General features: G+C 35.9%; 1 protein-coding gene and 3 non-coding genes across 14 annotated transcripts; all 4 read right to left on the reverse strand.

The window, feature by feature from the left end:
• Positions 1–212: 212 nt before the first annotated feature.
• Positions 213–99,457, reverse strand: USP15 (ubiquitin specific peptidase 15). Of its 11 annotated transcripts, none has more exons than XM_040982609.1 (22): positions 99,273–99,457; positions 79,084–79,211; positions 71,069–71,199; positions 64,364–64,490; positions 61,389–61,534; positions 58,470–58,531; positions 39,127–39,213; positions 32,637–32,781; positions 19,414–19,587; positions 17,980–18,138; positions 17,675–17,899; positions 14,399–14,482; positions 14,215–14,309; positions 13,928–14,119; positions 13,102–13,217; positions 12,666–12,938; positions 12,220–12,290; positions 11,717–11,832; positions 10,778–10,927; positions 9,207–9,310; positions 7,654–7,742; positions 213–5,243 (listed from the first exon to the last, which is right to left on the reverse strand). In XM_040982609.1, the coding sequence occupies exons 1-22, from the start codon at positions 99,359–99,361 to the stop codon at positions 5,061–5,063; spliced, it is 2,946 nt and encodes a 981-aa protein (XP_040838543.1). In that variant the 5' UTR covers positions 99,362–99,457; the 3' UTR covers positions 213–5,060. The 11 variants fall into 11 exon arrangements, with proteins under 11 accessions (XP_040838543.1, XP_040838553.1, XP_040838579.1 ...); XM_040982619.1 differs by lacking the exon at positions 99,273–99,457 and adding an exon at positions 98,478–98,650; XM_040982645.1 differs by lacking the exon at positions 99,273–99,457 and adding an exon at positions 98,437–98,458.
• LOC121164188 lies at positions 11,415–11,613 on the reverse strand. Its single transcript, XR_005885044.1, has one exon. It is a non-coding gene; the product is annotated as a U2 spliceosomal RNA (small nuclear RNA).
• LOC121164103 lies at positions 42,019–42,095 on the reverse strand. Its single transcript, XR_005885017.1, has one exon. It is a non-coding gene; the product is annotated as a small nucleolar RNA SNORD74 (small nucleolar RNA).
• LOC121164218 lies at positions 84,910–85,017 on the reverse strand. Its single transcript, XR_005885052.1, has one exon. It is a non-coding gene; the product is annotated as a U6 spliceosomal RNA (small nuclear RNA).
• Positions 99,458–109,142: the final 9,685 nt, after the last annotated feature.

Genomic DNA, 109,142 nt, shown 5'->3' on the forward strand with positions numbered 1-109,142 from the left:
GTAATAGCCTGCTCAGGAAAGAAATACTATTTTATAAAACACATTTACATGAGAAACTTATGTTAGAGATGTTACAAAGTTTAAGAATGCTGATTGTCTTAACTAAAAATTAAGAAATGAAATGGCATTAGAAGTTTTAAAACACTAGCTTGGTAAATGTTAGGAATTTGTTGTTGTTGATAAGAACATAATACACATTATGGGGAAGACTGTTGAGATAGTCCATATTTATTGTTTTATTTGCATGTACGTAGGTTTAACTCCAGCTAGCAACAAACTTGGAAGTCACAGGAAGTATTTTTCTCTCGCCAAACTACATAGAACAAGTGAGAAGTTCCTGATATGAATAAAAAACTTTAGCAAAATAAGCACCAATCTAAGCAAAATTTTCTACAGAACTGTCAAAACAAATATCAAACATTTAAAATGTGTGTGTATATTTAAACTATGCAGTCTTATATCCACAGAATTTTCATTGAACAGCAATTGTTAAACAGATAGTTTTAAGTGGTTTTATAAGCAAATTTTCTACCTACTTCCAGAAAAAAGAATGACATTAAAATCTACTTAACCGATTTTCTCCTTATTTTTTGAGGTTCTAGAGTATCATGTCGATTTTCTGCTTTGTGTGATGGATCCATGTGCTCTGCATTTTCTGGATGAGGCTAGCTCTTCTCTCATCTCTGACATGTTCCCGGCATGCAAAGTCAAAACTGGGGAACAATTAGATGCTCATATGATATAAGGTATGTTTCCCAATATACATACTTGCCAAGAATAATTTTTGAACTGTTCATATTCTCCAATTAAATATTCTCTACTCCATTAGCGAAGAAAAGTTTGATAGTATTTAAATTTTTATCCTTTGTATCTTTCCAGTTCTCATATTTTAAAACCTATTCTATGTAGCTTACAAAAATTTGAATACAGTTAAACTTAATTTTAAATCAGGTTTATTATTTGTGTTACTTGGAAATTCTTCTCCTTAAGGTAAATATGAATTACATAAATAAAGCATACACATCAAATTGGAATGCCCCCAAATTTAGAAAGCATACTAGAAGCTTTTATATACACATCTCACTAGAAAAATATGCTACTAAAACATAATATGGATCTGCAACTGAGTATATAAGAAAAATTAGCAAAGACATAAATATACTCCATTTCCTCTTTACTTCCCTATCCTCTGGTAAAGTGGTTCTTAAAATTACTACTGGGGTGTATCAAATATTTCCAAGAGAAGCTGCTTCAAATCTCCTCAGGTTAAACTGTTTAAATAACAAAATTTTTACTTTATTGTGAAGTAAAAAACATAGACAAAAATTTTCCACTATTCTTTGGATTCAGGAATTTTATTTTCCTTTCTTTCGGAGATTTGAAAGGAGCTTTGGCTCCTCTAAGTTATGGTATGAGGATTCTCCATGTTTCTTCCCTAAAAGTGGAAAGGGAGAGCTGGAAGTAGTAATAATGAAATAAACTTTCTGCATGAAATTTAAAAAATAAAACAAAAAATCCAAAAACCAATGGGCCTTCCTTTTACCATTATGGACCTGTAAGAAATAAGGTGACAATTCAAAAATTCATGTAAAATACAATTTGAAGACCACTTTTATGAGTGGGCTTTTAGAGCAGTGTGAAATTGCCATTTGGGATGCCTGCATTTCCAATCAGTGCCTTGGTCTGAACTCGAGTTCTGTTCGTAATTCTAGCTGAAGGACTTGAGCTGCTGACACAGGTGTGCAAGAACTGAACCGAATTCCCTGCTCCCAGCTTTGGCACACCTCGCTCTGGCCAACTGAGACAGCCGGAGAGAAAACTAGTGAAGTTTGTCACACACACATTCTTGGTGTAAAAAAATTTTAGACCTATGCAGGTTTTTAAATTTTTACATTATACTTTTGCATGACCTTTCTAAAGACCCCACATACTCCTTTCACTCATGGTTTCCTGGTTCACGTCTTGTAAGATAACCTCACCTAAAGAAATGAGTCCATGAAAAAGTACTGTCCTTACACGGTCATCTACGTTGGTACTTACTCATTTTCTTCATTCCCACAAACAAGGATAAATATAGAACTATAGAAAAATACAGATTATAAGATAGGCAAGATATTCAAATAAAGCGTCCAGCTGGGTTTTTTTTCATGGATTTAATTAAATTATTGAAGGAGACATCCTGAATGTAGGGTTCCATTTGAAGAAATAGAAGGAAGGGAGTTAGATGAATAAGGTGAAGGGAAGAAATGCCCCCATTACACTACAAATTCAATTAAATGGCAAATCTTACATAATATGAACTTAATTTTAAAAGGAAAAGCTCTATATTTTTCAACTGGCATCTTTTCACGTCAATATTCAAATATTGAGTGAGTGGAAGAAATTCTGGAAACAAAGTATTCAGAGATGTCTATTTACACTAAAACTCTCGATAATGAGTAGTGTTGGAGAATTCTTTCTCTTTCCCTTGAGTGCTCGACAGTTGTGTGAGGCAGACAGTAATGCAGTGGGAGGTAGCGTACATATGATACATCTGAGGATGCAACTGGCTCGACTACACAGTGATCGTGTCAACTGGAGACTGCTCAATGCTCTGCACCCCCATTTCTCCATGTGCATAAAAAAAAAAACAGGAGGATGACTCTTTAATTCATAGCTGCTGTGTGATTAAATGATATAATGTGTACCTGATCTACTGTAGCCAATTTTATAGGCAAAGAACCACATGCAGTAAGATTAAGTTCAAAGCTCTGATTATTAATTGGCAAGGTTAGATGTAGAATTCTATCTGGACATGGTTTTACTACCCTATGAACATCTACTTTGACATATGTATTCTCTCTTTGTACTATTTCTGCTTTACTTTTCTTTTGAAGCTGAAAGTGATAGTTGGAGACAGATCTGATGCCAAAATAAATATCATTTCCTCTTAAAAATCTCTTAATGGAAATAGAAGCTAATGATCAGCATTTAAAAGAAAGCAGATTTTCTGAGGAATTAGTGTGAACACTGCAAACGAGAGCTAGAAAAAGGACTTTTTAAACTTTTAGGAAAATGAAAAGATAGTTCATTAACTTGGTAGCTGGCAGGAAGAAAGTGAACTCCATGGGGACAGATATTATTCACTATTATCATCTCCATATCTAGAGCAGAGACTGGTAAGAATAATGTTTAATGAATACTTAAGCTAAAAAAGAGTCAACCTTAAGACATGTCCTTAAAATATTTCCTTTTACTCTGACATGTTTTTCTTTCTAGTATTAATATTAACCAAAAAGCCTACATAACTACCCATAAAATGGGATTTTTAATCCAAAGATTCAGAGTAAGAAATAAAAGACTAAATTAAGGCCTTGAATAGCTTTATTGAAATCTGTATAAATAAACATGCACATTTCAAATATAAACTCAAGTGAACTCAAGTGCAGACAAAATTTTAACCTCTGTCATGCAGGAGGTTAGTGTACATCAAAATAAAAAAAGAAAAGGAAAAAGAAAAAATCCAAAGCAGCTTTTAAAATACCAGGATGAAAAACCAGCTTTAATATCAAGGTATAAAGCAAAGCCATGATCAACATATTTCATTTATCCTGGTCAAATGCATTTTTTTTTTACTCTTAAATGCTAACATAAATAAATAATTTACCAAAATGTGCACTCACAGAGTGAACTTTTATTTACAATACACAATTTGTAATCTATTGTATTTGATTAGTTCAAATGAACATTATAATTTTTGCTTTAATAACAGTGGGACACAAAGCAATTTCTCAGGTAGTTGATAGTGAAATGTGCCCCAGCATTTAGATTTTCTATTAAAGGCAGTATTGTATGCCAATTGACAATACATTCTTTAACTAGATCAAAGGGAAAAGCAGCAAATGAAATGTTTCAAATGTTCACACATATTTTTGGCATCCTGGATCCTTGGATGTGGTGAAGTAAAATCAAATTTAAGGTTTGTATGCTTTATATACTGTACAGGTTCTGACTCTGAAACATGCAAATGCCATTTCTCTTATAACAAGTTACCTTCTGAGAAAAGCTGTAAGGCTATGGTGAATTCCATCAGGAACACACAAAAAGTTAACAGACCTACTTTTATAGCCAAATGTCCATTAATGATTTAAAGGCCAGCACATGAAAAATCTCCCATCTAAGCTTGATGTAATTATTTATATGGATACAGAGTACTTATATTGTCTGTCTTTATATTAAAAGAATTGAGTTAAAATTTGCCAAATTACTAAAAGATGGGGTAGAGAAAAACAGATGGCAAAAATTTTAATTTTAGACCAACCGTAGATTAAAGATATGATTTTTAAGCAAATAAAAAATGTTCTAAAGATTAGATCCCAACAGTTGTGAAACATACTTACATGTAATTGAAAAATGACTTTAGATGGAGTGTGAAATCTAGAACCTGTTTCTATACGATGAAAACATTATCCTGCATTTTTAATGATGTCAAAAGAAAATATAATTTAAAAAATGTTTCTTATGTCATGATTTTTTTTAATATGCCCACTCTGATTACCAGGAATAGATCTGAAAATTTGGTTTTCCAAGAATATCACTGCAGTATTTATGCCATATTAACACTGCAGCTAAATATCATAATATATAATATGGCAGCCTAATGCACATGAACTAGATTACCCAAAAACTAAGTTCAGCATAGGTTTCTTGCAGTATCATTAGAGCAAAATAAATGACCAACAACCACAAATTTAACATTTCTCATCAATTAACTCACATCCAAAAAATTAAAGAAAACATAATTCATCAAAACAACCGCAAACTTAAAAGGGATTTATTTGTGATTTCCTATATATATTTAGCTTGTAAATACAACTGTAAATGTATTAAGAGACAATTTCTGTTAAAGTTTTCATTGTGTTTCACTTCAAGTACTGCACAAGTTAAAATCTGATAAAGGATTTACATTCGGTTATCTGAAACTCCCCATCTCAGACATGTTTTAATGTGGTGGATAATTCCATCATTTCACAGATACCACCAGCAGGAAAGTCTCTCTTGTATGGCTTCAAAGACTTTCATCAGTTAGTGTGCATACAGTTTTCATTTTCTATGTCATTGTCATTGTCATTGCTATCTTCATCACTTTCCAATGGGATGCCTGTGGCAGCTGAAGCACCTTTAGTTTCTCGGTCAAGAGGAAAAAAGCCAGTTCCACTGAAAGTATCTTGTCTCTGATAGAATAGTACATACGCTGCTTTGGACTGTCAAAACAAAGAAAAGATGATCAAATGGTCATTTCCTCAGAGATGAAATACAATATACATTTTTAGTTGGTAACAAATTAACAGTTAAATGCAAGTTATAAAAGTTGAGTAAATATGATTTTTATATATAAAAGAAAAGTAGCTGCTGGAATTAAAAATTCTCTTCCAAGTTATGTGAACCAAGAAATATATCTTATATCTTAGACTAATATAGCCACTTAACATGAAGTAGATTTCTGTGCTTGCTTTTATTTTGTCTTTCAGTAAAAAATGAACATCTTTGTATCTGATACTAGGGAGATAGACAGATATAGTCCACTCACTAGTTTACTTTCCAGATGGCCACAACAGACATGTCTGAGTCAGGCCAAGGCCAGGAGGCTCTGTCCTCGACCTTCCCATGGTGGCAGGGAAGCAATAACTTAGTCATCTTCCCAGGTGTGTTACTGGAAAGCGGGACCAGAAATGCAGCATTCAGAACTTGAGCCAGCACTCCAATGTGGGATGCCAGTATTACAAAAGTGACTTAACCACTGTGCCACAATGTTCTACTGACTCAAGAATACTGTTACAAATATTATCACTGTGCAATTCCAATGAGTCCTTACATACTGGACTATTCTCTTTGGCATTAGGAAATACTTCATAAATACCCCTCCATTTTAACTCTCTCTTCCTCACAGCCAGGCTATTGGACTAGTCTATATTCATTATTCATTTTCATGCACCTTCCTTAACTAGGTATAATCTAACTTTTGCCCAAATTATTCCAATAAAATGGCTTTCATTTGGGTGAATAACCTCCAAGTAAATAACATACACAAGTATCTTATAGTTCATTTGGTCAATCTCTCTATAGCATTTTAAAAGTTCATTATTTTGCTTTCCTCCATCACAAAGGATCTTGGCTTTTGTGACTCCACTTTTTCTTAGACCTCTGCCTATATTTTGGGTTTCCTCTTCAATTCTTCTGGGGTCTCACTGAATCTTGACTGTACCTATGCACTTAGCAGGTGATTCATTCAAACTGTGCTTCAACTGCCAACCTAAGGTTGATAACACAAACTTAGATTTTAACCAGTTGTCACCCTTGAACTTAAAAGTGCTTAGCAACATCAGATTTATGAATCAAGTATGAAGAATACATATTATTTATTTGAAGGCAACATTCAAGCTGTGTTGTTAAAGAGATTTTGATGGAGGACATGGGCAATTTTAGGATGTTTGGCTGGAATATTAATAAGGAACATAGAATTGAAGAGTGGGGAGCCAAAATAAATCAGTTTAAATAAGAAATGGAAATGTACTTAACTTGGACATATACAAACTGACAGTATCACAGTGATATTGCATATTTCCCAGGAGGTTTTTTGCACACCTTTGCATACTATTATAGACCTTCGTATAGTAAGCACAGCAATGTTTCAGTCAATAATGGACTCCATGTATGATGGTGGTGCCATAGTATAATTTAACCTAGATGCATGGTAGACTGTACTACCCAGGTTTGTGTAAGTACACTCAATGATGTTCACAAATGAAATTGTACTTCTCAGAATGTATCTCCACCATTAAGCAATGCAAAGCTGGTGCGCACACACACACCCACCCACCCACCCACACACCCCCCCCCCCACACACACAAAAAGGAGGGAAAGAGAGAGAAATAGTAGAAGAGGGAGGGTGGGTTATGGAGTGAAAAAAAACTCAAAACTGTTTCAGGCCTATTCACATAATGAGAAATTACATTTGTAGTAATAACTGGGCTCAAAAGTTCTTTAATTTGCTAAAGTTCTTTAAAATGTTATAAATTAAAAAGCTAATCTCTGCCCTTAAAGAATGTATAAGAAATTCAGGAGTTAGTGTTTCTTCCATAAACAAGATTTTTAAGCAAATAATACATTTCCTACATGGTATATAGCACTATAATCTGTAAGTTTAAAAAGTATAGAAATGCAAAATTCATAAAAAACACCGTAAATCCTTACTAAGCAATTTTTAGCATTTGTCCCTAGAATATACCACAATCATGCTGCATCATTTAACAAAAAGAAAATTTGTTCTGATGTGAGTCTAACAATGCCAATATTTTGATTACAGGTATGGTAAAGCATTATAGAGGAGTTTTTCTCTTTTTTAGCACTCTGACCTAAGAAGTAAATGTCTAAAAGAGCTGAACATAATTTCCAAAGAAAAATGTTAATTAATTTTATTATAAATTCCATTCATGGTGAGAATTATATAAATGTTTTCATTTGGGGACAATTTTACACTTATTTAAACCAAAACATGTCTCTGTCAGCCACTAGAATTGATAGAAAAAATATAGACGCCATGGGCCTATTTTATTAATTTATATTCAGTACTTAAAACAGGAGATCCCCAGGTTCTCAGAAGACATACTTACCACAATTTGGTCTTCAGATGCCGGGGAGACACTGCTGTCATCAAAATAGTACCATTTCCCATCATCTTTATTTTTTGCAAAAGCAGTATCTAATGAAAAAAATACAACCACTTCTGTGACTAAGATGATTTATGGTTTTCTGAGGAACCCTCAAAACCATAGTTATCTATATCAGGAATATGTGCTAATATTATGTGGTAATAATTAACATATAAAATCTGGTTCATATACATTTGAATGATTCTATTAATGAAAAGTTTTCAAAAATAACTTCCTACTATCTAGGTGTAGTTTTATGTAAGCTAAAGCTGTTTCCAACCAAGAGTAAAATAGAATGGATTTAGTTTTTAGCTCACAGAGTAACAACACTAGATACAATAAGTTACAAATATTAACATTACATAGTATTTGTCCTGTACTAGGCACAGGGCTTACTAAGCACTTTATACATAGGAGGGCATTTCAAACAATTTGTGGAGAAAGGAAGATATGTTTTGGTGAAAACAATTCTTCTTACATAATCATAAAGCGTGTTACCTATTTTCCATCATTTGGTATATTTCATTGCAAAAAAGTGCAGCACTGCCACTGCAATATTTAGCTCACAATGGCTTGCTGTTTGAGTGGGCCTACAAATGAAATCGTTTCCTTAGAAAGTTATGTGAAAACATACTCAGACAAACCCACGTTTGCAGCTCTAGACCAAGAAAGGCACCATCTACAGAAGTTTAGAAAAACAAATGTGGCAATAAATTCTAATTCAATATAACTTTGACTTGGTTTGTGCTGTAAACTTTCAATCTGCATCAGAACTAAGGGAGAGATGTGTCAAGCGTACTCTGTAGTTATCACATATCAGCTGTGATGCCAAAGGGAAGGTATCAACAGGAAGGAATGTTTCTGAAAACACTATTTAAGATACATATGTGAAATGACCGAATATTTGTACTTTATGAGGGGAAAAGTTATACACAATTTTCCCCATATATGTCGTATAGCCATAATATGCTTTTTTCCCCCTAAAATGAACATGAAAATGGCATTTTGGCATCTTCTGGTATAAGTGTTGCTTTGAGGAATGCAAAGATGGTTCAACAGAAAATTCAACAGCAGAGTATACAGTTAAGCTCAATATCAGTGCTGAAGTAAGAGATGACAGAGTAGGCGCAAACTGTGAGCAGTGAGAAGGATGCAGAGTAACCGGGAGAAAAGCATCTAGTGAGATCTGCAAAGCAGTATCAACTATGTAAAAAAAAAGATACATTATGATTCACAAGAGCGCATACATCAAACATGTTAAGGAAGAGAAGAATGGGAACGAGGAGGCACCAACAGATCAACAGTTTCCTTCCTATGCTCTGATCTGTAATTAACTCAATCCTTTACATCTGACGGATGGAAAAGCTGCGCAGGGAGTTCATTCATATTGAGCGACTACTATGTAGAAGATGTTATCTGATGCTTTCTTTCCAGAAGTAGTGAAAATCTCAAGGAAAGATGGCTAAATTATGCAGAGATCAAAATTTAGTATAAAAGGCAAACTGTCAACTTACAATGACCTCCTCCCATTCCTCCATAGTGGTTGGAGACTGCAATCAAATTATAGCGGCAAGGACCTGCATTTGGATTAATCAGGAATTCCGACATATCCAGGTCACTGTTTAAAAAAGAAATGCAGTTGGTTACATGCTTTCCCTAAAATGTTATGGATGCTATCTCATGCCAGTATTCTTAACCCAGTTAAATGTACACTTTACTACAGATATGACAGAGAATCAAAAACCTCTTATATAAAAAATCATATATACATATATATAGAGACATTACTGAGTGATATTATTTAATGTTTTCATGTTAATACATTTAATTCTCGGTATACTAGTCATCAGCTTTACCATTTGGGTCTAATGGATACTTTTAACCAATTTAAAAAAATGATTTATATAAGAAAAATAGTGAAAAACAAATTTCTTAGAAATTCTAAAAAATACTGTAATCCCAATTTTTAATCCTAATTTTCCAGATATTGATGACATATGCTTGAAATAGGCAATATATTTTGAATGTAAGTGACTGTTCAAATCTGTATGCATGAACCTGGAACATGACTAAATATAAAAGGCAATAATGATTCTAAATTTCAAATGAATCCCTAACAGGTTTTTGTTTTACTTTTTATTCTTTCTCCCAACTACATCGTCAAAAATGCTACAATCTTAAAACATCTCATGGCTCACAATAAATTTGTTAAAGAAGAAAATGACCCTTCTTTTGCTCAAATAATTGTAAAACAGTTTCAGCTTGTAATTAGTATAATAAGTCACCTAACAAGTGGTTGAATTATATATTCTTTGCTTCCAGTAATTCTAAATACACCTGCCTTCAGCATTTGTTCACTCACTACTCACACCAAGGAAATTCTAGTGTACAAATACAAAATCTGGAAGAATACTGCTGGATTTGAAAAAAATTTTTTTTGGCTGTTGTTGTTTTTAAATGGGATTGTACCAGTTTCTTACTGCAAAAATACAGTGAAAAAATGAGGCATTTCCCATCAAATGAGTAAGTGAATGGGAAGCCAAGCTTCCTTTTTGTCTTTCTGAATTTGTAATGTATTTGGGACAAGTTTTTAAAGGAGGATTAAAACGCTGTTGTCTCCAGACTTATGTCATTCAATGCCAAAAGAAAACTGAAGGATATTGATATATAGGACTGATTTAATGGTGTCTTCTTGGTAAACAAGTTAATTATTCTGTTATACTATTTCATTATCTCTTTTAAATACTATTTTTAGGAATAGCTGATAATTATAAAACAATTCCAAGGAAAAATAAAATCTTTAATTCTCATTAAATATTGTAGATTTATGATTGGTGAGTCTACAAGGCAATGTAACACAGAGTGTTAAAAGTACAACTGCAGATTGTTAATAGAAGTGCAAATTTTTTTTTTCAGTCTTTGGAAAGTCTCTAAGAGACACCAGTTCTTACTAATTGTGGGAACTGCCAAAAGCTCAAATGGAATACAATGGTGCCTAACGTTTACCAAAGGATAACAATAAAAATTATTGTATAATTTTGAAAAAACAGTTGCCCATCATTTATGAAGCAGAATAAAAACTTACTTGATAGGAAAATCAACTAATGTATCCAATTTATCTCTCATGTATCGACTGTAAGAAAATCGCTTGAGATGTACTACAAGTACTGGAGGCAGGGACCATAAATCTAATTTCTTTGTCGCTTGCTGATGTTCTTTACAATTTGGGCAATACCTATAAATGAAAAGAAATATTTAAAGTTTTATAGAGTTACAGTAAACAATGTTTCTTAATGAAAACAAAAGATGAGAAAAAAATGTATATGTATGTTTTTGGTGAGCAGTTAACATATGTCAAGTAGGTATTAGACTAAAAGTAACTTAATATTCTTATCATCAACATACTTTCCAAATAGGCCTAAATGAGGGCTAGACTACTTACATTTTAGTATGCTAAAAGATATGCATGCATTACAAATCTGTGCTGAAGCATGTACATACACACACACACAGACTCCTAATTTATACACTAGAACATTTTAATAAAATTGATGGGTTAAACAAAATAATATAAAAAAATGCAAGGGTAATTTAAAAAGTCATGGAAAATGGAATTAAAAGTTTATTTTGGTGCCTTTCTCCTCAATCTTGAAATCTAGGCATAATATTATTTTCATACTATATTTTCTATGAACTTTTTGAAATATGAGGGCACAGGATAATTTTCCTAAAAATTTTTTCAAAATGGTTACAAGTCTAAAAATTCTTGTAAGCAGCCAAAACTAATTACTAATAGTAAAATGGCTGTTATGGAAGACATAATAATGAGTTTTAAAGTTTAACAATGCTTGCTGCGTCCAAAGGTGTTCCTGATAGGAACAGATACCACACTTGATCTTAGCCAAAAGACTGAGAAGCTTAAAGGCATTGCTATCCTTCTTTATTCTAAATTATTATAAAGAAAGAAAAGCTTCTACTTTAAAATATAAAAGAAATAGAAAAAATATTTAACTTTGTCTCTTACCAGGGATCTTCAGCACCTAGTTTTTCTTTTGTTGTAAAAAGCTCAATGCAATCTTTTAATTTCACAAAGGGTTTTTTAGGAGGTTTATATTCCACACTTTCATGTTTTTCGAAATCCTAAAGAGAAGTATTTCTTGAGTTAAGAGAACAAATGAAACAAAACTCATTTTAGTGATACCATCTTACTAAAATTATAATGAAAACTCCTAAACTTTCTCAAAACAACTGTAACTCTTACTTCAACAATGATTTATAATAGATAATTCCTGTGTATAAACAACTGAATGACTAAGTCAACAGAAGGCACGGTAGGAAGGCATGCTCAAAACCAATTCTGCATTACTTTTTTAAAAAAGGTCTTTTTGCAAAATCTTTTCTATTTCATAATTTTTTACTAGTAAAATAAACACAATTGGTAGAACAAATGAATGTTACAAAACATTACGATTAGTTATAGTGATCAAAATAAAATAGGTAAGAAGAGCTGAGTGGGTGAAGGCTTACCTCAGCAGCATTTTCATCAAAATATCTTTTTTTCAATTCAGGATCCCAATCCAAAGCAAGAAAAGATCTTTCTAAGGTGAAAAAATATTTTTTCTTTAAACTTAATATGCAGCAGTGTTAAAATTAGCATATTTTAATGTTAGGACATATGCCACAGTAAATAACAGCAGTCTTTCTTACTAGTACTGGATAATTAAGACAAATATAGGTTTGCAAACCACTGAAATACTTCAACTTAAAAAAGCATAAACAAAACATAAGCTAATAAAGTTAATAAAACATTAGGCATGAGTTTAATTTTCACTTAACACAGACAGGTATTTTACTTAGACACAGCGGCCTTTCATTTAACATTTTAGATAACGGCATTTTTAAATGACTGGGTTGAATTGTAGCTTTTCATTAAAAAAAATAAAAGCTAGCAATCTGTTTTCACAAATACTTACCATCTAGCCTAAGCTGTCTGTCATCGAATCGTATATGCCTGGTATCGTCCTTGATGTAGTTGATATCAGTGTTGCCTAAGTTGTTGAACTGGAATGTAAACAATCGCCTTTTGTGTCCCGTGAGTTGCCCTTTGCAGGTATCCTCGGTACATAATCCATTTTCAGAATCATTATCTCCTCCAACTGAATCTTCGGACTGACTGTTTTCATTCTCAGAAGGAAGTTCTTGATCCTGGCTGGACTCATCATCTGGCTCATCTGTTTCCATTTCACCTAGTTTTAGACATTAGAAATTTTAAACCAAGCCTAACGCATAAACTGTTTACATTTCTTAGTGTGCAAATGCTTTTAAGTTCATTCATCGTCAACTTCTAAGTTTCTCTCTAAGGTAATAAGCTAAGTGAACATTTTTTATAATTTAACAGGAAGGTCTTACTTGGTGAGCCTTCCTCGTGTATGCCATTGGGGCCATTGCCATTTATATTTTGGTCCTTACAGCAGTGTAGGGATCCTTCAGTTTCTTCAGTTTCGGTAGATATTTTGACATATCGGCTTAAATAAAATTAGAAACCAAACAAGATCAGTTCTATAAAGGTAAAGCAATAAACACAGAGTTTCCTATTCCATCAACAAAAGAAAACTTTAATGCAGTTATATTCAAGAATCAGAGAACAAATTTAAACTCACATTACAAATATAACTGAGCAATAAAATGTTTTGCTGTCATTACCAGAAAGTCTGTGGCAAGTAATTTTTCAACTTGAAAATGTACAAAGAGTCTTATTTAGTCTACAACATATTAGTACTAACAATATTATATTTATACATTATGACCTTTACACATAGGACATGGAACTACAATAATTAAATACCAGAAATGACAAATACATTAGTTATTAAGAGTAAAAGAAAGGGATCAAATGATATTCTTGCTTAGGTTATAATTCAAATCAAGGCTTATAATTATACAAAAATTAGGGTGCCTTATAGTATTGCCAATCAATATGTGTTCTTAAGTTTATTTAAAAAAATGAAGTAAATGCGTCAAAGTTTATACTTTCTTCCAAATGTAGACTTCTGGTGTGAAACACCTAAAAAGCTTCATGTTTCCTGGGTTTGAAATTACTTAAGTGCTGTATTTTACTAACTAGGACAGTGGATTTAAAACTGCTACCTGTTTAAAAAAATTGAAATAAGGCAAACATGTCTAATTATATTCTGATCACACCCTATTTATGACTTTAGACTTACTTTACACTTACCACATTCTCAAAAGCAAGAGATTATAGAGTTTATCTTCAGTATTGCTTCGTGGTACGGCCATGAGGAAAGGCTGGCCAAAAAGTGAAGAACCAGTATGGTGGGTATAGCTTGAGTGTCTAAATTTTTCTCTTAGGCAAACAGGAATAATCACATGTTCTGTATCTTCTGTTCTATTGATATTGATTTCAAACCTAAAAGAACAAAATTGACCATAAACTTTCAAGTTTTGTTACCTCTTTTGCTTTTGTTCTTAAGTAATAATTTGTACAACAAATTTTATACTTACACATAAATATCATCCCGTTCCATAATACTACTAAGGTTTTCATCCATAGCAAATATTCTGTGAAATCTATGATTGTATATATCAGTAACTATCATCTAGAAGGAAACAAATTTCTATTAAGCTGGTTTTGTAACACTGAAAACTAAATATCACTTTACGTAATTTAACCCCAGGAATACCTTACCTTATCTGCAGATACTCCTGACAAAGCAGATAATGCTGTACAAAGATCTAGTATGTTTCCTATTTTGGGGACAATCACTTTGTACTGAAAAACAGAAAATTACAATAACCTTATTACTTTGGAAAAAATATTCTTTAGATTAGAGAATTACACATTCTTATTTATTGGCTTATAGTGAGATATACAATCCTTTAAAATATTAATTTGACCATCAGAGAGAAAGGGAGAAAGGAAGAGGGAGGGAGAGAGAGAGACAGAGAGAAACAGACACACACAGAGATCCTTCATCCACTGGTTCACTTTCCAAATGGATACAACATTTGGGACTGGGCCAGGGTCCACAAATGTGGGCCATCCGACTGCTTTCCTAGAAGCATCATTAGGAAGCTGATCACAGCAGGACAGTTGAGACATGAACCAGTACTCCAAGATGCTGGTGTCACCGGTGGCGATTTAACATGCCATGCCATGATGCTCACAATTTCGTTTTAACTCTCAATTTTTCTAAGTTTGGCTGTTGCCCTTCATAACTTTCCTTTCAGAACCCATATGCTCCATCACATCAAATACTCCATTGCAAACCCTTAAATGTTGGTTACTCAGTTCTACTCTAGATGAGCTCTCTTTGAGCTATTCAGACACACTAAGACACAATGTTTTAAGTTTCAAGAGTATTCAATCTTCACTGCTTTTTTAACATTACTCAAATAATTCTGTATCTCACTTACTTCCTTATTCTTTTTTATTTCCCAATAACTATTTTAAGTCAACACCACTCTGTAAATTTCCTATTTCAGTATTTCTCCCTTTATCATCATTAGAATTCATACAGTACCCCCCCTCCAAAAAATGCTACTAGGAGGCTAGCATCCCCCAGCAAATTTAAAGAAAATCCATGCAGATTCCTTTTTTTCCTGTGACTTGCAGCACATAAAGACACGTCTCTCTCTTCCCACTCAAGGTTTACTTTAATATCTATGTTCTGATTGTCACACTTTTCTGCCTTTCCTGGGAACTACATCAAGTACTTATCATATATCCATTGCACCGTCACATATAATCCCTAATAATGTCCTTCTCTTCTCTGCTTTGTTGATACTATCTTTACTATTCTAGCTTCCTTAGCATTTGCTCAGCTCTGTTTATTTCCTGGCATTCTCTTCAGCTATTTATCAGGATGCCAATGCTATTACCCAACTTAAATTTTATCAGTCCTTATTTTATTGACTTCTCTGAGCACGTTAAATTTCTTTCCCCCTATGGCACTATCACTTCTAAGTTCTTTTATATTGCTGTGATTATACTTTATTCTTGAAACTCTTCTGTAGCCGGAACTTTATTCTTAGTGCTCCGCTCAATTCCAAACAGACTAGGTGACAATATATACTAATTTTCCATGGCTATTCCTGGATTAATCTGTTCTAGCATAATTATTAATAACAACTCCTTTCATTTCCAAGAGTTTTGGTTCAGGGGTAGAGCCCCATCCATTCTCTAAGTACCATTTTGATATTAACATTCATTGCGCCATAGAAAATTAGCAACTTAAAAATTAGCCTTAATAGGGGTCAGCACAATGGCGCAGTGAGCTAACCCTCTGCCTGCAGTGCTGGTATCCATGTGGGCACCAGTTTGTATCCTAGCTGCTCCACATCTGCTCCATCTCCCTGCTCATGGCTTGGGAAAGCAGTGGAGGATGGCTGAAGTTCTTGGCCCCCTGTATCCTCATAGGAGACTCAGAAGAGGCTCCTGACTTAGCTTCCACTGTTGAAGCCATTGCGGGAGAGAACAGATCAAAAATCTCTCTTTTCTTCTTTCTCCGTTAAATCTACCTTTCAAATAAAAATTAAAATAAATCTTAAAAAAAATAGCCTACTGCAGATTTACTGAATTTTGAGTCCTCCTTGTAGTTGTACTGATAGAATCAGACCTTATGATTTTGTAAGCCTGAGTTGGCCTGTGCACTGCACAGCCCCTTCCTTGATCTTAAGGGTCTAACTTCAGAAATGCGAATACAAATTCTTCTGGATAAAAGTAAAAGAAGATTTTTAGCAGCCATACTAGCAAAAAGGGGAAAATTACCCAATTAAAACCAGATCCAAATGTATCTGATTTGGTATGTTCCTGAAAGTAACATAAAGCAGCAGCAAAATAATTGGTTGAAATTTGAGTACATGACTAATGTTTATCAGATTTAATTACTTTGTATAAAAGGTTTTTTTTTTTTTAAAAAAAACTATATATATATATTTCTTCTGACCTTACTGTTAATAAACCCAAATACGTTCCTAAACCAACAGTAACACAACAATTTTGTGGAAAGCAACTCTTGCACATTTTATGACTATTATGCATTAACTAAATTGATTTTTGGAATAATCAAGATTCATAGAAAACAAACTTCTAAGCAGGAATTATCCCTGCCTTATTTAATGAACACAGTATTCGTCTTTTACTTTATTGTCTCCCCTACTTCCCAATTCGAAGGGCAGAGTTACAGAGACAGAAGGAGAGACAACACAGATCTTCTATCTGCGGGGTCCCTCCACAAATGGCCACGAGCCTGGAGCTTCCTCCAGGTCTCCTCTGCACATGTAGAGGGGCTCCAACATTCGGGTCATCCTCCGGTGCTCTCCTAGACCAACAGCAGGGAGCTAGACAGGAAGTGAAACAGCCGTGTCTAGAATTAGCACCATTTGGGATGCTGGTGTCACAGGCATTGGCCCCCAATATCTTTATATTCAGCAGCTATCCAAAAATATTGAGTGAATCAAATCTTTGACTACATTAATACATGTAATTTAAAAGGTTGCAAAAGATTTAAAAGGTCTCAATCTTAAAAACAAAACAAAACAAAAACGACAACAACAACAAACCTCACAAAAACCAATGAGTCTAGGGGAGAAAAAAAATATAAGTAAGCCAAAGCCCTTAATAACCAATTATTTTACATCTGCCTAAATTTCTACTTGACTCTAACCCTTTAAAAGGCATAAAAATGATAAGTGTTTAAATATGCGACTAAAACATCATGAATTTAAATGTATAATATTAGCTTTACTTCCAACAGCCATCATGAAAAAAATTAACATATAAAGAGGTCTGTTAACTCTCCCTGAGTCTAAAGAATTATACCCATTTCCAAGTATTTGGTTTATAAAATCTTACACTAATACAATCACTGAATTGTACTTAAGGATATAATATTTTTATAAAAATTTAATGATCAATTTTGTCATAAAAATAAAAAATGAAAAGAAAGTAATCATTACTTACCTGCATAGGTTTGGTAAGTGGATCCATTCTAACTAAATAAACTTCTAAAGTACGTTCTTTTTTCATGGGCAGTGGAAGTGTTAAATAACAAAAAGGATCAAATGTTACAGAAATCTTAGCACACTCAGGACAAACTAAAGTTGATTTGAAAAGGCCATGAAATATGTCTACTATGATTGAATCATTTCTTTTTAAATGGTTTTCCCAGGCTTCTTCGGCAACCACCTATACAGAAAGCAGACATAAATTACAAAGTGGTTCCACAGAATTAAAATAATAAGTGACAAAAATATTGTAAAATTTACCTTATCTGGCCTTCCATCAGCATCTTTTAATTGTATATAAGGTTTTTTCCTGATTCTATTCAAATCTTCATGTAGTCCATCTAATAGGAAAGCTAGCAGTTCCTGACAGTCCTGCTGTTGATATCCAGAGAACTGAGGTGCAAAACGTCCTACCTGTGTCTAAGGAAACAAAACTACAATTAGGGACGCATAGATCAATCTTTAAAAAACTACACAACTGGTCCTCATCATTCATGCGGTCTACATACCGGATTTCCTGATTTATTAAAACTTAGCTGTAACCCCCAAATCAACTTGTGACAGCTTGTGGTCTTTTTTGAACATGCTTAAATGAGGGGTCAAAAGATCTGATTTTCCACCTTGTAGTTTCAGATTTATAACACAAACAAATGTTCTTTTATAGCATATTCAGTACTATACTATTCACATTTTTATGTATTTTGTTGCTGCTGTTGGTGATTTTGGTATTTGACATGATTCCCAAAAAGGGTACTGACATGTTAACTAGGATTCATAAACACAAATGTGCCTTATGGAGAAGCTATGTTAGATAAGCTTTGTTAAGGTATGATTTGTAGTGCTAATGGCTATGAATTCACTGTGAAGGGACAAACACTGTATGTAAAGAATACAACAAAATTTTAAAATTAAATGTCTTTAAATAGGAACACAAGACAAATTATGTACTGAATGATTGATGAAAACATTTTGAGTAGGGATTTGGGGGCAATCAAACCCGCTACTTTCCCTGGGAACACTAATTGCACATACAAATATGAATCCAGAAAATTTGTTTTTTGCATTCCTAGTAAACACTGAGTGACAAAACAGATCAACAATCAAATTCTCAAAAAAAGCATTAATGATTGTTTAGTCTTAGATTTCTTTGTCATTAGTTTTTGTTATACTATTTTTTCCAAGTATTTTCTTTGTGTTTTTACTCTTTACCTCTACATGTTCCTATTGACTGCACCTGTAAACATCTAATAAGCATTTATAGTTCTTACCCTTGTCATAGTATCACAAATATAATTCTGTATCTAAATACATCATCGAAGCGTTCAACAAAATGAAAAAAATACAAAAGGTGACTTGCAAAAAGAGCAAGCAGAAATTATGGCAAACTTGTGTACCAAAGAGTTAATACCAAAAACGTGTGTACCAGATACTCATCGCTATCTCTCACAGGTGAATTTTCCACCATACCAGTCTTTCTCATTCTTTCTTTCACCATAGTCTCCCATGACTCATGTCTTGACTCTATTTTTGTTCTTAAACTAGCTACCTAACCTATTCACAGGCCCTGAAATATAATACCACTGTATTCTTTTGGAAGCTAACAGCTACTATCCTTCCAGCCCCTCTCTGATCAAACAATTTTCATTTCCAGGGAGATGATATAACTCTTGCTGGGACAATAATTTCAACACTAACCTTAAAGGCTCTTGGGGTGACGTAGCTAAACTTTCCAGACCACATTTGCTTGATCAGTTCAGCATAAGATTTGGCTATTTCACCTCTCATTCCCAGGGGATTGTCAAAATTCAATTCTTCTTGATACTTATCGTTGAGGAAATATTCTGTAAGAGGAGGGGTGTTGCTCAAACACTGCAAAAAAATAAAAGGTATTTTAAGTAAAAGTAATTATCCATTTAATTTTCCCTAAACCATGTTAAAATGAATAAGAAAATAAACTGATTTGCAATGTGCTGTAATGTACAGAGAAAAATTTAAGTGATTTTTTTGAAAAGGTAACTGGTCAAATATGCAACTGCTGCACTAAACTATTCATTTCCCAAATGTCAAGTAATTATAGTAAATGCAAACATGAATAGTTGTTGCTGTAAAATTTGCATTAACTTTAATCAGAGCACACTACCTGCAAAATGGGGAAAGAAGTTCAGAGTTTTCATTCACTCTTTTAATTCAGTGGTACAAACTAAGGATTGCATATTCACTCTAAGGACCAGAAAATTAGCCATTGGTACTCTGCACCCATGTGGGAGACCCCGAGGAAGCTCTGTGCTCTCAGCTTTGGATCAGCTCAGTTCTGAACCAGCAGGTGGAAGAACTTCTCTTTTTCTCCTTCTCTCTCTGTAAAATCTGCTTTTCAAAGTGAAAATAAGTATTCCTCGGTAGCCTTATCTTTTGCTAACCTTTTTTGCGCTCTATGTCTGGCCTTGTTTGATTACTCATAGGTCCTTGAAATCTGCACATTCTCTCTGATTTTGCAACATTACTGTGGATATTTGAAAATGTACCATTTTTGCCTTAACAATTTCCATCAACCCATTAAGATTCAGGTATCCTGACGAGAAAGCTTCTCTGGCTGCCTCTATAGGATTTCCTCTGTATGTTTCTATAATGCTTAGTGTTCACTTTTATGATGCACTTAATTTATGATGTACTATAACTCTGCTTTCCAATTAATTACAACTCAGATTTAACAAGCTACACACACCAAAAAAGGGACAGTTTTGATAACTGCTTATACTACACATGAAACTATCATAACCAATATTTAAATCTAACCAATTTAGTTTCAACTTGGGCTAAAACAGCATTCTATTTTATGTTGAACATGTTTCAAGAAGCTCAGAAGCTACATTTCTCTAGTAAATTCTACAATGCATATATGAATAGATAATTTCAATAGTAACTATCAATACTACTACACAAATTATGATGGTTTAAGAACTAAGAGACCCGGCGAGGTGGTCTAGTGGCTGAAGTCCTTGCCTTGAATGTATATGCCAGTATACCATATGGGTGCCGGTTCTAATTCCGGCAGCCCTGCTTCCCATTCAGCTCCCTGCTTGTGGCCTGGGAAAGCAGTCGAGGACGACTCAAAGCTTTGGGACCCTGCACCCATGTGGGAGACCCGGAGGAAGCTCCTGGCTTCGGAATGGCTCAGCTCCAGCCATTGTGGCTGCTTGTGCTTGCTTCCTCTCTGTCTCTCCTCTTTATCCTATCTGTATATCTGCCTTCCCCATAAAAATAAATAAATCTTAAAAAAAAAAAAAAACAAACAAAGTTGAGGTGGGCATTTAGCTTAGTGCCTAAGAAGACCATATTCCCTATCGGAATACCCATGTTTGACACCCAGCTCCGGCTTCCAGATAGTGTGAACCTTAGCTGACACTGATGATGGCCCAAGTAACTTGAATAATCACATTTCTGGATTGAATTTTCAATTTCTCGGCTTCAACTTGGCCCAGCTCTGGCCACTGTGTGTATTTGACAGGTAAACCAATGGATGGGAGTTCTCATTTTGTCCTTCAAAAAATAAACAAACAAACACACCCACCCTACTAAGGTCATTCAGATTTTTCTTCATTTTGAAAGAAGAAGAAAGTATGTTCTTAAGGACCAAATAAATATGAAAAGTTTTCATGACTTTAGGTCAAAATTTAAAAGCATTAATTGCAGTAAAAATATTCACACAAAATATAGTAACATGAAACTGCTTCTATGTCCTCTATTAAATTATTAAGGTTCAACTGCATAATACCCACAAATGCCCAAATCTGTGTTGAGGAGAATCAAATCTTATAATTCGTCACTAAGAAAATGGGGTCCAAATATAAAGCAGCGTGAGTGATGATAAAACATATATCTCTTAAGCCAGTTATTTTATCATTGTGCCTACAGTTGGTCCTAAAGCTGGGCTGCATGTTACCAGTATCATGTTAAAAACAAAGCAATAAGCAAACTAAAGGAAATGACTCTGTTTCACTGGTTCTAACTCTAATGGCAAAATAGAAATGAAAAATTGTGCTAATGAACAAGTAAATGCACTTGTTAACTAAAAACTTTTATATGTGAATATTTCAATGACCCCTAAACATACTAACAGTAAAATCAGTTAAGAACTCTTGAAGATTTAGAACTCTTGAAGATTTAAGGACTTAAAACCGAAATACACTCTTATTATATGATAGACTTATGTCAATCATTAATTTAGATTTCATCATTGAATGACTGGGTGGATTTATCAGGATATAAGCTACCCAAGAGTTTTTGATCCACTAGGAATGTTAACAACACCTGATGTACACAAAAGCCAGCTATTTGATAAGAATTGACTTTTCAGTATCTGTTTCTTAAAGTGGCTTTGTGCTTCTCTACTTGTGCCTGAATATGTAATTTTATATATGAAAGTATAACACTGTATGTTACACTGAACAAAGGTATGTAGGTTGGATGAATGAAAATTCATATGGTATGAGCACCTGGAGCAGCAGGAAATGGAGATCTGAACTGTCCATTTTACAATACTAACTTATCCAGAATTTCTACAAGTACAAATAATGCCTGAAGAGGTTATCCTAATGAGCGAAAAGGACTACTGTGAAGGGCCAACAATTAACAAGATAAATGTACATAATTAAAATTCATGTAAAGGAAATATTTTATGAAAGATTTTTCCCCTAAATTTTCAATCTTGAAGAAGACATAAAAAATTTTACAGGGAATAGTTCTAAATAAATCAGATGTCCCAACAAATGGGTATTCTGCTACATAGTTCAATGCATGCAATTTATATGTAGTACAAATCCTGAAGAATTATTTCAATAAGAAATGTGTAACTCAAGTATTTTATAAATTATTAATTTTCTAGAAAAAAAATCTCTAGTCATAAATGTCCTTATATAACTGGAAATTAGGCAACTGGAATCTTATATGAGACAGATCATGAATTTTATATAATTTTCACTATTGGTAGGATGGGACTGCCTGGCACACTTTTATTTATACACACAGGCATAAATCCTATTGGTCCTATATTACTTTTAAGATGTTCTTCCACTATGTTCTGATCAATGAAACTGATATTTCTGGGGTTCTCTGAAAAAATACAAATGACAAATGAAAAGAATCTCAATTTTGTACTCTAAGTACAACTTGCAAAAAAAATGGAGTCAAATTTCTACACATAACAAAATCTCAAGTGTGTATTCAATTTATTTCAGGAAATGAATATGTAATAGCCATACCATAACTTGTAATGAATCTGGAATTTCCCCAGTACCTGGAAAATAGTCAAAGTAATCCCCTTCAAAAAGAGTAAGTTGTCTTTTGTAATGCTGAATATGAACCACTCCCTTTCTGTTGAGGTGCTCCAGAATCCCAATTCTCAAGTGCTCATGTATGCTCACTAGTTTAGTAAACCGGTAACTAGAACAGGAAAGAAAACAAACTTAAATTTTTGATTACCTAAAGCTTTTGAGTTGTGTAGCTCATTCTGTAAACTGATGAAAATGTAATGCCACTCAAAACTCTTACAATAGTCACATCTTCAAACTGCCCATTACTAAATACAAAACCCAATCTAAAAATTATAGATTCTTATTTTAAAGCCTAACGTAGTCCAGTTAATGTCAATGTAGCGTACTCTAAGGTGGATAAAGAATTTTCATATATGCCACATGAATTGTTTTCCAGTTTGTAATGACAACAGCACAAACATTCGGAAATTATAATTCCAAAGCATTCTAATTGTACGATTGGTCTCAAGTTCTGTAATCAGACAGTAAATTACAAAGGATAAGTCTGATGTAATCTTTTATCATCAATTATTACAAATGTGTCTCAGTATTAAGTAGGTATTAAAAATGAGATACTTTCTGGGCTCAGCGTGATGGCGTAGGCTAAAACTGAGATACTTCATATTTTTGTTACAGCTTTCTTTTCCCCTAAGATTCATTAGATTTCGGAGATCAACTCCAAAGAATTCCAATTGTCCAAGTGAATACTAGTATAGCTGTATTTGGCTTCAAATTTCCATTCTTTCCACAAGATATTTAAAAAGAAAAAACGTATGCAAGTAAAATATGAATGGATATAACCTTACTGTTTTTTTTTTTAAACTTCCATTTTGCCTTGGATCCTTGCCTCCCCACCTCCCATCTGGTAGTCGGGGAAGAATCTGTACACTCCACGTAAAATGCTGATATTTTACATAAAGTACATGTGGTTTTAAGACAAAATTTTTGAATTGAGCTAAGGTATTTCTAACAATTTTATTATATATCATAAACTGACCTCTGTGCTTCAGACATGAATGAAATTAAACTGCACTTAAAATTTCCATTGTTTCCCCTTCCTTCAAATTTTATGGTATTTCTTCTTCAAAGAAGAACTTTTATATAGATTCTTACAACTATAGGAACCAATGGAAACTAACACATGGGCTACTAACATCAATCCTTCACCCCCCGTGCCATCTACAGGACTGAGGAAGAGTAAGTCTCAATTTGTCAAAAAGACTACTACTCTGTCACTTGTGGTAAGAAATACTGTAACTAAAGAATTCATGGCTATGTTAATGCCACTCATTTTCATACTGAAAAATACCTATTTATGTAAAAATAAATTTGAAAGTCTCTTTGATAGTGATTTTATATCACCACTGAAGCCATAAACTTCAGGTAAGGCATGTTTAGATGAGGTCTTAGAACCAAATGGTTCTAATAACATTAAGAAACAATATTCAGTGATATGTTAAAGAACTGTAGTCTATGCATTTTAATTTTGATGTTAAGCATATCTTATACTGCATGAATAATTTAAAAATGCATTATTGAACCCAGCAGGGTAGGTTAGTGGCTAAAGTCCTTGCCTTGCATGTGCTGGGATCCTATATGGGTACTGGTTCATGCTCCAGCTGCTCCACTTCCCATCCAGCTCCCTTCTTGTGGCCTGGGAAAGCATTCAAGGACAGCCCAAGCAAAGTCTTGGGACCCTGTACCTGCATGAGAAACCTGGAAGAGGCTCTTGCCACCTGGCTTTGGCTTACTTTGAATGAACCAGCGGATGGTAGATCTTTCTATCTGCCTCTCCTAAAATAAATCTTACAAAAACAAAAACAACCCACATCATAATGAAATAAAGGTTAGCAGTAACTGTTCAGGTAAACTTGACAAAGAATCCAGGAAAAATTAATGGCTCTTCAACTTTTTTTTTTTTTTCACGCTAAGTCCTTTCCATATTATTTGCAGTACAGAAATTTTGTTTATTTAGAATTGTGTACTTTATTAACTTTTTGGCTTTCTTGAAAAGGTATGTTACAGGATGGGATAGCAGAAAAAAATCTTAAAGTTTAACTATTATCTTTATATTACTTTCCTATATCATTTCATTATACTAGACCCATAAATGACAATAAGTTGAATATGTGCTAGCTTGAGTGTTCCCAATTATTTTTATGTAAAAAATTTGCACTGTGAAGCACTAAAGTACTAATAAAGCCTAGTAGTGATTAACAAGGCAGTCCAATCTAAGAGACAGAGTGGTTGGTTAAGTTTGAAGGACGTAAGATACACTAGAAACAATTCAGCTGCAATAAGTAAATACATATGAGATCTATTGCTTTTTAAAAAATTAGCTTTTTTTTTTGTATTTTAGATAGTTCTAAAAATAGTCATGTTGGGCCCGGCACGGTGGCGCAAGTGGTTAAAGGTCCTCGCCTTGCACGCCCGGGATCCCATATGGGCTGTGGTTTGTGTCCCAGCTGCTCCACTTCCCTTCCAGCTCCCTGCCTGTGGCCTGGGAAAGCAGTCGAGGACGGCCCAAAGCTTTGGGAACCTGCACCCGCGTGGGAGACCCGGAAGAGGCTCCTGGCTTTGGATCGGCATAGCATCTGCCAGTGCGCTCACTTGGGGAGTGAATCATCGGACAGAAGATCTTCCTCTCTGTCTCTCCTCTCTGTATATCCGCCTTTCCAATGAAAAAATAATAAAAATAAATCTTTAAAAAAAAAAATAGTCATGTTACAAAATAAGTTCCAAACAGTTTTGGCAAGAGGATTTTTCTAATTCAGGGCTTCTCAAACCATTTGTGTAGAAGAAAACAGTATTAAAAAAGCTTCAAATCATCGTGATCCTGACTCTTTTGTACAATACAACTAATAAAGCACTAGAAAAGTGAAATTAAGCCTATTTTTATTAGCATTAATATACAAAATTACACAAGTTGCCCTAGACATTTGTGAACACTATTTCTCTACTTGTACTTGTTTCACTGTTTACCAGTACTGTTTTGTCAGTAAACATGCTTGGAGAAACACTTTTCTAAAGAATTTACTGTTACTTGGCATTTTACTTAATGTTAAGAATATAAATGAAAATAAAAACAGCCTCTCCTTTCATGAATCTAATGGAGTAATTAGTTATTGCCCCAAAGAACGGATAGAGGAGGTGCAGGAAAGGCAACTAGGGAAGAGATTACAAAGTTAAAGAATCTTTTAGGGCCCAGCAGCATGGCCTAGTGGCTAAAGTCCTTGCCTTGATCACGTCAGGATCCCATATGGGTGCCGGTTCTAATCCCGGCAGCTCCACTTCCCATCCAGCTCCCTGCCTGTGGCCTGGGAAAGCAGTCGAGGACGGCCCAAAGCTTTGGGACCCTGCACCCGCGTGGGAGACCCGGAAGCAGTTCCTGGTTCCCGGCTTCAGATCGGCATAGCATCAGCCGTTGCACTCACTTGAGGAGTGAATCATCGGATGGAAGATCTTCCTCTCTGTCTCTCCTCCTCTCTGTATATCAGACTTTCCAATAAGTAAATAAATCTTTTTTTTTTTAAAGAATTTTTAAAAAGATTATTTTTTTCTTTAATTGAGAAGTCAGATATATAGGGAGGAGAGAGAGATAGAGAGGAAGTTCTTTCGTCTGGTGATTCACTTCCCAAGGGGCCACAACGGTGAGAGGTGAGCCAATCCAAAGCCAGGAGACTGGAGCCTCTTCCAGGTCTTCCATGTGGGTACAGGATCCCAAGGCTTTGGGCCGTCCTCCACTGCTTTCCCAGGCCACAAGCATGGAGCTGGATGGGAAGTGGGGCTGCTGGGATTAGAACCAGTGCCCATATGGGATCCTGGCATGTGCAAGGTGAGGACTTTAGCTGCTATGCTACTGTGCGGGGTCTAACTTAAAGAATTCTAAGAACTGAAAATAAATTTGGGTACGGAGGTAACCAGGTAGTGTCCAGTTTCAATTTTATATTGTAACAGAAAACAAGTTTGAAGTCTAATATCTTGATAGTTTAAAAGTCATATTTACTTTTAAACATTAATCTGAAATTAGTGTATTAAGTGGACTGAAATGCTGAGAATGGAAAGATGATTTAGAGATTTATTTCAGTCGTGCACAGAGAATGCTTAAGTAATGAAAAAACATATTTGTGGCAAAGAAGGGCAAATATAAGTGGTATTTGAGAGGTGGGAGGAACAGAATTTGGTAGAAGCTTTAGGTATTTGACTTAGGTTGCCATGTGGACAGTTGTAAGAAATAAAAGAATCAGAATTAGTCTTATAAGATATACTGAGCTTGAGTTATTTGTAGGCATCTTGGTAGGAATGACAGTTGCTTATTGGAGGATAACTCAGGAGGGAGAATTATGGTTGAAAAAGATTTGCAATTTGTCATAATATAGGTATCAACTTATCAATGATAAAAGGGCTACAAGGAACCTAGCAAAAATAAGGACAAGCATGACCTTATCAAAGGCAATTTCCGTGAGGTGGTATGAGGGTCACAGTAATAATGGTGATCAGTAGTTAATTCATATTTCACTATGGGCCAAACAATACTTAAGTATTTTATATAAATTTAATACATGAAGAATCTAAGTTTCTTATTCAAAGTCACACAAGTTACAAAGAGCAAAAACAGGATTCATATTTAAGCAGTGCTGATTGCAATGAGAAGAGGGCTAATCAAATTCAAGATGAGAAAGCTGGAAGTACAGATCATCCTTTTAAGATCCCTTCACTTCACCCTGTAATTCAAATAAAGACTTGCTTTATAAATCTGCTGAAAAGAGGTGACAGGTGAGGTTAAAGGCCTGGAACAAACTGTCAGAAAGGTAACAGAGGGTCCCTGAAGGTGGTGGCATAATCATAACATACATTTTGGTATGGTACTAAGTTTAAGAGGAATCAGAGTATGCTTTATTACTAAGATTTTTATTATAAACAGTAACATTTTTGTCAAAACTATATTAAAGACTGAAATTCCTCTTGGCAACATACAGATATTTAGAAAAGCCCTAGGAATTATTTGCAATGTTTTAATTACATATCAAATCTAAAATACAATTAAGGCAGTATTATCTGGTATATATAAAATTTGGTAAATCCCTGAGGCATTATGAACCAGCATTATATACTGTTCATATTTTTGATACTTTTGTTTTTAGAGCTGGAACACTAGTGAATAAAACCATAATAGCATATATGAAATTGTGATAAATGCTTTCTGATCATATAAACAGCATGTTTTCTGCTGGAACAAAATAAAATTTGGCTACAGCGATCTGTGGTGAGAGTAACAATGCTGTAGTCTGTGCTTCTGGTAATTCTTTTATGATTAGCACGTCACTATGGATAGTAATGAAGTTTACCAGACAAAATTAAAACCCAACTCTGTCAAGACTCATGTATTTTCTTGATGGCTCTCTTTGTTTTGCTTCCATGACATTTTGCTCATCATGCTGACTGGTTTATTATAGATCTTATTGATTTGTACAAGCCTCTCTAAGTTCTAAAGGACAGGCACTCACTTTTTAACCTCTGTATCACCAATGTGCACAACAATGCTTGGCACACAGCAGAGACTCAATGGATTTTTTGTTGGGTCAGATAAATAAATTGGCTACTAACAAAAATAAAAAGGAAAATAATTCAATCGTGCTTAACTCTTTTGTTCTTTCTTTTGTCCAACACTAGGTGAACTGTTACATATTTTTATGTCTTGGAACACCATCGGGGGAAAAAATCTCAAGTGACCAATTTGTACGATTTTAAATTGATATGAATTTCACATGAGATTAACACTAGTCATTTATTTTGAGGCTAGTGGAGGTTACACATAATCAAGACACACTTGATTTCATAATATCTTCCTTTTTTCCTACTACAAGAGAAGTTGATTTTTTCCACTGACACATTTATTATAAGCTTTACCCAAGAAAAATGATGGCAATTCTAAAAGAAGTGATTATTTTGAGCAATCTTAAATCAAGTGAATAAGTATACATACCACTTCTTTGAGAAATTGTTTTGAATGATCTGCAAACACTACTGTCTTAGGGGATAGCAGTATATTTGGCATCAAAGTAAGAACATCTTTTATGGCTATATAACAATGTGAACAGACTTAATGTCAGAATTGTATACTTGAAAGTAGCTAAAATATAGTACTTTGTTATGTATACGTCTTTACAATAAAACAAAACATTAATGGCATTCCTGTACTGATTAGTTGTGTTTAAGAAACATTTATCTCAAATTCTGCATAAAAACCTAGTAAGTTGCTTAAACGTTCCTTCCCTAACTTTTGTCATTAGTGGAGATACTTATGCCCAAATTCATAGATCTCAGTGCAGAGGGTATTAAGAGTGAAAATGATTTGCGGGGCTAGTGCAGTGGCATAACAAGCTAATCCTCTAACTGCAGTACCAGTGTTCCAAATGGGTATGATGTTCATGTCCCAGCTGAACCACTTCCAATCTGGCTCTCTACTGATGGCCTGGGAAAGCAGCCGCAGATGGTTCAAATCCGTGGGCCCCTGCACTCACATTGGAGACCCAGAAGAAGTTTCTGGCTCCCAGCCAACTAATCCATAGGGGCCATTTGTGAAGTGAACCAGCAGATGGAAGACCTCTGTCTCATCTTTTTCAAATAAAATTAACGAACTTTCCTAAACAAAACAAAACAATTTGAAGACCAACTTGCATCCTGTAAAGCAGGCCATAGGATTCATAGTGGGGCAGTCATGTTTCAAACAGGTTTATATGAGATCTTGCTGTCTATTATTAATTGAATAATCTGGTATCAGTAACAAAATCACTGCTATTCTCCCTGCCTGGAATAACATAGCTGATAAGTAACTGCTAAGAAACACTGACAATATTTAGTAACTGACACCAACATACACAGTACTAAGAATAATGCATCAAAACATCTATGATTGCCAAGTCGATGATACACATGAAGTTAATCCTTTTTAACAAACATTATCATAATCTACTTACAAACTAAAACAGAAAGATTGACCATATCAATATTAACGAAAACAAAACAAAAAAAAACAGATGAGGGATTTTCAGTAATCATGGCTTTAACTTACTGAAATCTAAATGAAAATTTAATAGAAACAGGCACAAGACAAGAAAACAAGGTCCTGAGAAGGATTTAATGTCACTTTCCTAAGAATCTCTCATCCAAACTCCTCCTAATCTAGTGAGTATTCAATAATATCAAATCTCAGTTTAGACTATAAGCCCAAAATAGTTTAGTGTCCACTTAATAAAGGAAGAAAATGTATCTTAACATGTTATGACATCAAGAAAACAAGCTGTTTCATCTTAAATAGCAGAAAATAAACTTGTAAAGTTTTTTTTCTCTCTTTTTCTGAGAGAATGGTGTTGGGAAGCAAATCTCTATTTTCATGATGATCGACTACAGACTGCCGTTTCATACATTTTCCATTCAAAAAAATAAAAATCTTTATTAAAACCAACATAAGACACTCTGTCAAATTATAACTGCAGGTGTAACAGGTCATCTCTGTAATGCAATACTTCGCTTATATCTATTGGAGATTAGCTCCACAAAACCCACAAATATCTAAATCTATTGATGTTGAAATCTCTCATGTAAAATAACACAGCATGTGCATATCAACACCTAATGAAGTGTAAACTACATGTAAGTAGTCACTACATCACATTGTTTAGATAATGATGAAAAAAATGTGCACATGTTCAAAACCTTTTTTATCTGAAATACTTTTCACAGCTGGTTGAATCTGGTGATGTGGATATGGGATGTAGTGGAACACAACTATATTATTAAATTTGCATTGATCTTTTACAGCTAGGGTAATGTAAAAACATTCTGATTTTAGAGTCAGAGGCTAATTATCTACAGTGCCTTAAAGCAGTACACTTTTATATGATGATTCATGTAATTTTTACCATTATAGAATCGGGGACAGACAAAACATCTTCCAGTCTACACTAATTTGAAAATAAGTGTTAATCCTAAAGAACACACAAATCAGATTCTCTCTCCCCACACAAGATTAAGAAAGGCAAACTATTTATGACAAGAAGTTGCTTGCCAATATATACAAAGGATACCATTTCTACCCCAGTTCTGATTACAAAATTCTTGCAAACTATATTATATTCACTCTTTCCTAAAATCATCTGCCTGAGAATGTAGGTCCTGCTTTTTCAATCTTCTCTCTTTTTTCAGAAATGGGACACTTGTCCCTCTAACCTAAACAAAGGGAACAGTAAAACCCTGATACCATGTTAGGTGATTCTAACGTAAGACAGGTGTGGCCCTTCTCGTCATCTGATAGAAGATTTAACATTTGTTGAGATAGTTTGCAATTTTTGTCCCATATGTGGAAGGAACGCAAATAACTGAGATCTACAATTTAGATTAGGCCAAGAATTTGGCCTAGAAAGATGCAGTTCAAATTTTTAGCTAGTCATATTATCTCATTTCTTCAGAACAAGCCATTTTAAGAATTTGTTTTATGTGTTGGGGGGTAAAGTGTTTCTTTTTTTGATTGAAGCTATACTCATTTAAATTTATTGTTGTTTAACTTAAATAAAATAGGAAAGTTCCTCAAGGAGAGAGCAGCATAGCACTACATTTAAGTCAAAGCTATGCAGCAATGTTAAATATAAACAGAGTTGTGATGGCTGAAGTTTAAGGCAATTCCTAAATTAGGATGTAACTGGATGTATGATAATGTATAAAACATCGTTTAGGGTATCAGGCAGTGGAGACATCCTGTTCTTGTGTCAGAACGTGCAGTAATATCCGCATCAATCCTTACTGTGCATTTAATCTCTTTGGGAGTTGCTTCCTGAGTTTTCCTGATTCAGTATTACCATATGAATACAGAACAGATCTTTGGACTTAAACATAAGAATTCAAAATTTACCAAAAGGACAATAATGTTAAAATTCATGTATCAAGAATGTTCTATTAGTTTGGGGGCTTCTATGCCCAGAGTTTGATCTGCAACGGAGAAATGAAATAACCAGCTCTAATTTTATATATGGTGATGATATAAAAAAATCATTTCTTTAGAATCAAAGATAGGAATAGTTAAAAGGTTATGTAGGAAAAGGCAATTACAGGAAGAAAGCTTCATGGAGATAAAAAAACAGGAAGGGGAAAGGGCACTAATCTCCTACAGCTCCAATATATAAAAGATATTTCATGGAAAGTAATTTGTTACACTATGAATATAAAAGTAGGCTCATGAAGTTCTCCGTTTTTAAAATCTTAATTTTCCGTTATGGTTAAAAAAAAAAAAAGGCAACTGAGGTTAGCGATACCAATAGCTTCCATTTTTGTTTCTTTTCTGGGAACCCAAATTTTGTTTTGAGGGTTATATTTCTGAATGAAGTGACATGCAATCTTTTAAAATGTAATCAATCACATCACCTAATAGAGTGAAATGTAATACTTACAACCTGTAGTAGAATGGATGAGTCAAATGTGCATGTTTAAATCTACTAGTACAATGTAAAAACTCAAAACACATAAAATACTCACGTTTGGACATGAAAAATCCAACTACACTGTGCCTGAATTAATGATTTCTGGGTAACACAACTTTGTTAGGAGACCTACCTGAATAGCTGAATTCATGAAACATGTATTTCCCAAGTTACTTAGGCCACAGAGGCCTGGCTGTTCATTGTTCCTTCCAGGTTCTGAATAGTCATAGCTCTTATAAGCAGTGTATGAAGGGAGACAGTAATTTGAATTTTTCACACTGGAAGACAAAAAAATTCATAATGCAGCCAATTATATCATGGTTTTAATGAAGAGTGCTTCATGACAGAGTTATCAACATTAAATTTCTTTTATAAAGCACTCAGTTTGGGTACTTTTAAAGATGTGAATCTCAACAACAACAAAATGCCCTGGATTAAGGTACCTTTTACCCAGTCAATAAAATCAGCGCATCATGTATCACACCAACCAATACAAATCTACCCTTGATTAACTGGAGCAACCTCACAGCTTGCTCCATTTTTGTTGTTCCATCAAACTTAAAACATTTAGATTTTAAGCACCACCCACAGCAATAAATCATCTAATTTATGGTCCATTTGCTTCCTTATACTATAACAAAATGTTACAGTAATAGGAATGTACATTATAGCAACAGGAATGTAACTAAATGTATAGTAATAGAAAAAGCTTGGGGAGAGATTCCCAAGGCTACTGTGACATCACTGTTCTGATGCACTGAAGATTTTATTTATGGCTTGTAATAGATGAGCAAAATCTAGCATTCAATCAACCAACCTGGATTCAGGAATTCAAGTATTGTTCTATACGCAAGTACATCCCAGTATTATCTGTCTTTTCTTTCTTCTAGCTTGTTAGAATAATACAGTTTATTTAACCAGACAAATATAATCTCAGGATAATTTGTACTGTTCATCTTTTTAATTGAAAAATATTTATTTTATTTATCTGAAAAGCAGAGTTACAGAGATGTAGAGGGTAAAAGCAGAGAGGGATCTTCCACCTGTTAGTTCTCTTTTCAAATGGCTGCGGATGGCTGGGGCTGAGCCTGACTAAAGCCAAGAGCTAGGAGATCCTTCTGGGTCTCCCACGTGGGTGCAGGACCCAAGTACTTGAGTCATTCCCCACTGCTTTGGCAGGCACATTAGCAGGGAGCTGGACCAGAAATGCAGCAGCTAAATACAAACCAGCACCCACAGAGGATGTGTGCTGCAGGCGGCAGCTCTACCACTATGCCACAGCATCAACCCCATAAATGTTACTCTTTAAAAAATCCCCATCATCTTTTAAAATCTGAAAAACATGATAATTTGAAAAAGAGCAAAGACGCAAATATATGATACATATAAAAAATAATTTAGTGGAAATAATGGATTCTCCCTTTTGTTTATTCTTAAGTCATTCAATCAACTAACCAATATATTCTCCGAAAGAAAAATGGAGAACTTCCATCTGCTGCTTTACTTCTCAAATGGTTGCACAGCAGGGGCAGAAGCTAAGAGTTTAAGAGTTCAATCAACTCTCCCAAGTTGGCAGAAGGAACCTAAGTATTTGAGCTATCACCAAAACATCTCAGGGCATTCATTACCAGGAAGTGCCTTTATGAGTCAGAGCCAGGGATCAAAAACAGGTTCAGCAAATATGTGATGCTGGATATCTTATTTAGTGTAATATTTACTAGGCCAAATACTTGCTCTTTCCTTAGTAGGACCTCTTATATAATAGGATACTTTTGGATATAACTCAGTAGCATATTTCAATCATTATTTATTCATTAGAACAAATCTGATGAGAATCAAGATTATTAAATTTGATGCACTGCTTTACAGTGCATCATTAGATGCTAAAAGCAAATGATGATTTATGTAAATAAGTTTTATAAGCAAACATAACGAGTCTGTAATTCCAACAATCTCAATGGGCTGCAATTTTCCTGGTCTTACTTCAAAGACTAGCATTGTGGCACAGTATGTCAAGCTATTGCCCGCAATATCAGAAACCCCATTAGCTTCCAGCTCATGTCTCAGGTCCCTGATAGTGGCCTGGGAAAAGTCATGAAAGATAGTCCAAGTTCTTGCGCCCCTGCCACCCATGTGCAAGACCTGGACGAAGCTTCTTGCTCCCGCCTGGCTCAGTGTTGTCCACTGCCACCAGGTGGGGGAATAAATTGGCTGATGGCAGAGCTCTGTTTGTAACTCTCCCAAGTGAATAAATAAATCTTAAAAAGTATCCAAATGTTTCAGTTTATAATTTCATATCACATATATTCACTTTATTAAATAATTTTAAATGAATACTGTTATACTGCCTGTTCTAACAAAGCCTTTACTAAACACGCACACATAAACAACAAACAGGTAAATCACAAAAACTGTATCAACCTACAATTATACACAAACAAAGCTAGCTTTCTGATGTTTTCACATTCGCTCTTTCCATCACACACCAAAAAGATCAACTCCTAACAAGGCAATCCACACTAAGATTAAACAAATATAGCAGGGCTTAAATCCCCGATAATTCAAATTTAGATATGCTCATGTTGTCGCTATTTATCTGTTTTGCGCTAAAGTAAAAACTTGTAAAGCATAATAATAATAGGATTCAAGTATCTTCTTTTCTTGTAGATGTGATCCCTGTGAGTTATATTTTATTTCACATTCATAATAACTAACAATATTTAAAGTACCTACTAGCAACCCGAAACACAACCAATCATGACTGGATTAATGAATTTGCTGTGTGATGAGAACAAAAAGCTTAACAACAACAAAACCCCGCTTATTATTGTATTATTATTGGTTATAATAAAAATTAAGATAATTTATGTTACTATAAAAATGTAAGGTCTGCATTTCCTACTCATTCTACACCTTCCAATTATTCCAGTGGCAAAACTGTATTATAATTTAACCATCCAGATACAGGGAAAGCATGCCCAAATACATGCTCATGCCCACACATACACACAAACACGCAAACATGTACACACTGCACGCAAACACATACACACTACACACAAATAAAAAACCAAAAAGCACATTTATAAGCTCATTCTAAAAGTATTTATTCAGACATCTGACTCTTCCTGCATGTAACATAGAAGGATGCTGGAAGCTCTGCTCTTCTTTGCAGCACCATGATGGAATTTGATGGGACAGGAATTCTTATTTACTGTGAAATGAACAAAAAACTTATTTGCAAAATAATTTTGATTTCTGGTTTTAAAAACTGGAATCCTTAAAAGATATCTACATGTTAGGTGTATTCTAAAACAGGTATTATACTTTGTCAACCAGCAGTTGTTTAAATATTTTAACGAAATAACCAGAAATGTACACCCTGAAGATGATCTGTCTCTATCACATCTCATGACTATTTTCTACTAACTTTTTCATACAGATTTTTCTTAGAAGGTTATGGTGTTTTGCAAAAATAAAGAAATATTAATGAAAATCCTAATCTTATACTAGGTTAATTCTATGTTATAAATCTATGCTCTTTAATGAAGATATTATAAACACAATTGTCTTTGTAATCTAAATCTTTTGTACAAAATGTTTAGATTGGTTTTTTAATCAGCATTGATATTTAACATTAAAAATATCACAAATGTATTATTTAACTCTCAGAACTACAATTATGCCCACTTTGCAGTTAGTGAAATGATGGTTTCAACTAAACAACTTATCAAGAGTTAGATAGCTAGCTCTGGTAGTCCTCCACATCCACAGTTCCTACTGACTGCTTAATCTCACACAGGGAATCACTTCCACTGCAAATAACAGATTCAAACGAATTAATTAAAAAAATTGAAATGTGTTCTGATGTGGACTGCCAAAGTTGGACCATTTATACACTGAAAATATTTCTGAAAGTAGTATTAATAAAACATAGGTAATAGAACCATTACCAGAATAAGAATCTGGCAGACATAAAAAATACACATAAATTATAAATGAATCATATACAGATACACAAGGATTAACACATAGATTATTCTAAAAAGCCAAAAACCCTAGTTTCCAGAAGTTAATTTATAATTAATATTCTTCAATAAAACTTGAATTATGCTTAAGTGAAATATTCTTATTTCTCAGAATGAAAACTTGTATTTTAGTAATGAATAAAAGTGTTGAATAGTTACTCAAGTCTTAAATCTGAAAATATATTTCACATAAACTCACATATTATAACTACTGTTTTTAATATATAATTTATACTTTTGGGATATTTTCACATATATGAACTTTCAAAAATACACTTAGTCATTACCTACTTCACACACTTAAAAAAACTATGCTCTTTCAGTCTGAAGTCTTAAGCTGCTACTTTTTTCAACAAGGTGAATAAAAATTTAAAAAAATTTTATATAAAATGATTATTCATATAAATATAGTGGTATTAACTCAAGTTTTTAAAGATTAAAAGCAGCAAAATAGGCATTCTATGTATAAATGCTTTAATTTTGTACCTTACTAAGAATAAATTCATTCATAAAAATTACTTTTATGTGACCAAAAACTGAACTTTTCACTATTAAAAGTGATTAACGTGTAAAGACTATTTTGAGTCAAAATCGGACTGATAAGATAAAAAACGTAAACTAGCCATAGAACAAGTAAACTTGTTCCAAAACTTAAGACTCCAATTCCTCAGAATCACCTGTGCAACAACAAGTCCCAAGACCAGATTGCACCATTACGTTCTACTATGAAGGGGAAATAAGACAAAAACAGACACACCAGACCACATATACTAATACAAGATTACTTCAAAAAAGTTCACAGAAAAATCTCATTATAAGATAAATTTATTTTTGTGTCAAAAAACCTGTGAAATTCATGCAGTCTTAATATGCATTTCTATGAACTTTTTGAAGACTTCTCATATGGTAAATTTGATCAAAATACAGTCTATATCCAATACAGTTTACATAAAGTTAAAAAAAAAAATCTCTCCAAAGCATGACTACAAATACATATTATACCTGTAAATGAATTCTTTTATAGTAAATGGAGCCACCTGCAATTGGTAGAAAGACAAGCAATATTTTATCTCCTATTAAAAGATTGGTTTTGATGAATTAAAGTAAATCATATAAAATGCAACCAAATTATACTTGAGGATTGTTTTAAACTCTTTTGTCATATGAATATGCATTTTAAAGAGAATATATAAAACTAATTCTAGATATTCACAGTGTCTTCAAGATTTCACTGTTATATTTACAACGTAATTTTAATAGCTAGGCTGCACAAATCATTTTGTGATTTTTTTTTAAAGAAACAGTGTCCAAGGTCAAAAATTTTCACACTGGCAAATTTTTATAAGAAAGAGGAAATATTATTTATGCTTTTAATTATACATTTCTAATAAACTCTTACAAACGTATCCTTTATTTCTGGGCCATTTGTTTATTTTCTAATTGTTTTCAAATTTTTTTCACATTTCTCTAGACCCTGACATCTTAAAAAAGGTTATAATTTGTAACTAGTACTTTTTCCCATTTATTTTCCTGACAGTTTTCTTGGATTCTCTACAGTGATGCAATGTTCTCAATAACAGTTTACAGATGATCTGCTTATTCTTTATTAGTCTAGAATAAAATATACAAACGTCCGTTTTTGAGTTCTCTGTGGTTCCGTTGCCCTGGAGGCATATTCTTGGTCCATGCTACACCGAATTCTCTAGTAAGTTGTGATAACCAGTGGGACAAATCACTTTTCATTATTTTTTGATTCCAAAATGATTTTGGCTATTGTACCCTATTTAATTCAAGTGTAAGAAATATTTTGTTAAATTTTATTCCCCAAAACATGTTTCCTAAGGGGAAATTAATTATAATGTCAATAGTGTTATTTTGAAGATTATTTCACAATTAGCTTACAGGAAAAATCAGATGTCATTTATGAGCTTGAAAAACTGTGACATCATTTAACTAAACACTGTGAATATATTAACTACAAAATACCCACACAACCCAGAAGAGAACAAACATTTTTCCCCATAATTTCATTAGACTCAACAAATAATGAGTGCTTTCTACTTTTTTCTTGTGGCAACATAGCATACACATATCTGTAACTAATATAAATTCTAAAATTCTGAATTTTATTATTTACTGTGTGGTACGAGAATTGTTTCTTTGAACACCCTTAGGAAAAGATTGGTTTTTTTCATGCACATAAAAATCTCTGTGTGTGTTCTCTATTTGAGAATTACTGTCGCAACCTGTAAGAGTACTCTATTCTAGGAGAGAGCTCTAAAATGACATCTGAAGTTTACACTTGATTACAAAACTGAGTTCTAATAGTTGGATGTGTATTTCAATATTAGAATGTGAAATTCTAAAAGTGGTTTATTTCTTTTAATAAGCTCTAAATATGTGCTAAGTCAAGAAGTAATTTAATACTATGCTTTTTATTTCTTCTGTAATTACGCATAAAGAACTGACCAATAATTTAAAAGTTAACCAATTTGAATGCAGTGAGATTTATTTTTAATTTTAGATACAAGAGATTTTTTGCAACCACAAAAGGGCGATCAATTAAACAAAGAGGCTTTAAGATTCAGTGCTTACTTTCTGTTGTTGATGTTGTTATAATTATTTGATAGAGATGAAGGAGAGATCTTTGGTAAAGTTGAAAAATTGGATGCACCTGGGGACCTTTAAAAATATGAAAATGTTAAATTAGATAAAAGATGAAGATTTTGAAATTAATTATGAAATAAAGAAAAGAACTAACAGATGACAATGTTGTAGTAAATGAAAGCTGGAAAACAGTTTTATGTGCAAAATCACTTTTATATTCTCCGATTTTCAAACTCCAGTGTATTTTCCCTTTTAAAATATAATGGCATTGTAAGATCAAACTGAATATACAACTTTTTATTGTTCTTATAGAAGTCTACTAATTCAATATACTGATTTCTTGGTTCAGCTAATCATAACTAACATGGTGCAATGAATTTCCAAAAGGAATGGACCTAAAATATTTTATTTTATTAGTAGGTACCATGTCATTCTACTAGTACACATGACTGAAGCAGATATGAAAATGTTATCAAGTTTTAAAAATTAAGACAATGGGGATAGAACAGCTTGAAAATTCTAAACATAATCTTAAGAAATAACATTTGGCTCACACTGACCTTTGAAAAACCGGAAGAAAAATACTTCGTGTAAATCTACTATAATACTTCACTAACTCAGAATCTTTGAAAAAAATCTCAATCACTATTGGCTTTTACTCATGCAACACTTTACAGATAATATTTATGGTTAAAACATCTAAATGAATGAAACACTGGAAGCTTCCTACAAGATTTTTCTTTTTAATTTTCAGAGCCAAGTTTTTTTTTTTTAAACTTTATTTATTTTGTTGGAAGTCAGATATATAGAGAGAAGGAAGAGACAGAGAGGAAGCTCTTCTCTCCTATGATTCATTCCCAAGTGGCTGCAACAGCCTGAGCTGGGCTGATCTGAAGCCAGGAGCCAGGAACTTCTTCCAGGTCTCCCACATGGGTGCATGGTCCCAAGGCTTTGAGTCATGCTAGACTGCTTTCCCAGGCCACAAACAGGGAGATGGATGGGAAGTGGAGCTGCCAAGATACAAACTGGTGCCCACATGGGATCCTGGTGTGTGCAAAGTGAGGACTTTGGTCGCTAGGCTACTGCACTGGGCCTCACCAAGTTCTATCCTATGGGTTTGTAAAATCCTAGGTTTTAGCAGCTAGTCAGGGTAAACTGCACATTAACAGAGCCCAAAGTGATTAGTTTTCAAAAGTCATATTCTCTATGAAATGGCCAATGGGCAGGAAAGCATAATTTGCAAAATTTGCTCTTAGGTAATTTGGACTGATCTCTGTATTTATACATATGCAGACTGTCAGGTAATATTTCTTTCATTACAAAATATTTAATTCTGAAATTTTACACTTCTGGAAAACTTAAGAAAAAAATTTTTTGGATATTATTTTTAAAAATTTTGCTGGTAAAAGCTGTATATAGATGAATTACTTACGTAAAATTTCTATTTAGATGCCTTTCTGGAAGAAGTCCATTTATCAAGTTTTTATTTTACTTTATTAAGCTCAAAACACCCATTATAATCCAAGTATTTCCAGGCTCTAGTTCAAAAATATTAATTGAAGTCAGAAATATTCTAACATTTTTTAATTAACATGAAAAATTTTAAGTCAGACAAAAAAATCGAATTAATTAAAGACTGATTTTTTTCAAAATGTGACTCATTACCACCTTTGTGGAACACATATATAAGATAAAATTTCCTGCATTTACTTACAGTAAAAATTATGGAAATAAAGATTCATTACACCTAGTAAATTTGGTCCAGGAATATGGCATATGTGAATTTATACATATACATTCTAAGCAATATACACAATAATATAATATATATTATGTGTATTCTTTTTTCTGTCCACTTTTTAACCGTTCATTAGCCTTATAGTAACAGAAGGAACAAGCAAAAATATCATGGAGTTAACCTGCATTTTCATAATGGCTTCTATGGAATTCATTCACCCTAAAGTTTCAAAAATAATTTCTGTACAGCTTGATCTTCGTAAGTACTAGGAATACAAAGAGCTGTTGATCTTAAATAGCTCACAAATTTAACAGAAAAAAATGACACATAAACAAAATAACTGAAAAACCATATAAGCAACATAACAAATTTTAATATAAAATTTTGTGAATAGTGACATGAGATAAGGAATAAGAGCAGGTAGGAATTTACAGGGATTATTACCAGTGTAAAGAACAGATTAGGCAAACATGAGACTAGACATTATAATGTATTTAGGGAATTGCCAATAAGTCTAGCTTGACTGAAAAAGAAGGAAGCATGACAGAAACACAAGTTTTATGTTCTGTGAAAGAATTCGGATTTTATTCAAATGTGCAGATACACTAACAAAATCAGATTTGCATTCTAGGAAGATAATTTTTGAGAAAAGAACCTGAAGATTGAAGATCAGTTAGTAAATGACAAAAGCAGGAATTAGTAAGGGCTGCGGTTAGAGTAGGCAGTGGCATATTGCCTTGGAGATTTAGGAAGCAGTTTTCAAAGTATGACTCCCAGAATCTGGGACCTTTCAGACCCCTTTAGCGGTGCTGTGTGATCCAAAGTATTTTTATAATAATGCCATGGTACTGTTTAAATGTTATTTGATCTCTTTCACTGGATGGGGAGCTGCATTAATAATGTAAAAATCATAAGGGGTAAAGTGCTGACTCCTTAGCCTGGGTAATAAGCCATAGCAAGGTTTTGTAATCACCATCTCACAGAGGAAAACAAAGTCCCACTTAATAACATTCAAGCTGAAAAGATTAAAATGATCAACTTTATTAAGTCTCGGCTATTATACTTCATACCAAATTACTGTAGCTATCTTGATTAAAAAACAAAAACTAGATTATTTAAATTGCAAGCAGTACAAATAACCTTTTCTTCCACCAAAGCTGCTAGCATTCATCAGCACTTTCAGATGTCTCTAGAACACCAGGTTTCATCATAGACACAAGTCATTCTTTATTCAACACCACTTTATTTCTTTTGAAAGACAGAGTGAGCTTCCATCTGCTCACTCCCTAAATGCACACAACAGCTGAAGCTGGGATGTGGCCAAAGTCAGGAGACCCAGGAAGTAAATCCAAGTATACATGTCACCAGAGACCCAACGACTTGAGCTACTTCCCAGATGCAGATTAGAAGGAAAGCAGACTTAGCAGTGCAGCCAGGACGACACCCCACACACTGGTGATTCGACATGGGATTACAGGTACCTCAACTGTGATCTAAATCACGAGACCAAACATCCACCCGCTGGACAAAATCCATGCTCCTATGGTAGAGGAGCTGACTGGTTATTCAGAGTTGGCCACAGCAGGTAGACCACCAAAACGGACAATTTCATTGCAAGAAATAAAATTCAAGCTTTCCAACAAAACTCAGATCTTTGGAAACTCTGATTCTACCACCGTGAGGTTGACAGATTCACTATACTTGGACTTTCTTGTAAGACTGATGCTTTAAAAATGTGATTAAAAACAAAAACAAACCCAAAAAACTAAACCCTGCAAATGAGATTTGCCAAATACTTGAAAGATCTGCATAAAATGATTTTCCAAGTGAGCAAAAGGTATGCAGTTATACATAAAAAGATGTTCATCTGACACGACTTCAGCTTCTACATTGCAATGAACATTCCAGACTCATACGAGTACTAACCATTTTGGTGATTCTATCATCTGTTATATCACAAACACACATAGATATATAAATATGAAAGTCAGGTATACAGAAGGAACAGAGAGACAGGAAAATCTTCTGTCCAGGAATCCCAGTGCGTTCAAGGGGAGGACTTCAGGCGCTAGGCTACCGCACTAGGCCCTCTATAATCTGATTTTGATGTGGTATACACGATTGAAAACACTTCTCCTGTTTCAAGCACTTATTTGTGAAAAAAATTTTCTTTATGTACATTAAACAATGTAGCACAATAAATTTAATGCATAAGCATGTGAGAATTGAGCAGGCTTCTATTTAGCCATATATTAAAAAAAAAAAAGTAAACCAATGCTACTCTTAGTGATTATTTTTGTTTTGGAAAAATGATTTTTCATAAAAATGATAATGGCTGAGTTATTTACAAATGTAAAATTTTTAATTGCTCATCTGATAAATAATATAACACACACAAAGAAAAATTCTTTGGATCTTTAATTCTCAAGAATGTAAAGGGGTACAAGACCAAAACACTGGAGGAAAAGTTCAGGGTTAGGAGGTGGAACCTGTTACACTGCTAGCTAATACAGATGAAAGAAAATGAGGCTGTGGAAAGAACTGGTGGGAAGGATGGCTCTGAGATGGTATCTGAGCCAGGGAATACAGAAATGAATACAGTTCAGGCTGTGAGGAATGTGAGATGGGGTGAGTCCTATATGACACTTAAATTTAGAATTTGAAAACATGTAATGCATATTGTACAATAGTATATTTCTGCCAGTTGGAAACGAGATACAAGACTAGTATAGAAACTACCATCTGATTTTGAGTACCTAATGTCAGTGAGGAAGAGGTTTTTAGACAGATCTTTAGAGAACCAATGCATTTAAGATATGGGCAGAGTTACTGCCTGTGGTCAGGGATGCTGTGGACTGCACTGTGCCTGGGAGTCTCTTTCACAATGAAGCTGTACACAGGTGTGTAACGCAACGTGACAACCCTAAAGAGGAAGCCTAGCAGAAAGGAGATGGGTCAGACCGGAAAGGAGAGTCCTGAGGGCAAGGGCAGGGGGTGGGGTCAAAGAAATGGTATCATAGATTCAAATTTGACACCAGCAACCCATATGGACTCTGGTTCAAGTTCAGCTGTTCCCACTTCTGATCCAGCTCTCCACAAGTGCACCGAGAAAGTAGCAAAAGATGGCCCTAGTTTTACAGTCCCTGTACCCAAGTGGGAGATCTGGATGAAATTTTGGGCTTCAGCTGGTGGTCATGTCCAATTCTAGTCTCAGCCATTGTAGCCACTGGGGAGCAAAGAAACTTCTCTTTCTCTCTTCTCTACCTTTAGAATAAATATTGTTTTTAATGAAAAAGATTGTTATATTCCTAGGCTAGGAAGAAAGATGATATATTGGTAAAAAATAAAAAGTATCTGTTACATGTGTGGCAGTATGTAGGCATTCTATATGCACAGAAAGACAATTAAAGAAACGGCATAGTCTGCACAGCTCAGGAATAGATCCTGAGGGGAGACGAACTGTCCTTAAACAGAAAGGCCATCAGAGACAAGCTGGATGTGGCCCAAGGTAAAGCTGAAATGTAAGAACTCTGAAATGCCGCTGCAGACAACACTGATGAGTGAAAACATATAGCAGGCTTTTCGGAAGTTGACTAGTTGGCATGTAGATGATGACCACATGCTTTATTTAGCTCTAGGTGATATAATTCAAATACATGGCTTACTATCAACTATTTTAATGTCTTTCTAGAGAGAAGAAATGCTTAGAACATTGTACACTGATTGGATACTTATGTCACATGCCTAGCTTTTTAAAAAGATTTATTTGAAAGGCAGAGATACAGAGAAGCAGCAGAGTCTTTCATCTGATGGTTCACTCCCTAAACAGCCACAATGGCCAGATTTGGGCCAGTCTAAAGCCCGGAGTCTCCTTAGGATCTCCCATGCAGGTGCAGGGATCCAAGGACTCTTGCTATCCTCGACTGATTTCCCACACCACCAGCAGGGAGCTGAATCAGAAGTAGATCTGAACTGGTGCCCAGGAAGCTGGAACCATGGGTGGAGACCTAACCCACTATGCCAGGATGTGGCCCTACCTGTCCAGTTTAAAAACTAATTTTGGCCTTTTGCGGCTAAGTGTATTATAAGGCAGAAAGTCACCTCTTAGCAAGATAGAAAAAAGTAAGACATCAATTTAGCTGACTGACTTTAAGAAAATTAAACCTTATCTCTGACAAGTAGATGTCTCTAGTATCTGAATTGTCCCATGTTTAAAAATTTCAACTAGAAACATGTAATTCATAAGCATGTAATTCAAAGCTAAGCTTCCCACTGAAACAGAAACAAAAAAAGAGATTGTGCTTGGTTAACTGTGTATTTAACATACAGCGATAGCCTAATGCCATATTGAGCAACTGTGTCTGAACACTGATATAGCAAAACAAGTAAAGATTTCCAGTTATTTTCAAATCTAACAATATAAAATAACTAGGGAAAAATCTAACTAATAATGTTAGACAAAACAATATCAATTTTAACAAAACGTCCTTTTTCCATTTAGTAACTATCCTAAGACAAATTTTTAGAGAAAAAGAAAAATTTAAACCTCTTGAACTATTTAAAGTAATTACTGTTGTGAGACACATATGCATTCAAGGAAGCACGTGCTGTGTACCTAGTACTAAACTGCTTAGAGACAGGAAAGCACATTTATGGGAATTTATAGGTAAACTGCTTCTCATAGTTTTACTTCAATTTCTTACTTTCGTTGCTTAATTTTACAAATATTCTATTAACAAAAGCACTCCTCTCTTAACTGAAGTCCTCTCTTCTACCTTTATGAGACTCAGTCTTTAACTTCCAACTCTAGTTGTTCCTTCAGAAATTTGAAGTGCACACAAATTTTCCTGTGCACCCAGTATTACCCAGATCCAAAAAATAACCCCCTCCACTATTCCTGCTAGGGTAGTTTAAAGCAAGCTTCAGATTCCCCAAATCTTAACTATAAATACTAACATACACAACACTAACAGAGAAGGAATCTTTTGTTCCATACCACATGTCAATATCAGTGCCAATGTCTACTTCATGTTCATTTCCTCCTTCCAAACTATGTTTTCCTTCCCAAATGTTTAGCCTGAATCATGACGCAAGAAATGCCATACATTTGCATATCTACTTTTCCTTTCAGTTAACTTCTCTCATTTCATCTAACTGTGACTGTATTTATTTTTCCATGTTTTCTTCTATGGATAACCTTGATTTTATATGTGCTTCTGTAAACTGTTCAAGTCCTTGTTTGGAAAAATAAGGAGAGAATGAAAGCATTCAATACAGGCCAGGCATCCCTAATCTGAAAATTTGATGACTCAACAAGTTTTGGGTTCAGGAACATTAGGGACATCTCTTGCTTGAAACACTTTAGATATGAGATAATCTTTAAGTATCAAACATCTATGTGAACTCTATACTTTAATTACATTCATTGATACATTTAATATTCTTCAAATGCTGACTCTAATACTGGTTCATCTTGAATGTGACGTGCACGTCAAGTTCGCGGATTAGCGACGAGCCAAGTTCGCAGGGTAGCGACGAGTCGAGTTAGTCAAGTTCGCGGGTAGCGACCATTAAAGCTGGGTTTGCCGCCATTCAGGATCGCGGTTTGCCGCCATTCACCATCGCGGTTTACCGCCATTCACGATCGTGGTTTGCCGCCATTCACGATCGCGGTTTGCCGCCATTCACGATCGTGGTTTGCCGCCATTCACGATCGTGGTTTGCCGCCATTCACGATCGTGGTTTGCCGCCATTCACGATCGCGGTTTGCCGCCATTCACGATCGCGGTTTGCCGCCATTCACGATCGTGGTTTGCCGCCATTCACGATCGTGGTTTGCCGCCATTCACGATCGTGGTTTACCGCCATTCAGGATTGCGATCTAGCGCCCATTCAAGTTCGCGGTTAACGATCAATTTCGCGATTTGACAGTCGGTCAAGTTTGCAGGTTAGCGGCGATCAGAGATGTTAAAAATATGGCCAATTTAACTTTTTCAGCGCACATACAGCCTTTATTACAGAAACTGCTGATGGTACTGTTGTTTTTGCAAACGGTGCAAAGGATGACCGTATGGTTTCTGGAGGAGGGCCTTTTGATCCTGCCACAATGGGAGCACTTAGGCAGAGACTTAGCTAAGGCAGAACACCAGGAGCCCCTTCCTCCAGGAACAGTCAGGTTCTGGACATTGATTAAGTCTTGCCTGACAGATGGCACTGATAAATTCAGAGGACGTATACAGGAAGGTGAGAAAGTCTTATGGAAACGCAAAAAAAAAAAAAAAAAAAAAAAGTCAGAATGGATGGTTTAAAGACCCTTAATGATTTCCAACAGGTACTGGAGTATATTAATTGGATCCGACCATATTTTTGTATATCTCATTGCCTTCAGGCTTTTGCAGCCTGGGGAGTCCCCCAGTGTTATAAGACTGATAATGGACCTGCCTATGCAGCCAAAGCATTTGATAAGTTTTGTTTTGAATTTGCAATTAAACACTCTACTGGCATCCCATATAATCCCACAGGTCAGGCTGTGGTAGAGCGTGCCCATGCAACTCTCAAAGCATTATTAATAAAACAAAAAGGGGGAGTAGGAGCCACCCTATATCCCAAAAGTCCTAAACATCAATTGGCTTTAGTTACTTATATTTTTAACTTTTTGATTCTGGATTTGGATGGCCATTCTGCTGCCGAACGCCACACTGTTGGCGCAGGCCCCTGCAAAGATTGGGTGATGTGGAAGGATGTTTTAACAAAACAATGGATGGGCCCGCATCCTGTCTTACGACGGACGCGAGGAGCGGTTTGTGTTTTTCCGCAGGATTCTGATGGACCGGTGTGGGTGCCAGAACGTTTGACGCGAGTGATAAGAAAGCCGGAGCAAGATGAACCTGTGGACGTGGTGGATGCTGACCAGCCTGATGTTCATTCAGATACCGAGACGAGACAGCCAGAATCTCCAGCTAAAACTGCACCATAAAAGGTGTGCAGCAAATATTGACTCGCTGTCTAGGGCCTTGGAAATGGCCCCCAGAATGGACTGCTGTCAAAGTACTGTGACTCCTAGAAGAGTAGCACCTGATCTTGCTGTGACCAATTTATTTCCTACCTGATCAAATTGTGCCTTTGTGGGGTATAACTATACATATGGTAACCCTGTTCAATCTGTTTCTGCTCAGTCTTGGAATGTCTGGGTACTTTGCACTAATAGGGGTGGGTGTTCAGATATATCAGCTTTTGCATTTATTGATAAGGTAGTGATAAGAAATTGTAATTATAGTAGTAGTAGTTCTAGAATATGGGAAGAAAATGTTAAAGTTAATTGCAGTTGTTATGTTATCTATAATGCTATTTATGTATGTGTACAAGCTCCATTTATGTTTATTGTTAATTGCTCTGTAGTTAAGTGAGCCCTTAACCAGTGTTGGAATGGCTCTGGCACTGTGGTGCTGGTACGCATTCCACAACTTATTTCCATCATATGGGGACCTGCTGTGTGCTCAGTCTACCTGGAATGTGTGTCACTCCCTCTATTGTCACCAATGGTTCCCGAGCACTGAATTTGTCCAGAGAATTATCCGCTACGCTATCCCCTAGTGGAAGCTGGTCCATACGACAAAAGTAGAGATTGCCACAGTAAAGCAATGGACAAATTGCATACTAAAGGATCTTTCCTTTGCACACCAATGGGCTGGTATAGTAGCCATGGGCCTTATATCATTCTTTGGGGTCTGTGGATGCTTCATCCTTGAGCACAGCGTCAGCAGCAGTAACAGCAGCTGCTAGTGCAAGCTGTGCTTGCCCTTCACAGCAGATAATCCCTAAAAGTCTGGCTAGGCATGCTGGACCGGTAGCCAGAGACGGGTAAGTATCCGATATGGCTTCACCAACCTAAGACAGGTGCCACGTTCCTAGCCACGTGGTTAGCCCATGATGGGTAAGGGGAGCCTGAACTCGGAACACCTAAGACAGGCACGGTCCCTTGCTTAATAAAACAAGAAGGGGGAGCCATGCTGTCCACCGGTTATGCAGTTAAACATTATTTTACTACAACAGAAAGCAGGTATAAGTCTTAGAGAAAAAAATGTTTAATGTATATGCATTTTCATAATTCCAAAACAAAACTGGCATACACATTTTAAGATCTTTATGAAAACTTAGAAACCTTTAAGTGCAGAACTAAGCCCCAGGTATAGGCAACTGCCTAGGTTGCCTTGTACCTAGGCAAGTGTGACATGGCTGGGAGAAAAGCAGCCAGTAGCTGGTGGACATTCTGGGCTTGGTTAATGTCAAATTTGTGTTAACTGCACCAGTATGTCAGTGTAGGTACCTGTTCTGGAAACTGGGACTCCTAAGTTGCTGATGTTGTACATTAATCCTAAGACTCTAAAGTAAACAAATTTTTATTGAAAAAAAAAGAGAGAGAGGAAGGCAGGTATGGGGATTGAGATGGGGCAAATATGATTACCTTTTATAACTGTACCTGTGAAGTACATGAAATCTGTTCTTTATAGTAATGAAAATTTAAAAAGGCAAATTTACAAAGTGATTTCTTCTACTTATGGAATCGCATATCTCCAAAAAATGTTGATTACATTTTGAGTAGACATTTATTCCCTTTGTCATTCCCACCACGCTGCCTGAATATCACAGGCCAAAGTCAAGCACACTAGCCGCCTGTTATCTACACAGGCTGTCTGCAATATTTGACGTCACTGACCAATCCTTCTCTTCCAGAAACTCTTTCCTCTGGTCTCTGTGACAAAGTAAGACCCAGGTTTTACTGAACGTGCGTGATTAACCTACTTAATCCCTCTGTCCTGGATCACTATTTTGGAACACCCTGTAAAGGCTTAATATACTATTCTCCACATTTTTTATTAGATACATAAATACATAAATGCTTTTTCCCCACCACTTTTTGAATTATGCAGTTACTGTTCTCTGAGCTTTGGTTACCTTTCTTTACATGTATCTGAGGCATCTTTACTTAGATATTCTATTAATTCAAACCTTAAAATCTGAGAAAAAGTCATTTCATGCCTATTTCTTAATGAGAAAAATAACACAAAATGAGATACACCATGAAATGAAAATTTTAAAGAATTAAAACGATTTTAAAAATATCTACAAAAAGATTTTGGAATATTATTAAGATTTATAGTTGATGGCTCCATTTCAAATTAAATATTGGTGTTATCAATTTATGCAACTATCAATTTACATGAATAACATAGAGTGAAAAAATGGCTCTAGCATCACTCTCAACTTGCATAAGCTAAATTTACTCAACCCTCCAAGTCAACTTAGCCAAAAAAGTAGTTACAGAAATATTTCAAAAAACCAAATTACTTTAAACACAAAAATAAAACTGCACATAACCAGATCTCATGTTTTAAACAAGCAGAACATTATGCGTGCAGATACTATACTCTTAATACTTATTTAGAATACACTGAGGAATAGATAAACCCATTTTGCATTATTAACTACAAAGCTGAATGAATTCAGAAATGATGGGTTAAGATGCATTAGTAACTCTTAACAAAATGTTGGTTTCGTTTTATTAATAAACTGTATTCATACTTTTGAAGTTTTTACAGGCATGCAGAATATCGTAGACTCACTTAAATGCTTATTTTTTCCCTAGCAAAAAGCAGTATGCAACAGTTCTATTTACCTTGTGCTATACTCTCCAAGAGTAGCCCATGGGGATGCAGTGCTGTAAAAATACTATTAGGAATTAGATTAAGTTTATACTTAGCGTACCAGTCGTAAGGATAGAATTTGGTTAATCAGACACCACAAATAGCAGTGTGATAAGGTATGACTAAGAACACTGGCATGGTTTTCTACTCAATTCTTTTTATTCCCCAGCCACTTGAGCCTTACTTGCCTGATAGTAAAGTTTTCTTTGGTTGTTCTTTAGTCTGGGGAAAATACCTCTCCAAATCACTTATGATTCTTAACTTTTTTTCCCCACTCAACACCTGGCTCAGATACTTTTTCTCTATTTCATTGAGTAATATAAATGAATTAAATCACATTTTAATGATATCCTTACAAAGTAAATTTTTATTGTTTCAGAAAAACATGAGTTTAGAGTTTTCCTTTGTATAATTTAATAATTTCAAAGGCATTCTTTAAAATAATTATACTTAAAGGAAATAATACAGAATAAAATTATCAACAAAGATCTGTTTTAGCAAGGGTCTACCTATGGGCAGATTTTCTTTGTTTTTGAGAATGCTCATTCTTTTATAATTATCCTATTCATATAACTTTTTAAACACAAGATTTAACAGTCACATATCTTCAAAATATACTAGCTACACAATACTAATATCCTTGGAAAATTTGACCTTCAATAGGGTCTTTCAATTCTTGAATGCTTTTTTAAGCCTGATCCAGCTCTGCTTCCAATTCTGAGATTCTTTCTTCTGCCTCATTCTTTCACTCTATTTTGGAGACTCTCCACTGTACTTATAATTTGCTCTACTCTATTCTTAATTTCTGATATCAGCTTTCATTTGATTCATTTCCAGGGTGACATATTCCTTAAATTCCTGCTTTATGTGCTTCTCATTGTTGATAAGAAGCTTTATAACAAGTGTTTTGAATTTTGTAACCCCCCATTTTCTCAATGCTCAGATAACTCTGAGGTGGGCAAAGTTTTTGCTCCTTTGCAGGGGAGTCTTCAGTAAGATTCATTGTGCCTCTGTCCTTTCTTTTGCTCTTGGCCATTGTGCTTCTGGTTAGCAGCTTCTACTCCTTAGGGCAGGTTTCTAAGCTGTGTCACCCACAGGTCTACAATTAGATTTTACTTATTGTGGTTGATACACGGCTCTTTGTTTGCAGTCATTTATGCCTCTTCTTCCACTGAGTTCCAAGTCTGGGTTTTTATGTTAGACTTCCACCATGGTCTCTGTAGCCCCAGCTCCTGGCTCACCACTCTTCACCTGCCAGGATAATGTGTTGAGGCTGCACTGCTGTGTGTACCACCTTTCTCCCACTTCCTGTTAGATTAGTATTAGGGAGACATCAGGTGTCCTATGTAACTAGATTTTTGGTGGTGCTGATCTTGCCAAGAACCCGCTGGCTGCTAGGTCTGAGGGCCACACGGACCTATTTTGACCCATATGATGCAGAAATCAGTATTATTTTCCCTGTGGGACCAGTGCAATGCACTGAGCTCAGTGAATTTGCTCCCAGCTCTCTATTTAAAATATTTTTTGATATATCTTTAGCTTTTGGTTAATAGCTTCAAATATCATTAAGAGATAAATGTGAGATAGTGACAATTCTTTGATATGTTGCTTGAAAACAGAAAAACAGAAAAAGCTTTTGTATAAGCATAAATTTCACTTCAGAATCCAAGATCCCAGAGACTACAGTAAAACACATGTATATCTATTTCACAAGCATCAAAGATGAGCAGCTCATCTCCAGATGCTAAGACATGGTGCTCGCTTTGGCAGCACATATACTAAAATTGGAAAGATGCTAAGACATAGCTCTATGTTTCAAACATATTCACAATGTCTGTCCATCATGTCAAGCACACTGATATGCTATCCCAGTTTCTTCATGTGACTGTGTGAGACTCAGCTGTCACTAACACAATATCCAAGGAATGTCATGCTAACAGTACAACTCCTTAAGTCTTCGTAGAAATTCTGCTGCTTTTGCTGTGGGCAAAGCTGTATTTGTCAAGAACAGATCCCTGATATCGTTCTGTTCTTATTTTCTTTCTCAGGGAAAGCGGAGTAGGAAGGAACTGCTGTGATGTACTCTTCTTTTTACTGCCTGCTTCAAAATGGTTCTCCCTATGTTTGATTCTCAGTCCTGAGATTTCAACTTTCTCTCCAATTTGTTCATTTGGAAAGAAGAGACATTATCCTCTCAAATGTTTATTTTCATATACTTGAACAGCTGGAGTGGAGGAAGAGGGAAAGAGAAAGGAAGGGAGAGGCAAGAGAGAGAGAGTAGGGGGAAGAGGGAGAGTGGAGTGAACGAGGAAAGGAGAAACAGAGATTCCATGTGCTGGTTTACTCCCTAAATGCTTAGAATAGCCAGGGCTGGGCCAGACAAAACAATGGAGTTCTGAATTCTGTAGGTTCTCCCCAGGTGTGGCAGGAGCTGATGTACTTTATCCATCATCTGTTGCTTCCCAGGGTGCATTAGCAAGATGGTTAATAGGACTGAAGCTATTGGAGGACTCCAAAATACATAAATTATACTGTAAAATCTCTTGCTCCCTTTCAACGGTATGTGATAGTTATAATATCAATATCTCATTTTCATTTATTTTACCAGCGGTGTATGTTTATTTTTAAAATCTGAGAGAAAGCAGGAGAGAGGCAGGTAGGCAGTAGCTTCCCATTTGTGGCTCATTCCTTAAATGTCCAACTGATGGTCCTGGACCAAAGCTGAAACCCAAGAACTTTATTCAGGTCTCGCAGACAGTTTGTGAAACTAGGCCAATTACTGAGCATTAGCAGGAAGCCAGAGAGAGCTGCTGCAATCGGGATTTGAATTCTAGTATTCCAAGGTGGGATGTGGGTATTTGAATTGCTGGACTAAATGCTAGCTCTCCAGTGGTAGTTACTTAACCAGATTGTCTCCAACTCACATATAACATGGCTACAAAGATTATATCCAGAGGGTTCTGTGTAAAAATGTGAGTGCTGAGTCAGGAGAATCAGCATTGCTAATAACTATTATTGACCGATTTATGGAATGGCAATACTAGTTTACATTCCCATTAACACATTTGACTTATTCTATACATCTTATCCAATACTCCCATCAGCAAATTTCCAGGTTTTTTGCCATAAGGATGGGTAGAAAGTTATATCTCATGCTTTATTTTAGTTTTTCTAGTCATTATTTTAATTTTTCTAGTCATTAATATATTTGTACTACATCTTATTTATATGTCAGCACTCACCTTTCAGTGTATTTAAATTCCATATTAACGTTTTACTTTTAAAACTATTTATTTACAGCACTTAAAAAATAAAGTATAGGTATGTTCCCTTGCAAGTTTTAGATATTCTAAAAATAAGATTTGACTTATAATTTGCCTTCAGGTCATTTTAAAGAAATTACGTTTATGTAATTAATCCACTTAATTTTTTACATATATTATACTTTATGGTTCCTCTGATATAATTATTTTCAGGGCTTCTTAAATTAACTCTAATGGTTTACATTTCTTATTTGAGTCTTTTTCTTTTTTGTTCATACCAGTATAATCAATAACTGCAAAAACATGGAAGCAACCAAAATGCCCATCAACAGAAGACTGGATAAGAAAGCCATGGTTTATTTACTCTATGGAATACTACTTAGCTGTTAAAAAAAACCCGAAATGCAGTTCTTTGTGGCCAAATGGGCCCAACTGGAAACCATTATGCTAAGGGAAATGAGCCAATCCCAAAAGGTTAGATACCACATGTTTGCCTTAAGATGAAAGTATGTCAACCCAAAAAACAGTACCTGTAAACTGTAATATTTCAACCCCAACAGCCTGTATCTCATGCAATAAGATATTGTGATGTAACCAATGAACCAACAATCAATGTGAGTCAGACTACTTATGATCTACATCAAAGAATTGTAAAATCTAATATACTTTTAAGACCTGACCCTATGCAACCCAGAAATGGGGCGGGAGAGAAATCTTCCATCTCCTTAGAACGTGTGAGGAAGACGTGAAGTATAACCTATCAGGATCATAACAGGTAACTAACAGACAACAGACTCAAATCAGCATTAGACAACAGTAAAACTGCAAAGACATACAGGGGGAATCAAGAGCGATCCTGACAACCTCTTAACAGGTCATATTCACAGAGCAGGGGGGGACCCCAGAGTGGAGCAGGTGGACAGGAGGAAGCTTGTATCCCAACCCTGGAGACTCCTGGATCCTCACCAAGGACTATCAGTATGGGCACCAAGAACTGCATCCCAACTACCAAGGAGACCACGGGGAATTAGAGTGCCTTCGGAGGTCAAGAACTCTGAGGTCATCCACCCTCGTTTGGATCTACACATGGGATGGAAGAAGCCCAAATCCTTCCTCGCAGGATCCAAGGTCATCGGAACAACAGTCAGGAGCCCTGAGCAGTCCGCAGAAACAGAAGAACAGTAAACTTCCTTCGGGACTAGGGAGCGGAGCTTTCTCTGGTCCTTGCTTAGTTCCAACTTTGGGTCCCAACCCTCTCTTGCAATGACCATCAGGGTTGCTCTGGAGCCTCCTTCCCCCCAAAAAAACAAACAAAAATTTAGAATAAATTAACAGAGAACAACAAGGAAAGCTTAGAACCAGACAGGAAACGGTCAGCGTGGACTCACACTACCTTACTAAGCAGGACACAAAGATTAGTTACTCCTCACTAAGGTATTGAAGATTTCTCTGCACACCCCTCCTAAAACTGTTCTGCACTTAAACTGTTGACATATGCCTTGTCAGAGTTATAAGCCAGTATAGACTATCCTAAAATCTGCCAAGTTCAGCAAAATTATGCTTCAACATTATAGACTGCTAAATACTAAAATGAAAAGACTAGAGACAGCTGAATAGTACCCTACAGCCATTTTAAGCTGTACAAAAGCCGGTTGTATATAAACTAAATTGAAGTGTCAATGAAGTAGTCACAGGATGTGGCTAAGAACTTGCATTTTTTAACATATTGGTTACTCAGTACCATGTCAGATAATTCCATAATGTTGTAAATTGTTGTTGATGTTACGTTGTGGCTTTTAATGGATCGGATGATATTATGCCAGCCATGCCTTCAGACCAGAGATGGTCTCCCCAAGAAACTGTTGAATTTATCTGGACAATAAGATGCTGAACTCTATGCTTGGTATATGCTTGCAATGAAAGAATTATGGTTGGACTTGAACTGTAATACTACAACAAGGTGGAGGAATCCACCATGGGGGGAGGGCACGAGGAAGGGTTGGGGAAATCCCAGAGCCTATGAAACTGTGTCACATAATGCAATGTAATTAACAACAACAACAACAACAAAAAAAAAAAAAAGAAAAATAAATTTTTTAAAAAAAGATTTATTTTTATTGGAAAGGCAGATTTACAGAGAAGGAAAGACGGAGAGAAAGACTTTCCATTCACTGTTTCATTCCCCAAGTCGCCACAAAGGCTGGAGCTAAGCAGAGTTGATCTGAAACCACGAGTCAAGACCTCCAGGTCTCCCACGCCGGTGCAGGGTCCCAAGGCTTTGGGCCGTCCTCAATTGCTTTCCCAGGCCACAAGCAGGGAGTGGGAATGGAAGCGGAGCAACCAGGATTAGACCCAGTACCCATATGTGATCCCAGAGCATCCAAGGCAAGGGCTTTAGCCACTAGGCTTCCACGCTGGGCCTGATACTATTTTTATTAGTATAGCTTTGTAGTGATTCTCAGTAACTGGCAGTTACATATCCTTTCTTTTTTGTTAAGGCTGACTTAGCTAATCCTGGACAGGTATTGATTGGTCTACGCTTATTTAAGAATGACAATGTCTTTCCTCTCCCTCCCTTCCTCTCTCTCTGTCTGTCTGTCTCTCTCACACACACACGAATAATACTAATTCAACAATTAATATGTTACCTTCTTCTACACACAAACACATAGAATTTTGAACAGGAAGCACTAACAAGATAGATGTAAAGACAACAGGCATTACTAGGTTAAGATGTAGCACATGGAGCTTGATAACATATTTTGTCAAGTTTAATATGTTTTTCTTGTAGGTTAAGTCACTATTACACTATTTTCTAAGTAGCTTACTAATATTAGATAGCAGGTACCTGAAAATTATTATTCACAAACAAATCCAAGCTTATCATATATTTACCAGTGAGTTTACTAAAACACAGCCATGATAATTTGTTGAAATGATATCTAAGAATGTTTTCATGCTAACACCAGCATATATTTGTGATAAGCCCATAGGGCTCACAGGGTTAAAAATATCTCTCTTGACCCTTTTTTAAAAAGTTGCTGGCTTCTTTGTATAGAAAAAAATAATCTGCTGGTTTTCATAAACGAAACTTTATGTTTTAGTTGTCCGTTGATTCTTTTGGATTTTATGATCACATATGTGCAGATAAGGAATTTTTTATCTTCCAAATTTATCTGGATTCAACTAAAAATTTCTCAGTGAAATTTAGCATGTACTGAAGAATTTAGTAAATGCATATGGCTTTTATCAGGTTAGAATCTTTTTATTCCAAGTTTTCTGTCTTTTCATTGATAAATGCAAGACTTAAAAAGTTTTTTCTTTTTGTGTTTCACTAAACTATCACTTGGTATATATGATATACTATTGCATAGTGTTTCTGTATTTTAACTAAGTAGCTATTTTACATTAATATTTAGGATTTTTTTTTTAACTAGTAGGTTTATGGGGAACTGTGAGTCTTAACTGTATTTCTATGCCACAATACCTTCACTCACCAAAATTTATTTCATATGTATGGTATGTTAGGTATCATAAAAAAAAACCCTAATTCCTCTTAACATACAGCAAATACTGTTACAGAAAGTAAAATGACACTGATCTAGCAGATAGAAAATGAAAGTGATGTGTAATTATTATGATTCGGGTGGAAATACTTTCAAAAGATATTTTAATCTTTGGAACTGATATTTCTATACTAAAGTACAACCACCTTTTTAATTTCTAAGAATTTTTAAAGCTATATAAAATATAGAACAATCTAAACATAAGTTAGAAAGACCAGTATTTTAGTTTTAAAGAAAGTGAATATTCACACACAAAAAAATGTCCAACTTCCGAATCAGTTAAGAAACCCACGAGTCAATTAATATCCTTTTTAAGTTTCACTTTCTTGCGAGTTCTACCCTTGCATTACTTCCAATCAAGCAGGATATGAATGACATTTTCATGTAATTTCAGGACACAAGCTAAAAAGGAGGCTATTTATGTTCAAGGTTCTTATTTCCTCCACTCAGTAGGAGTATTTGCTAAGGAACACAAACATGTTTATATGATGCTCCCTTGGACTTGGCAGAAATGTACAATAATAGCTTGCACATGTACTTTATTACTTGTCAGATTTCCAAAGTCTGATTTGGAAACACACTAGTTTCAAGTATTTTTGACAATGCAGGTAAAATACGGATCTCACAGTTTTTAAACAATGAAAGATTCCCAATTCTCCTTTGAGTCAGCATTTAAAAAGTAACTACTTGTGTTTTTATATTCTAAATAATTTTAGATGAATAAATATTAATTTTACATAATTGATTTTAATAAAGCTTTTGCTTAATATGCTTTTTAAGAAATAAAGCTTCAAGAAAACTAAACAATATGTTTTGTTGACTGCATTAAATAATGCTATTCTTCATTATATTTGTTTGTATAACTTATTCTAAAAGAGATTTGAATTGCAAGTGTCTAAAATATGACATTAATTTCAATGTGAATCCAGATTTAGATATCAAAGAGGTATATATTTTCACAACACATCACTGGGTTCTTTGATCATTCTGTATTTCATGATCGGAAATCAAAAGCTTCAAAATCATGCAGCAAGCCATAAGAAGAAGAAGGAGCACTTACTTAGGAGTAGAAGGACCCCTTGGCCATGTTCCGTCTTCATTTTTCTGTTCTATTACTAACACCTGCAAATATGACACAAAAAAGTTTTTCCATAAACTCAGAAATTAAAGTAACTTTCAAGATGAGTTGAATATGCTAAGCAACTGAAGTAAATGTGTATTGAAAGAATAAAGTAAAATGAAGAGGGATTTTTTTGTAGTTTGATTCCAAAAGTGGACAAAGGGAGACACAAACACTTTAAATATAATGAAAGTTATATGTTATGAAAGTCATAACACAAAAAAAGAAAATTATTAGTTCTACATTTTAAGAAATTCTAAACCAAAAGCCAAATATAATTTCCTTGAGTTTAGGGAGCATACTTTCCATTTCTTTTTTGTAACCTGTGTAATAGAACTGTACAAATAACATGTGTTCAATTAAACAATTATAGTTAACAAACTGACATCTCACTTTATTATCATGGAAACACTATTGAGGCACAGTTGCATGGATAATTCAAAATCACAGATTATACAAAATTTAATTGCAACTTTGAAATTGTCATTGTTACTATGTAGATTGTAGAGTCTTCATATATGTGACAATATCACAAATACAAGAACTGCACTCAAACTTGCTGTTGTAGCATTCTTTGCGGTACAAAAAATCATCTCCAGGGCCTGGTGTGGTAGCCTACTGGCTAAAGTCCTTGCCTCGCACATGCTGGGATCCCATATGGATGCGGGTTCATGTTCCGGCAGCCCCGCTTCCCATCTAGCTCCCTGCCTGTGGCCTGGGAAAGCAGTCTAGGATGGCCCAAAACCTTGGGACCCTGCACCTCTGTGAGAGACTCAGAAGAGGTTCTGGGCTCCTGGCTTTAGATCCACTCAGCTCCAGCAGTTGCGGTCCCTTGGGGAGTAAATCAGCAGACCAAAGATCTTCCTCTCTGACTTTCCAATAGAAATAAATACATCTTTAAAAAAATTTCAGGAAATTCAGCATTCTTCTGAAACACTCCAGAAGATAATAAGCCCTTAAGGACATTTAACTTCACTTCTTTCATCTGCAATATGATAAAAACCTATCTATAAAGAATAGCAATCTTTTGGTTATGAGTTTTATTTTCTCCATTATATACATTATAAAACTGTGGCTTAGAGACCCACAGAAAAGTAGAGACAGACCAGAAACAGAGGGAAGGGGGACAAACACTCAAGAATCTTAGGGGAGTTACATTACACTCCTAGAGCTAATTTGAATTCTGAAGTATGTGAACTATGGAGAGAGATGCATCGCTCCCAGCTGGCTAGCTGGGCAGGCGAGGGTGTGCTGGCTTAGAGGTGGAGGTTCAAGGTCCTACTTCAGCTTCAGTCAGGCAATTTTCAACTGCAATATTGGGTTTTGTAAGATTTCACTTAAGACTGTAGCAGATAAAATCAGTTTTTTTGGGTTGTTTTTCTTTTACAATATTTAACATTGCAGGCATTTGCCAAAAAATAATATTCTTCAGTTTCTTTAAATTTTTAAGATGGTTTTAATAATTTTTGAATAAAACAGAACAAAAAGTTGCATAGACTGAAACATCAGATTCTGTGTTTTGTATTAAATAAAAGCAACTAAGATGCATCACTGAATCAAAACAAGGACTCCACAATTTAAATGGTGAGCTTAATACACAAATAACTGAAGTACATAATCAATGATAGGAAAGACATAAACATAACCAGTTTGGAAGTTAAGTTTTATTTAAAAGTAGAAACATCCTATATCTCAATGTATATTGAGAAAAACAGGAAAGCTGAAGATGTATTGACATTTATATCAGAATTTGAAAGATGAATAAACCTAGGAGATGGTATGAAATAGGTTGGCACATTGGTACATTTGAATGATTTTTAATTTTTTTCTGGATGATTGCAGGGACTGGGAAGAAGCAGACTTCAGGCTGATGGGATGCCATCCAAAGTCTGGCAGAATGAAATAAATAACCTGGTGTGTTTAGCAAACTATAAGCAGTTCAGTTTGGAACTACTGGAATATAAACCACAAGGACTATTTAAAGTTACTGGGTGACTTCACAAGATGTTAAATCATGACTTATAGCCTGGTTAAAGAGCCGGGATTTGATGCAGAGCCAGGAAAGAGTTTTGAAGAGAAATAATGAAGTCTACATTTTTGGGTGAATATTCTAGTGCAATTAAGATCTAGTACACACGTTGGGAACCTGGAAATAGAGGAATGTTGTTCAGAGACCATGACAGCTGTTGTGGCTATTTGGGGAGTGAATCAGCAGATGGGAGATCTTTCTCTCTGTCTCTCCTTCTCTCTGTAAATCAACCTTTCCAATAAAAATAAATAAATCTTAAAAAAGAGAGACTACGACAGCTAAGTGCTGAGAATGGAGCAAAGAGATTAACTTATGAGATACTTTTAAAAGACAAATTCAGTTCCTAATTGCAACTAAACATCTCTGTCTTAAAAGTATTGATTTCTTTGGATCACACCTGAAATAAAAAAAATAGGTAGCTGCCTATTGAAAACAGGTTTAGTGGATCACAGCCATATTTGCTTAGGTATCACCCACCCATAGCTGCTTCTGCCTCACCCCAATGGCAGTTATAGTTCCAACAGAGACTACATGGCCTACAAACACAAAAATACCTACCGTACTTTTCATTACAGTTTACTGACCTATTTTCACTAGGTATTTTTATTAACTGAAAATAATTTTTTTCTAAATAAGTAGATTACCTCCAAAATCAAGAAAGTTATCAAAATTTATGGCTATTCCAGCAGGGTTATGAATTAGATACAATTAGAAACAGGAAACACAACAGTAGGACCCATTTTGTATTGCAGGGATATTCATTAAATTTGATGAAACCCCAAAGCTTCATGTATAATAAACTTAAAGGAAACAATAATGCAAGACAATACCTGGCCTTGATATAAGCCAGCATCCTGAATGGTGCTGTCTGGCTTATTCAGTGGTTCAAATGTATTACTCATGTATTTGTTCCACAATCTGGTCTCCTTTTCATCTGGAATATTGAAGATTTTTCTTATTTCCTTTTCAATTGTATCTAGATTTAAAGGGGAAAGACACAAATAATACATATTTTAAAATATAACCTTTTAAATAAATATTAAGAAATATAAGCTAAATGTTTAACATATGCATAGACTAGAAATACTGGTATGATAGCAAGTAGAAATATTTAAGAAACATAAAAACAAATTAAAGTATGCCCGTGTGTAATTTTTAGGGATGAAATGGCAATGGTAACTGAGAAATCTAAGACTTCATTACATATTTTATATAAAGTTCATCTATTTCTATATGAACTTCAATTTTTGGCACATTATAAAACCAGTATATTTCCTGAGAACATGTAGGAGTCAAAAATTAAAGTATGATTAAGGGATGCTACAGATGTCACGAATTTTCCATTATAATCTAGGGATAACATATTAAAATGTATATAATTTACAGTTTGAATAACTAGAATATATGAATAAAATAAAAAGCATCTGTTTGACAGAACTTCTATACAGATAATAAATTTTCATTCTCCCAGTAAGCCATGTATTTTCCTTATTTCTAAATTAATTAGAAATTACTGAAGAAACTTTTTAACATCAGCAGCTTAACTAGTTCAAAATAACACAGATCTCCATATCTGACAGCACAGATGTAAGCTTCGGTACTTATAAAGACATTCTTAGGAATATCATTACAAACTATCACACATCTATTTAGTATGGCCAATAGTGTGTCTCACAGATCAAAGAAAATTATAATCAAAATGCTTTAATAATATATGAAGACATACAGAATAAATAATTAAAAAAATTTTAAAACACCTGGTTTTGGAACAATTACTATTTATAAAATACTGAATTTAATCATACATGTTCCCTGAATAAATATCAAAAAATACACTTATCTTACATAATTAAAGTCAGTGCAATAATACTGTTCATGTTCCACCTAACAGCTACTGTATGTCAATAGTCTTGTGGTCAATTAGATTTTGATTAGGGATTAAATCAGTAATACATCTTACAGTGCATCTCAAAACTTGAATGCACTAAGCATCAGTATAGTATGGTAAATATTCAAGGACATACTCATGGAAACAGTAACAGATCACAGAGGTGCTTCTGGCAAATGCTGCTGAATTACTGGCAGCATGCTAAAACACACTGTTCACTGACTGACCCGCCCCTTGCGTGCAAAACTACATCCTGTTGCAGACCCTCCTACCTTATGCCTTTGTGACCCTCAGTGTTTAAAAGTCTGTTGCTGTTTTAAACTTTGACTATTGACCATCACTCAGTATGTGTGTATGATTATCCGCTCTGTGAACAAAGTCCCTCGCTGCTGGACTAAAATCTATGCTAGATTGTAACTTTTGAAGCAGTGATTCTTTTTATAAGTCACTTCACACTGAAAAACTATTAAATAATACTAATGAGAAATCCATAATGCTGTTCTATATCCAGAAATTAAGCAGTTGCTGACTTTCATGTAAGTTTTCAAGTCTAAAGTAAGATCTCTGATGGTTTCTTATTTACATATGGGTTTTCTATTAAAATGAGATACAGAAAAAATTTTAAAGCACCCAGAAAACAATCTCTATCAACTTTTTTAAGAGGCACCTTCTCATTTATATTTCAATTTGCTATAATTTTTAAAAATTTGTCTCCAAATTAATTTTAATAGACTACCCTTGTTAGGTAGATTAGATTCCTACTATAAAATACTAATATGACAAACAATAATGAAAACCTTTAGGAGGAAGAAATGTTTTATGTACCTGAATATGTCCTATCAATCTGGAAAGTCAAAAGTTAAACAGTTCATCCATAATTATAATTGAATGATATTTATATAAAAAAATCCCAGTACTTTAAGGATTCATATTAGAAAAGCGAGCTTATTTGAATTTTGAAGTCAAAAATGTACTAGATAAATTAAGAGGAAATACAAAGCTCATAACATAATATTTTATTTGATGAAAACATTAAGATTAATCAAGCACTGGATATTGAAAGAAAAATATGAGGTAAAAATATTTCCTGCCATGGAATAAGGAATGAATGCAAAATTCACTTATAAGCTTAACAAACACTTCATTTTAGTCAAAGTTATTAATTGGTCCTTTCAAGGAAATCTTACAGTGGTATTACTTTTAATCTTATTTTGTCAAAGCCTTACTTAAAAATAAAGAACTGCTTTTCATTATATTTGCAAATTCTCTGAAAAGGACAGTATTTTAATAAAAGTCACATACTTTTAAAAGGTTTTGAAGTTTAAAAACTTTGTTAAGCTCATTCCTGATCTTAGCATAAATATTAGTATGTATATTTTGATATATATTTATAGATGCATAAATCATAGAAAATTTGGTCTCTTCACATTTGATATGATTTGGAACCCAAGTAAAAAATTTATCAATTAAAATAGCAAAACATAATTTAAAAAACCACCAATGTATCATTTTATCATTTCAGCCTATCTTAAAATATTTAACTATTTACAGTATAAAAAATTAGAGAAACCAATTGCCATTTTCCATGTTACCTAAGTTATATTTAAAATACAAAGCTCTATTTCAATTTATATTTACAAACATGACATACATTTTTCAAGTGCTAAATTCTAAAAATAACTGCTCTTTTAAAAAGCAAAGCAATGCAATGTTAAAGTAATTTTAATAAATACGGAACAGGGCAAGGATCAATAAGTAATCCAACACTAAACGTAGACATTATTTAACCAAGGTTGAGAATCTAATGCTTATATACTAACCTTTACATAGCTGTAATCTAGGCAGCATAAAATACATAGAACTATCACTAAATACATAATTGCAGTGGCTTTAAAAGGAATTGGGATCTTGCATTACCTATTGTGTCAGCTTTGCTAAATCTTCGAGTTACAACATTATTCATGTTTCCATTTTCACAGAGCTTCAATTCTGTGAGATATACTTCTACCTTGCAGTGCTTGACAAACATACCCTGTTCAACCACCTAAAACAAAAACAAATTAGTGTCAATGCCATCAATATATGTTCTCTAATAGCATTATATTTCTCTAAAGAGGATTTTGGAAAAAAAATTCAGATCTCTGGGAAAAATATTAACTATTAAAACATGGAATTATTTAAAACAGATACTGTATAGTTGGAAAAAAAATCAAGAAACTTTTTTGAAAGCTTTAATATTTAACAGAAGATAAACGATCATAACAAAACATTAACTGACAGCTTGGGAAGGCATTCTATTCTATGAAGATATTCTGGTACACTATTAATTATAAATATAAATAAATTCAGCATTTACGATGAGGTTTACTCACAACTAACATTCATATGTATATGCTTTTTTCTCTATTTTATATATAAATACAAGATAGATAAGTACAGCACTAAAACATACAGAAATACTTAGCTTTTAATAATCATGCATAGCAGAAAACCTCTAAAATGTTATATTTTACAAAATGTGTTTTAACAATGGCTATGCTATGAGTCTATTTTAAAAAATACAACTTTTAAAATTGTAATTGCAATTACTTCTGTCATAATCAACAGCGATGGCCCTGCAAAGGATGTTAGTTTAATCTTTAAATGACTTTGACCTTTAAATACACACTTCATAATTCAGTGCCACAAGCGAAAAAGATGTTAAGCATGCAAGAAATAAAACATAAAAAGAGCAAATATACCTATCAGGGTCACCTTTTAGTAAATTTCCTTTTGATCTTCTAAAGGTTAAATGTTGGATTTCAGTCATGAATACAGTTTCTAAAAATAGTAATCAGACTGATATGTGATACATTAGACAAATATGGCCAAAGGGAGGCCCCAACACACTGCTGGATACGCTCACGGCTTTCATCAATCCAATAAGGAATGTATAACCTTGTCTTTTAGTTATATGCAAAACAGTTGCAACTAAAAAACAAATAAAATACCAAACCTAGTTTATATAGTACTTACTATTTAATCCACTGAGAAATTTTTTAATGTGCTGTCATGTATAATCTTAGTCATGCTTGTGATAAAGTTCTAAAACAGGTAACAGTCTGGACATCTCTTTCATTTTATAAAGCTACTACACAAACTGTAACTCTTAACAAGATTTATTTTAAACTTACTGTGCCGATTTATTCTGAGGCTTAAGAATGTTAATAATTTAATATTTAAAATTTACTTGCAGGTAAATGTGGTTGTTAAAAATCCATGAATCAGAGGCCAGCATGCTAATCCTCTGCCCTGTGCTGTTGGCATCTCACATAGCTGCCAAATTATGTCCTGCCTGGCTGCTCCACCCTCCACCCAGCCCTCCACTTAGGACCTGGGATGCTGCACCCAGATGGGCCTCCCAGAAAAAGCTCCTGGCTCTCAGCTTCAGGTCAGCTCAGATCTGGTCTCCGCAACTATCTGGGGAGTGACCCAGCAGATGAAAGATCTCTTTTTCTCCGTTTATCTACCTTCCTAATAAAAACAAGTAAATCTTTAAACTATGAACCAAATATTCTTATCGATAAATCTCTGCTCTGAGACACAGTATCTGAGTAAACTCCTAAAATAATAAAATACTAAGGTACTACTAATCACAGTATGGTTGCTGAAACTGAGATAAATCACAGGAACCACTTCTATGAATAACAATGACAAAAGATAAATGGCATCTGAAAAACAGCAGCATCAAAAGGGATAAATATAAAATAAACACAAAAACAAAAATTCCCTGTGATTCATATTGAGTTACAAAAATGTTGCAATACTATAGATGCTTTCCTGGAAAGTGGTGACTGAACAGTCAAAATGTGATAGTAACATGTGTGAAAACAAAACATTCTCTCAAAATCTACACTACCAGGATTAAGAATTTTTTCTTAGGATTTATTTTATTTGTTTGAATTTTATTTAATTTTTATTTATTTATTTATTTGAAAGGCAGAGTAAAAGAGAGAGAACCAGACAGATAAATCTTCCATCTGCTGCTTCAGTCATCTAAACAGCTAAAAACATCAACATAGGGCCAAGTTGAAGCCAGGGGTCAGAAGGTTCCTTTAAGTCTCCAGTGTGTTTGGCAGGGTTCCAAGAATCTGGGCCATCTTCTGTTCCTTTCCCAGGCACATTAATTGGAAGCTGAGGAGCTAGGATGCAACCTGCCCATACAGGACACAGCATCACAGGTGGCAGCTTAATATACTATGCCGTAACACTGGTCCCAAGATTCAGAATTTTTCCCAGAGCTCTTTTCAAAAGATTTTACATTATTAAAACATTTATCATCACTATTCAATACTACATGTTTTAAGATATTTATCTTATTATTTTTAAAAGTAGTGCACAACATTGCTAAACTTTTAAAATTATGCTAATTTGAAAAGATATTATATATTGTTAAAGCTAGGAAACAATAGTATCACAGCAGAGGAAAATACTGTGCATTTATGAATCAGTATGATGGTTATAGAGAAAGATTTTTCGAAGTATATACTATTATGTTGCAGTAAAAAAGATGGAAGTGTGTCTGGTACAATGGCTCAATAGGCTAATCCTCCCTTGTAAAAGTGTTGGGATCCCACGGATTCTGTCCTGGTTGCTCCACTTCCCATCCAGCTCCCTGCCTGTGGCCTGGGAAAGCAGTGGAGGACGGCCCAAAGCCTTGGGACCCTGCACCCACATGGGAGAGCAGGAAGAAGCTCCTGGCTCCTGACTTGGATCAGCTCAGCTCCCACCTTTGCAGCCACTTGGGGAGTGAACCAGTGGATGGAAGATCTGTCTCTCCTTCTCTTGGTAAATCTGCCTTTCCAGTAAAAGTAAACAAATCTTAAAAAATAAAACAACAAAACAAACAAAAAAACCCTCCACAGATTTATTTAAAAAAAAAAAGCTATAAACAAGAGAAGAAATTTGGCTCCTTGTCAAAAACTTGAAATTTACAGATATGTAGAAATATCTTGATTAATTCATGGCCATAATAAAGGCGGCTAATTTTTGAGGAAAATACAAGTCTATATAAAATTAAAGTAAATATAACTTCCATTTGTTCATTTTGCTGTCAAAATTAGAGGGTATTTTGTATAAAACCATTAAATATATTCGAAAACTACAATTTTTGTTCTAACTGTGTGAAAAGGTCAGGGAGCTTTCCTTCACTCCAAATATTTACCCACAGCAAAAGTATGAAGGAATGTATTCTATAGAGAAATCCGGTACTACAAAACAATTTGACACTGGGTCTGAAGGACAGGTTGAGTATTTTGAAGTAATAGCACACTCATTTCATTTTAAAACACTTAATAAGCATCTATGCTCAGTGTCAAATTTTATCTAATTCCTGGAGTCAGGATGAGAATTGGCTCAAGGTAAAGACAGAGAATTGAGAGTGTAAGGAAGAGAACTAAAAGACAAGGAGTTGGAAAAGGAAACTGTCAGTGTTTTTAGAAGATGTGGAGAAGCACGCCTGGTGAGAGACTAGCATTCCTTAAAAACAATGTGTTGTTTCTGGCTTCTATTGCTTGTCTGAGAAATCATTTCTTCGTTTTATGCTTACTTGCAAGATAATAACGGTATTCAAAACAGCTTGTGAATAAACAGAATGAAAACATAAGTTAACTTTGGTCTAAACATTTTGAAATCCATAGTTTTATTGTCATATGTACTTTTCAAGAATATTCTGAATATCTTGATTATCTTTTTTCTCTAGCTACTATTATATTTAAAGATTTGTTCAGTTTTACTGAAAGGACAGATTTACAGAGAGAAAAAGAGACTGAATGATCTTCCACCCACTGACTCACTCCCCAAATGGCTGCAACATCAAGAGCTGAGCAGATCCAAAGCCAGGAGCTACCTCTAGGCCTCCCACGTGGGTGCAGGGTTCCAAGGACTTGGGCCATCCTTCACTGCTTTCCCAAGCCAGGGAACTGAATGGAAAGTGAAGCAGCAGGGGAATGAACCAGTGCCCATATGGGATCCTGACACTTGTAGGGGAGGATTAGCTAATTGAACCAACTGAGCCATCGCACTAGCTACTATTAAAAAATTCTTTTTGACTTTTCAACATTTTTATTGGGCACATGTTATCTGCATATATTCTGTTTAGGATTCACTGCATTTCTTGAATCATCTTATCTCCTTAAGTATTAGTTCTACTACATTTTCTTTCACCTTCTAACATTCCAAAAACATGCATTAGGTTACATTTATCACATACCATGCATGCTTTCATTTTTTCTGTATTTTCCAATTTTTTTTTATTTCTATAGAGACTATTTCTACTGGTAAAACTTAATTTACAAATTCTCTCTTCAGTTCTGTTTAGGTACACTCAAGCATTAAGTCTGTATTTTACATTACATTTAAGTTTAAAAATCACATTTGGTTCTATGCAAGTTTCACTATACTTTTGAGTCTTTTATTTTTTTAAAGCACAAAAAGCACAGTATGTAAAAGTTTACCTAGTAAGTCCATTACTGGATTCTTTAGCGGTCATTTTTTTCTTGGACAAATTTTTAAATTTCTTTGTATTTGTTTATCTATTTGTTTATTTGTTTCTTTTTAAATTGAATGCTTGATACTATAATCATGTTGAAGAGGATCTGAGCCCAGGAAGATATTTAACTTTGTTCTGTACTAGAGCTAGGGTTAAAACACACAGCTAGGGTTGCTGTGGTAGCCTAGTGTTTATAAAGTCCTTGCCTTGTTTGCATTGGGATCCCATACGGGTGCCAGTTCTAATCCCAGAGGCCCTGCTTCGAAGATATTCCTGTCTGTCTCTCATCTCTGTATACCTGACTTTCAAAAAAGAAAATATATATACATATATATATATATACACACACTAAAAAAAAAGCACACAGCTAATTCATGTATCAGGTTTTAAGAATGGCAATGAAATTATAGGCTAATTTATTTAACATTGTTTTTGAAAACTTCCTCCTACAATATGATTTGCTACATTATTAAGATTAAAGACATACAGTTTTAATGCATTTAAAGATATTCTGGACACAAATTTTCCTCTATCCAGCGAGTAAAGCTTTGTTTCTAGTTTTTTACAGAAAGATGATCTAGACTTTAGTTAAAATCTCCCCTAGTTGATGGTAACTGCTTACGCAAGTGTTCTATCACTGGGAGCGCCTAGTCAAATAGCTGTACCAGTGTATCAGCAGAGTTGCCTATCATAGTTTTTGTGTTTTTTTAAAGATAAGGGGGGAAGGCAGGGAAGGTCAGTCTGGGACATGCCATCCTAGCTCCCAAGTTGACAGGTGGTAGGTAAGCTCGCAAGTTGGCAGGCTGGGGAAGGGGGTCTGGGGACATGTGGGAGTGAGAGTCTGACTGAGGGCATGTTTGCAGGGGAGGAATGAATTCTGGGGTCTTTCAGCAACTGAGTTATTACACTTTCAGGTAGGTGAAGGAGCAGAGATGGAGGAGTTTAGAAGGGGAAACTTTGGGGACTCTCCTGCTTAAGCTGCAGCTCCCACTGAAGTGTGCAAGAGCTAGAATTGGGTATAGACCAGGCTGGCAAGGCTGCAGCACCCCTTGGCAGGCATGTGGGCCGAGTTTAGTGTTGGGACTGACTGGGCTATGCCCCAGAACCTGCTGGTGCTCATGAGAGCCAAAATGGATGTGGAATAGGCCTGGGGGCCAGTGATGTCAGGCTGGGCTGCAGCAGTTGCTGGCACACGCAAGATCTGGAGCTGGAACTGGGCCTAATAGGGGAACTTGAGAAATGCCCCTGCTAGGCCATAGGACCCAGTGTTGCGAGAGTCAGGGCTGGGGGCACAGCCTCTGGATAAATTATCAAATGTCAAGTCGGCTAAGTTACCTTAAGTATTTGATATTCTAACAACCAATATCCATTCACACATCAGTTTTAAATCACCAAGTGAGAGAAAAAGTTTTTCGTTAATTTCTATTTCTTAATCCAATAATCAGTGTAGCATACAAAATAGTCAAACTGCCAAATTTTCTATCTTTCTAGTGTTACTTCCTAAAAGACTCTGACCTTTCAGGCTGACACCTTCCTGTGGTAGGAAGAGCCCCATCTACAGCACCAGCAACCCACATGGGCACCAGCTCTGATTCAGCTCCCCGACCGTGCACCCAGAAAAAAGTCTAAGTGCTTGGGCCTGGGCACCCACTGGGGAAAGCAGTTTCTGGCTCCTGGCTTCAGATCAGCTCAGCTCCAGCTGTTGTGGTCACCTGGGAAGTGAACCGGGAATGAAGATCTCTCTTTTATTCTAATTCTGCCTTTCAAATAAAGAAATCAAAAGAAAACAAAAACAAAAAACTTTTGTCCTCATTTTCACATCTGTAAGATGTAATAAATCTGTAAAATGTAATAGTTGCCTCATAGAATGTATGAAGATTACATGAGCTGACAATATGTTAATAGTTTTAGTACAGTGGCTATTAAAAGCTAATGTTCTACATATGTTAGCTGTACTCAGTATTTAATATACATTATTTTGCTGGCCTTTTCCTCCAAGATAAGTTAAATTGTTTTCTAACTCACTGAAAGAAGAATAAAATGTTAACTACTGAAGAAAAACAATATTTATATTCAGTTATCTTAAAATGTACCTTCCGTGCTATTGGCTCCTGACTTTCCATCAATGTATACCAGCTGACAAGTTTGTTCCAGCCTTCAGTTGGCAACAGTATGTAATCCAACTCATCAATAAGATGCTCCTTAAGAGACTGGGCATCACCATCTGCAAGAGGACAATTAGAAACAATGTATAAAAAGGAAAGAATAGCATATATTTCTAAGCCCTTTGGCTGCATCCACCACAAATCTCTTGAAATCTTGCAGGGTAATTTAATAATTTAAAGTATTTTTGAGAGAAGCTCTGAAGAGAGTGAAATTCCCTACATATGTCAAAATGAATTGTTGGTTTAAAACTTAAACTGTAAAAAAAAAAAAAAAGCTTTAATTGTGTAACATTTGTTAACCAATAGTTTCCTAAAACACAATTTCTCTTTAAATAGACACTTAAAAGTACTAAGGTGTGGTTGTTAGCCAACAGTCCTGACAGAGGAATACTATTCCAATATTTCAACTATGAGAGATCACTTACACTGCAATAGTAGTCATTCTAGCATCAGTTGATACAGAAAATTCAAAAGCAAACCAAATAAACTTTTGCAATTATCCCAAACACATTTGTTGAAAATTGTCATCATTCCAGAAGACCTATAATTCAGATTCTTCCCAAGACAGTAGATGGAAATAGTTTTTATGATATACTTCTAATAATTTACTTCTAAAAATTTAAAAATTTAGTGCAAGGCAGGCCAAGGATCTCAAAGCAATTTATTAACTTATATGTCCATCAAAATTCTAATTGGGCACTTAGAGTTTTTACTTCTAGTAATTTAATTTTTCAACATGCAGCAACAGAAATAGGTCAAAGAGTCACAACCAACTTAAAGGAGATTCTATTATTCTAAGTTTTGATTAACAGATGCTGGAAAAAAAGTTTACTTTTTGTAGCATTTTAATAATGAGAATACATTATCCACGTTAAATGTAATGATATAAATCAAGACTCAGGAAAAAAATTAGAAGGTATTAATAAAAGGTCATTTCTTTCTAGGATCAGTCTATGATCATAAAATCACATCAAAGTTTCAGAAAGCTATGTTTTAGATGAAACAAAAGAGAAAACAATTTTAACAGCAGGCACAAACTAAGTATTATTTTTAAGCTCATTCTTTACTTAGTTGTGAATTTTTAATTATTGATGCAAAGTATTAATTTGAAAACATTTGCAGTAAACTCAGAAAATCAAAGAAACTGACATTCATTAATTCTAAAAAGTACTAAAACAAGATGTTTATAGGGGAAATGGGTTGAGGGCTGTCACGTCACTGTCTTGCAATCTTTTTTTTTTAATTTGAAATTAATAATAAAGGTGTAAAATAGCAAGAGTAATTCAACTTTGAACAAAAACAAAACAACTAGAAACCTAAAATAGTAAAAAGTAATTTGTGTTTGCTTTTTCCTATTAATGTTTTATTTTTATTTCTCATTAATGTTTTATTACGCTCACCTCATCAAATACTACATAAACTTCAAATTATGTAAATGTTAAGACACTTTGAAGAATTCATGGATCTAGTGAAGTATTAGAAAACATTGCAAATATTCAGAAAACCTGAAGTGTAAATTAAGCAGCTATAGTTTTTTATTTTTACTATCAAATGTACAACTCCTTATTCAAAGAAGTTATCTGACCTTTAAGATAGTACTGGAAAGTCTGGGCATTCAATTACAGAACATCTTTAATTAGGCAGCTTGAAGTGACAGAATTCTGAGCACAGAGATGCAAACTTGTCCCTCCAATGCTAAGAAAAGTAAGCTTATTATGTTTATTCATATGATGCCTTATTTGAAGGAAGGCTACGCGATACTAAAATCTATAGAAGGAATGCAGGCAGAGAGAGAGCATATCTGTTATTATTAAAAAAAAAAGATAAAAATTAAAGTAAGCAAGATATTTAAAGTTTCTTTTTAATAGGGCCATAGCAGAAAAGCAACGAAAGAAAAATATGAACATAACATATATGGAAGAAATATAAAACAAATCATGATAGAATTATCACTGAATTAATATAGTTGAGATTCAGTGACATGGAAAATTGCTAAGGAATACATAATCTCATGGCTTACGTAATGTGCGAAATTGCATGGATTGATTTAATGGAATGACTGTGAATGACTGCTAAGATCTAACAGGAACTTATATTAACAGGAAGTTATATTAACTTGTAAGGTCAAATAGAGTGGCATTTTCAAAATGACTCTAAATATTTTTGATAGAATAATCTACATGAACTACTTAATGACTCGTTCACTGCAGATACAAAAATATAATTCATCATTATTTCCTATTTTATCTTGATGTTTAGAATAAAAAATTTGAGATACTGACATCTTTTTAAAATCAATCTTTATTCATACTTAATTAGGAAGTTCATACAATTGACCGATATGCCCAGAATGTAATGGTGTGACTCCTACAAACACTTTAGTTTCCTCTGAGAAACATTTTTTTAGTTGACTATTGTCATGCTTTCCCTAGGATAAGCCAGTGACGCTCTTACATGAGAGCCTTTGGGGTCTGAACTGTTAATATATCCAACAGTCATACTGTGAAGCTGATTTTGAAATGAATGCCTAATGTTTAAACAGTGGCTACTGTTTAAGTCTTCAGTGACACAAACCCACTGAATATTTTAGTATTTTGTGATTTTGCATACTTTTTGTCTCACATCACAAAACAAATCTCAGTAATTTTATCTATGCATATTGACAGTATCAATACAAATAGAAAAAATAAACTCACACATTTTGAGTTACTACACATATACCACGCTATCTGGCTCTGATCTCTAAACAACTGCACAGGGTAGCAACCTCCATGAGGCAGAATATCAACACAGGGATACTAAGAAAGTTACAGGTAGAGTGCAGTGTTTTACTATGGAGCACCACGTTATCTCATTCAATACTCAAGCTATGTTATCTCAACTTTCAAGACAAAGAAAATACAGTATCTCAAATTTTAAAACAACATGATGAAGCAGATACTCTATTTTAACTGACAGACTAAGGGTTGCTGATGAACTTGCTCGAAGTCACATATACACTCAGATCAAACAAAAATCTGTTTATTGCCTATTTTTTCTAACACAATGCCTTGAAGAAAACTTAGGGAAAGTAAAAATTTAAAAATCACATCTTCAGTCTGACACAGCGGCCTAAGTCCTTGCCTTGAACGCACCAGGATCCCACTTCCCATCCAGCTTCCTGCTTGTGGCCAGGGAACGCAGTTGAGGACGGCCCAAGGCCTTGGGACCCTGCACCGGCGTGGGAGACCCGGAAGAGTTCCTAGCTCCTGGGTTTGGATCAGCACAGCTCCGGCTGTTGTGGCCACTTAAGGAGTGAATCATCGCACAGGAGATCTTCCTTTCTGTTCCTTCTCCTATCTCTGTTTATTTGCCTTTCCAATAAAAATAAACATATCTCAAAAAAAAAAATCAACTCTTGTGCTGTTTTCTACAAAAGTTAAGCTGATTTTTATCATTTATAATAATAGCTTCTGATAAGCAGAATAAAATATTTTTTGAAAATGTCCCTAGGAAGCACATTAAATTTGTTTATGTTACCTAAAATTTTTTAAAACTAGTCATTTTAATACATGAGTAGTGTATGCCTTAGTGTGTGCTGTGTTTAATTTTATTTGAAAGCAGATTTATGGGGCCTGGAGGAGAGACAAAGAGACATCTTGCATTTGCTGGTTCACTCCCGGCTTGGGTGTGAGGCTTTGCCCAGGTTTCACTCAGTGCAGAGCCCAGGCGATTTCTCAGCAGCTTCTGAAGACAGCTGGACTGAAGTGGAGCAGTGCAGGCTTAAGCTACAATGTCACAGTGCCAGGCCCTGTCGGTCATTTTAATCTTCAATATTAATGATGTAGAGCATTTTTGTATGTACTTTTGAAAACTGTATCTTCTCTGGCAAAGCATTTACTCAAATCTTTCAGCTACTTTTTCTACAGGGTTTTGTTTCCCTTAAAACGAACTTTATTCCACTGTCATAAGAGCACACATTTCATGTGACTTGAATTCTTTTAATTTTATTGAACCAGGCTTTCATCTTCTTAAAGTCTTGGTGTACACTTGTATGTACACTTGAAAAGAATGCATTGTTTTTAAGAGGAGTGCTCCTGAAAATGTGAGTTAAATCAAGTTAATTAGCATGTTGTTCAATGCTTTGGGTCTGAAAATCTGAATATCCATTTCCCTTTCCAGAACTGAGGTGTTTTAGACAGTAATTCTCTCAGGATAATCTGAAATAACAAATTTGAATTTACCAATCGATCTTTTCAATCAACTTAGCTATTGAAAGATTTTCAATATTTTTCAGCTCTGTAGCTCCTAATTTTGTTTAATCTCTTGAATGATAATTTTCATTACATTAAATTTCATCCCTTGATTTTTGCTTAGTTGTCCATGTTTTCAAACTTTCTGAGCTTCTTTAGAAATAATCTGAATTTTTCTGGCTATTTATAGGTCTCCATTTATTTAGTTTATAGACATTTGCTTTTCTATGTGTATATGCACATCATGTTTTCCTGTAGCTTTATATAGGTGTATGTACAATGAAGACAGACACCTCTCCTAAACTGATATGGTTAAAATGAAACCACTTTTGTTTCTATGTCACTGTTTTCATATTGTGCTCATTTGATATACTGCAAATTTTTCAACAGCTTCTGAACCTTTCCATAAAGGATTTACATTTGTCTGCAACTGATTTTGACAGGGAAAAGCTTTTATTAGTAGACATGCATAAACCTGGGCTTTTTAAATAGATATCTCTTTTTTACTTGCCTATGTGCATTCCTAATGTGAATTTCATTGTTTTCATTTTTCCACCTACAGGAAAACCCATCATCCCTTTCTGTTTATCATATCTGATCACCATAATATGGGCCTATACACCAGAGGGAGGCACACTCTATTCCTCTCCCTTCTCCTTATCCTATAAAGTTATGCTGGGTGCAGTAAGTTGTCCCTTTCCCTTTGTTCTTAACTGCCCCACAAATTCTTTGGGTTCTAGCAGTACATGGGGTGAGATCAGAGAGAAGCTAGCCCTTGAGACTGTGCACTGAAAGGCTAAGACACTAGTGACACACCCTAGTTCTTTTTCTCCTCCTTGGGTGGACAAACCTTAGGTTCTATACCTTCTCCCAATATCGTACAACTACAGCAGATGCAGCAAGTCATTCGTCCCTTTGTTCTGTCAAAAAGAATGCCATCTGACAGAAGCCAGGTAGAAGGATGCTTCGCTCCTCTCCTTCCCTCCAAGGAGAAAAGCCTCAGGTCCTTAGCCTTCTCTTGGTCTTGCACCATAGTCTAGGTATAGAAACCACCTTTCCTACTTCCTGGATAACTTCTTCCAGGCATCTGGACTCTGTTCAAAGTGAAACAAACCGTCTCTTGTTACTAAAGGGTGAAATTCTGCATTGCGATAATCTTTTGGTTGCAAACAGTGCCAGCTTAGCGGGAGGCTGATATGGTCAAAATGAAGCCACTCTTATTTCTATGTCACCATTTTCATATTGCCCCACTCATTTGGTATATCACAAATTTTTCCATGGCCTCCGAATCTCCTAAAATGATTTACATCTGTCTGCCTGCAATGATAAACTTAAAGCTTTGTGTCTAGGGCAGATGAAGGACTGGAACTTCCTGTTCTACCTTCCCACTGTCACTTATCTTCACAAACTTATACTATTAAACAGGTATATATTAAGGAGAGAAATGTCCCATTCCAGTGATTACAAAGTAATTTTCTATCTTTGTTCTAAAACTAAATGTCTGATGTTAATACAGTCATTCCAGCTTTCTCTTGATAGTGTTAGCATGTTTACTGCTGCATGACAAGTTATCATAATGGCTTCCAATACATCCATAACATGGGTCAGCAGTTCAGGTAGGCTCCAGAAGATTCTGTGCTAGGGTCTCACAAGTCAAGATATCAGCCATATGGGGTTCTAATCTGAAGAATTCATTTGGAAGCCCAGTTCCTTGTTCCAGCATCAGACTTGTCTGTCCTTAGAGGCTGCAGCCATGTGACTCATATGATCCCCTGCACCCCAAAACCAGCAATGATATGTTCAGCCTGTCTTCTTCTTTGAATTTCTAATTTCTTCTGCTGCTTCTGTCACAAGCTGGAGAAATCTCATTGTGTTTAAAGGGCACATATGGTTAAATTTATCTCACTAGGATAACCTCCCTTTTGCCATAAAACATAATCAGGAATGACATTTCATCCTATTCACCAGTTCTACTTACACTCAACAGGAGAGGCTAATACAAGTGAGTCCCACTTTTTGGGGAGTCAAACTTGCTAATCATGGCAGGCATATCTTTTTCCATCTCTTTTAATGTAACCGTGTAAACTTACGGGAGATCTCATGAACAGCTGACAGTGGGTCTTTTTTAACCAATCTCACAGACTGTACTTTTAAAGGAGGTGGGTTATATTTACTGTGATTATTCATAAAGCTCAGTTTAAATCTACCAATTTGTCATTTGTTTTATATTTGTCTCATCTGCTTCTATTCATTTCTCACTTTTTGCAAAGGTGAGATCTTTAACATTGACATTCCATTTTGTGGGTCATGATATGGTCTAGCTCCTTTGCATGTCTGGTAATATTTAATCAAATCCAAGATATAAATTTTATGTTGTGGGATACTACACATTTTTTTATTCCTGAAATACTCCTGAATTTTGTTCTGAGACACAGTTAAATTATCTGAAAACAGTTTGATGCTTTTAGGTTACTGGGGCAAAAAATTAATTTTCCCACTGTCAACAACTCTCAAAAGTGTGTTCCACGATTAATGAGGCTTTCTGTGTTGGCTGCTGGGACAGCATCCTGATGCTTATGAGCCCTGATTCTTTTAGCTGTTGTTTACATCACCTGTGGCTGCTCGACGGCATCACTGAGGCTGAGGAGCAACAGGTCACTAAGCTGCTTTCCGAGCTGCATGTTCCTCTCGGATACTCACTCTTGGAAACTTGAACAGCCTTGGTCAACCTGGACTTTAAACTCTGACTCCACAGTTAAAGCAGAATGTGAAAGTCTGCATGGGTTTTTCCTTTCTGTGCCATGTCTCAGAAACCCTTTCAATTCAATAAGCTAAAAGGAATCAGAGTTCATCTTTTCTGTTCCTTATCACTTGGAGATTGCTATTTTTCTTTTTTACTGAACATCCCAGTCTCACATAATTTCTGAAGGGCTTTAGGTGTTTCAGGTAGGAGGGTAAATCTAGTCCTTGCTATGCCATCCAGACTAGAAATAAAAGATCTGGTACTTACGCAAATACTTTATTTTCTTCAATATAGTAAAAGGTAGCAAAGAAATGCCAAGTAATGAGGGGTAAAGAAGATTAATGCAAAAAACTCAAATATGTCAAGCCAGCATGGCAGTGTGCCAGGCTAATCCTTTGGCACTAGCATCCCATGAATGCTGGTTACAGCCTTTAACGCTCCGTTTCGCACTAGGCTCACTGTTTATATGCCTGGAAAAGCAGCAGAGGATGGCCTTGGGCCCCTGTATCCATGTGGAAGACCTGGAAGAAGCTCCTGGCTTTTAGCTTCAGATTATTTGGGGAGTGAACCAGCACATGGATTCTCTGATTCTGCAACTCTGATTCTCAGGCAAAAATAAATAAATTCATAAAAAAAGCAAAACTTCATCAGAGCTCCTTCAAATTAAAAAAAGTCATGTGCTATTAACAATGATACAGCATTTCTCCAGAATAATACCACAATGTTCTGTCATTTACGTTCATACCATTTGAAGAGTTAAACAGAATTAAATCCTTATTTCATTATAAATGAAATTTGTGATGATATGGAATAACCAATGTATAGTTCAGCCTGAGTTCATTGTCAAATCTATTATACAAAGAAATTCCAAGACCAATTTGCATGAACATTTCTATTTACATCCATTGATATTTATATATTTAAATATAACACACTTGTAAACCTGATTGAAGAAAGAAAATAATCACCTTTGAGAAGTCCAGAGTTATCAATTGGTCCAGGATACACATTTTGATCTCCCATCTGGTATTTGTCCCAATTGTCAAAGCCAACATACTTTTTCCACTGTTTGAACCAGCGACTATCAACTAGGTACCTATTAAAAAGAAAGAAAGAAAATGTAAAGAAAATACCTGGAGATACATGAACAGCAGAATAGTAATTTTTGATATTTCATTTACTATAAACTACATGCCTATATTAAAAGATTATATACTATTATTATGCCATTTAGAAAAAAGTTCATTTGTACAAATATTATTTTTATTATAAATGTCTACAGATTGAGAACATGTACTGAAAAAATTTTTTAAATCCCTAATGATTTCCTCATTCATTCATTTATCTGAAAATAACAGTTACAGAGAAATAGGAAGAGACTGAAAGAAGAAATCTTGCATCTATTGGTTCTCTCTCCAGAGGGCTGCAATGGTTGGGGCTGAGCCAGGCCAAAGCCAGGAACCAAGAACTTCTCAGGTCTCCCACGTGGGTGGCAGGGACTCAAGGCCATCCTGGGAGCTAAACTGACAGTGGAGCAGCTGGCATATAAACCAGAGCACAAGTGTAACTTTCATCATATCACCATGCTGGCATCCCTCTTAATTGGCAATATTTTTTAAAGTTTTTATTTTTATTAGAAACTCAGATTTAAAGAAAGAAGGGGAGACAGACAGATCTTCCATCTGCTGGTTCACTCCATAAGTGGCTATAATGGCTGCAGCTGAGCTGTTTTGAAGCCAGGAGCTAGGAGCTTCTTCCAGGTCTCCCACATGGGTGCAGAGTCCCAAGACTTTGGGCCATTCTCGATTGCTTTCCCAGGCCACAAGCAGGGAAAGGAGTGGACACAGACCAGTGCCCATATGGGATCCTGGTGCATGCAAGGTGAGGACTATAGGCACTAGGCTATAGTACTGGGCCCCATCATCAACACTTTTAAAAACATGTGACTGACATTCAAGAAAATACTCCTTAACTCAAGAACAATTCAAATATTTTTAATAATCAAAATTTATAACACAATGTGATAGAATAGAAGCCAAAACATGCTCCTTGTACAAGAGACCTGCTAATGCTGTATATCAATTTTATGTAGTTTACCGTCTTTGAAGGTTGGGAAGTTAATTCACAAAGGTTAGCAGATTGATTACAATAATTATAATCAAATATTTGCAAAAACCTTAAAATTATTAGGCACTCTGCCAATAAAAGCTAATAAAAAGAAAAACTTTCTCACACAGTGGTAAATTCTGCTTTGGTTAATGGAATTGGTTTTTAAATTTTGAGTATGATACACAAGCACTGAAGCATTATCAAAACTATATTCATCTTATTTAGAATTAGCTTCTCATCAGCGACAGGAAGTTTTAAGGGTTCACGATTAAAGACATTATAATTCACAAAAACTAAAAGTGTTTTCTGAGAACATTATACCTCCTATGAAATATGGATTTGTCACTAGTGTTTTTTTTTTAATAATCCATGCTATTTTTGATGATGTTTACATAGTTGAGAGGGATGCATGCCCATGTGGACATCGATTAGCATGGGGTGGGTTAAGGAATGCAGAAAGTGGATGAGACAACTGCCTCCAATCTCCTTTTTTTCTTGCTGTATCTGGGGAAAGTGGGGAGAGAAGGGGAGAGGGCCACATCAGTATCCTGGAATGGGGGACGGCCACCTGATGTCATTCCAGGGTCCCCAATGTGGAGCATGTTCTGGAGTATGTTTAAGTGGTTTCAATAGTTCTGAGATGCTGCTAATTTCATTGGTCTAAGGTGGAGCAAATCCTCTCAAGGTCCATTGGCTGACCTTAGTTCACCTTATCTTGATTTGCCTGGATACCGTCAAAGCTTGACCAGGAGAGCTGTCCAATTTTTTCTGCTCTTCATGGAACTAGACGTTGTCTGCAGGCCTCAATGAACTGGCTGTCACGGATTTGTCACTAGTTCCTATCTTGAACCCTGTTCTAGAAACATTTCCCCTGGTCTCCATTTACCCACAATCAACTGCACACTCAAAAGTAAATAAAGTATATTAGCTCGTATGTGTAATTAATAGTACAGGTAAAGCGTTCAGGGGATCATCCATCTAATGTTTCTGTACTTATCACACACAGCACCTGATGAATAAAAAACAATAGTTATATCTAAAAATAGCTAAAGCAAAGGGCCCATTCTAACAGAACCTCATAATTCGCAAAGAATATTCATGAGCAGTTTAATTTCCTAAAAGTAGGTATGCAGTATGCCACATTTTCTATGCACTCCAAACCCACTGGCAGGGTTATGCAACTGAAAACCCCCGCACTGTAGAATTTAAGATTTGTGACAAGAGGAAAACCGAAGGACTATGTTTAAGAAAAGCTTATTTTCTAAAATTATAATCAGCTGAATATCACTCATTAGAAATTTTTAGTTCTTCCTTGCAATTTAAACAAGACTTGATGTTTTTTCTTTTACAAATATTTGTCACATGAAGAAATATTTTCCTCTAGTGCATCCATTTATGTGTATATTATTGTGCTAATGTCATAGTTTTAATTATTTTAATCTGGATGTCAGTATATTTTAAGAATCTCGCATGGGACTGGTGTTGTGATTGTTGCAGCTTAAGGCATGACCTGTGACTTGACATCAGTCTCTGCTACTATGGATCTCCGATCCCTCATCCAGCTAATGTAACCGCAAGGCAGCATACAATAGCGCAAGTATTCACATTTTGGAAACCCATTTGGGAGACTCAGATGGTCCAGGTCTCTGTTGTTAGTCTAGTCCAGAAGTATTTGGAATCAGTAGGTAGAAGAACAGTCCCCTGATCTTTCAAAAATAAATAAAACTTGGGGCCAGGGCCCGGCGCGGTGGCGCAAGTGGTTAAAGGTCCTCGCCTTGCACGCCCGGGATCCCATATGGGCGCCGGTTCTAATCCCGGCAGCCCCGCTTCCCTTCCAGCTCCCTGCCTGTGGCCCGGGAGAGCAGTCGAGGAGGGCCCAAAGCTTTGGGACCCTGCACCCGCGTGGGAGACCCGGAAGAGGCTCCTGGCTTCGGATCGGCATAGTATCAGCCCGTTGCGCTCACTTGGGGAGTGAATCATCGGACGGAAGAGCTTCCTCTCTGTCTCTCCTCTCTGTATATCCGCCTTTCCAATGAAAAAATAATAAAAATAAATCTTTGAAAAAAAAAAAGACATTAAAAAAAAAAAAAAAACTTGGGGCCAGCATGATGGCTTAGCAAGCTAATTTGCCTGCACCTGCAAGCACTGGCACCTCATAATGGGTGCCAGGCCAAGTCCCAGCTGCTCCACTTCTGATTTGGCTCCCTGCTTATGGAATTGGAAAGCAATAGAGGATGGCCTAACACCTTGTGCCCCTGTCCCCTTGAGGGAGACCCAGAAGAGGCTCCTGGTTTCAGATCCACTCAACTCTGGTTTTTGTAGTCATTTCAGCATATGGAAGAGCTTTATCCTTCTCTCTATAAATCTGCCTTTCAAATAAAAATAAAGAAATCTTAAAAAAAAAAAAACCTACTTAAAAAAAAACACTACATTTGTTCAAAAATATGTACTTTGGTTAAAAAATTGAGATCCACACATAGTTTTTCTATATTATTCCTCAGGAACTGTCTAAAGATCCCTTAAGTGTGTGATTTTCTTAATATCTTTTCCAAATCAAACTATTTTAGTGTAAATTCCTACAGTTTATTATTTTTGAAATTATCATAGTTATTCCTGATCATTTGCTTCTCAATTAAGTTCTAAAATTAGTTTATTAGATTTCCCAAAAATCTACTACAATTTTGATTTGAATTGCATTAAACTAATTTTGGGGAAACTACTGTACAATGTTGAGTTTTCTCACCAACAGACACAGGACATCTCTCCATTATTCAGGCGTTATTTAATTTTTTCTCCTTAATGGTCTTAATATGTTAGATTTATTCTTAGGAACATCATAATTCTTTTGGTATGCACATTTTATATTATTCTAATAGTCATATTTTATAGTTGCATGAAAATAACCATTTAAAAATATATATCTATCAGTCCTCTGAACTAAACAGCTTTTGTAGCTTCCCCCATATTTTCCTATGTTAAAAACCATTTTGTTACTACAAAACATGTATTTTCTCTTCTCTTTCTTATTCCAATTTTTCTTCCCTAGCTAGGACCCTCAAAATAATTTAAGTGAAGAGATAGCATTTTATCTTAATAATGGGACCATCTAAAGTTTTACCACTAGGTAAGATAATTTGTAGGCTTTGAAACCGTTTATCAATTCAGAGAATTTCCCATTTATTCAACATCGGCTAATACTATTATGTATTACATTTGATAAGAATTTTCTGCACATACCAATATTTTATCCTTTACTAAGCTGAACAAAATTAGGATAACTTTTACTGTTTTACTCCCCCCCCCTCCCCAAAGTAGCTATAAGATAGGGATTATCTGTTTCCTGCTGGTGTGGTAGTGTTCCTATGAAAAACTACTGGATTCTGACATTGTTTGGAAGGGTAGATAATGATTCCTGCTTAAGTTTTTCTCACTTGGGATAGAGGCACAGGCACTTGGCTGAGTGACTTAGACATTCGACGGGATGTCTGCCTCTCAGAGTGCCTGGGTTAAAGTTCTGGCTCAGCTCTGGATTCCAGCTTCCTGGTAAGTACACCCTAGAAGGCAGTGGTGATGCCTCAAATACTTGGGTCCAGACGCTTAGCTGCAAGACCAGCATAAAGTGCCAACTCCTGGATTCTGCACTGGCTGGCCCAGAGATTTAGGTACTGAGCCATAAGATGAGAAATCACTGTCTGTCTTGTCTCTGTAATACATTTTAAAGCTAACTGGCTGGATGTCCATATTAGGCTTCATAAATAATTAATGGCAAATTAAAAACACAAACTGACAGCAGAATCATGGTTATTAGGAAATGGAGGGAGGAAAGGAATGGGTAGGAAAAAATGGCATTGTTATCCAGTTTAAAGTTTCAGTTACAGAAAACAAAAATAAGTTCTAGAGTTGTTATACAATACTGTGCATAGTTAACTGTACTATGCAACAAAGAGAACAGATCCTATTTTAAGTGTTCTTAGTAAACAACCAATACATTAGAAAACAATTTGCATAAAGCACAAATTACAGTGTAAACCTGAGCATTGTCATCTCAGGTTGAGACCAGAATGAGGCAAATGAGATGCCAAAGGACCCTAAAAATGCAAGGTGCCTTACCCTAGTCCTAACTCTCTGAAACAAACACTTATTTACTGAAATTAGTTTTTTGGCTCAGGAGTTAATCCGCTGCCTGCTTCACCAGTCCACATGAATGCGTTTTAGTCGCAGTTTTGCTCCACTTCCAGGCCAGCTCCCTGCTAATGCACATAAGAAAGCAAAGAAAGATGGCCCAACTGCCCCCTGTCCCCTACGGGACTCTCCTGGAGTCTCTCCTGGAATCCTGGACTAGAATGAGCCACTGCAGTCACTGGGGAAATTAGTTAACAGATGCAAGATACAACTTTGTTTCAGAAAAATAAAACAATTCTTAAACAAAACAAAACAAAAAACTGGGTGGGCATAGAAAACTACCCATCTCCATTAAACTGCACAGAAATATTGCACAATACAAACAACTCAAATATTTTAAGACACACCTTCTACATCTGCTGTTAAAATGTCATAAGATTCTACAACTCAAAAGTTGTACAAAAAGCTGTAACCCTTCAGAATCTGTCCTAGAAGCAAACTTCATCCTCAAACTAAAGTTTCCTTTATTCTGACACTTGAGAATTTTTAAACAGGAATATGTAAAATAATGCTTCCATTTTTATTATTTTATGTGTCATCCTTGCACAGGGGCCATGCTAATCTTCTCTGTATTGTTCCAATTTTAGTATATGTGCTGCCGAAGCGAGCACCATTTTTATTATTTTAAAAACCGCCATTAACAAGCTTTTGAGTATTGTAACCCAATCCCCACTCTCTGCACATGTCCTGTGGTTTTAATTCATGGTTTTATGTACCTTAGTGATGAACACATGCTGTGCTATAGCAGAACTAACTGTACAAAGCAGATTCAAAAGGCAAATGTGAAAGCAAAAGTGCATATTTTTAAAGATGCAGAACAAAATTTTGCTGCCTTAGAAGACAGGAAGAGTTAAGACAAAACTCAAAATGTCCTTAAAAAATAAATAAAATGATAAACTTGTCAAAGTTAAAGTTTCTTTTCAACAGAAGACACAGTCAAATAAAGTGATAAAATACCAAACAGGGAAGATATTTACACAACTTATAACCAGAAAAATTAGTATTAAAAACTCTTTTAATTAACAGTTGTTTTCTATATTTACAGAACAGGAAATCAGAACTGGCTCAATATTTATACTGGTATAATTTGCAATAATGAAGTTAGAAAACTGCAATGTATTTCTATCATGAAATACAACAAAAAACCTGAAAAATACAACACTGAATAAAGCAAATACATAATATAACACAAATGTATTAAGATAACAGATATGCACACATAGTATAGAACACTTTAAAACATGCAACAAATACAAAATATATTTACTACTTCAGACATATGTACTAAAATATAAACAAAGAGGATTATAAAATTTAATTTCAGTATGTATCAGCAAAGGAGAGGAAGAGATTAGGGAGACACAGAGAGAGATTCAAATTTATACGTAATTTTTAATGTTTTCATCCAAAAGATGTACATAGCATTTTTCTTTGTATTCATGTCTTTTGGCAGTTAATGATAAAATGTTTTGTCTGATATAGGCTTATGTGTATGTTTATATACTTATCTTCATATATTTGTCCATATAACAAAAAAATGTTGAGGCCAGCAAAATTTATGAAAGCAGATTAAATTTTAAGCCTAAAAATAATTACAACTACAGTAGGGATACAGAAGTGAAGTAAATCTATGTATATTCTATAAGATCAGCTTGCTTATGATTGTGTCCTCTGATTGTGGATTAATCACTACCATTTTCCCAGTAAAGTGGGTCACACAGGATTTATCAGAGTATTTCATACTTGGTCATGATTCTTACATACTACTAAAATACTTGCTTAAAAGCATTTATCCTAATGCCAGCATTATCTATGCTCAAATTTTCCAGAAGGAATCTCATACAGATTGAAGATCTATAAAGTCACTGATTTATTAAACTCTTCAAAGATGATCTGTAATCCTCTGACTTGTGTACAGCACAGCCTTCTCTAATTCCACATCGTCACAGGTCTCACCAGGTCACTAATACATTAAGTTCAACAGATCTCCTGCTAACTGCTTTACAAGGATGTGAGAAGCTCTCACTTCCTGACAAATTCTATCTCATTACACATTAATCTTACCTGATTTTCTTATTTGAGGGTATTTTAAGAGGCTCATGTAAAATGGACATTATTTTTTAATTCATTGTCCATGAACATTTTGAAGCACCCTTGTAATACTCCTTAAACCAATCTCAGCTCAACTTTGTTTTGCTCCTATTCTTTGGCTCTAATGTCGTGGCTGTAGCCTTGCAAACTAACAGTTCCTTCTCTTTCCTCACTCATGTGGCTTTTTCCACTCAGTATACAAATAAGGACAAGTCTTTGCCTCCCCTCCTCCCACAACATCTCTAATTCACATACTCATTTCCTCCTCCCTTCCTGTTTTCCTGCTTACCCTTTAGTCACTGTTCTTTCAAATTTCTACTTCAACTGTCCTTCACTTGTTACCCTGATATAAAATAAAAGGCTTTCTTTCCCCAACAGGACCTCACAAAGTCACAACTACTCACCTGAACAAATCCAATGGATACCTAATTTCATGTACATATTAATCACCTTAGAATTAAATTTGGAGCTGGCATTTTATCCACTGTCCACATGGGCATGGGTTGGTCTTCTGGCTGTTCCACTTCCCATCCCTGCTAAAGGTCTGGAAAAAGCAGCAGAGATGGCTCAACTGTTTGGCCCCTTGTCACCCATTTGTGAGTCCTGGATGAAGCTCCTAGCTCTGACCTGGTCCAGTGCTGATCCTGTGGCCAGCTGAGCAATGAACCAGAGGAAGCAAGAGCTGTCTGTCTGTCTTTTAACTCTATCTTTTTAAACTTGTGGAAGAGGAAAGGACTTGACTCTCTTTTTGCTTAAATGTTAGTATCACAAAAGCTGCTCTTCCACTATTCATATTCTCCTATCATATTATAATTCACATCAGTTATTCCAAAATCTGCGCCCCAGGGCCAGGCTTCAAATCTTATTTCTAATTCAGCTAGTCCACATCAACTTCGATTTTCCAGATATATTTCAACCTTGAGACACTCCTCATTTCACCTTTACATTTACACATTCCCCACTGCGCCTTTAACTGTCCTACCAGCAATTTACTTCCCCAAGCCAGAAACCAAAATACAATCCTACACTCTTCCATCATCACATAATATCCGGTGCTGATAACTTCAGAATATTTCTAAGAGCTTTTTCCTCTCATCTTCTTCCTCAGAAAAGTCCCTTAGTTTTACACCTCCCCTTGCCCACCAATTTTAGTGGCACAGATTATAACAACTGCCTGAATTTTCTCTGCGCTTTAAATTTTGCATGCTTCCAATCTGTTCTCCATTCTGCTGCCACAGACATTAAGAATATATCACTCCTGTTTGAAAAAAAATCCTGATAACAAAATACACGTTTTCTGTTTATGTAAGGTTTTTATAGAAATTGTTTTCACACTAGTCTATTATTACAGCAATCTTTCTGTCCTCTTTTTTTTTTTTTTAAACCTAACTGAAGGCAAAACCAAACTCAAGATTAGGTGACCTACTAAGGTCATACAACATGATTAGCTGGGTATTCAGCATCTTGCACTCTAGGTTTTAGACTGTATAGCTTAGTGTTCTTTCTATATAATAAGGGTTATTTTAATTTTACTTAACAAAGTTCTAAAGATGTCCCAGACATTTTGTAAAATACACAATATTCCCTACTTATTAAACAAGTAAGGATTTTTTTTAAAGGGTGGGGTGGTTAGAAAAAATTATTACAAAACTGTCAATAAGAATTGAAACATTTATTTAAAAGACATATTCTGATCATTTTATGTACTTTTCTTAAGAGACAATGAATAATTTCAAAATGGCAAATTTTAGTCCTTTGCCCACCAAGAACTGAATAGAAAACGTCTGAGTATTTATATGATGCCTTTATGAGAATCATATTTTCACATCAATTAATACACATATACCTAAGCATTACTTTTTGAGAGGTATTCTAAAATTGCAATAAAAATAACTGGATGGATAAATGTTTTTTTTTTTTAAGATTTATTTATTGTTATTACAAAGTCAGATGTACAGAGAGGAGAAACAGAGAGAGGAAGATCTTCCATCCGATGATTCACTCCCTAAGTGAGCGCAACGGCTGATGTTGTGCCGATCCAGGAGCCAGGAGCCAGGAACTTCCTCCAGGTCTCCCACGCGGGTGCTGGGTCCTCGACTGCTTTCCCAGGCCACAAGCAGGGAGCTGGATGGGAAGCGGGGCTATCGGGATTATAACTGGCGCCCATATGGGATCCCGGCACGTTCAAGGTGAGGACTTAAGCCACTAGGCCATGCTGCTGGGTCCCAGATGGATAAATTTTTTCATCTTCATTGTTTTCATGAATTTCCTTAGCCCCTCAAACCATGCTTGAATATATTATGGAATTACTTATTTGCAAGTCTTAGAAAAGTTACTCAGTAAGAGATGGGAATTCATTCACTTAAAGAATACTGGAGGTCTGCTATGTCATCCAGGTGTCTACTATCTATGCTATTCCATAAAAGGTGGCTAGCAAAGTAGCCTAGAGTCCCTGAGTTCATTAAATTCAGAATCGACTGAACCAGAAAGCTGGTAGGCAATCAAGACATAATTGAATGGTGCGATTGGTTGTGAGTAGTGGCACGGAGAGCTATGAGCATACAATGAGGACAAAGAAGCTGCAAAAAGTACATTGAAAAGGAAAACTACCTTTTAAATTTCATTTTCATGAGCTTTCTGAAATCTGTATATATGATTTTGTTTACTGTTACAAATAAATGCTATCTATTTGTCAGCATTCTTTAACAAGTAAGAAAAATAGGGCCTGGCACGATAGCTTAGTGGCTAAAGTCCATGCTTTGAACATGCACTGAGATCCCATATGGGCGCCAGTTCTAATCCTTGCAGTCCCGCCTCCCATCCAGTTGCTCCCTGCCTATGGCCTGGGATCCTGCACCTATGTGGGAGACCTGGAGGAAGCTCCTGGCTTTGGATTGGCTCAGCTCTGGCAGTTGCGCTGCTTGGGGAATGAACCACTGGACAAAAGATCTTTCTATTAATCTCTCCTCCTCTTTGTATACCTGACTTTCCAATAAAAATAAGATAAATCTAAAAAAAAAAAAGTAGAAAAAATACACAAAAATAACAATGTTAAGCCAAAGTAGCACACTTAATCTCAAAAAAATAAAATTTATCTTTGCAGAATTAATATACAATCTGGATGATTCACTCATGATTAATTCTGGTGTTTAGCAAAATATTTAAATTACATTTCATGGTGACAATATAAAGCCATTTTTAATACTAAGCAGAAGTTGATAATATTTTAAACTACTATAAATCAGCTATTTCAGGCACTTTACTACTAAAACTAATTTTCACTGCTTTAGGATAATTTAACCATAGAAAAGTATGAAGTTTTTTCAAACACATCAATGACCAGTCATCTGGCTTACTTTCTCTTTACATCATAACTTTTAGATTCCAAACATTTCTAACCTATTTTTTGTTCTGCACATTAAATCTATCAGTTAGCAAGGACTCATTTATGACCTCTTTTTAGATCTAAACTAAGACAAATAAGGAACTCAAGAAGGAGGTCAAGATTATATTTAAGCTACTCATCAAGAATATATGTACACGAGCATGGATATCTTAAATATGTATGCCTCTCCATCACTAAAGATATCTTGCAGCTGTATTTGTCATTCATGTTTGATAAGCAGGTATAAATGAAGTTTGACATTCACTATACAAATCCTCTGAATGAATTACTGCACCTTAAATATGAGCTTAGCATAAAAACAGTTTCTCTCAAGCATTAAAATAACTTTATCATGCCAATATTACACTGGAGATATCAGAGGAGTAAGAATCTATAAATATACACCAAACCATGCAATTCAAGAAAATACAAATATATTCCAATGAATCCCTCTCTTTATTCAGTCTTACTCTAAATTTAGTATTTATGGTTTCATTAATATTTTTATATTTTCTTACATAATTGAATTTTTATAGCTAATACATATTACTTTGAACATCTTAAACATTACTTTATCATGGCTTTTTCACTTGAAGAATTAATGTTGGTTTAGCCCTTTTATCCCCTAGCTACTATTTTCACTACCTCCGTTCACACACATACTATAAATGTCTTTTTGAACTCAGATTCATCTATCTTATTAAGACAGAATAGTGTTTTTCTTTTGCCCACAGCAGGTTAAGATGGGGAAGGAGATCTTTGAATTAGATGATCCACTGTGTTCATTCAAGTACTACAAAGAACTAAGGGTCTGGGGAAAATTTCCAACTTGAAATTTAAAGCAAAAATAGCCTGCTAAAAAGAAGAGTGGTATCATGTATATATTTACACATATCTAAGAATTTTACAATACAACATTTTTAAATACTAAAAATTAATGAATAAGAAAGAAACAAACTTGCAAAAGAAGCTGTTGACTCACTTCCAAATTTCTACAGTAAATTAAGGCAGTGTGGAACAGAACTGGGAGTCTAGAAATAAACCCTCAGTTTTGCAGTCAACTAAATTTGATGAGGGTGCCAAGATAATTCCAAAGGGAAAAACAGTCTTTTTGACATAGATTGCTGGGGCAGCTAGATATCCACATGCAGTATGAAGCTGGATTACTGCTTCATTCCCCCCACACAAGAATTAACTCAGCTGGATCACAAATTCAAGTACGAGAGCTAAAACTAAACATGTAGAAGAAAATGCACTTGGGGAAATCCTCCAGAGAGTGAGTTAGGCAAAGCTTTCTTAGATATAACAAAAGCAAAAATGACAAAGGAAAAAATACACAAATCGAATCACATTAAAAAAAAGACAAAGCTTTGTGCTTCGACAGACACCACCAAGTGCACTGAAGGAAAACTCTATAAAGGAGTGGGCATGTGGTCTAGTGGTTAAACTACCAACCCTGACTCCTGCATTCCACAGTGTGCCTGGCTGAAGCCCGTTCCATCCTCAACGCCAGAGTTCTAGCGCAGCACGCCCGAAGAGGCAGCAGTGGTTCCTGACTTCGCTCTGCATACTACGGGACTGTGAGAAGTGAACCAGTATATGAGAGTTCCATTTCTTTCTTTCCCTGTCCATTCAGTCCTCTTCCCTTCTCTACCTCTCAAATAAAATTTAAATTTAGAAAAGGAAAACCTGGAAGAGAAAATTGTCTAAATCATCTATTTGATGAGACCTAGAATTATCTAGAATTACAAAAATTACTCTCACAATGCAATAATAAAATGACAAATAGGTAAATTTGAAAAATAGGTAGAGGTTCTGGACTGACATCCTCAGAAGCCATATAAATAGCCAATAGAAGAAAAGATACCATGTTCTAGTAAATGATATTCATGATTATTCATGATACCCTCAAACTGGAACTCCCAACAGATGATTGACCACATTAAATGTGATACATTTTATGTGACAGATTATTATTCAGCAATAAAATGATATTAAGAACAAATGTGGGACCTGGCATGATAGCGTAATGGTTAAGGTCCTTGCCTTGAACGCGCCAGGATCCCATGTGGGCACCGGTTCTAATCCCGGCAGTTCCACTTCCCATCCAGCTCCCTGCTGGTGACCGGGGAAAGAAGTAGAGAATGGCCCAAGGCCTTGGGACCCTGGCACCTGAATGCGACACCCGGAAGAAGCTCCAGGCTCCTGGTTTTGGACTGGTGCAGCTCTGGCTGTTGCAGCCACTTGAGGAGTGAACCAGTGGATGGAAGATCTTTGTCTCTCCTTTCTGTAAATCTGTCTTTCCAATAAAAATCTTAAAAAGACAATAAACAACAACAACAAAACCAAAATATACACGATCAAATTTGTTTCCTTGGTCAAAGTCATCGACAGTCTTTTCATTCAAGTGATTAATTTTGCTCTTAATTAAATTGCATTTTGGTTTAGCTGGTTCTCTGAAGCTTAAAATAGCTTGGCACCTCTCTTGCCCTTTTTATAAGATTTTCTGACTCTGTTCACAAATGAAGTCTTCCCTACAGATACTTCGGCCAGCGTTCTGTAAGTGCACACTAACATCTGAGTCTTCTCAAGAGCAGAGTGTAAAGGAGCCAGCATTCCTGGCTCCTCCTCTCTTTGGAGAGCTCTACGGAAGCCATGCAGAACCTCAAGCAGGGAAACAGTAAAAATGGTCTAGGTATAACTCAATACAGGTTAATCCTAATGGGGATAACCGCTTTCTTTTTTTTAAAGATTTATTTCTATTGGAAAGTCATATACACAGAGGAGAGACAGAGAGGAAGATCTTCCGTCCGATGACTCACTCCCCAAGCAGCTGCAACAGCTGGAGCTAAGCCAATCCGGAGCCAGGAGCCAGGAGCTTCTTCCGGGTTTCCCACACGGGTGCAGTTTCCCAAAGCTTTGGGCTGCCCTCGACTGCCTTCCCAAGCCACAAGTGGAGAGCTGGATGGGAAGCAGGGCTGCCGGGATTAGAACCGGCGCCATATGGGATACTGAGCGTGCAAGGTGAGGGCCTTAACCACCTTGCTATCGCACTGGACCCGGATAACCTCTTTCTATCAATCTGAATTCATTTCCTCCTTTTTTTGAGGAACCATTCTTGATCGCTCTCTTAAATGCTTATTCTAACTGTATGCAGAAGTGAAGACACTTTCAGTTTTACAGTTGATTTCGACAGTCTAGTCTTTTGTTCAAATTGGATGATAAAATTTAAGGAAACAACATTCCTCTGTTTAAAGCAGCATGAGAAAAAGTCGACAGAATGCCTCCATGGGAGCAAATATGAGACAAGGAATATGAGAATGGCAACTCTGAAATGAAAATAAAAGGCACAAGCTACAGGAAAAAAACCAGTCATTTAAAAATTGTATGTGAGAGCTAAGGAACTCAAACTCTTTGGTCTAATGAAATACTTTAGAAATTATAGGAGCAGCAGAAAGGGCAGACTTACAGAGAGATGAAGGAAGGGAGGGAGAGAGATCTTCCATTTTCTGGTTTGCTCCCCAAATAGCCAGAAACGCGGGAATTGCACTGATCCGAAGGCAGGAGCAGGAGCTTCTTTCAGATCTGCTTGTGGGTGTAGGGATCCAAGTACCCACGTACTCTTTGGCCTTCTAGAGCCATAAGCATGGAGTTGGATCAGAAGTAGCTGGGACTAGAACCAGTGCCCATATGGGATGCCAGTGCCACAGGCAGAAGATTAACTTGCTATGCCATGTGCCGTACCCATAAAATTCTTAATACTAAAATGATATTAATGATATCTAGTAATTTTAATGATCAGAAACCTGATTAAACCACTTCTGAAATCACTGAACATAAAATGAGATAAACAAGACCATGTAAGGGCTAAACATATGTAAAGCATTTAAAGCAGTGACTGGCACAGAGCATGCATTTCCTAAATGTTCACTAGTCGTGACACTGTCATCTGTGAACCTGGGCAGGCCAGTTAATTTCTCCCACATTCTTCAACCATGACAAAGGGAAGGAATACGTTTGAGTCTTGTCTTGAGAATCAAATTAATAATGGTGTAACCAACCTTTATCAGTTTTTAATCATCTCCTTACCCCCTGCAATATACCCAATGGTTTTCACACACTTTCTCAATAATAATGGCTTATTATTTAGGTGACCTTCAAAGTTAGCAGAACTGCTGTAAACTCACATAATAAAATAGATATTTCCAGTAACTAAAATAGCAAATTTGATTCTTCTATTACTAGAGATGCTACTGGACTATTAATTTTTCAGGAAGATGCTAAAGAAATGGAAATGATTATGGCTGTATCATACATCTAGTTTCTTAACCTGAAGTGTTTCGATTTCAAAAATTCATTCTGAGCTATTTCTGAAGGAAAAGTCAGTTGGCAGATACAGAACACAAAACTTAATATTTGTGTTTTTCATCATCCTAGATTGTTCTTAATGGTCCACAGTCCAAAAAGGGAAACTTACATACTTGTGGCTTGTACACATTTTAAAATGTGTGCTTTTAAAATATATACAAAGTGTTAAAATATCCTACAAGATCTTAAAGCAGTAGTGTCTGTAGTAACATCTATGACTACTCATAATTAAAATCAAAAGCTCAACAGTAAATGATTCTAAATTCCCTAGTTTGAATGTACTTTTAGATAAAAATGCCACTTAATACATTCAGCTATTCACATGCCAATCTTTAAACATGTTTTAATTTCCCAAAGCAAGACCTTAAGATTTTCTACATATTCTACATCCACACAAGAGACGAGTGTAGGATAAAAATGGTAGAAATCTGCAGCTAAATATAAAAGACTCCATTTAAAGAGAAAAAAAATTCCCCCGCCACCTATATAGAGCTACATTAAAAATAACAGGCCATGGGCCCGGCAGCATGGCCTAGCAGCTAACGTCCTCACCTTGAACGTGCCGGGATCCCATATGGGTGCCAGTTCTAATCCCGGCAGCCCCGCTTCCCATCCAGCTCCCTGCTTGTGGCCTGGGACAGCAGTGGAAGGCAGCCCAGAACTTTGGGAACCTGCACCCGCGTGGGAGACCCGAAAGAAGTTCCTGGATCCTGGCTTCGGATTGGCACACCATCAGCCATTGCGCTCACTTGGGGAGTGAATCATCGGATGGAAGATCTTCCTCTCTGTCTCTCCTCCTCTCTGTATATCTGACTTTCCAATTAATAAATAAATCTTTGAAAATAAATAAATAAATAACAGGCCATGTAGTACTGATTTAGGGATCTGAGCTGAATACCCCGCCTACATGGCTTCACTGTGTGAACCCCTCTAGGAACCTAGGACTCTGATTTCATCAAACATCAGCACTAGTCTGAATTGTGGAGATGAGCAATAAGTTAGTAAGTACTTACAAAATACCTGGTGTACTGGGTTTTATTTTATAATTATTAATTTGTGAGGTCAAGTCAGACTTGCCATTGTGTGACTCACTCCCCAAATGTCTCAGTGCTGGGACTCAATGTAGGTCTCCCATGTAGGTGGCAGGGACCCAACTACTGGAACAATCAGATGCCGATGCCCAGGGTGCCCATTAGCAGGAATTAGGAGTGAACTCCGAAGTGGAAGGCAGGCTTGCCAAGCAGTGTCTTAATAGCATGCTAAACTCCTCATCTCACACAGTGTTTTTTTAATGTAGTAATGTAGTTGTGGTCTGACAAATTATTTTTTTCATGTTATCCTTATATGCAAGCAAGACTAATAACTGTCACAAAGCCACTTTACAAGAAATAATTTATTACCTTACTAATGGAAAAATGGTGTAACTTGGAAAAAAAAATCCTGATTGTCACTAAACACATTAAGTGAAAGAAGTCAGTGACTAGCTTTGGATCTTTATGCCCAAATATGGTACATTACTCCTAGATCCGCTAACAAGCTTAGGGAAAAGGCTTAAAGAAAGAAAAACCATTTTCTGGACTTTTCAAGCAACTCAAATGTGAAAAATACACATTACTGTCACTACTTCTATCCTTATTTTCACTAATTTATAACAAGATGTTTTTCTTTCTGATTTCATAGATCCTACTTTGACCCTAATCACATTGGTACAATTAAAACTAATTTAACAATAATAGTAACATAAAAATGTGTGTGTGTGTGTGTGTGTATAAATATATATATATTTATACTCAGTTTAAAATTCCTACTACCAGTGTCCTTTGACAGAACTGATTGGTGGCTAAAAGCTTATTTTATTTGTTGAAGTTGCATAAACTTAAGGCAAAGTTCTAAAAACTGAAAGCAATGTCTTGTCCAAAATCTCACTGATTAGATTCTTCAGCAATTTATTGAAATGAAAATCTAATGGATGTTTTAAATTACCCTAAACAGAAAACAAAACTTACTCTCCTGAAATCTACTATTGGTCTCAAGGTTGAGATAAAAATGATATGCAATTTTTACATAATATGTAAGTTAGCTGCCCATGAATACTGAACATATTTACCCAGGAAGGGTGTAAGAAGTGACTGGTAGATGAATATTTCCACAGCATGGGAGAGAATGAAGTGATAACTCTGATGATGTGTGGATATTTGTTTATTGATTCATAATAGATTTAAAAGAATCTTTAAAAATAGCATGCAACAACATACATTCTTTGCAAATCCATCATTTATCTACTGTTCTTTATAGACTGCTAAAGCACGTACATGTAAAGTACTTTACGCAAATTTTCTTTTTGTCTCATCAAGAGAAATCGCCATCTCAATGCTGTCTTGAATTCATCATCACCTAAGCAACTCTAGTTTATCATTTTTCTACAGTTCCTCAATTTCAAATTAATCCTGTCTGATGGGAATACACAACAACAAATATCAATAAGTAGCAGTGAGAGCAGTGCTACTCCCTTTTTACCTTTTTAAAAGATAAAATTCCCTTCTGCTTTGAATTACCTCTCATTATAAAATCTAGTACTGGAATACATTTCTCATCATCTCTGATTTTACCTGTAGAAAACCAGTTTGTGGGCCCAGTTCATGTTCCAGCTGTTCCACTTCCCATCCAGCTCCCTGCTTATGGCTTGGGAGAGGCCATAAGCTTATGGCCTGGGAGGATGGTCCAAAGCCTTGGGTCCCTGCACCTGTGTGGAAGACCTAGAAGCTCCTGGCTCCTGGTTTTGGGTTAGCTAAAGCTCTGGTGGCCATTGTGACCATTTGAGGAGTGAACCAGCGGATGGAAGATCCTTCTGTCCTGCTCTTTCCAATAAAAATAATTAAATCTTAAAGAAAATCAGTTTGTAAGTAAAAATCACTCACTACTTACAAATAAACAAAATCAAGTATTCACCCAACTCAAATCAAGGTACTGAGTTTGTCACTGGAATACCATGAGATGGTGCTCAAAAGCTAAGTAATAAAACTCACTCATTTTAGTGTATTTGACTACAATTTTGGGGCATCTGTACTAAAACTTACAAGAAATTATTGTTCTTTCAAAAAGCCCAAGCAGTCTTCCTAAGATGGTTAAACACATGTGCCAGGATAATGTTCCATTTGCATATGGGCTGCTTTTAGTTATAAAATAAAAAGTTTTGCTAAAGGACTCACACAAGACAAATTTAAAAATTTAATATAAGCGAAACAACTCAACTGTTATTCAATATCCCTACCAGTACAGTACTTGGGAGTTCATTACCAAATCTAAACATCAAATTTCTCATCAAAAAACTCTCAAACATTTGTTCTACAATCTCTTTTTCACAGATTTCACCTGGTAATTGGCATGTCAACTACCTCACGTGCAAGCTAACTTGGTTTCTGCAATTCTCCAGTTCCATCCGCACCTGACTCGCCCCCTTAAGTGAAACAGAAAAGTTAACAAGAGGAAAAAACTCAAACATCCTGCCATTGGTCAAATATCTTCTTCACGGTTTCCTTTTTTAAAAAAAAAAATCAGAGGAAATGACTCAAATTCACGGACCTCCTATATTTACTCTTTCCTTTAAGTGATTTACAGTAAATTAGACAAAAAGCAGAAACTTTTTTGCACAACACAACCGGTCCACGTTTACAGAGTTATGGGTTTTTCACACAACATAGGCGGGGAAAAAGTACTACGGCTTCTATCAAAGTACCTGCATTCAATTCCTAAGCCTGTCACCTGTTAACCTGCCTGTGAACAATATCACAGCATTCGAGTATATGAGACATAAGCAAGCACCTAAAACGAAGTAGTTCACAAATATCAGACCTTGTGGGAAAACTGAACTGAATCAACACCCCCCCCCCAACACACAAGCAAAACCACACTTGTCGTTCCACAGGTGAAGATACTGAGGTGTGATGGGGTGAGCTGTGCTTCCAAGTCATACAGCAAGCAACCAGGAAAAGAATTTACGCCTAAGTCCGACCCTCCCCTCCAGGTAGTCACCCCGCTGCTGCACACAAGAAAACACTCCGTAATTGGTACACCACTTACACGGAGACGGTGGAATGGGAAAAAAAAGAAGTTACTACAATTAAAGTGGCACAAAAACAACACCTGATGTTACCCAGTCATGTCTTTAAATGACTCTGCCTGTCACCTGACATGGTCGACAAGTAGTAAAAGCTACACCTAACTTCCCTCGGTGTTTTCAGAGAAGTCCGTCCCTTTTTCGGCATGTTACAAGCCTGACGATAAGCAAGTTCTTCAAGTGGACTTATCTACTTTGCGCAGGCCTACGTTATCCTTCCCGTACGAGGGAAGGGCTGCGCTGGTAACCGAAAAGCTGCCGGTTTCCAACAAGGCTCCGCTGAGGCACAAGACCACGTGGTCCCCCTCACAAGCCCACAGCTCCCTACCCTTCTCCCTCCTTTTTTCCCCCCCTTCCTTTTTTTTTTTTTTTGACAAGGAATTGACAAAACTCGGGCTTCTTTCTCTCGAGTGGAGCCGTGGCACATGCCACCTGTGTAATCCAGACCGCAAACGTCCTGCAGCTTTCTCTCCCGGAAGACGGCAAGAATCGCAATAATGGGGAACTAGGGTACCCACAAAGCCGGGGTCAGGAGGGACTGGGGGAAGTACTGGGGCTTGCAGGGAAGACCCAGACCTGTCAACACCGAGTAAGACTCACGCCCAACGACTGAAACCCGGCACTCGGGCAGGCCCGAGGTGGGAGCGGCTCCCCGAGAGCGCTGGGGACGAATCGACCCGCACGAAGCCGCCGCCCTCCTCGGCAGGGCTCTCAGCATGTCCCAGCAAGCCGCGAACTCTGGCCCTCGGGTCCGGTGCAACCTTTGCCCCCAGATCCTGCTGTCCTGGGCGGCCGCCGCCGGACCTGCCCGCACCTGTCACTCCCCAAAGACGCTAGACCGCGGTTCCCGCCCGAGTCTCCACCACCCTAGCGCACCCGCGGCCCCTCCAGATCCTTCCCCTCACCAGGTGTCCCCTTTCCGGAGCGAGGTTTTGAGGAGCGTCGCGATGTCAGATCGCTGGGTGTCCAGATCCGCCGCTCCGCCTTCCGCCATCTTCTTCCACTAGCGGTAGCGGAGGCGGCAGCGACGGTGGCGGCACGCCCCAGAGCATTGTGGGAATGGCGTCCCCGGCCCCGCCCACTTGGCAGGTCGAAACCAAAGGAGACGTAGGAGAGGGGGGGCGCGTAGGAACCTGAGGCGGCCCTGGCGGCGGGCGAGTGCGCGGCGGAGGTCGGCCATCCCCCCCGCCGCCCCGTCGGTCCCGCCCGCCCGGCGCTTTGCCTCGGCTCCCTCAGGCCGCGCGCAGGCAGGTTTTCACTTCCCTCGGCGGGGCTTCGGCTCGCTCTCAGAGAAGCGCTGCCACTCCCCAGTTCGTCTTCGACTTTACCTACCCACCCCTTTTTCCCACAGTCGCCTAAAAACCTTTATTGGCGCATTCAGTCACTCTAGAGGGTGGGGGTGGACGGGAGGATGTGGGGATGGACAAGATATGGCAGAAAATTGAGCAGCTCGGTGGCTCCGGGCTTTTCACAGAAGCCACCCAAGCCCGATGAACATTGGCTCGAGAACTATCCGAAAGCGAAGGCTTGGCCGCGGTGACCTTCCTAGGTTCCTTTCGGCGCTGCTTCTGTAGGTGGAGACCTTTGGTAGGCTCTTTGTGACGCCTCCTCGGGCACACCCAAGGCAAGTGAGCTGCCGTCTGAAAACAAGCCTTGGCTCCTCGGTGAATGAGTGAAAGATTCACTGAATGATGCGAGAAACAGAGAAGGGGTACACCCCCAAGGTGGCCGAGAGCAACACTGGTTTAGGCGCCCTTCCCAGTGGTGCCTACGTACCACCAGGTGAAAGCAGTTTTATTGGAAGCCAACAATTTAGGTTACAAGTGGGCAGGTCTACTCCCTCAAAAAATCAAATCCCGAGTCCACACAGGTTCCAAAGCCCGTATTGCTAGCACTTTCATTGACCGCCTCTCCTTGTGGAAGTCTGGGCAAAAATATGAACTTCACACGATTGGGTTAATTTTTAAAAACTACACACCTAGCTGCTAGCCCAAGAATGACTACCAAGTGAAAATAATACCCAAATTGGGCCTGTTGCAATAGCCTAGTGGATAAATCCTCACAAGCACTGGGATCCTGTACGGGCACCGGTTCATGTCCAGGTTGCTCTACTTCCCTTCCAGCTCCCTGCTTGTGACCTGGGAAAGCAGTAGAGGATGGCCCAAAGCCTTGGGACCCTGCACCCACGTGGGAGCCCTGGAAGAAGCTCCTGGCTTCAGATCAGCCCGTCTCGGCCATTGCGGCCACTTGGGGAGTGAATCAGTGGGCAGATCTTTCTCTCTATCAGCTTTTCCAATAGAAATAAATCTTTAAAAAAAAAAAAACCACCTAAATAAATCCTTAATAATTGAATTGTGGCAAAACTTTTAAGTACTTTCAGGCATGATGAGAAACTCTGGTGATGTGACTTAAATAACAAGGAAATGAGAAGCCTGAAAGGTGGACAAGACCGCCCGCTTGGTCACTCTTGTTCTGTATTTTTAATGCCCAGTCTAGCTCAATTGGAGTGAATTCAGACAAGATGGGTTTGATTTTAAGAGTACTGATCTATCCCCAAGTAGAAGTGTATATTGGCATTATGATTATTTGTTTTCACTTTATACACTTTTACTTTATTATATCAACCTTTAGAGTGTGGAAGCAACTTACAGCTTTTCTTATTTGACTTTTTTCCCAGCAGGTGAAAAAAAAAAGAAAGTTTCTGTAACTATGAATATCCTCAAAGAGTCATATTTTCCCTCAGTCTGACAATATGATATGGAAAAAAAGTTGAAGCCAATGTGGATGAACATATGCTCGAACTTGACTTCATTCTGTAGCTCCAAGGTACTTGTAGTTTAATCATAAGATTGAATATTATAACATCTAAAGGATTTTTATGAAGATTAAATGAAACAACATGTGTTTATTGCCTAGAACTTAATAGCCTATCAATAAACACCAGTATTGTTTATTGGTGACAGTGTAAATTGCATAGTATGTGAATTATATCTTTAAAATGTTAGAGAAGTTGAAGGTAAAACTGTGTTCTCATTTTATAAACACAGCATAACAAGAAGTAATACATCATTCACACTCTGCTGTTCAGTTCTCCTTCCAAGAAAATATATTTTAAAACACGGAAGCCTATACAAGACAGCTAAGTAAAATAATCGTGCCTTCACTGGCTGTGTCCTCAAGGCAGCAAGTTACCTGGAGATAGATGTGTAAATTCAATATCAACTTGAATTATGCATTAGGTTTATTAGGTCATTTTATACAGCTAACTAGCTGTTATCAGAGACAGGAAGGAAATATTAATTGTGGTATTTTACCTACTAAGGATTATCAGAGTTCTCAACTGGCTCTAAGCACTTCAAAATACTTAGTCCTCACAGCAAGCTTATGAGGTAGATGCTGTTGTGATTCCCAAGCTTTGGATGCAGAATTGAAGCAAATGAGTGGCAGAACCCCCACCAAAAATCCAAATGGTATAGCCCTAGAATCAATAAGGTTTGTGTAAATTTAAACTTTTGTAACATTTATAATCAGCAACCTCAGTTTATCAATTTAAGGGCATTCTGTTTATCTTACTGATGCTTTTCTCAATTTTAAAAATAAATAAGATACTGTTTGTAAATATTAAATTGGCCAAAGTCCACATCTCAACTGCATAGGTAAGTAGAGAAATTGATAAGAAAAGCTATTTTACCCTAAACCCCACAGATAATTCAATATAACTATTTCCCATTTAGAATGCATGCCTTTCCTGATGCTTTCCTTTTTAACTTTGCACAAATGTGTTGTTTTATTGGTGGTTGCTACTACCATCTCAGACCCACTGCAACTTCCTTGTCCGCTTAATCTAGAGGAAAAATAGTACAAGAGACCAAGCGCTTTGGAAATTGGCATCCATCTGAATGAAGTAGAATCAGAGTTGGTTTTGAAATTAGAGACTCTCCAGCAACGATTCTTTGACCTAATAATTTCTCTGTTCATGGATGTTTAAACAATCCTTTTCACAGAGATACTTGTACTTAGCAGGTAAGAGTGTCGAATTCAAGTGTAACTAACAGGAGAATAAGAATCATGTTTAAGGTGTCAAAAGAAAATTGGTTTTCAGCCTGGGGTTTTTAAAGATAGAACTTAATGGCAGGAAGTGCAAAGGAGACTTCCAAAATAAGCTTCACTTTTTTATTTTCAATACAAACCCAAGGGGAAATCTCCCTGAAGTCTAGGTGGATTTAGCAAGTCACATGCACACATAGGTCTAGCACGTTCCCTAAGAGAACAGTGTTGGTGACCTGGCAGCCTTTATTTCTCAACCTTGCCTACCTTTGATCTTCAGGAACGTCTGTTGCAATGTTTTCTTTATTCTCTGTTGGTCCTGTACAGGTCAGTTTCTGCAGTAACTTCACTATCCCTCATGCTTAGTCACTTCTCCAAACCCTTCATTTTTTTCTCTGATGTAATCTTAAAATTCCCTTCCCCCTTTATCAACTTTCCCAACAGCTAAAAGACAGCAGACAGGTGGGGGAATGGTGCAAACACCAAAATAGCATGTAGTCAAATACTTACTTAATCTGCTAATGATATTTTGAAATTTGGGATATGAGCAAAAATTGTTCCACAAAAAATTGTGCCACAATTCAGTTTTTAGAGCTCAAAAAATGAGATGCTGCTTATTTTAGACAGGCGTTAGATTCTGAAAAAGAGGTTGAAGAGATAGTGGTAGGAATTAGTCCCTTTCACAAAAAACAAGGATACTTGATTTTGACTGTGACTCAGTGCAACTAACTAGCTAGCTGGGGAGCCTTGGCCCAGCTGTTTAGCCTCTGCCAGTGCTCATTTTCTCACTGTGAATGCTTACAGGAATTTGAAATTGGTAACAGAAACAGATAAAATAAGTTCATTACAAGATAGTAAGGAGTTTGGGAGATTTCACTGAATGCTCTAGACCAACTAAATGTACTTAAGTAAAAAACATTAGAAAAAAAGAAGCATGTTTTAGCACCTGTTTTGTGAATTCTAGAAAGTTTACTTTTCACATGGACCTCAAGTCTATGAAATGATCAATCTGGTTTACTACTTATTTCACTTTTTTTTTTCTCTGAAGGGCATATAGATTGCTTTGAAAGCTGATACTACCCTGAAGATTAAAGTCAGCTTTCCCTCCTATAAGTTCTGAATTAACTGTTAATCAAACTAAACTGAATGGAATCAATAAAGTAATCAGAGTCTAATACATCTGGGATCATAGTAAAAATAAATCCTTAATAGGTAATATATTCTTTGGATCCTGGTTATTTAAAAATGAAATGTACATGTATGATGAGGAAACTTTTCCAAGGAAGAATTTATTCTATGAACCATAAATATTATTATTTAACTTGGTTTGATATATATGTTCTATTGAATTTGATTTGATCCATATGTATATATTTGATCCAAATATATGGTTTATTTGTATATATGGATATAAATATAAAATGCATATAATCAAGACTGATTTATCTTTATTGATAGATTCAAAGTTGACTAAAAATGACTCCATGAAAAAATGGAAATGTTTAAGCAGTGTCTGAGTTCTTTTCTCAAATCTGTAATAATGCACAGCTAAGTCATTTTCTAATATACTGATCTTTTGCTTTGAGTGAAAAATGAAAACATTTGTCTTAATATTACATACTTATATTTTGTCAGTTTTATATAAGATTTTAAAAATATTTTCTTTTATGCCATGGCTCTTGGAAATCTACAGAACTAATCTATAGTGATTCAGCTACTATATAGATTCTAGTGAGATTAACTTTGTTTTCTCCCAAGAGAGGACTGAATTATTCAGATTTTCTGTTTGGACAATCCTGCTCTTCATTTTTAGCTGAGATAGCAAAAAAGATTTAAGTTGCTTACAAAGAGTTTTAGAACAATGTAATAACAGGTCTTAAAGAATATATCTAAATTCTGTGATAAATAAAAATGTTACATGAGATATTCTTTATGATATTATCTTCCAGGAACCCAAGGAACAGGATAGTATAGACAATGCAGTAGGTTTATGACAAGTAAGAATTAATCCATGAATTGTGAAGAAATAGTTATCTACTTCTGCAGATAATTTACTGAATAATAATAGGAATTTTTTAGGATATAGTAGAAATATTATGCATATAGAGTCAGAAAGATCTATATTTGAGTGGTCCCTCTGCTACTTACTCATTCTTTAGAAAGCGAAATTTGATTTCAAAGGATTCATTCAGATGTAAATGAAACAATGAATATGGAACTCACAGTAGAAATTAGTATAAAGTCTCAATTATTTTTTACAAAATATTTGTACTATTTAGACAGGGACAGTTACTAAATTTCACTGTCTAAAAAATTTATTAACATCATAAAGCTGAGATGGAGTAATAAGCAGTTTTGTTACAACTAGTAGTGCTTATGTGAAGAAATTAAAATAAGAAAGAGGTTAAGAAGAATATTAAAAATCCAGTTTTACCAAATCTTTCATTTTAAGGTGTTCTAAAAGTAAAATAATGTACTTGCAAGCTAATGGTAGAATATTACACAAAAATATATTATATGCTTATTAATGTTTTCTAATTATAAACATAGACATATAACATATCAGAAACTTGTCCATCTGTGGATGGACAGTATGGAAGGCAGAATAGTTAAGCTACAGACATGCTCATGTTACAATCTCAGAACCTGTGAGAGTATTGCCTTACAAGAGAAAATGAACTTGGCAGAGATGACCAAGACTAAAGACTTTGAGATGGGGAGATTATCTTGGATTTTCCAGTTGAGTCCAATCAAATCACAGAAATCCTTGAGGGTAAAAGAAACTTTCCTGGCTATGATAAGAAGGGTGGTGTGACTGTGGAAGAATAGTTTTGAAGAGGTAAAAAAGCTGGTTTTAGTCAAATAATGTAAATGACTTCATGAGAGTAGAGAAGGTGAGGAAATGAATTATCCTGTAAAGGTTCCAGAAAGAAACACAGCCTTGCCAATAGCTTGATGTTAGTTATAGTAAGCTTGTGTCAGATGTCTGAAATATAGATTTGGAAGATAATATACCTGAATGTCCCTTGTTATTAGATTTATGGTAATTTGTTATAGTAGTAGCAGTAAACAAATGCAGAGCAGAACAGCCTGCCCTAGGGAAACTAAAATAGTGTCTATTCTGAACGAAGGCGATCACTGCATCCCTCTGACAGACACGTGCTGTTGATAACAATCATAAGAAACTGAATTCAATAAGAATTCAGTATTCTCTGGACCACTAGTTGAAAAAAATACACCAGATTAGTTTAAAAACTAATGTAATATAGAAAGTAGTTAAGTATACCTAAGTCTCTGGTGACTTGACTAACTGTCTCAGGCCATGTCATGAAATTCTTAACATCAGCGAGGTGGGGGAGGGGAGTAAGAGAGAAGGAGATCCTCCATCCACTGGTCCACTTCTCAAAGGGTCACAAGGGCTGGCGCTAGCCAATCTGAAGCCAGAAATCTAGAGCTTCTTTCTGGATCTCCCACATGGATGCAGGAGCGCAAGGGCTTGAGCCATCTTCTGTAGCTTTCCCAAGTCTACAGCATAGGGGATGCTGGAGCAACAGGGAGAAGATTAGCTGGTTATGCCACTGTGCTGGCCCCTCAAGTGCTTCTTTTAAAACATAAAGGAATGGTGTTCTCTAATTAAGAATGTAGTTGGAATCATCAAACTGGATTTTGGGACTATACTCTCAAAACAGTTCTAAAATCGGAGAGGAAGAGATCTTGAATGGAATTCTTGATTCAAACTTCAGAAAGCACTGATGAAACTCATTTAAATTTTTTTTTTTTTTTTAGCCACCTGAAGGAAAATTACTTAGCCAAAGTTTGTTAGTGGTTAGAAAGCTGAAAAATGCTTTTAAAAATGTGGTCTGTAGATCTGCTGTATCACCAACACCTGTGGTGTATTTTCAGTTGTGGATTGTTTACCCAATCCCAGATAAAGTAAGTGAGAGAATTTTGGGGGCTCAAGTTGAAGAACTATTATTCTGATGAACCAAGGGTGACTCTGGCTTTCTAAGCTTTGAGAAGTGTTAGTCTAGGGTTACAGGTTGGTTATTTTTATTTCCCAAGATTCAGGCAATGATACTTGATCTAGTGGCAGTCTACTTCAGCTGCTATAACAAAATAACTGAAGTGGGTAATTCATAAACAACAAAAACTTACTGTTCACCATTCTGGAGCCTGATTTGTCCAAGGTGAAGAAAGCAGCAGCTTCAGGGCCAGGTGAGGCCTTGCTCCCTGCTTTGGGGATGGCATCTTCTTGCTGCACCTTCCCATGGTGAACGAGGCCGGGGAGCTCCTGCATGCCTCTGTTGGGAGGATGCTGATCCTGTGTGTGAGGGGGATACCTCATGACTTAGTTTTCAAAGGTTCACATCTTTTTAATATCAGATCAAGTATCAGATTTCAACAATAAGGAGAGAACTACAGTCAGATTACAGCAAAGACAAAATTATAGTACTGTGTTTAACTGTGTTTAACTGTGAGGCTAGATTGTCAATTCTTAACAGAACAATCTTCATCCTACTCAGTTAAATAAATGGACTCTAGTATAATTCTACAAGATGTATTGTGCACTCCATCTACTTTTCTATTTTAAAATTAAGAGAATTTTTTTTCACTAAAGATAATGGTTTCTCTTGGTTTCATATCAATAATTTCTTCTATGTTTGGCTAAATCCTGTCCTTGCATGCTACGGAATCTTTAAGAGGAACCGATTCATGTCCTGGCTGCTCCATTTCCTGTCCAGCCCCCTGCTGTGGTCTGGGAAAGCAGTGGAGGTCAACCCAAAGACCCTGCACCTGCGAGCGATTCCCAGAAGAAGCTGCTGGCTTTGAGTTGGCTCAGCTCCAGCCAGTGTGGCCACTTGAGGGGTGAACCATCGGACGGAAGATCTTTCTCTCTGTATCTCCGTCTGTCTATATATCTGCCTTTTCAATAAAAATAAATATATTTTAAAAAAGATTTATTATAAATGGCTAAATATAAGTGTAATGAAAATATTTATATGGAGCACAAATATTTCTGACTTTATAGAATTTTTTTAAGCCAAAGGAATGAAATACTATGTATATACAACATATAGTTCTGTAAGACAGTTTTGGCACGTAAGAATTTGTGGTGCCTTTGTAGTTAGTAAGATCGAGTTTTATTTCTGTCCTTAAGTATCAGAGTAGCAGCTTAGCTTAGTGATCAGAATGTTTGAGTTGCATATTGAAGAGTCCTGGGTCCCATTCCTGGCTCCAGCTTTCTGATCCTGGGAGGCATCGGTGACAGCTCAAGACACTAAGTTCCTTGCCACTCATGAGAGACCTAGATTGAGTTACTAGCTCTGAACTTCAGAATGACCCAGCCTTAGATGTTGCAGGCATTTGGAAAGTGTACTAGTAACCAGGAGCTTTCTCTGTCTCCATTTTTAGGTTTGCTTCTGTTTTTCTTAAATAATTACGTTTTTAAAAATTTTCTATTTTTAGGAATCCCCGATTCTACATAAAGAGATAGCAGCATAAATTAATATGGAAACATCCGTAACTACTCCTTTTGCTTTTAAACATTATGCATTTTTTAAAATTGCTATTGTGGTGGATACCAAGCCTAGCCTAGCTTAGCCTATCTCAAAATGAGCTTAAATTCTTTTTTTCTTCTGCTCTAGAAGTAAAACACGCCTAAAGAACTTCTTGGGGATTAGAGCGATTGAGAATGAGATTTTTCATAGAAAGACTTAATTTGTGTGAAATTCAGAGCTACAGAAAGAAAATTTTCTATGAAAAATCTTTTTTTAAAAAAAGATTTATTTCATGCTTGTACATACTGCTTAAGCTGAGTTCACAAAGATTTAAACCTAGGTTTCCTTTTCAGAGTTTTATTGCTTTAGCTGTTAAGTTCAGGCATTTGATCTCTTAATTTTCGACATTGTATAAGAAATGATCCAGTTTAATTCTCTTGTACATGAATATTTAGTTGCAGGACCACAGACAGTTTTTCAAAAATATTTTCCTCATTTAATTTCATTGGCATCTTTTTGAATTCAATTACTTATAAGTGTAAAACTTATTTCTAAGCTCTTCAAATCTATTTAATTCATCTCCTTGTCTACCCTATGGTAGTATTGCATTACCTTGATTGCTGTTGGTTTGTAGTAAGCTGTGGACTTGGAAAGTGCAAATCCTTCAGTGCTGTTCTCTTAAGATTGTTTTGAACATTCTAGGTTCTTTAAAATTCCATGAACATGAGATAGCTCCATGATTACTTAATCTTCCCTGCAAATATATGTGGTTGTGTTCTAGATCATGTCAGATATAAGGTGAACAAAGAGAGATGAAAAGCTTCGTACTCCCATTCTGAAAAGGATGAGTGACTTACATCACTCCCTCTTTCCTTCTCTTCTACCTTCTGCTGCTTGAAAAGCAGAGCTGGTGAAAACTATTCATCACCTTTCCCCAACAGAAAGCTGGGACTGAATGGAGCTGACTTGTACCAGGGACCCTGATGTGGAATTTGGATGTCCTATGTTGTGTTTGGACTGTTGACCCAAGTGCTCATTCCTGCAGTGCTTTTCATTATTCCTGCAGTATTAACTTTACCTATCAATCATCTCACTTTATCAAACCCATTTATTTGCCACTTAAGTTTAGATTAATTAATCGTGTCTATAGGCAACTAGTCTAACTTTGCCTTTTTAAATAGTCATTCTACAGCAGATATATTTAATTCAAAACACTCCATTTATAATATG

Source organism: Ochotona curzoniae, unplaced genomic scaffold (genome assembly GCF_017591425.1).
Source record: "Ochotona curzoniae isolate NIBS_2020 unplaced genomic scaffold, NIBS_Ocur_1.0 contig_1014, whole genome shotgun sequence".
Classification (NCBI taxonomy): Eukaryota; Metazoa; Chordata; class Mammalia; order Lagomorpha; family Ochotonidae; genus Ochotona; species Ochotona curzoniae.

Excerpts from the sequence above, each read along its gene's own strand:
- USP15 (XM_040982609.1), bottom strand. The coding sequence starts at position 99,361 with ATGGCGGAAGGCGGAGCGGCGGATCTGGACACCCAGCGATCTGACATC. Across the intron at positions 12,939-13,101 it reads ACACGAGGAAGGCTCACCAA|GTGAAATGGAAACAGATGAG; the intron begins GTAAGACCTTCC and ends GTCTAAAACTAG. Across the intron at positions 7,743-9,206 it reads AGGAATGGGAGGAGGTCATT|ATACTGCTTTTGCAAAAAAT; the intron begins GTAAGTTGACAG and ends TTTTTTCATTAG.